Below are 138,583 nucleotides of genomic sequence, written 5' to 3' on the forward strand. Positions count from 1 at the left end.
CCGGTTTGATTTTTTGGTCCGAGTTGGGTTTCGTGTTTCAAATTTTGGGTCGAATGCGTTCTTGCTCCACCCGGCTCACACCTGACTTGTTGCCACCCCTAGATCAAACAATAGCTGATGGTGATCAAATAGTAGCAGGTAGTTAAGAATCCTAAAATGTGCTTTCTGGTAAGTTGTAATTCTTAGAAAATAATTATATTGCTGATATGATAAATAAAAAATTGTATTTGGAAGTGACTTTTCTTATACATAAAGATAAATTTTAAATTTCGCATCGGGCCTCCAATTTCTCAGTTACGGCTCTGATGCAGAGTAGAGTTTCAAGATTGGCATGTGCCTCTGCCACGGGAATGCAACTAACTTTTTGGTGTACACACACATATCGCCATGTTAGAGTTTTTCTTCTGCTTGCTGCTGCATAGCATTACTGAATTCAATTGTGGTTCCCTGAATTAGTCAAATGAATATCATGTGATCAAACAAGCATCAACAATTTCCTATCGTGTTCTGTTATTTCAAGTTCGATCGAGCTGAGGAAGAAGAATTAGTGAAAGATTTTCTTCTTACTCACCATTGCATGGGGTTGTGCTAATGCGTGTTAATATACACTATGTGCTTGTTTTGAAAGGTAACTTTTTAATCCAAATACCTATAGTTTAGTACAAACTTAAACTAAATCCTAATATATTCATGACCAATACTTCTCTTCCAAATAGGCCATGATATCTATTCAAATCCATTTGAAAGTTTTAACACGTCTGTGGTCCTAATGACCTTGTTAAGACTGTCTGGACCTGAAGATGTGGCAGGAAGCTTCTCACATTATCATTTTATTTTTGGAGCTTCAGCTTTCTGGAAGCTTGTGAACCGGCGATGCATTCTGCGCCATTGGTTGTGACTCAATAGATGAGCTTCGAGTTGCAGGCCATAGTAGAGAATGCTATCGGTTTGAGGCCCAATCTGGATGAGCCAGAGATAGGTCTCTTTGGGTCGAGAAGTGCCGCCCATGTAAAGGATGTCATTCATGGTGGTGGCACCTCCACACAAATCACAAATGGGCCTGATGGTATTCCCTCAAAAATGCATACCTAATGGCAGAGGCGAAGCTACATATAGTGAAGTGGTGTCAGAGTGAAAAAGCTTTTTTACTAGGAACCTACTCATATTGACCAAATGAATTTGTGCATGCTGTCAGATGTATAGTGAAGTGGTACTAGGATCATTTCGGTTCAAGCTTCAACCCTGCCTTATGCATAATATCTGCATTTAGAGACTAGCTGTCCAGTGGTAGGTAGGCAACATTGCTCTTGCTTGCACCAGCAGAAAAGCCATGTCCACGGCACAATAAAACCTTAACATCAACAACAGAGGTTAAATTTATGTGACTTTTTCTTCCCACCATGCATTTTACTTGTATCATATCATCGGTTTGGTCTGAGCGAGAGCAAATACATGTCATCTGCTTGGGAAGCATAGGGAATTCTAGCTACTTGTTCGCATACACATGTCATCTGCTTGGGAAGCATAGGGAATTCTAGCTACTTGTTCGCACACTTTGGAGTTTCAACAATGCCTCCATTTGCTGCTTGCTGCTATGCAACTGTATAATAGAATTCAGCTGTTGTTTCTTGATTAGTCAGACGAATATTACGTGAGCAAATATGCAAAACCATTTTGGTTTGTGTTCAGTTATTTCGATTCGGATCGAGCTGGGTAAGAAGAATCAGCTAAAGATTTCTTTCTTATATTAGTCACCGAAGCACGGGTACGGTGCTAATGAGCATTGATATACACTAGTATCTATTCTAATCCAGTCAAATGCTGTTCGAAAAATGTTACCCGCTGGCCCCCACGTCGCCCGCTCGGCGACTCGGGGGCGACCACCCTGTTATCCCAACACCCCACTCGAACTAGCTAGATCTGGTTGCTGCCACTGGCGGGCGGACGCCAGGGACGGCTCCGAAGCCAGAGCGTCACGGACATGTTTCCCCCTTCCTCCTTCCTCGTTCTCCCTCCTTCCTCCCCTCTCCCTACCCTCCTCAAGCTATCTCCGTCATGGCAGTTCCGGTCGTCCTCGGCTTCAGCCGGCGGATCTGGGCTTCCTGGGTGGGGGTGGATCCATCCTCGGGAGTCCGGATCCGGGCCCAGGGGACTTTGGTCGCAACCGTTGGCTATCTGGCCTGGCGGGCCGCTCGCAGTCGCCGAGTTGCCTCCGATGCCTGGCTCGAGCAGTGGCCTTATGCTGCCCTATGGCTTCGGGCTCGAGCGCCTTCGCCTGTTGGCCACGGGTTCCTCGGGTCTGGCTGGCTTTTGTTGCTGTTGCCCGCATTCCCGGATGGGCTCTTTGTGGCCCCCCTGGTGCACTTGCAGTGGTCATCCGCTGTCATCAACGCGAGGTTCAACCCGTGCGTCGCTGCTGGTCGGGTTTCGCCCCAGTCGTCTCTTGCTGATTGGAGGTGTCATTGTGCTCCTGTGTTGCCTTTGTGCCTAGCATTGCTAGTTTGTATTGGTCGTCTCTTGTCGGGGCCTTGTGCTCCTGCTGGTGTGTGGTCTCTGGTCGACCCGTCGAACCTTTTTGTTTGTTGGGTTGTGCCGTGGTTCAGGGGCTTATGGGCAAAAGCCTTGTCTTGTCTGGCTTTATACCATTGCTGACGACGGTGGTGCTGTCGGGCGTCATTACCTCCCTGGAGGCGCCGTCATGTAGTCTCCCTCCCCCATCTCTCCGGGTGAAAACCCTGTTCGGCTTCCGAACGAGCGACGACGGTTTCTTTACCGCTTCCTTCTTGAAGGCGTTGTTTCGGAGATCTCCAGTGTCTGCTTTTACAACTGGCGGCACTATTTGCAGAACACACCTCCCTCCGTTGCTGCTCGACCTATTTATTCTCCTGTTCGGCTGGTGTTCCCTTCACCTTGCGGCACTTTGCGTCAGTGGCCGAACTCCGTCGTCCTAGGACCCCATCTTGCTTGTGGTTTGGCATGGGAGCCACCGACCGTCGGATAGTCTGGCGTGTGAGCAGGGCTCTGCCTGTTAGGTTGTCCGGTGTTCTGGTCGAGGTGCTAGCTGGGCACAGTTGCTTGTCGGGAGGCTTTGCTTGGTGTGGGTGCCGTTGGTTGTCTAGGTGTGTCGGGCGGTGTCCCCGTTGTTTGCCGGGTTGTTTGTTGCCAAGCCTCTATCAGCTGGTTGTTTAGAGGGTCTGGGGTTTATTTCTTTCTCTTTTCGTCTTGCAGCGAGCTGCACTCCGCAGGCTGTAATGTTTTTCTTGTAAGGTTTTCGGGTCCGGTTTCCAGTATAAACTAGGTCACCCTCCTTCTTAATGTAATGACACTCAACTCTCCTGCGCATTCAAGAAAAAAATGATGTTCAAAGTTTTCAACATCTTTGGTCGAAACGACCTTGGCAAGACTGTCTGGAGCTGAAATTGTTGCAGGAAGCAGCTCAAATTATCGTTTCATTCAGGAGCTCCTGCCTTTTGGAAGCTACACGCTGAACCCCAACCTCCACTTTATCTGACTAAGATATGATTATTAGCTGTAAGAAACTTACCACTGCGTCTTTTTAAGCGAAAGCGAGAATCAGTTGAATGGAAGCTTTGAGTTTGAAATGAGCTCAAAGGCAGATGCCAGTTCCGGTATTCTCTAGTACAGTTTCACTTTTCATATCTAGTACAGTGTGCATAATACAAAGGCATCTTTGCTCAAGCATTGTCAGCTTTGCTTTCACTTCCTAGTGGAGTTCCAAGCATATTGCTGACCAAATTAACATGATTTTTTATAGCATGTTAAAGCATTGTTATCTTTTCTCATCTCTGCTCCTGTACTGTAACAAGAACAGTACAGTTGCCATATGAGCTGGATTTCGGCATGCTTCTCAGAAATAACATGTTGATGCATTCTTAACCTGGATGATTATGTAAACACAATAACCAATACTTCACATTATAAACAGAGCGATATCTGTGCTAACAAACCAAATCCTTACTGCCAAAGACTTTCCACTAACCGATCGTTGCATCACGCTGAGGAAAAGCTGTTAAGATCTGCTTCCAAAGCGTATCATGGATGCTTGCGGCCTCTTTCCCCCCTGTTTCCGCATCGTCAGATCATCTCGGAATCGCAATGCTATGATTGAGGCGTGCACTTGTCTCTGCTCTGCGCCTCACAAAACCGCACACGATTCCTCGAGGTTTTTTGCCAGATTATTACATGACTTTGTAGTCCTGATCATAACGAATAACTACGGGATTTGTTCTATGTTCAGACTCTGCTTGCATCCATGTAAACCTTTAAACAAGTTGACACTGCTGTGTGCCTAGCCACATGACAGTTTGTGAAGAAAGACTGACGATTTCTTAGGGAGGACACATAGTTGGATGATCCAATGTTTCAGAAATACTATAGCTTCTTCTAGTTTGTATGATTTTGTCAGTCAGACGTGTGCACGAGCCCATTCAGGCTAAGCAGTAGTGTAGTACTAGTGGCCCAGCGAATACAAACCACATGCATCCTTTTCCCTTTTATGATTGCAGGCGTCGCAGCAGAATCTGATCCCGCTTCTCTTGTAGACTAATCATAGTACCGTAATACTCACTCTAGTTGCAGATACATAAATAAGGTTAGATCAAAATTTTAAAATTTTGACTATTAATAATTTTTATTAGAACAAGAGTTTATCTTGCTCTAGTAAATATGGTGAGAATTTCTTCTAAGTAAGAGACTAAGCTTGAAGACGATATTTAAACGAAGTAACATCATAAATATATTGATAGTAAAAATATGAACTGGGTTAGGGGGAGTATCACAGTAAGACTTTGTGATAATAATCCTTCGTGCTATGTTGAGCGTACTCCTTCTGACATCTCTTTTCCAAGTGACCACGACTCTCTATTTATAAGGTAATACGTAGCTTAGTGTATAAATTATCACGATATATAAATATCTAAGAACTGACCGAATTACTGGATCTTATCTTGGATAACTATCTTTTACCCTACATAAAAGAAAAATATCTACCGTAGTAATTATTGTGTTGCCTACCCCCATGAGGAGTGAGCCGGTTGCCAATTGTGGCCCAACGCCGCTCTGCCGGGGTGTCAGGACAACTTACATTGTGTTGGGGTGTCAGAATAAACACCACTTGTACCGGTATTAATCGTTCGTCACCTCGTGTCAGGTTGGCTATAGGGGTGTCCTTTCTTTCCTAATATTATCTCCGGAGGCCGACTGCGTCTCTAAACTTCGAAAGTCCGCATGAGCACCAGAGGGGTGGCCCGAAGGGGTCCGCAGTCTTCGAGGATAAGGCTCCCTTCTGAGTTTGGAGGCCGAAGGCTCTAGAGGAATTTGCTGTAGTTTCGAGTCTTCGGAAGGTCACTTACGTGCCGGAGAGGTGATCCGAAGGGGTTCATAGCCTCCGAGGATACGGTCTCCTACTGAGTCCGAAGACCGAAAGCTCTGAAGGGACCCTTGATAATGATCATCAATCATTATCCTTAGGCTGGTTTATTTTACCCTAACAACTTTTAAAACATTTAGCTTCATAATAAAATTATATTTGTAGATTGTCTTAAAAAATACTTTCATAATATTGTAAATTTATTAGATTATATATATATTCTAATTGAAAATAATGATAAAAATATATATTAAAGACCGTGCGATGTTTAAAACATAAAGTATTTTTGATTGGAGGGAGTAGAATAATATAACAACTGAAAATGTCCTATCTGAGTGAGATTATGGTGCTCTACAATCTGCAGGACAGTGAACAACAATCCGGATTCATGCCTAATCGTTTAATTACGCCCGATCCATTCATCTCTCAATCTTTGCAAAATCACTGAACTCCAATGTAATAATGCATGCAACATCACCGAAAACTCCAATCGACAAAAAGTTTAGCCACTGTGCAAAACTAGTTACTGCTAGGCTCCGAGAAGAAGGCACGTCACGGTCACATGATGCTGCAAGCCGCCGTCGGGTCCTCGTCGCTGAAGACACGGCAGCCATGGTACCCGCACCCCGCCGGCGCTGGCGGTGGGCCGGCGATGGCGTAGCCGTACACCCTGCCGCAGCTTGAGCACCTGCACCCCTCGTAGTACCCTTGGTAGCACGGCGCGCAGCAATGGCACCCGCACGGCCCCACCGGCGGCGCGGGCCACGACGGGATCTCCACCGTTGGAATCACGTTCTCCAGTACCGGCGGCTCCGCGGCCGGTGGTGGTGTCGGCGGCCTCTGCTTCAGCACCGGTGGCGGCAGTGCCACCGGCAAGTCCACCGGCACCTCCTTCGGCGGCGGCGGCTCAAAGTCGAGCTCGGCCGGCTTCGCTTTCGGCTTCTTCTCCTCGATAAAGGCGGGCACCGGCGCGGCTCTCTCCATGTCAGGGGGAGCCGGCTGAGAGTCCGGTGGAGGTGTCATCATCTCAGGCGGCGTCTCAGGCGCCGGCGGAGGTGGCTCGGCTGCAGCGGACTTCCCCTTCTGTTTCTGTTTGCCATTGTTCACTGGCGGCGCCGGTGGCGGCTCTGCCATCTTCGCGGGCGGCTTGCCACCGCCAGCGTCCATGATCTGGATGTCCTTGACCACCTTGCCGCCCTTGCATCGGATCTTGCAGGCGAGCCTGTGCGGGTCGAACGGCCCGGCGATGGCGATCGTCTTGCTCCCGTCGTCGTATGAGATCGTCCTGATCGTCTCCTGGTCTGCATGCACAAGCCAAGGTACGTAATGACAAATTCAAAAAATAAAATAAAATACAAGAGATAGTCAAGATTATGATCAAGCGATCGTGTAACCCCGAGCAAATGTCAAAGCACTGATTGTGCGATTCTTGAGCTACTGTTGACCAGTATTACTGACATAGATACGGATGTCGGAATTCGACTTAGATTCAGTTATCTGATTCAGCAAAGAAAATTTAGACACGCAAAATACAATTCGAAATCCAACTCAAATTCAGGTGTTTGATTCAAAATGTCTAATTCGACAAAACAAAATTAGACATGAATGTTAGGTAAAACTGTTGTGAAGGACAATCCTATATTTTTATCTTGGAATATATTAGTGATGTACCTATATTTTTTACCTTGGAGCTTGCATAGAATCTTGCGGATTTTTTTGTAGCACTGGTGGCAATCAAGGTCAACTTTGACGATCAGCACGGAGATCTGTATTGACAGCAGCATTAGTGAAGTAATTATTATTATTTTGACAGCACTGGAGTAAAAAGTGCATCAAAATCACGGAGCTGTCACACAGAAAGGGAAACTGGACCTTTCTTGAAACATTGCACAACTTTGCTCTCAAATCCAACAAATGCTTTTGTTTTCTTTTTCTCGCTGTTAGTAACAGTAGTTAAAACAAATCGAGGACAGAAAAGTCAGTAATAGCATATATTTTTGTTTGTTTTCAGAATATAGATAATTTAATAGGGTTATTACTCCCTACCAATTGAACCTTGAATTTTGGCATAAAATTAGGTTGAAAATACATATAACTGCACCCACATAATCTCTTGACAAAGAAAGCGCGCGAATTCAAAAAGGCATCTGACACTTTGGTATGCAATATGCTCTTGAACAATTTGATTTTGAAATACATGGTGGATATATTCCTACAGAGAGAGAGAGAGAGAGAGAGAGAGAGAGAGAGAGAGATGTCACCTTCTCTGCCATGCTTATTTGGATGTGAAGTCCTCCGTTCCTTACATGTGAAGAGAAGAGCAAGGAGAGAGAGAGATCAGTGTGAAGAGAAAGCAAGGAGAGAGAGATAGATCAGTGTGAAGAGAAGAGAGAGAGAGAGAGAGAGAGAGAGAGAGAGAGAGGCGTGCAGTGTGAAGGGAGGAGGGGAGAGTGAGATGTCGTATAAATAAGAGACGGCCCCATGTTTAAGAAGACTAATCTCGCCCTGACCTCACCATTTTGACACGGTGATGGGTGCAGAAAACCACCGTATCACGGATACGTGTTTAAGAAGATCAATGTTGGGTTGAATAGTTTTTTGTTTACGACACCAGTGCGTACTAGTTAGGCTTTGAAAATCCAAATGTTCTTACTAAAAGTCAGGAACAACACGTACAAGTACTCTTACAGACATGAGCACCACATCGATATTAACCAAAATGAACGTGTTTCTTTTTTTTTTAAAAAAAAAACGAGGTATGAGAAATGCAGGTAATCAAAACGCTAGGCGCATGCTTGACTGAAATCAAGAAGCCGCATCCAGCAGGATATATAATTTGAGACAGCCAAACGAGGCAGCATGCAAATGCCTTCCAGAACAATAGTCAGGCGTGTAATTATGTACCAACGATCGTTTCAGGGATTCTGTCAACTCGTTCATCAAGAAACAACAAGACTGAGTGAAGTATAGGGGACAGCAGTAAAATGCATTTGTGTTACAGCGCAAATTAACTTTTTTATTATTAATTACGACACTAATTTATTTTTGGACTAGTGGTATCTTCATTATTGTAGTTATTTTGTTGACTAATTGAGGGGTGTGAATTTGACAAGTCTTATGTGCTATACTGAGGGGCGGATCCTCTACCAGCTGAAACTCCATTGAAGATTAGAGGTAGAGGAGTAGGAAGGGGAAGACAAAGAGGAAGAGGAGGTGGATGTGAAAGAGGAAGAAGAGAGCTCTTAGTCTTACCCATCGGGTCTACATCCATCACTGGCTATACTAGTTAATTCTAGCCTGCCATCATCCTCCTATTAATTACTACCATTTGTAAACAAATTAGTCTCTTGAGGTTACTGATGATATGTTCAACAATCGTTCTCAATATGCTGCTTCTTCTACAGCTCTCCTACCCTAATTTCACAAATCCTTGATGTTACCGATCGGCGATCGCTCTCGTCCGTTAATGAAAGTTCAGGTCGGCCTGGTGTCTATCGTGGATTTCCTAAAATAAACAAATGCTGCTCCTTTTTCCTCCATGCATCCTGACTCCTGAGGTGGTTTTGTAACAATATGGCACCCTCACAAGAATTTGGGACGATTATTATTCAGACTATTCTCCTCAGTATAAAATGTGCCGTGGAAATGCGTAAAACTATGCATGACAAAAAGCACCAAGCCATCTGTAAATTGACAGTTGAATTGAAAACTAAGACCATGCATATATATAAGTAGATGCTTGTGTGGAGTGTCAACATTAATACAAAACCGGCTATATATGTCGGCGTATCATTCCTAGTATCTAATGGGCTGACAGTAATGGGAATCTTTGCTGGTTTATAAGTTGTGCAGGAAGAATTAACCAATATAACTTATGAACCGACAGTGATGATGGGTATCATTGCCGGTCGATGGTTTGATCTGGCAGTGATGCCCTGCTGTAGCGTCACTGTCAGCTGAGCGCACCGGTGGGCAGTGATAGCAGGGGCGGACCTATTTTTTTATTAAATCGGCCATTTTCTCGCAACTCTCAAGTCCAACTGGATTTTTTCTAAGTCTCGGCGTAAGAGATAAGGTCTTCTTCTCCTCTCTCTCGGTCTCCTTCGCCCTCTCTCTCTCTCTTCTTCTCATCTCTCTCTGTCCCAACCCCACCACCCACCGCCGGCCGCCATGTTCGTGAGATCCTCCTCCTACTTGATCTCCCCACTAGCCTCGTCCTCAACGCCCTCCTCGCAGCCGCTGCCCTCTCTTTCTTTGTGACGGTGGCATGTGGAGGTCGAGGAGCGCGATGATCTGGCGAGGCAGTGGTAGGTGGGCAAGATCTGGTCCGCGGGCACATTTCCCCACCAAGAGGCAGCAACAGGCGGGCAGGATTTGATCCGTGAGCCGCTCGACCTTGATGGTGATTTCGGGGGTTATCCGCACGGCAGTATGCGGCCGCTCCTTGCACCACCGGAGGTCGAACCCGAGCGCGTCTGACACGTCCTCGAAGCTCCACCCCACGTGTCGGAGCGAGTCGAAGCACTAGTCGACCTTCAGTAGTAGCGCGTCGAGCACCGCGTTGGAGTCGACCGCTGGGGCCTCCTCACCGTCGACCTCCTAGCCGGCGGTGGCGACACGCACCTGGACGACGATGACACAGTGGAAGCCTCTGAGGAGGACAAGTTGCGGGTGTAGAAGTGGAGGATGTCGAGGCCGCAGTAGAGGATGCGGTCGTCAGTGACAAAGAAGACGGGGTTCCCAGCAGTGGAGCGAAGCACGCAGGGCGGTCGAGCGCCTGGCAATGGAGCGAGCAGGGGATTTTTTTTATTTTATTTTTGTTTCTGGAAAAGGGCAACACTATCGGTGGGGAATCTGATAGTGATAGTCCTTTGACTATCACTATCGTTTGCCCACTAGTAACTGCACACGTGGAATCAATGAAGGGGTATTCTGTAGTAGTGCGAGGAAGTTTCAACTAACCTTGGACTGCTTCTGGATACTAGTAACTGCACACGTAGAATCAATCCAGTATATAGCAATTCAAAAAAGTATGGATGCCAAATAATGGAAGATTGAATGTAGTTTTAGAATGTATGAAAAGCAAATATTAGATGTCTAGTTATGAAGATAAATAATGAGAGATTAAATATATTTTTAAAAGGAGAAACAGGATCCAACTTTGTACGGTGACTGTTTGATCAACTAGGTTGTACGATGGAGATCGTCCGAATCCATCAAAATTGGTGAATTATATAGGAGTATAGATATAGATATAGAAAAGTGTGTTGCTAGCAGCATGCAAATGTAGTCACAGAGTGTAGGTGTCATATCAATTCACAGAAAGGCCAAATCAGAAATGTAGTCATAAATATGATTTGTACCTCTCTTTGATACAGACGGTTTAAAACAATGTCCTGCATGGGGTTTTCTGAATCGTATGTACAAAGATTTCTGTAGTAGTGGCGCAATGTTCACCACATTTGTTTTATTCAGCAGCTCTGCGTGTGCAGCGTTGCGCCTTCTAGGCAAAATGCAAGTGGAAGGTAAGAACGAGCGTTAAGTAAAATCTTACTCTTCTTGTTGACACTAACTTTGGTGTTTCCATTCATCTCTTAACTATAGGATTCAGTGTGAAAACAATATAACCTCTTGTTATAGACACATCATGAAATGACTGCTTTGGAATGTAGGAACTTCTCCCTTTTACGGGAAGTAAATTTCTCCAAGATTTGCAAGAAAGACTGACCCTGTCAGATTTAAGTCCAGATCAGAATCGAAGGCCAATGAATAATGCCCTATTGAGAAATTATTAAAATTAAAAGTGATTGAAGGTCCAGCCTCGATCAAGACAAGGCCGCTCAGTTTAGGGCATGCTCTATTTCTGCCCCGCCTCTAATTCTTGTGGTAGTCGTCGCAACATATAGCAAGCAGTGCAAGTATATCTGTATATGCAACATGAACTAGCAATCAAGTCTGAATTCAGAGTTTCTTTTCAAAAAACGAACCTTTTCCAGAACATTAAAGAATTGCAGTGAAAGTAGAACAAGTTTTGAGCTCATGGAAGTTTTGAGCTAGAGCCTTATGAAAACTAAAAGAGATGTACAGCTAGCTGCACACTTCAGTCCAGTACCTTTTGAGAGAAAAAGTTTGGTGTTGTCCTGGTTCTTGTTTGGGAAAAACGCGAGCTCATGGAATCCTATCCGTTTGCCACACAGACCATGCACAACGACTAATAAGAAAGAGTCCATCTAGCTCGAGTGTTCCTGGCCCATCCAGCACTCAATTTTTGGGCCGTCCATCCACCTGATCCAACAGCCCATATTCATCACCTCAGAACCCTAGCATCCTCCCGATCGCTACCATCCTGACACCAGTATCGACCACCATGCCGCCACCACCTGATGTGACCTTGAACGCCGCTTGCCGGGGAGCCCGCCCTTTCCCTTGCCTACACCGCCCCATTCCTTGGCTTCGTTAACCTTCTCCACCACTCCCTTGCCCCCACACCACCCTCCTTTATCATCTTAGGTGGCTCCCCAGATCTGCCACCACCTTCCGTCACCATGTGAATCCATCGAGCCTTGACATACTCGTCTCAGCACCGCCCAACCGGCAGTCCTCCGCCTCTGCCACCACCATCCTTCCCTCTAGCCTAGGGATTAGAGGGATCCTTGCCGGAGCCCGAAGCCTCGAACCCCAAACTCTAAATTGTCGCTGAAGATCTCTGCCGGAGGTGGGGAAGAAATCGAGTGTTCCAACACTCAAGTGAGGTTTAGGATTTCCCAATAAAAAGGAGCTTTTTAGACTTGATCCTTGTATGAACTACCTATCATTATGTAACATCCTGTGTTTTAGTATTTAAAAGTTAGCCAAACAAATCACTCCTTTTAAAAAATCTTGAATAATTAAGCCGACATAAAATACAGGAAATATATATGTGTGTATGTATATATTCATATGTGAATATATACATGTATATTATTATTTGGACTATGTATTCCAAAATTCACCAGAATCATTTTCTAAATTAAAACCCTGCATTAAATTGAGCAATTGCATTTTTGATTTCTTGGTGTTCTTGAATCCTTGAGTGACAATTCGAATTTGAATGTCTCTCAAATTCGAATCCTATCTTAATTCAATTTAGCCGAATCTTACCTTTATACTGAATTTGCTCTTTCTACTATTCATACTTACAATTTTCCTTTGTTTATTTACCTTCCTAAGTAGTTTGATAGGGTTGACTATAGGTTACAAATCTTTTTATAGTGAAGTAGACACATTAGATAAAGTTAGAGCACATTTATATAGAAATTAATATAGATTTATCTTGTAAATTTTTTAAATCTAATTAATTTTAAATATTCTAATTCACCCACCGATCCTCTTATGATGTCACCTATCACTACATAATATATATAACTTTGTTGGAATAAAAGGCATGACACATGTTTACAGCGTTAATGGTACTTGTGTGTCAGGGCCAACTTTGATAACTCCAATTCTATCATTGAGATTGATCATCAATTCTCCAATTCATAATTCCAGTTCAAAAAAAGTTCTCCAATTCGTAATTTTAGTTCCGCAGTACATCTCGTAAAAGCTAATACGTTATATCTCAATTTCTATCTCTTATTTACGCCTTATTTACGCGGTACATCTGCAGTACTCCTTATTTACGCGGTTCCCAGCTTCAACGTTATATCTCTTATCCCAGAGATGGACTGCCGAATTTTCTCTGAAATCGTACGGTGGTTTTCAATTATTTAAGGGTGCATTCTTTCTAGAAAGATAAACATCCAAAACTTGGAACTCTATATACCAATATTATGATTGGAAAAGAGAAGGGAAAGAGGCCAGATTATGAATTCTCTTCAGACTTGAACATACTGTTGAACATATTAAATACCAACTTGGATGAGTAAATTCTTTGACATAAGAACTAGAACAGTAGCTCGATTTGACCTTGTTTCATTTTTTTTTTTTGTGAAGCACAAAATAGCACTTTTATACAAAGTTAGAGGCACCTGTGCCATGCCAAAAATAAATTTGATGCTTTAATTTTCTTAGTACACACGATATATTTCTGTGAAAAAGGGACAGACTACACAGTTTGAAGACATTACTGTATGAATGGATTCTCCATCTGTATTATCTATCTCACTACGGAGTTGGCGGAACATTATTGCTGGTGCCAGATTTTTAGGAGTGTTACTTTGTATATAAAGAAACAGAGCACAAGCTTCACATTGCAAGCTCTACAAAAGGCAATTTCTTTTATTCAGTTTGACATGATCAGCAGCCCAGCTTCAAAATTTTAGCTTGCTCATAAAGTGACTAGCATTGTAAAAGCAAGTACTCTTACATTAAAAGAAGGGGTCAATCAGCAAATCATGTGGTGCTGGGTATCTTCTTCAGTTCTTTCTCCATGCAGTCATGCAACCAGAACAATCATGTATCATGTGATGAAAATGATCTCGCCTAATCGTTATCCTATAGGATTGGAAGGAATCAGGAACACCTGGTGTCGATTTATACCCTCATGTGGTAAGAGATCAGCGAAGAGTCTAGAAATGTTTCCAAATTAGCTTTGAGGAAGGCCCTGAAGTTCAATTTCACTCTGGATGTCCTGTCCTGGACTCCTGTCCCGTGCCGTGAGTAGACCTTTAAGAACATCTGCTCGTACGAGCAAGTCTGAAGAGAGTTCATAACTTTGCTTCTTTAGCAGTTTCTTTTCACTACTTGAAGATTTAAGTCTTAATTTTGGTAGTCCACAGAGCATGTAACTGTGTCAGTATACACTGCTTGAAGATTTAACCAAGGTTGAATTAAAGCAGAGTAGAGCCATTAAAAATAGGGAAAATTGGTAAAATACCACTGCAATTTTTTTGCCACTGTTTATGTGTCTATGACACAGTGAAAATGTCACTGTGCAGTGACATTTTTCCAAATAGCCCAGCGCAATTTATCCATGTACATTTGACTTAAAAAGTGTGCTCATGGAACATAATTCTTAGCTGCACTTACCATTGTCATCAATGGCATATCCTCCTTGGAGGTATCGCCTACAGGTCATTTTTCGCATTTGGGTGGTCACCTGCTTGGGTCCAGCATCGCTCAGAGGTCTAGTTTAGCTAAGTAGTTGGTCAGGTGTGAAGGTTTAGATTGTTCAATTATATTCCTGATCTAGTTTAGCTGAGTAGTTTGCCTACAATAATTTTTTTTTCAAATGGCCCAGCGCAACTTATCCATGTACATTTGACTTAAAAAGTGTGCTCATGGAATCCAATTCTTAACTGCACATACCATCGTCTTTGATGTCATGTCCTCCTTGAAGGCATAGTTTATAAGGTCCTTTCCCGCGTTTGAGTGGCCACCACCTTGGGTCAACATTGGTTAGAGGCTTATTTTAGTTAGGTAGTTGATCAGGTGTGACGGTTTAGATCGTTCAATTATGCTACTGGCCTAGCTTAGCTAAGTAGTTTGCCTATAGTGATTATAATTTTAGTCTGATTTTTCCTAATTAACCGAATATTATACGGTTTGGTCTCATTTCCTTTAATGCGCGGCAACTACTTCTTAGATGAAACGACAGTGATCCTGCCTTGAGTTAAAAAAAAAAGCTGCACGTACCATGCACAGCAGCTAAGAAAGGAGCTTTTGTGTTCAGGCGCTTTCTCATATTTTAAGTCACATGTTTAATGAGACAATGATATTGCCACAATAGGCCCATGGTAGCTGATCCGGTCCATAATATAGCCGAAAATTGGAGCCCAAGGTGCGTATTATTCCCACTACGCTTGTGAATACAGAAATGCTTGGGCCCAATTAGACAATGTGTAGTGTCTCGATTAGCCATCGAGTGGTAGACAGAGACTACAGAGCATTACTCTTGCTTGTACTACCAGGCAGCAAGCTAAGATGCACCACACAATAAAACCTGAAATACAGCGGCAGAGAGATACAGCAGGGCCCAAGGTCTTTCTGTAAGACTGCAAGAGTGTGTATAAATACATTCATGTATGCAAACATGTGTGGTATGAGATAGCAGTGAGTTCTCATCCTTGGCTTCCAAGGAGCGACATCATTGTATCTCCTACGTTCCTGAACTCGAGAGTCCTTGTGGAATACATGGTTTTGCTTAGCAAGAGCAGCCATTTTGAGCGGGGTCATGTATCCATGTGTTATATGTATTAGGCTTGGGAAGCATAGGGAATGCACGAGGCAATGCATGCATGTCGTGTCCAGGCGGCAGACGTTCTATTGGTCCCGTTGTGCATCAGCGATGTACGTAAGTGCTGTTGGGGTGGACCTTGGGGCATGATGAGATAGAGCAAAGGATGTGCCGAGAGGACCCCGGCAGGTAAAAGGTTAGTGCTCTGCATGCCGATGGCCCAGTAGTACTTGTCCAAGGTACCATTGGGCACCAATACCCATAGGAAAATTGCACACTTTTTGTTGCCGTCTAGCTGTTGTTTCGGCACTTCGGGTCAGGCATAATCCAACAGTGCTCACCTAGAGATAGACATAGTCACATCAGCACCTGTTTCATTATTTTGCCAGATTAGGGGAGGGTACCCTTCTATCCGTAGTGTTTCCCCCGTCTTGAGAGCATGTATTTTACCGCCGGCGCGTGGCGGTGCAAGACGATTTTTAACAGATGCTATGCAAAGTCCGACGACTACTATGTCCTTTTTCTATTTAGAATAACAAATGAACTCTCTTACAAGGATGCAAGGGAGCATCCCATCATCCTTTACAAGCTTAAGAGGCATTACTGAGATGGACCTTTCTCAAAACAACTTGTCTGGTGAAATCCCAAAGTTTCTTGAGACATTTAGCACCTTGCAGCTTCTCAATTTATCATTCAACAATCTCGAGGGAGTTGTACCTACAGGTGGTGCATTTAGCAATACAGGTAAGGTTTTTGTTCAAGGAAACAAGAAGCTATGCACAAGCCATACAATGCTGGAATTGCCACTTTGCATGTCAACACTATCCAAAAGAAAGAAGACTTCCTACAGCATATTAATAGCAGTTCCACTTGCTAGTGTTGTCGTGGTCTTAGCGGCATGTGTTGCAGCCATTCTTTTCAAAAGGAGAAGTCATCCAAAACAACATATTGATAAATCATGCAAGGAGTTGAAGACGTTCTCATATTCTGATCTTGCTAAAGCTACAAATGATTTCTCATCAGCCAACCTAGTTGGTGCCGGGAGATTTGGATTAGTCTATAAAGGTACCTTCGAGTTTGAGGCAAACCCAGCTGCAATTAAGGTGTTCAAACTTGACCAAATTGGAGCACCTGAGAACTTCTTTGCTGAATGTGAGGTGTTAAGAAACACCCGGCATCGAAATCTCATGAGGGTGATTAGTCTATGTTCAAGCTTGGACCGAATGGGAAATGAGTTCAAAGCCCTCATTCTAGAGTATATGGGCAATGGTAGCCTAGCAAGCTGGCTCCACTCAGAGGTGCACAAAAATAAAACGACAAGGCCATTGAATCTTGGTTCAAGAATAATGATAGCTACAGATATAGCCGCTGCTTTGGATTATCTCCATAATTGGTGCACACCTCCTTTGGTTCACTGTGATCTGAAGCCAAGCAATGTTCTTTTGGATGATGATATGGTGGCTCATGTTAGCGACTTTGGATTAGCGAAGTTTCTTTACAATCAATCTTCAGCAAGGCTTGATAGTTCAACAAACAGAATTGGCCCAAGAGGATCAGTTGGATACATTGCACCAGGTTAGCATTTATTCTGACCTTCTTAACATCCCTTAGACATTGCCATATTTCAGAAAGAAATAATGTTTAGCCATAATCTCAGATGCTTACCTTCTTTCGTAACAAAAAAGAGGCTGTTGTGTAATATCATTCGTTAAGACAATCTAGTAAATAAGAAATTCTAAACGTTTTTGCACTATGTTTTATTTGCAGAATATGGGATGGGTTGTGAAATCTCAACTGCAGGTGATGTCTATAGTTATGGAGTTATTCTGCTAGAAATGGTTACAGGGAAGCATCCGACTGATGACATATTTAAGGATGGGCTGAACCTTCACAAATTGGTTGAGTCTGCATTTCCACAAAATATTGGTGAGGTTTTGGGCAACGGCCTCATTCAATGTTATAAAGTTGACGAAGGAAATCATGACTCACATAATGTGAATCAAGCAATGGTTGGAATGCAAAGCTGTATCAAACAGATGGCTAAACTTGGCCTAAGATGTTCTGTGGACTCACCAAAAGATCGACCAGCAATACAAGATGTTTATTCTGAAATCATCAGAATCAAAGAAACATTTTCATCATTGCGCGGTTGAGAAAATCTTGAAATGGACCAACATTCTGTATTACTGCAGTTTGCAAGTTATTACGTGTAGTATGGTGCTCTGTTTTCTGTATTCCTCCCATATGTATTTTAACTTCATCTAAGAGACTGAGACCTAGCCTTCTCAGTTCCTTCGCTTTCCCGTTTTAGTTTTCTATTCACTATTTTGTCAACAGGTCATGTATGGGCCCTCTGAATAAAGTTATGTAAGAAGATTTCCTGAAAAAGGAAATTCAGGACTACAATCCAATGGTGATCTACCATTAATAATGGAGGCAGTCTCATAATCTATCATTTATACATGGTCACAAATGTAAAACTAGACAAGAGAAATCAGATTATACGTGGTCTCAAAATCTATCATTTATACATGGTCACAAATGGTCAAAATACAGAATGAAAACTATTGACTAATTGGAAAGAAGCATCTTCGTCTAGTAATGATACAATTAGAAGTGTACTAAAAAATCTGCAATGTCGAGAAATCAGATTATTCCTGAACTTTCACATGAGAATACAATATTCCCGATACTTTCCAGAAATATGGGAAATGATGGAAACTCATGGATCAGCAGATTCATCTGTCCAGCATTTTGCAGTAGGACGTTTTTGTTGGGCACTAGCTAGTTGACAGCAGCAATCCACCAGGAATACATATAAGCCATTTAGTTGGTCCAATAAAGATGGCTAAATGGCCGTGCCTGCCTACCGGGCCAGCTCGAGGCATGTTATTATAGGCACGGCCCAAACATGAGGTTAGATGGGTCGGGTCGGCACAGCATGGCTAGTCGGACCATGCTTAGATCGACGCCTTGGCACGGTAGGCTGGCACGGCACGGCCTGATTTAGACGGGCCAGCACGGGCACAGCCTGCCCAGCCCCGTCCCATCCAGCCATCATGATGCCCCGTCTCCAACCTCCTCGCTCTGGCCCCGTGCGGCCCCGCCCCGACCTCTTTGCCCCGCCGTCCTACCCCCGGCCTCCCCGCCTCGCCGCCCACCCCGCCATTGTGCCGCCCCGTCCCGCCGCCCCACCGTCGTGCCGCCGTGCCACCCTGCCACGCCGCCCAGCCACCACGCCACGCCCCACCCCGCCCTACCCCTGTGTCGCCCCGCCTCGTCGTGCTTGCCGGGCCGACCGTGCTACAACAGTGCCCAGACCAGCCCGGCCCGACACGATGGCTAACGGGCTATACTGTGGGCCGTGCCTCTGGCATGCGGGCCAGCACGGCACAGCCCATTAAGCTTACAGGGCTTGTCGGGCCGTGCCTAGATAGGCCCATGCCCGGTCGGCCCATAGGCCCATTTGGCCATCTCTGTAGTCTAATACCAGCTTGTTAGAACTTATAAATCATATTTGTAACAATGCGTGCCTGTTTAGAATGAAAAGTTTAGAGCACCTAAAAAATGTTCATACGCATCTGAAACAACGCATTTCAGAAGTGCATTTGCTTTAGGGAATTTGGGGAACATGTTCCAGTTAATTTTTTTGAACAGGTGGGTTCAGGATGAACAATAGCAGGCGAAAGGGGTAACACACCGTGTGCATATGCATCAATGGATTGAGATCTCCAACCATTAAGTTCGAACTCAAGCTTACGGGCATCTCAAATTTCTCCCAAAATTCGTAATCCTCGTGGTCTGCAACTCAGCATCGTACACCGGAATTGCATCACCAATCCACAAATTGCGACCACACACCCACGGAAGCAAGCAGCAAGGCTAGGATTCGAAGGTACCTGCAGCTGCCGTAGCAACGACGCGACCTGGCTACCCGGAGGCGGGAGTGCGGCGACGTTCCCCCAGCGAGCTGCGCGCCTCTTGCCGCGCGGTGCATGCCCGAGCACGAGGTTGTCCTGTGGCACTCGCAGTGTAACTCTTCGGCGCGTTGGTTGAGCAAGCCGCCGGCGGAGTATCTATAGGGCAGCCGCGCGCTCTCGACGCGCAGGCGCCACCGTGTCAGGAACTCCCGATGCAGAAGTCTGACAAATGGATTTTGGTGGATCTAATCTACACAGCGAGACCATCAGGACGATAAAGCGGCAGGCGCATGATGAACAGTAACTAAGAAACTACTGGAAGCTACGAATGAGTCTCGCCCGCTGTCTCCTTCTCCATTACCCGGTTACATATCCAGGTTAAACAAGGTTTACCGTCAAAATGACGATTACAGCAGGTCTTAAACGGAGAAAACGACGATAAAGCGTCGATTACAGTAATTAATACACCAAACTGGTACCGAGTAGTGCCAGATTTCTTCTAGCTTCCGTTTAAGTGAAGTCGCTCCTTCCTTTTCCTTCCTCCGCCGGCTTCACCCTGTTGCTGTTTGTTGCTGCTTACTGACGAACTGATCTTCTGCTACTGCGGTTCCTGACAAGTCCCCCCTCTTGACATCATCCTTGTCCTCAAGGATGGAACTCTGGGAATGAAGCTCTGACGAATGAGACATCCTCCCAACTTGCTTCTTCTGGTGTCAGTCCCTCCCAATGGATTAACCATTGAGCCACCACTTCTCCCCGTCTGGGTATGATCCTCCTGTCCAAGACTGACACTGGATGAGTTTTGATCTTCCCTTCTGTTGTCACCATGGGTAAACCTGGGAGATGTACTGCTTGCTTCCCTAGATGTTTCATGAGCTGGCTGACATGGAATACAGGGTGTATACCTGCATCTTCTGGTAACTGAAACTTGTAAGCAGCTGCTCCAAATTTTGCAATCACCTTGAATGGCCCATAGTATTTAGCCCTCAATTTCAGTTATCCTCTCAAACCAAATGCATTTTGACGATATGCTTGCATCTTTAAGTAGACCATATCCCCAATTTCCAAAGTTCTTTCAGTTCTCCTTCTGTCAGCAAAATGTTTCATCCTCTCTCGACCTGTCTTCAGATTGACCTTGATCTGTTGTAGCATTCTCTCTTTCTCCTCCAAAATTCTAGCCTTTTCTGATACATTACATGGAATGGAAAACTCACTGATTTGAGGTGGGTGATATCCATACAAAGCTTGAAATGGAGTAATCTTCAAGGCAGTATGATAACTAGTGTTATACCACCATTCTGCCATTGTCAACCATGTCGGCCATTCCTTTGGTTCTTGAAATGTCATGCTCCTCAAATATGCTTCAAGGCATTGATTAACTCTTTCCGTTTGACCATCACTTTGGGGGTGATAAGCTGTACTGAACCTCAAAGACACCTTCAATGCTTTGAATATCTCTTGGAAGAGCTTACTAGTAAAGACCTTATCTCTGTCAATCACTATAGCTATTGGCATGTCATGCAACTTAAATATATTATCCGTAAAGATTTGAACAACCTGCTGGACAGTGTAGGGATGAGACATGGCTAAGAAGTGTGCATACTTGGTAAATCTATCTACCACCACAAGTATGACATCTTTTCCCCTTGACTTCGGCAATCCCTTGATGAAATCCATTGTGATATGTGTCCAAGCCATTTCTGGTACCTACAATGGATTCAGCAACCCTGGAATATGTAGATTCTCAGATTTTTGTCACCTGGCAGATTGGGCATTCAGCTACCAATTCTTTCACTGATGTTTTTAACTTTGGCCAGTACAAGAGCTTCTTTATCCTCTGGTATGTAGCTCTTCTTCCTGAATGCCCTCCAAAAGCAGATGAGTGGAATGTTTTGAGTAGTAACTGCCTAGTGTTATTGCTGGTTCCCACATAGATTTTTCCTTTATACCTGATCAGGTTGTCCACCATTGAACAATGATGTAGTGGATTTTCAGGTTGTTGGAGCTGTACCAGAAGTTGTCGACTAGTTTCATCCCCCAAGTAACTGGCTTTAATTTCTTCTACCCATTCAGGTAAATACAGTTACAATAGCATGGCACCCTTGAAGACTATCCTCATTCCCCTCTTTCCTAGATAAGGGCATCAGCTGCAATATTTTCTTTCCCTTTCTTATATTCCACTTGATAGTTGAACTCCATTAGCTTGAGCAATAATTTGTGCTGAATCCCTTCAGTTAACCTTTGAGTGGTTATGTACTTCAAACTCTTTTGGTCTGTCCTGATAATGACAATATTGCCCAACAAATAATGTCTCCATTTTTTGAGGCATTCTAGTATGGCCATAGCTTCCTTCTCATAAATGGATTTTGCTGCAGCTTGGGAGCTCAAGGTTTTGCTAAAATATGCAATTGGCTGACCAGCCTGCATCAACACTCCCCTTAAACCAGATCCACTGGCATCAGTCTCCAGAATAAAGGGTTTAGTAAAGTCTGGGAGTGCAAGGACTGGGCATGTGGTCATTATCTTCGCGGAACCTCATTGTGTTCAACAACGGCCAAACCTCCCTGGACGCTCTAGTGAAGTCCATCAAGGAAGACATCATGCTTTGGTGCAACGCAGGCGCACGACACCTGGGTGTCCTAAGAGACAGTCAGCGCTCCTTGCAATGAGCTTCTTGTCTTCGGCGGAACATTTGTCTGTTTAGTTGTTATTTTCTTGTAATTGCTTCGTACTTGGGTTTCCGATTTCCTCTCAGAGTGTGTGGTTAGCGGCTAAGATTTAGCTGCTGTTGTACATACCCTATTTACTTTCTACCTTAATTCAAAAATGCGCAGCTCTCCTGCGTATTCGAGAAAAAAATTATCTTCTTTAGCTGCTCAAATACTTCAGTGTGCTGCTCCTTCCATGCAAAAGAGTCTTTCTTCAAAAGATCGAAGAGAGGTCTACATATATTTCCATATCCCTTAACAAATCTTCGATAATATCCTGTGAGACCCAAAAACCCTCTTAGCTTGGTGATATTGTCAGGTTTAGGTGTAACACCCCGGGGACCAAAACAAGCCCGGAGGGTCACTTAGGCCAACCAAAAAAAATCTGCCGAAAGCTAAGGGAAAAATTTTAGCAGCACCTCCCCTAAAAGTGGAGGTATAACAGGCAACAACACCAGACAGAACAGATATAGAATATCACACTAGCAAAATAAAGATCCTGGCAACGAGGTACAAGCCTCGACCAAACAACTGAACCACCATCAAACTCATTATATACATTACAGAGCAAAAGACAATATCTAACAGGGCATCAAGAGAGAAGGTAAACGTGCAGGCGACGTGTAGCTACCCATCCCGCAAGCGATTGACACCTCAAAAGGGACCTGGAAAGAAAGCACGGGTGAGATTCGAAAATCTCAGCAAGTGAAAGGTACTTTGCAAAAGCTATTAGCCACAGATGAATGTGCTAACAATTCTAAATAGAAACTAGTAATGAAACAGACCGCCAACACTAGGAGAAACAATTATGACTAAGCAAGTCCAACGATAACGTTAATCATTTAACATTCGGTTGGTATAAGCCTTCAGAGCTGCATATATATCTATATACAAGCTAATTAAAGGAAATAAGATTTGATGCAAATAACCCATTGAATTTCATAAGAAGACATAACCATGCACATGACATGCTCTCCTCACCCTTACCCCTCCTCGGGTAACGTAAGGGTGTGCACCGTACCCCTTCTCGGGTAACATACGGTACTGTACCGGTACAGTCGCGGCCAGAAGACGGCGACAAACTTCCAATGCATGAGATGAATATGTATGACGTGCTTCAAGCATACTATCATAACTCCCGGAATATGCTTGAGACTTCGAAATAAAACATTGCATTAAACAATAATGAACAACTGCATAATGGCATATCGTGCTTACTGCACTTCATAAATCCATCATCGAGTAAACTTCTGGAAACATAAACAACATAGTAACCATCTCATAATCAGTTATTCAGATTAGATGAATGCATTGTAATTAAGGAATGTGGGCAATCCAATAAGAGGTTAAAGCGTAGCCATTCACTACAATCACTTGCCTTTACCAACGATGAAGCCGGGCACTAGTCGTGACGTGAGGTCGCACCACCTGAACAAACACACCATTAATACAAAGATGCCACAACGACGAAAAAGAAGAGGACGCACGCTAATACGCCAAAAGCACCTAAACCAATTACCGAAAAGGAATAACGTCAACGCCATCGGTACGCCTATATTTCGGAAAACTATACAGAAAACTGTATCATATGAAATGATATACTATTTCCAATTCAGAGTTGAACCAAAGCTCTCACTAATTAGACTTTGCTCCGATGAACGAAAAGAATACTTCGACTCGGATATCGTATCTTCGAATCAATAACAATTATCGAAACGAAACAGACTATTGATCACATGAAATAATACGACAGGAATTGATTGATTTGATTTAATCCAACCACAAACGTCCAGAAATTACCGAGAAATCACCTGCGAAGGATTGACGACGAATCCGACGAAAAACCGAAAATTTCCAATTTTTTTTCCTTTTTTTTTTCTTCTTCTCTTTTTTCTTCTTCTTTCTTTTCTCCTTTTTCCCTTCTCTTTCCTGGCTTCTCTCCCGCGCTGCTCTGCTTGCTTTCTCTCTCTCAGCTGCTAGCACAGAGGCACGGCGGCCGGCTTGCTTGCCTGCACGGCAGCACGACGGCGCATGGCCACGGCAGCGGCAGCGGCGGCCCGGCGCACGGCTCCGAGAGCGGCAGCAGCGCGATGCGCAGGCGCAGAGCACGACGACAGCAGGGGCCGGAGCGACGGCGCACGGCAGCGGCGCGCGCACGCAGCAGCGGTGGCGGCGCGCAGGCCGGCGACGGCAGGCTGGGCTAGCCCGGCGGACAGCGAGCAGCACACACAACGCACAACGGAGAGAGAGAGAGAGAGAAAAAAAAACGCGAGCACAAGAAGTGTCTGGATGGATCGAGCGATCCATCCGATACTTATCTTCCCGTTTTTTTTATATTTATTTTCTTTTTTAAACAACGAACAGTCTAAATTGATTGAGCTCGCTACGGGTCTCACAGTGCCCGGAACGAACATATGAATAGCAAAATGGGTTCGTCTCGACAAGATGAACGCAACCACGGTCTCCGATCGTCCATACGAGCAACGGATCAAAAAGTCAAATTTTGTCAACTCTCTCTTCTTCTTTTTTCTCAAAATAAATTGGTATTACATTAGGCCAGTTGAGTATATCATGAATTTTTGAGGGATCTGTAGCAACTCCTTCTCCACTTATGATATGACCCAAGTACTCAACCTTGTTGGTAGCAAAAGTGCACTTGCTCTTTTTTGCAGACAGCCTATGCCTTCTGAGTATCTCCAGAACACATCTTAAGTGATTCTGATGGTCTGTTAGATTGCTGCTGTATATTAGTATGTCATCAAAGAAAACCAATACAAACTTCCTTAGAATTTCAGCAAAGATAGAGTTCATAAGGCTTTGAAATGTGGCAGGTGAATTTGTCAGCCCAAAGGGCATGACAGTATATTCATAATGTCCAATGTGTGTTCTAAATGCTGCCTTTTCAATATCTTCTTCGTTCATGCATATCAGACTCGCACGGGATGCCCGGCGGAGCGTAGAGCCTGCCGCCGCAGAATGCCAGATCATCGTACCACCGACACCGGTAGACTCTGGAGACATTGATTATCAGCGATTGCAAAAATATTCTATCACCACCAAGGTTACCTCCGTCCCTCAAGATTACCTAATTCTTGATAAATTTGTGTATGCTTAATATTATAAACTGCAGCTGGAACTCTTTGCCGGAGAACATGGAGCACCTAACATCGCTTAAGGTATTGAAAATCTGGCAGTGCGAAAATATCATGTCACTACCAACATTACCTCCATCCCTCAAGAAATTAGAACTTCTCGGGTGCAACCGTTCTCTCATGGAGACCTGTCAGACGGATCCAAATTTGCAGAAGATTCTGCATATCATAGAGTAAAGAGTTTACTGAGTTGCCTTTGCAACTAGTTATAGCATCCTCCGTGCAAGTTTGTAACTTCTGTTCAATTATCTTCCCATTTTCTCTTTGTAAAATGGATGTAGGCTATTTGACCAAGAGATTTACAACCGCTATTGCTCACACTCACTCATCAGCCTATTCTAATTTGGGGCTTTGACAAGGGTTTGGAAGATGCATGGAGGCACACGACTATACAGGCTTACCTCCCTCAGCGCGACTACACGCTTGATCCAGCTTCTCTGGAATCGCTTCCACATGCTTGGTTGTGTTCTTTGTGTGTACCGGTGACATGAAGACCATGTTTGTATTCCATCTGTGACTATGTGCATGGGGCACGGCTTTAAATTTTTGTATTTGAAATGGATTCTGTTTTCTGAACAGACAATTTGTTGCGCATTTGTAATTTGTGGCCTGCGGCAGTGGTGGAGCAGCAGGCCTGCATATTCTGTTCCTGCAATGTGTGTGTAGGAGCCGGTTAAGTAACCATGTTTCAAACACATAATGTATTGTCATTTGTCAAAGCTGCTGCATATTCAGAGTTTCAAAGCGACCCATTACTGTCTGGATGTTGCATACCCAATTCTTGCCTGTAAGATTTTCACAACTAGGCCTTCTCAGATTTTACTTCTATAATTTTTCTTCTTCCTTCTATTATTCAGTATGTCACTCCATTTTGTGATAAAAACAATAAATGAGGTGTGCCATCCAAAATCATATTTGTTCCAGTATCATGCCCTGATGGTCCTGCCCCGTTGCCGGGACTGAATCACTGACACAGCTGATGTTTTTCAGTATGCTGCATCTAGTACGGGAAACGGAACCTGACAGTACTGTCACTAGATCTGAGGCTCAGATTTACTGCCGGGATTTTTATTCTGAACGTACTGTGGTCCTTAATTACTTGAACAAACAGCAAATTGGCAAAGATTTCAAAGTTGTTGCTTCCTTCCAAAAAAATACAGTTGCTTTCAGGGAAAAGGACATGGTATTTTTGGGACAGTTTTGAATGGCAGCAGCAGCAACTACGAGCAGCCCCATTTGTTGGAGTCTTTTTTGAAAAGGAGCAGAGTAATCAGGCTTGCGTTCTGGCTAAAGGCCGAGTTCCACACAGAGAGAGATCATAGATTCTCTGCCTCTTTCTGTGTCTTTTTAGTGCTGCTGTGGCATCACGACAACCATGGTCCCGTCAGTGGTATCAACAGGTTCTTTTTCTCTCTCTCCTTTGGTGCCTTTTGTGGCCCTAACTTTGTTATTAGTTTAGAGGAAATTGACTGTCCAACAACCTAGTCCCAACTTATTTCTTATTATTGGTTTCGGTAAATGAAATTGGGTTTTCCTCGTCTTGTTCAAAAGAAATCACAAATATTGGTAAGTGATTATAGTTCAGTCCAACTGGTACGACACCCGGTTACTTTTTATATGTTGAGATGTAGTCTTTTCCTATAGGTTTTTCGGACTAATATGTTTTTTAGGATGGATTTATATTAATAAAGAAGCACATTACATCCCCAAATAGCATCAAAGACCCTAAGAAAAGTAAAAAATACATTGCAGTCCTTGTGAGTCTCCTCCAACACCAAGCTCTATTTCTCTGTTCCCTGCCGCCGCCGCCGTAGGCAACCACCAGCATCGGAGTGAGCTCCACTGCCGCATCATCTAACACCCTAGGTCCACTAGGACATATCTAAGCCACTGAACGACCATTGGCCACCAGCTCGCCAGACGGGAAAGGGAAGATCTACGATGGCTCATCGTAGAAGCTCCAGCCAAAGCCGCCCAAAAAAACATTTATGTGTCTTCGACAGCGTCGCCGACACGAAACGCAACCCCAACTTGTAGATCAACACAAGCTGCATCTCCATTGCTAAAAGACCGAACAGAGCTGACCTTTTTCGACCATCGTTGGAGATGTCACCATCGCCAGAGTTGGCGAAGAGGAACTGAACACCGGATGAAGACATCGTTATCGCCGCCAATCTCGATAACATCGCCGCTACAACAAAACTTAACCCAAACATGGCGGACAACAACATCCAAACCACCCACCTAACCCAACCAAAAACTACAGCTACTTCTACTCTACTTACCTACACAGGACATCCATCTGCCCGTTCCCCTCCCCCTTCAAGGCATGAGAGCCCATCGGAGGAAAGGGATCGACTGGATCGACGCCGGAAATGGAAAATCGTCTTGAGGTCACATCATGCTACTGTGGCTAGGGAACAACTTGAGAGGATAGTTGCTGGTGGACTAATATGTTTGGTGAACTAGAAACTCGAAAAAGATATCCTAGGTTAAAGATTTGATGGGCATACATATAAGAAATGTATTACACTCACTAGATGTGCTAGGCTCCGCTTAGGCATGGCATGAGGATTATTTAGTACTCCCTCCGGTTATAAATACTTGTCGCTTTGATAAAGATTCAGTCAAATTTTTAAAACTTTGATTATCAATAACTTTTAAAATATTTAGTTTAAAAATATAAAAATCACACTTGTAGATTTATCTTGAAAAATACTTTCATAATATTATATTTTTATTAGATATTATAATTCTATTCTAATAAAAAAATAATAGTTAAAGTTGCACGTCAAAAATCATAAAAAGTTAAAAACAATAAGTATTTATGATTGGATAGAGTACTTCTTCTAAGTACAATATTAATAACGATTTAGCCTTATCTCATACACTAAGATGCCATGACGAGGTAAATATTATGACCATTCTACCTCTATTATCTTGACTTGTGCACTTCACCAATACAGCATTCAAAGCGTGGTTCCAACCTGGTTGCTGTATGCACCCATGCTTCGGGAGCATGCACGGTCATTCAAAACTCACTTAGGGAATTAACTCACGCGGGTAGTAGTGACAAATCGGATTGAAACTTCCCAGATTCACTTATTTATGTCCATTATCCCAAGTGCTTAAATATTATTTAATAAGGAAAAAAATTGCACACTTACGGCTTATGGAATAGAACTAATGGGGTTTTTTTTCAGGTCAAGAAGCTTACATCTAGACCTGACCAAGTGGGTCTGACTAGCCGGTCCGGCACACACGCTTAGGCATAGCCTTGTTAGGGTATGGCTTGTCGGCTACAAAACCAGGCCACCGGAGGCTTGGCTCACGGTATGGCTCATGAAGCATAGTGTCAGGTGATGGCTGGGCAGCGGCCATGCGAGGTGGCGGCGTGGCGAGGCGGGAGGGCAGGCGGTGACAAGGTTAGGTGAGGCGGTGGGGTGGGACGACGGTAGGCAGGGTAGGGTGACAGTGGCAAGGTGGGGCGACGGAGCTCAGAGGAGCGGTGGCGGGACGGGGCAAACGGCTAGCTAGGTGGGGTAGAGCATCGGAGCTCAAAGAAGCAGCGGCGAGATGGGGCGGCGTAGCCAGGCCGGTATGATGTGCCAATGCCTCGACTGGCACGGTCGGACGGATTGTGTTTGCTAGCACGATCTTAACCGAGTCACGACCTAGTACTGGGCCTCGTGCCGACCCATTTAGCTAGCACTACTTATGTCCGTTCGTAGCAGGTTTGTGAAGAATTTGTTTGTACGTATACCATTACCCGTGTAAACATGTCTGATTTATAAAAAGAAGAATAGACATGATTTATGTGAACTCCCAATAAACTATCTGGAGATTTGAGAGAAAAGGCGCACCAAAGGATGAAAACAATTATCCACAAACTAGGTCAGCACAAACTATTTTACATTATCATCCTTGAATATATTTATCGCACACTAGAACCATTCATGCAATCTAAAATCATGAAACATTCAAATATGGTTCATGCTTAATTTATTCACACTGCTTACTTTTAAGAAATGGCAGAGAATAAAATTGCAAAAGGCCTTTCATGCACTCTAGGGAGCAGCTAGGGACAAGCATCCTTGGGAGATACTTTTAAGGAAAAAGGAAAAGGAGAGCCCTTTCACTAGATTTTTGGATGGAAATGGATACTTTCAATGCACAAAAAGCACATATGTTAATGCCTTAATGGTACAAGATAAGCCTGATTAACATGCCTATCATTGCACTAATCAGTGGTCCTGCCAAACAAGGAACACTTTAGTTTCCTCCCAATGTGAGGTGGTCCTCTACCCTTTTTTTTGCCTAACCCAACAGCTCCATATACCTACTACAAGGTATAACATAATTGCTGGTGACGTGTCAGATTTCAATGTAGTGGAGTCAATCAGCTGATGGAGTATCAGATCTGATCTGCTGGAACCTAATCCTCCACAGGTTTCAGTGGTCTCATTAACTAGTGCATTTAGAAATCCAAACATATTATTAGGCATCTTCGTGCTGGTTTCTTACACATTGATTAGGTATCCACCTAAACAAAAAACTGATGTGGCAAATGCTTTAAAGAGGAGAGAAAGAGCTTATGTTCATGTAAGAAACTAGCTTTTTGAGCAATCTTAGACAAATATGAGATAATAAATTGTCTCGGGAGACTTTAAGAAACTAGAAACACATGTATGCATTGAAAACTTGTTTCTTAATATTAATTTCTTATTCTCTCTCCTCTTAGACATAATCTAACAAATAAGTCATTGAGAGTGGCCTAAGACTCCTCATTTTTTTTTATTTGAGTAAGTTCTAAGGCTGGACTTAATGATGTTCTTTTTTCACTCGTCAAATCCTTAATTTCTTCTGGTGATTTCCACTGTGCATGTACCTCAGAGGGATTTCATTTGTTCAGAGGGATTTCATATGTGTGAGAAGGAACTGAATTTTTTCCTGTTTTTCTACATAGGAGCTGAAACTTGTCACTTTGATTATTCTGCAGAAGTGGTTGCAAGTGAATTCATAACTTTTCCTGTCGGAAGGGCAAACTGAAAGTATAAGCACAGTGCAAACTACGTGCAAGCTGCTCACCTGACAATCATTACAGCCATTTAAGCTTAACAAACAGCCAAGCAAACTCTTAAACTGAATAAATGATGATATGTCTGGAAGGTTGAACCTAAGTTGTATTCTCTATCAAATATTGCGAGGGTCTTAAACTGTCGCTTAAACGAACAAACAATAATCAACTGTATGATTATTTTCAGATGACTTTTGACTAATTAAGCAATATGATCGATCACAAACTTTTAAGTACAAGGGATTATCTATGAGAAGTCAAAACGCATATAGGCTGAGTACAGCTTTCTCTCATAGGTATGTCATGCAAATCGTTGAGCAAACATTTGTTTAATTTGTTAATTCTCAATCAGTGCACTGTTGAATCTGACCACACCATCTCTGTCAAATCCGTTGTTCCGCCTTCAAATTTTTCCAAACGCTTTGCAGTTATTTTTTTTCATTTTTTTCTGATCCATTATCACCTACAAAATTGTATAACAGGGTATGAGACTTCAAAGGATGCTGTATTCATGTGGAAATGTTGTGGGACCCTGTAATTTGGCCAGTTCCCAGAGCTGTGATCCAGAAACTGATTTAATTTGTGTGACTGGTGGGTGTAGCTTGGATTTGGACCCCTACCAACAGCAGCCTGGGTAATGACTAATGAGCATGTCACTTTGCTGCATTCATATGTAGCAGTTTGAAGGAGAAAGAAAGCAAAAGATCCTCAAGTTCTAGACTGGGAAAGGATAAGCATTTGGAGAGGGGCTGTCATCAGATCACAAGAAACAGCCTCTCCTGCCATGTGGGCCTCCCCTTATTCCTTTTTCTTAAAAATGTGGGCCTCCCCTAGCTTGTCCTCCCTCCTAGGGGAACACTGTTCTTGGATGGCTGTGGCAATATTCTCAGGTGTTTTTGCTCATGCCATCGTGGCTGATTTGTATATACTAGGTGGATTGGCGTATCTACGCTATACCCGCTTTTTAGGCATCTCAATATTTATTTAAGAATTTATTAATATTTAACACATTCATTTAATTATTGAAAAAATAGTGGTACTTTCATGCATGTACATAATTTTAACATGTAAACGACAGTAACATAAACCTAACTAAATTTGTTTCTTATTTTTTGGAGTTTTAGATATTTTCCTACGTATTTTAGATTATTTCAGCCAATTTATCAATACAACTATTATCACTTTCGCTATTTTTTTGGAATTTTGCAAAAAAAATTATGTGTACATACACATATATATACATATATGTATATCTATATGTATGCATGCACGTACATGTATATAAACATATACGCATATGTATCTATATATATGTACATACATGGAAACCATATGAACAGTAGCTACACTATTTTGCCCCTTAGAATTGTTCTGAATCTTGGCCATTTAATATATGCAATAGATGTGCAGTACTTTGAGATGTCCATTAGATATAGTTAACGGAAATGATGAGTATCAGTACTTAGAGACATTACGATCAAGGCATCAGTAGCTGTGGAATGTTCAAGGCTGAAAGTATTGGAAACATAGTATATAAGCATACCACTAGCATTGCCCTTTTGTTCTGGAAGAGCCACCTCAACAGACCTCAGATCATTTTAACTAGATCTTCAGAACTTAGAAATAACACTAGACAAATAGATCTTCAGAACTTCCCACGAACTTTGCAAAGTTCGAAACACGCAAGATGAAACTTGATTTGTAATTCCCAAATGCAGAATTCATAAATTTCAAATAGTACCTGTTTTCATGAATTGTTAATCCAACACATAAGCTGCCTAGCTACATGCCTACATCCCTTGTGTTTCTTTAATTAGTGGAAACAGTATTAACACTGTAGATAGAGAACAAGGGGACCCAAGAGGCACTCTCCAGAAGGCCAAATCAGTGGTCGAAAAAGGTTCTTCACACACTAGATCAGAAAAAAGGGACTGATTTCACACACATATACACACACCACTCACTCAAATAGGAGTAAGATTCTCGCCATGGTGTTGCTCACCATGATTGGCAGCCGAAAAATTATTGAAGCTTTTCCCTTGTCCTGCTCCTGCTGATGCTGTTCAGCATCTTGCAGATAGATGCCCACTAGACATCTCCTTTGGCATGAAGAAAAGGAAAACCGTATCTAAATTATACCAACTCAAGTGAGAAGTAGGAGCAGGATGGAAAAGCAGGGCAAGTAAAGAGAATGAATTAGGGCACAGGTAGTTTGGCCATGAAGCTTTTCATGATAACTCATCAGGACAAGAAGGAAAAATGGCAGGGAGTGAGCAGATTGGTAAAGCTGTGAAGCTTTGCGCTTTGCATCGTCAGTACATGAGAATTTCCGGCTCGGATGAAGAGCCACCATTTTGCACTCACCAGATTCACAACTCCACACATGAATGAATGATCCCTGTGGCAAAAAGAGTACTGTGAGATCATGAAAGTTATGAACTCATCAGATTCTGAACTTAGGTAAAGAGGAGTGAAGAATGGTGGCAATGTCAGAGATGGTAACTGAGATGCCTCAAGATCTGTCCTGTGATGTATGAATTGCCTCCCTGACCCACCTGCAGTGACAGAGAACTGCAGCGCATATGCTCCATGTCCAAGTACTTGAAAATAATTTTCAGATGCTACTAGTAACAAGGCTGACAAACAAGAACATGTTGTCAAGAACATACTACAGTGCCGCTTTTTTTTTTCTCTCGTCGTCATAGCAACTTCTACATAAATGTTTCTGTTTCTCCCCTAATGATAGACTAATCACTCGTGCAGAAGCATTTTCAGCAAGGACAAAGACGAAGAAGAAGAACTCGCTAATGATACACTAATCACTCACTGACAAAGTCCCTACTTGAGCTTGGGGATGGCAAGAAAGAATCTTCCTTGGCATCCCAGCTAGCCGGGCCGGACGCGCTTCTGCCCAGCCCGGCCTGCGCCGTCGGAGGAGCGGAGGGTGCCCGACGAGTCGCCCTCGGAGGAGGCGTCCATGGTGCGGGCGAAGGAGGCGGAGAGGTCGGCATAGAGGCCGACGACGCGGCGGATGTTGTTGTTGAGCTCCCGGATGAGGCCGACGTTGCGGGTGAGGTTGTCGGGCGCCCGGGACTCGTGGTTCTGGTTGATCTCGTTGATGAGCAGCCGGTTCTGGTCCAGGATGCTCTGCACCTGCACGAAGCTCTTGTGGAACGTCTGGATCAGCTTGCCATCCACCTGCCCGCCGCCGCCGTTCGCCATCCCCGAGAAGCTGTCGCCTTCCATCTCTGCCTTCGCAGCCTCTTCTGAATCTCACCTCGCACACGCCACAACACAACTAGCTAGCTACTCCTGAATTGAACACAAATTAAATCAAATCAATTCATTGATTCAGATGGGGCCAGAAAAGATTTGAATTTTAGACTTGTAATCCATGAATAAAGCACTGCTTTTACGAGGGGATTGGGCTGTACTAGAGACAATTAAAGTCTCATCAAGAACATGTAGTATCAAGATCCAATGGGTACATACAGTACAAATGTACAACCCAAGCAGAGGTGAAAATAGAAATCAAAATATGAAACGCTATGAAGGTAAAATTCAAGAACTGATCTTGGAATGACAAGCAAAAGCAAACAAAAGCTAATGCTTTCAGGAGGATTCACCTCTTTCAGGTTTCAGGAGATAAAAAGATTCAGAGGCAGCAGAGTGAGAGTATACTGGCATGAGCAGTCGGTAACTACTATCCTCACCATTGTTGGCATGTAATTGCAGAACTTAAATAGGAGGGGAGGGGAGGGGAGGGGAGGAAAAGCAACATAAAAAGGAGGGCAGGATTCTATAGGACTCACCCAGCAAATGCTATCCTTTGCAATTAAGAAGTGAAAAGAGGACGGATACCAAGGATGATAGAGAGGGGATGGAATCTATTGGGAAGTGTTTGGGGGGCAGACTACAGACTACGGAGAGAGAGAGAGAGCATGAGGAATATGGGAGAGAAGAAAGAGGGGCCTGACCTGATGGTGAATGAAATCATGGCCTCATGCCCACTTTTACTCTCTCTCTCTCAAGGTCAAGAGGAAAAGCTGGAACACATTCAGATAATCAAGAGGCAGAGATTGTAACATATAGTAGACCACCGCGATAACACCACACAAACCTCGAGCGCTACACACTACTTATAGACCTATAGAATAAAACAATTCAGTAACTAACCATAGTTAAATCATCTACAGCAGATACTTTAAAATTTTATTCTCTATAATACTATTACAACATCCCTTAACACTATTACAATATCTCTTATTTTTTCATCTACAATAGCTATCCTATTTCCTACCTTCTACTACTCTTCTCCTCCCTCCGAGCCCACTGTCAACCTCTATAAACAGTACTGTTACAGTGTTTCGACTGCTACAGTAGCTCGTCGAGTTTGGGCTACAGTACTTTGCGGGGTACTGTACCACAGGATAAGGGATCTGCTGGAGATGCTCTTAACAATATTTGAGAAACATAGCTAAACTTGACAATACAGGAGCCACAACGTACTTAATATTATCCAAAACAGTATTAAAGACTTTCTTATAATATGAAAAAATAACATCGATGCAATTAAAGTAAAAACAATCATACGAATGCATATGTATGAACGTGTCATGCTTTTCCTCACTCTTATTCTTTATCGAGCAATGTAAAGATACTCATCGTATTCCTCTATAAGCAACATACGACATTGTACCGGTACGGTCATGACTATTTGTGGCGATAAAACATTTAATGCAAGGTGTCATACTTATGATTTGCTTCATGCATACATAATAACATCACTTTCAACATAAATATATACTTCAAAAATTTGCATAAGATGATAAAGAAGGATTGCAAAATGACATATCTCCTTTCATGCACTTCATAATTCAATAATCATGTAAACTTCAAAAAGATAAACCATAAGGCAATATGTTATCATCCACTACCTATATACAAGCATCTAATGACTAATTAGGGATCACATTTGATGCGGGATCACGAATCGACGACCAGTTAGTGTTTTAGTCGATCCGTGCAACGACTTAATTTTGAAATTGAGGCCTAATCAGTATCGAATTTGACTATAAGGCTAAAATGAAAGTTGTAGGTCTCGTTGATATCTTTTCGATGATGCTGGTCTTATTCATTTTTTAGACTATTAGTTTAGGAGTAATTGGTAAAACAGTGTTTTCGTCCGTCGAGAGTTAGCCGTGCGGTGTTTCTGTTCTATGGTCTTCGATCACATTAGAGGAAGTTCTCGTCCGGCGTCTTGCAAGCTAAGTGGTAGATGTTTCTCTAGGAAGTGAATCTTCTTTTGCTTATGTTATTGTGGTATCTTGGAGCTAACCTGATAAACTGAATATGAGCATGTTACATAGATGGAGGGAGGGGATCAAGAGGACATACAGGGCTTTTCTAATGAGCAAAAGCTGGCCCCAACTCCATAAAGACATGGCCCTCCCGATGTTGCTTTCTACCCACATTTGCATGCACCGGAACAAGATGTTAACTAATGACCCCATAATCCAGCCCTGCCCGTTTGTGTGGGAGAAGATGCCAAGAACGGGAGCTGAAGCAGCACCACATAAACAATTGGGATACTCAGAACTGGGTAGAGACAGGGAGGGCTTACAGAGAAGGCGAAGGAGAATGCCCTCGCCTGCACTGCACCTCCATGGAAGGGGCAATAAAATCCACCAAACACATGAATTATTCTTCCAAGAACCAAGCAGGCCAGCAAAGATTGGATCTTTGTCGTTGGTGCCACCAGTGACATAATAGGAGTTACCAAGGCATGGCTAGATAGAGGAATTCCCCAAGGTTAACCATGAGAGGGTGGTTTAGCCCTGGATTAGCTCGTGTTCAGGTGGGGTAAGGAATCCAACACTTGGCCTACCAGACATCCAGGAACTGATCCTGCCTGTAGATTGCATTAAAAAAATGAAAAAGGCAAGGCAGAGTGACCACTGACCACCCAAGCAATTAAAAAACTGCACTTGTGTCGCTGGATGTGCAAGTAGGAAGGCATGCAGGAGATGTGCATGCATTGCTACTATTATATGATAATAACAACAATTAGGAACAAACAGTGATCAAGGTCGTCATCTGCCACCGTGTTATTCCACATGGTCACCGCAGTCCAGAGCACACGGAGACGACAGGAACAGATACGTGCGTAGTTGCGTACCTCGGAGCGATACTGGAAGAGCATTTGGTCAAGGTTCAAAAATTCGTTTGGGACCTAAAAACCGCCCCAGCAATTTTTTGATATTCGCGAAAACAAAAAAAAATCGGTCGAAATATGGTGACAACTCGGATAAATTCACTTGGTCAAATTTATAAATCAGAAACAAAATTCGAGCGAACTTACCATTTGGTAACCGCTCAAATTCTATTGAAAACCAACCGTACTTCCCACATTTCGTTTATGATCAAAAACCGTTCGAACTCCATCAAAAACCGTTCGTTTTTATCAAATTTCAATGAAGTTCAAGAAAAAAAAGTAGCTCAACTTTGTAAAATTGATAACTAATTCATCTTAGCTTCAAATCAAGTGAAATAAATATTGTTGGTTTCCTTATAACATGATCTACATGATAAAAGTATTTATATTTATGAAAAAGTTGTATATTTTCTGTGAGAAAATATATTTTCTAAACTTAGTTAATGCATAGTTAATTCTTTGCTAATACTAAAAACATGAAACCAATTTTTTTAGTCTTCTTACATGATCCTATGCCTTTTAAAAATACATGAACTCATGAAATAGTTATTGTAACATGCAGGATTGTGTAAATGTGTTGCAACTAGATTAATTCATAACTAACCCATCACACATCCAAAATTAGTGAAACCACTTTTATTAGTTTACTTATAATATTATTTATGTATTAAAAATAATGGTAGACATGAAAAAATTAATTACAGTGCTATTTCTTAACATGTTCACTTTATGCTTGTGAACTTTGTAAAAATTATGGAGAAATTAATAAAACTCTAAATGAAGTGAAACAAAATTTAAAGATGCTCTTAAGATACTCCCTACACAAGAAAAATATGTGTTTGCATTTTAAGATTTTTCTTAACATGATGGGGCAAATCATCATGTTCATACAGCCCATTTCAGTATTTTTTTTTTCAAACTTCCTCCATATAAAATATGATGTAAACGACATTATTTTTGAAAAAAAAAATCGCAGAAGGTCTTATAATTGTCTCTAGTATTTTTAGAATTTTTTAATTTTTTAAAATTTATCATTGCATATAAATAGAGTATTACAAGCGAACTCACTTTTTCACCGTATAACCGGACTGAAAATAATTTTATAAATTAGTTCATCATATAAGAAGAATATTAATAAATTTATAAGATCTTTAAGATTTTATTTGAGACCATAATAATTGTTAGAAGTTCAAGGATTTTTGGGCAACATGTAACTGGTGTTTGTGTACAACAAGCATGTTTTTTTTTACCTTTTTCCTGGTCTCGTGCTCGCCAAAAATTGGGTCCGTATTGAACTCCAGTAAATGTGCACTAATCTTAGCGCAAAATCTTTATTTTTTCGATGTTGAAGCTGAATGCAGAACCAAGCACAATACATCGAGACATTGTTCCTTCTTGTGCCATCTTGTTTCTGTCTAAAGGCTAGAAATGCAAAAAAAGGGAAGACCTAGTGTTAAACAGTGGCAGAGCCAGAGCCAAAGCCAGAGCCGACATGAAGGGGGGCTGATGAAGCTCTAGATGCCTAAGAAACGATACGCTTCTACAAATTTCATGCACTCTCGTAATCTCGTTGGGTGATAATTTTCCAAAAGAAGCTCTCATGCATGTAGATTGCTCAAATTAAAACCAAGTCAGCACATCCTTTGCTTGTACGACTGGAACATGGAATCTTCATTCCTAGAGACGTCGGAGATGAAGCACCCTCGGCGCGGTGTCGTGGTGGCTTGGCTCCTCGGCAATGGAACCTAGTGGATCAAAGACTAATGATAGTGATCTTTGCTACGGAGTCAGGTTGGGGTCTTGCGGACGGCGGCGCCCGGGAGGCACGGTAGCCAACGAGCGCGGCGATGAGACGGCAGACGACGGCGAGGCAAGCAGCCAAGCACTGAAGTCGGCGAAGAATCGAATATGGTGAGGACGAGGAGATCCAGTAACCGTGTTGTGAGCTGCGACATTCACAAAGAAGGAACACAGGAGAGAAAAACACTCTACATAATGGCATGTTTGTTGCAAATGAGTACCCTGACGAAAGGCAGTATTTGTTGCAAATGGCATCTTAGTACTCTACGTAATGGCATATTTGTTGCAAATGAGTATTGTTTTGGACGAAGCACCCGATCAAAAATATAATACTACCTACGTTCTCTTTTTTTCTGTTCTTATTGACGTTTCACAGTCTTCAAAGTATTTTTTCTACTACTTTTTATAATACTGTATCAATATATACTAATAAAATTATAATTTTATGAAAGCTTCTCTAAACACAAATCAGTTATATAATTTTTATGTAGCCAATCTTGATAGTTTCAAATATATTAGTGGTCAAAGTTTAAAAATTTGACTATGTGAATTCTAAAAGGACAAATAAAAAAACGGAGGTATAAAAGCAATGACAATAACATTGTTAAAACTGCTTCTAAGACTCTGCACATATTTTTTACACACGTGAAAATAATTCAGGATATAGTAATCTAAAGAAGTAAAAAAAATATAGCGTAACAAAAGGAATTTGCATACACGATGATGGAATCCAGTGGCCCTGCGATGGCGAAGATGAATGGTGTTGAGAAGATGATCGTCATCGATCAATGAAGGTAGCCAACATTGATGGTGTGGATGTGAGCCGATGAGCGGAGATAGCCAACGCCCATTCACGGAGGTGATCATCGCCAAATTGGAGTTGAGGTTGTTGCTTGTCGATATTGTAAGCGGTAGTAGGGACCGGTGATGTGGCCAAAATTTGAAAAAAGACTAAAAATAATAAAAGAGAGCACAATCGTTGGAAATTTTATCGTAGTTTTAAAAGAGATGGAGAAAAGGACAAAGTTGATTGACATTGATCTTTTATTATGTGATGATCATTTATCTTGATTTAAGTTTTGAAAATAAAATCATAAAAAGAAAGAGAGCACGTTGCAAAAGCAATCAAAGACGATACGTGGGGAATAGGTTGATTGTTAATCGACTAATTAATTGTAACTTTTCATGTTATAGGACAGGGAGAGAGATTAGGGACTAACTTCAATTGTTGACTGTTTGATCGTATAAAATATACAGTGAAGATCGTTCAGATCTGTTATAACTCGTTCATTTTATAAGAGTATAGATATAGATTATAGATGGCACAAAGATGACGAAGCGAACACTACTACACATAAGCCGCCTGAGTCCTCAGCTAGCCATCGTCTGCTACTACTCCGTCTCCACAGCGTGCTCCCTAACATCCTCGTCGGCATCTAGTACCACCTTCGTTGAACCTCCAGCACCGTGGAACTCTCAGCCATGGCGTCGCACCGCTTTGTTTGGGAATCTTTTTTAAATAATAATATTTTTTGGGAAATTGTAAAAATGTAATTCAAAATTTAAAAATTGCATATATAGGTGCAGTTGCCACTTCGATTGCCGACTAGTCACCTATCGATAATCGAAATACCGACATCCCATTTGGCACACACGTGGATGTGGGCAAGGGTCTATCGGCACACCAAGAGCTGACAGGACCTGTTGGCACTCCATGTACAAATAGGTCCCACTGCTTGATCCATAGCCCATGTTCATAGTCCACTGCAAAGTGGTATCTATCGGTATACAGAGTACCAACAGGTCCTGTCAGCTTTTGGTGTGCCGATAGGCCACCACCCTTTGTGCTAAATTGGATGTCGGTACTTCAATTGCTGATAGGTGGGTAGTCAGCAATCGGAGTGCCAACTGGCACATATATCTGTATTTTTTATTTTGAATTATATTTTTACAATTTTGCAATAAAACAATATTTTTTTAAAAAAATCCTTCGTTTGGCACTTGGGATAGTCCTGACAGCTCTGGCGCACACAAACCAGCGGGAAATTTCGCCCCGGATTTTTAATTCCTGGATAGGGTGCCTTCCACTTCCACACGCCCACGTCGGGCAGCCATCGGCCACTCACACTCACTTCGGCAATAAATCGTTTCGTAGCGGGAGCTGAGAGCAGGGGGTTATCCTGTTCGTTGGTGCACTTCGAGATTCGTGCTCACTTTTGCCATGGAAAAGTTTACATTTTCTTTTCTCTCTCCAGCGCTAGGTGGAAATTATGGTTATCCTGTTCAGCAGCACGTAATACTGATCGGGCACTGCTTGTCTTGTCCCTTGCGCTGCATGTTCGATCGAACAAATTGTCACCCTCTCCTACCTCCAGCCCCAGCAGCCACCGCTGCCCCTCTCCTACCTCCAACCACGGATGCTCGACCACCCTGCGCCTCCCACCCTCTTCGCGTCGCCAGCTCGTGAGCCCATCCTCCCCTACCTCCAACCCCAGCAGCCGCCGCCTGCCTCTCCTACCTCCAGCCACCGCCGCCCCTCTCTCTCTCTCACACACACACACAGAGATCAAAACAGGCCCCGAAAATCCGCCCGAATACGGAAGAACACCATCCAAATCCTAACCGAACCCCTTCTTCTCTTTATCCAACTCCGATTCAAATTATCCCAACCCAAATTGGATAGAGCTCCTGCCGGCCGAATCCTCCAAATTCGCTGCCTGTCTATTGGCCAGGGGATCCGGTGAAATCGGGTGGGGAACCGGTGGAGGAGGCCCTTGCCGAGATCCTCCGGGCAGCTGGGATGGCTCGGAGACGGCGGGGGCGCTGTGGATTTGCTCGGCGACGAGTTCAGCTGCTGCTGCGTCTGTTCAGTGGAGAGAAGAAGCCAGGGAGGGAGGTTGTAATAAACGAAGGGGATTCGGGGAAATCAGAGCCAGGAGGAAGGAGACACGGAGACGGAGAGAAGGCCGACTCCGATTTGACTCCGACGCGACGCAGGGGAAGCGCGTCCATATAATGCTTGGGCGCGGAGGGCTTTCAGAGGCACAACAAGCGGTGGCCTTCGATTCGATTCTTGGGGACGTTCATAGTGACCTCCTCGTGAATCCATCGAATTCCGGCGAGAGACATGGCAGCTGCAGGGCCTTCGACAAGCGCGGCGGTGGCGCTACCATTCCTGGTGCACGACGTTGGATCAGAATACTATGAGCCCCAGTCGCAGTACCGCATCGCAAGCTAATGCCTGGTGGACGCAACCATCGACCTGCTCCAAGATCACCGCTGCTTCGAGACCCCGCACGGCTGGATCCTCGCGCTCGACCCTGCCTCCCTGCGCACATTCCTGTGGCGGCCCGAGGACGGCGAGCGGATCACCATGCCGTCCATGGACAAGGACTTGCCCATGAACTGCAAGTGCCTGCTCTCCGACAAGCCCAGCGCCAGCTTTTGCGCCGTGGTGGTCCTTGATCTGGATGACTTCGATTACTGGCTCTGCCCGATCGGGGGAAGCAAGTGGGAACGCCATGGCTACACGCTGACCATGTACAACGCCAAGGACCAGCCCGTGGAAACGCATATGGCACGGCGCCATGGCATTGCTGCTGTTGGAGGCAAGGTCTACTTTGAGTTTACCGGGAACGAATTGGGATTCGTTGAGTTTGACTCCGTCGATCACAAACCGAACCTTGGGATGATCGAGGTCGACATGATCGACACTCCTCACAGCATGCCGTTGTTGTCGAGCTACCTCGTCGAGTCCTGCGGCGAGCTCTTTCTAGTTGTAGTCTTCTTTGATGGCGATAACGTGCCCAAGATCGCCGAGGTTGCGGTGTGCAAGATGGATTTTTCGACACTAGCTTGGTGCAAGGTGGAAACGATAGGTGATGATCGGGTGTTTCTTCTCGGTGGAGATTGGATTGGGGTTTCGAATTTTGGAGCATCGTGTTCGGCTTCTCAACATGGGCTGACCGGCAATTGCTTATACTTTCTGAATCACATTGCAATCAACGAGAACTTTCTGCATGTGATCAACTTGGAGAAAGGGACTGAAGAAGTGCAGAGGCCCTTCAAAGGTTTCGTCGACCCATTGCGTCCGCCATTTTGGATGTTAACTACAGATCCATGACTAGTAGCACGATTAGACCATAGCTTTGTTGCACTATCTCTAATGTCATTTTGTAACTTTCATTGTCCAATTCATCATTGATGTAGTTTCCGATGAAGCTATTTTTTTCTTTAATAAAGGTCGGTCGTGCTGTGTGTAACATTTGTTTGGTTCTTATTGAACCATGGAACATCTGGTTGTTCGCTTAATTCATAGCCAAGGTTTCCTGCATATGTTGAAATTACTTTGTAGTTATCAAGATACCGCCACCTGGACCCAATGTGGCATGTAGCACCTAAATTGTTTTGATATCCGTCCTGTTCTTCGCTACCAAGAATCATGATTTGCCTTCCTAGTTTTTACTATTTACTAAAAATTGCTTACTTCTAATTTCCATGGAGGCAAATTTAAGGATTCTGCTACTGTATTGATTCTCTCAAAAATATTCCTCCACCATGCAGGAGTTTGCATGACAGTGATAATATACTTAGCAGATGGTATCATTAGTATCCGTATCAGTAGGATTTGGCCAGAATTATAAAATGCAAATACATTTGCTCCACCGGTTTACATGTACCAAAAATTTAAAAGTTAACAAAGGGAAAAAGACTCATAGAACGCATTTCAGTCATGCTTAATGAGAAGAAATTACAGCGATTTAGTGTCTTTGATCGTTTCATTGAACTCAAAGTAACCATACCTTAGTGTCATCACAGTTCCAGCTTCATTAATAGTGTACAATCCTATGAGATACAGAATATATCCAAAAAGAAAAACGGAACAAAGCATGAAATCACTTTGTTCCAAAGGCCAAGTCCAGACGCCAATACTGTCCTATGGAACACTTTGTCTTCCCTTCCATCACCTGACGCACGAACACAACGCCTTCAGAAAAATCTTTTCTTCATCCCCTTCTCTCTCCGCATTAAATGCCTGTGCCAATCTCCAAGCATCAACCGATGGCCACGATAAAGCCCTGAGCTCAGGGCCACCTGCAAAAATCCATGTTCTTCTTCCCTCACTTCGGCTTGGCCCCTGCCCTGCCACCCCGCGAACAAAAGCGCGCGAGAGCACGAGCAGCACAGCTCGAGCAAAGGGCAGGAAATCAAAAGCGGAGAGAGCAAGCGATCACGTCTCATGGCGCTCTTCTCCGTTCTCCGCTCGTCGCCGCTGCGGCGCCTTATTCTCGGCCGCCGTGCTTCAGCTGCATGTCCAGCCATGCTACCTATCTGCATTCCGCTGAAGATTGCCAATTTTGTTTCTCCTTTTTGCTCTTATGATTTTCTGGTTTAGGGGTGCTCGGTTTTACAGTTTCATGGCAATTGGTTCCCAGGAAGAAGAGACCTGAACGAACATTGGCTATTACAGCTTGACAAACAAACTCTAGATTTTGAATATAAAAAAATAGCGTTATGAACATGGCTACTGAATGCTGATAGGCAGTCGAGGTGTTATCAAACATGGGTTCAAATCTCCAAGGATTGCGCAATTGCTCTTTCCATTCAGTCATCCACTGTCTAGTTGTACTCAGTTCCGGTTTCTGACCATTGCGTCAAAATGCAGCATCCGCACTGCGCATCACCTCCAGCAAGAGGCGAGTCTTCTCCAGGGCCGCCACGTCGCTCTCCGTTATGTGCAAGCAGAGCGCCAAGCAGGGCGGCGCCGACGTGTGGCTGGGCCGCGCGGCCATGGCGGGCTTCGCCTCCGCGGTCGCCGTCGAGGTGTCCACCGGCAAAGCGTTCCTTTAGGTACATTGGACGACCAGGGCCGGTTCGGAGGGGTCGAGCGGTACGATCGCTCCGGTTCTCTAAAATTCAAAAGCTCCATATGTATATATATACTGTGTATATCGGTCAAAAATAAACTAAAAAATTAGATTTAAACAATTTATATTTAATAATAAAATTTTATTTTTAATCTCGTCCTAAACCACCGAAATCAGACCGGGCCTGTGGACGACACACGCATAGCTCCCGCAGGGTCCAGCAGAGTGCAGTTCTCGCACTACGAAACGCAGAGCTCTCTCAGTGTTCGCCGTGTTGCAGAACTTCGGCGTGGCGACGCCGGCGCCGGCGCTGGCGCTCGCCGTGTCGGGGCTCGTCGTCGGCCTGGCCGTCTTCTTCCTGCTCCAGTCCGGCTCGCGAGACTGACCGACCGCGCCATCAAGATCAGACGGTCCAGTGCAGCAGTGCAGGTCGATAAGAGGCTGCGTATATGTGCTCTTTCAGATTCTTTTTTCCCTGTCACAACTCACATATCCTGTATGCCGAGTAGAATTAACTGATGCGCATCTGCAAAAAAATCCTCGTTTGGAACAGTTCTTGCGATTACTTTGAAGTCGAAACTGTGTGTTAAAAAAATAAATGAAAAATGCCTGCCTGATCAATTCCACGTCGCCGATCAAATATGCCTGCCTCAGTGGCCTACCTGAACTGCGTTGTGCATTTGTGCTTGGACACATCTGAAGATGAACATATAGTGCAAAAACATTTTTTTCATTTTTCCTTTCCCTTTTCTTTTTGTGCCCGGAAGAGAAGACCACGAACTACAACAAGCATTTTTTTTCACGCTTCCTACGTAGGCGCCTGTTTTTTCGCTTTTGTTCAGGCGACGGGGTTTCCGGCTGGGTTAGCAGCAGTGGTTCGGTTCCGGCAGGGATTTTCGTTGTTGCCGGCTTAGAAAGAGGCAGTGCAAGGCAAGGTGGACCAGCAGTGATGGCGGGCGCAAGAGTAGGGCGGCGAGGCAGTAGGTACATCTCTGGCAGAGGAGCGTTGGATGGGCGGTGCCAAAGCGAGAAGAGTTCCGGTGGGGCTGGGTTAGCACGAGGGTAGGGCGGCAAGGACGCCTCTGGTGTGAGCGGTGGACCATCATCGGATGGGTGGTGCCAGGGCGGGGGTGAGAGGAGATGGTTCTGATAGAGCTAGGTTAGCGCGATGAGGGTGACGGCCGCGAACCTAATGGCTGGAGTTGGGAGGTGCAGGGGTGGCGAGCAGGCAAGATAGAGATATAAGAGAGAATGTTCAGAGGTTAAAGTAGATTCGTGGTGTGTTGGATGGAGATCCGATGGTTCTGTGACGTCGATTAAAATGGAGGTTATTTTTAGGCAACTGAAAAATAATATCTCTTTTTTCTGTGAGCCTAAAAACATGGTATTTTTTCGGTGGGAGTGAACCACATACCAGAAACTGAGAAATCATGTGGAACTTTCACAAACACTAGCATAAGTGTATGTGCCTTGTAATGAAAACACGATTACTGGATACGGTAACATTAATCACAAACTCAAGGTATGTAAATATAAATGCACCATCAGAGTGTTGCCAAATGAATACGTTGGGAACAGTGCCATAGTTTAATTTCAGATAGGATTCGAAAAAGAAGAAGGAGATTATCTGCTAATTTCTCTTATAATTTTTATTTATTTTTATTAATAAAATAGATTCCATATCTGTAGCTGGTAACGATGCAGAGAGGTTGGAGGACAAGGATGGTTAGCAAAAGTGAATAAATTATTTAAATTTTAGGAGTTTTTATTAGATAAAAGGAGAGTAGGAGAAGAGATGATGGGGGAGCAACTTGTATTTTATATAGTATAGATTATTTTTATTAGTAAAATGGGTCACGTATCTGTAACTGGTAGGTGGTGAGGCTCGAGAACCCAGACGGATATTTTGTTTTATAGCATAGAGATTACTGACAAAGGATATTGTCCGGAGATATTTCACGCCGGAGCATACGAACATGTTATGATCTTGCTCAACAGATACTTTACGCGACAAATTTACGATCATCTGCGTGTCGTGCAAAAGACGAAGATCATGTGTCATGACTTGTTGGCTGGTCAATTGCTTCTCTAGTTGCGAACGTGCCGACTCGAGCTTTGAGCCGAACCCACTCGGGCTTCAAGTCCGGGTGATGCGCGGGGTTTCGATTTATTTCGGATTTCTCCAGCTTCTCCAACGTGACGCTACAGAAAGGATCATGACGTGCTCGTCGTCTACGAGATTCTCGGTGGGTTCTGGTGATCTTTGGATGGACGTTTTCTTCGAGCTATGTGTAGTTGTAGGGCTAGCATGTGCGTGCGTTAGGTGTGTGTGGAGTGAGTGCGTGTGTGGGGATGAGTGTGCGCGTTCATGTTCAGATACTACAGCTGTATTCAGTAATAAAGAGTCAAAAAAAAAATGCTTCTCTGGTTCGCTATCTGCCGTTGTAAGATCCGAAGTCTCTCGGCTCTGTACTACACGCATATTTGCAGCTCCATCGCTTGTACGACCGTACTGCATGACTGCATCATCACTGAAATGCATTACGTTAAAGACAAAAATACTTAAATTATCTTTAACGGATACTTAAAATTTTATCTTCTATAATATTATTATAGCAGCTTAATACTATTATAATATTTTCTATATTTTCATCTCCAATAGCTACTTATTTTCTATCTTACGTTACTCTTTTTCTCTACTCAAACTTACATGCATACTCTGTAAATAGTGATACGGTAGTTGTCGAGCTCCCGCAAATTAGCTGCGCTGGTCCCGCAAAAAAGCTACGCCCGTATCCCTGTAGCGGTGAAAAAAGGCTCCGCTGAAATGGCGTACAGTGATACGGAAGCATCAAATCCAGACGCCACAGTACAGAACAGGGAAGCCGATCGCTTTTGAGGGCTCTGCTGGAGCTGGCCTAGGCACTCTAGCGGTATCTGCAAAATCAGACCGCATCACCAAGCCACGTCCCGCATCCATCTCCAGCAGGATAGTCATCTGCTGCTACAGGAAATAGCATCCACAATATTGTTTAAAAAGGTTGATTATGGGTTTTAAAGAAAGAGGAAAATAATGTAAATTAAAAATTAAGGTAGCCGCTCGAGATAAAAAAATATAGGATATTATAATAATATTAAGAAATATTATAATAGTTTTATAGAGAATATATTTTTAAAGTATCTACGGAGATAATCTTATCCAACTAATATGTATTCATTCGCTCGGGAGTTTTTAAATGGCAGAAAGTCATCATGATTCATAAACAATAGAGGGATTTTTTCTTTAAGTGGAAAATATGATTATTTGATGATGCAGCATCGGCAGAAATATAACTAGATGAATTTGGATCTGTTTGGTAGAGCTCTAAGTTTTCATCTTTACATCAAATCTTATGTTTGTAAGTTAAGATTAAATTATTTTAGTCTCAATTTTTAGACTAAAATAGAAATAAAATAGCTCACATAAATATTCTCGGTGTACCAATAGTTTCAACAACATAAATTTTTAAAACTAGAAATAACCGACCTTAAAAATTCTTATAACTGAAACTCTGTCAAATATGCCCCTTACTCAGCCTGACCTCTTGTTCGACTGAATATGGTTGTCTAAGTACACTGCTCTTCCATGTGATTAGCATATAACATACTAGCAAACATAACAGCAACTGTAACTGCACAACGAATCGAGATCCTCTGACTTTAACGTCATCATGACTTCGTCACTGATATATGGATTTAATTCCACACGTCAGTGACGAGCGGTGAAGTAAGAAGATACTCATCCCTGCTCAACCACCTCTATGATCTCTGGACAAGAGTAATTATTTCCTACTCTTTTTATATTTTCCCATGCTTGATATGATTCTTTAGAAAGTGGTGCCTTGATGAGATACTACCAAGTGAGCCACAAAATGAGCCAATGTTAGTACTACTCACCTCTAAGTTCTCCACTCTTGCCAGTTAGTACAGTTCTTATGTCCAAGCAGAGAAATTCTATTCGCACAAGCTAACACATGAAAGTACCAGTTTTGTGTTAGACGGTGTAATAAAATCAAGGAAAAGTGGTCGAGATTATGAGTAGGGTTGAGTGTGGCAATTGGCCAATTCCTTGTTCTAGATGGCCTGTCAAGCTCTTTTTCCATGCTGCAGTTTCTTTCCCTTTTCCAGGCAAGCAGCGGTACTAGCATTATCAAACGCTCCTAGGCCGAGCCTGCCTGTATAAATAGGGGACTGGACATGCTTTCCTGTAATGTTTGTTCCTTTAGAGAGTCTCTGTGACTAATTACATGTTGATGCTGTTTCTGTGACGATCTTGGGCCCCAATTTGTTGTTTCAAGAGGAGAAATTCGAGAAAGAAAAATCTAGTGGAATTTGGGTACCTGAAATAAAGATCCAATCTTTGCAGTACTGGCCGAAATAAAAGTCCGATCTTTCAGTCAGAATCGTATTCCACCCCGCGCAGCGTGAAACCCGAAGTCAATCCGATAGTCAAACGGCAAAATCCCACAAGGGAGACACCGGCGATCGTGCTCTGGGAGGACTCCGATAATCGTTGACCTGTAATCTATTCGCAGGTGGGCGGGCCGGAGGGAGGAGGAGATGGACGGAGAGCAGGCGGCGCAGTGGGCGGCGGCGCAGTGGGGCGTCGCGGTAGGCGCGGACCTCGTCCCGGCGGCGCTGCAGCAGCTGGAGTTCCTGGCGGCGGTGGACCGCCGCCGGTGGCTCTACGAAGGCCCGCTGCTCGACCGGGCCACACACAGGTACGGATGATGCGCAAAAAAACTTCTCTTTTTCTTCCTTCTCCTTGGCTTTAGCTCTTCGAGAACGCAAGGGACGTTTCGTGATTGCGTCATGGTTGGTCGTCCTCTGTTCATCTTTGTTGGAGCTAGCTGAATGATTAATCCTTACTCTCTAGATTATCATAGGGGTGGATAACGGATAATCCTGCAACTTGAATCTTGATGTAAAATATCCTTCTGGAGATTTTTTTTGACGTAAATTCGTATGTGGAAACTGCCAGTTTGCCTTGGTATCAGTTGAGTACACGGTTAAAATTCAGTATGGGATTAGAATTTAGATGAAGCCAACTGTAAATTACTTCTTGTTTTTTGAACTGGAGTTTTCGCTCCTAATTTCGTTACGGAATCATGAACACGTACATAACTGTAAATTACTTGTAATCTGATGATTTGGCATTACCTGGAGACTTTTCCTGAGTTGTATGTCCGTTGACTTTTTTTCTTTTTGGTTTTGTGCTATGCTAGGTACAAAGCATGCTGGCTTCCCCTTCTTGCCAAGCACACTCAGGCTGCTGTTGTAGATGGGTCTTTGGTTGTCCCCCTTGATTGTGAGTGGATATGGCACTGCCATCGGCTTAACCCGGTACGCATCTTTACCACAATGATCATCCGTAATTCAGGATGTTACCCATCACATCGGATGGAATGATCTGAACACCACAATAGACAGCTACCTGCATTTTCTTCTTATATATAAGATGATGACTGTATTAGGAAATGTTTAAATGCAAGCATCTTAAACGACTAAGATAAGTAATTATCCAATTCCACATCTTTCAGACTCAGTACATACGAGACTGCAAGAAAATTTATGGTAGAATACTGAACAATGACTGTGTTGAGTCGTCCACCCGAACGAAATCGACGCTTCAGTCGGAGAAAGTTTGGACAGAGTTGTATCCTGAGGAGCCCTTCGAATTGGAGTACATAAGTTCTGCTGACATTGCCATTGATGTGAACCCTGGATCTGCAGAGAGCATTTCCTATGATCTGGTCTCAGCTGTAAAGAGACAATCTTCTTTCTATTATCAGGTATTTACACAATTTTGATTCAGCATCTGTTTATGTACCTCTGTGATACAGTGTTCCTGGTTAAACCATAAATCGTAAAGTTTGCTATTTAAATGTAAACTTCATATAACTGAAACAACATTTATTTTTGGACAACATACTAGAGATTGTTTGCCTCATTTAATTGACCCAGTGAGTGCAGGTGATAATTATTGAAAAATTTCTTTCGTGATCCATACATTTAGCAAAATGATTTGTACAGGAAATCTGAAACTTTACTTCTTTCTGGCAGGTTGGAACAGCAACCATGCATGATCAGCGTTTTCTTGAAGAAGCGTTAGCTCGATACAAGGGGTTTTTGTATCTGATCAAGATGAATCAAGAGAAAGGAATGCAGCGCTTCCGTGTACCAACCTACGATGTGGATCTCATGTGGCACACTCACCAGCTGCATCCTGTTACCTACTGCAATGACATGTTGAAGCTTCTTGGAAGAGTTCTGGAGCATGATGACACCGACGCTGATCGATCTGAAGGAAAGAAGCTTGATGTTGGATTTACGGAGACTACTGAACAGTTTGAGAGTACCTTTGGTGTCAGGTACTGGAAGGTTGGCGCTATGTACCGTGGCAACTCGCCATCTCCTGTGGCATCCACACCTCAGATATTTAGTAGTGAGGCTGGTAATGGGTTTGACATCTGCAAAGCTGAGAAGCATCTAAATGTTCTTGAAGCAACAGTTGTAGAGGTACGTATGATACTCTCTTCTTGAAGTAATAGCTGGAGAAGTATGATAATCGTAGCTCGAAAGGTCATCTGACATTATAATTCAAAATGTCATGCTATACTACTAATTAGTAATTACTAGTAACGGTTGTTTTTTAAATGTAATTGGTATGGTGATTTTATAATATCTGAAGTAAACAATTCGCTTTTCTTTATTTTCTTTAAAATGAAGTAAGCCATTCTTCTGCCAATACGCTTCTACTATTTTTTTGGACTTGACATTACCCTCTTTTGCAGTTATATTTACAAATTGTGGACATCAAGAATTTGCCATCTACAATCCCAAAGGAAACTGTGCATGTATGGTTCACCAAGAATCAACGAGATAAGTTCATCAGTGACGGCGGCAGGTTGGATATTTCAGCAAATACAGGGAAGAATATCGGAGCTGGTTTTCAATGTGAACCTACCGGAGAACTCGTTCTGACACTAGTTGTTGATCAGGCCAAGAAATCAGAACCAATAGGGAAGGTTTCTATACCTCTGCAGGAATTGGCAGGTCCTGACTCAAAGCTCTCCTTCGAGAGGTGGTTTGAACTGAAAGCTCATGGTGGGCGTGCCGCTTCCCCTCCCATTAGTCTTCGTGTTGCCGCTTCTGCTACTGTCCCAAGTAGGGCTCAGCAGGTGCTTAGCATGATCAGGAGGGAGCCTTTCTCTCTGAAGACATGTCTGTTGCCAACTTCCATCAAGGATCAAAAAATGGGCAGCTGGATCCGTTTCATGTATCATTACGGCACCGAGCTTATCCGGCTTCAGATAAGGTACTTCTCTTGCCTCATTAAACAAATGTATTCTTTTCTCTATCAGTACTAAGAGATGGGAGAACAGTACCTTTAGTCAAGAAATGCATTTGATGCTGATTAGTACTACACTACTACCACATAGTAGTGTTAATTTCCCCCCTGTTGAAACTTTTTCGTGGAATTGCCGTCTATTCATTTCAATTTTCAATTAATGTTAAGTATGTAAAGTTGTAAACTGGTATTTGCAGTAGGAGCTGATGTTCAGCTTATGTAGCACAATCTTTAACTGTTCCTTCAAACCAAATCTAAAATAAATTATTTCAGTAGTCAGCAGGTAGAACTTCTGTTCTTGGAGATTTTGTTTGAGTTGATTACCAAACAGTATATCAATTATCAGGATGTGTTCTTGTTGGTAGGGACCCGAGTGCTTAACCTGTGGTTAAATCCTAGGTCAAGGGTATAGAAAAATAAAACTCATTCAGAAAACAATAACAGTTTATCAATTACTTCTAGTCTAAAGCCTTCTGGCAAATGTGTAATGAGTAATGACTCACCTCTACCTCAGAGAGCACAAGGCAAAAAACGGCATGGCTTCCATCCGGGAATTGGTCGGAGTATCAAAGTCATCAAAGAAGCATTTTCAGCTAGCAGAATTCAAGGAAAACAAGTGGACAGTGACAGACTCCAACATATCAATCGCTAATGACATCAAACCATGCAACGATGTCGATGGTTGTATATTCCAACTCAAAGGTGACAACAAACTGGTAAGTATTAAAAACTTCAGTTCAACTCACAGCAATACCACTAACAAACGTACGTAAACCATACCACTAACGAGTAATCATGTATCGAACTGAAGTTCTGACACTTGTTTGCATAAACCAGATCAAACTCTACCGGGGAAAGAGGCTCGAGTACGAACCCAGATGCTGCAACCATCATTCCCAGGATGCTTCGGTTGTCACTGCTGTGAAGTTCTGTGCTGAACACCCGTATGGCAAAGCTGTTGCATTGCTCGACACCGAGTCTCAGTTGATCATGGTACAGTTCTAGTTGCAGTATCTTTTAGAGTACCTAAATCTTCTTACTATCTCCTTTACTCATGCTTTTTTCCTTTCTCAGGTGAATGAGGATTGGTTTCTTCTTCCTTGGATCGCGATATCCTTCCTGTACATGGACGCTGACGATGAAGACTGCGCGAGGCTCACTGCAGGCACCATGGTTCAGAAGGATGTAGTGTCTAGGACTGACACTACCATGGTGTCAGAAGCAGTGACGATTGGAGCAGCGGGCGCAGCCACCGCTCCTGCAAAATGCGGCACTTGTGGCACGGCGTGCTGCGGTGACACGGTCATGGCAAGCGACAAGGCTGGCCATGCTAGCTGTGGCACTTGCAGTGCAGTCGTCACGAGCGGCGGGAATGGGCATGCCGAGTCAGATGGGTGCGGCGGCGGATGCAGTGGCAGCTCTGGCGCCATGGTCAATGCGACCTCCAAGGTCGAGCATGTCAAGGCCGTTGGCTGTGGCAGCGGCTGCGGTGGCGGCAACTGTGGTGTCATGGTCGTTGAAGACTCCAAGGGCGGCAATGTCTAGTCTAGAGGCTGTGGTTCAGGCTGTGGCGGCGGCTGTGGTGCCATGGTCATCGAAGGGTCCAAGGGCGGCACTGCCAAGTCCAGAGGCTGTGGTTCAGGGTGCGGAGGCGGCGGCGGCTGTGGCTCCATGTTCAAGGCGAGCACCCTGGCTGGCCAGGCCAAGTCCGGCGGGTGAGGTTCAGGCTGCGGCGCCATGGTCGTTGAAGGCTCAAAAACCAGCTAGGCCAAGTCGAGCGGCTGCGGCTCGGGCTGTGGCGGTGGCTGCGACGCCGTGTTCAACGCCAGCACTACGGCCGGCCAGAGCCAGGGCAAGTCGGGTGGCTGTGGAGCAGGCGGTTGTGGTGGCATGGTCATCGAAGGCTCCAAGGCCAGCCACGTCAAGTCCGGAGGCTGCGGTGGCGGCTGCGGCGGTGGGGGCGGCTGTTGCGCCATGTTCAACGCGAGCACCACCGCTGGCGGCCAGGGCCAGACCAAGTCCAGCGGCTGCGGCTCAGGCTGTGGCGGGGACTGCGGCAGCGGCGCCGTCTCTTCAACGCGTGATCCAAGCAGCCGTGGCGGACGCTTGAGCCAACCGGTGGTGAGTGGCGGTTAATTGCCGGCGACAGCTCAGCCGCTCAGCCAACTACGGCGCTCGCCGTTGTCAGAGGTGAAGTGAGCTCCCGAGAACAAAGAGAACGATGTGACATTGGCATGCGTTGAGGATTGTAGGCTCTTGAGATTGTAAGCAAGTGATGAATGAACGAATAAACAAAGGGTTATCCTGTTACTCATATGACCATATAGTAGGCCGAGAGGAAGCATATTGAGGGGATATAGTGTTAAAGAGAAGATTATTTGGTTCGTTGTACCTGTTTGAACAAGCTGAGTTGAGTTTCTGTTTAGTTGATTGAATCTGAAATCACATGAGCGGATGCAAGAGCTAAGATTTTGATTAATTGCTCATATGAAAGTGATTTTGTGATATTGACAAATAAGCTCGCTTGTATGAGTGGATATAACAGCTTTAATCCGTCTAGCTAGGTTGTATGCGTACATTTGTATGTGTCAAATTAGACTGAAACAGTATATATGAACAACTAAACACACTTTTTTTAAGATTATATGCATTCACGAGATCATGATCCTTAATGCGGACGACCAATCACCCACAAAAGGAACGAACACCTCTCTCAGATCGTCGTGTCGGTGTTTGTACCAAAGAAATGACCATGTGTTGGTGCAACCATTTTGCTGCTTTTATGTTTTTAGGGAAATACAGAAAGAAAAAGGCGTTTAGTGAAATTAATGAGAACCGGCGTTGAGCACCCTCGAGTACGGATGGTGCGAGTGCAACAGCGTGATCCGATTGAATCGCATCCGGTGATATTGAATGTTGATCGGTGATGGATGCTACGTGTAGTAGTATGTTACCTGCTGATCCAGATGGCAAACCGGCAATGCCTTATTGGCATGGCACGTGGTACGTGAGTCCTGGTCATTTTGTTGTGCTTGTCCCTACTATTATTTGATACGGATATAATTGTAAAAATCTGATTTGGATTGGAATATCTGATTCAGAATCTGTTATATTATATAGAGGAATCTGACTCGAATTTAAGTACTGACTTTGACAAATATAATTTAAGTGTTCGAGTAACACTACTTGCCCCGCTGGTTCCATGTCCCCATGATCCATCCATCTCGTGCGCTCGATCGGGCCATCGGGGCCCTGTCCTTGAGTGCTCATGATCCTACGATCGTCGGCACACCGCTTCCGCATGGCGCGCCTCCGTCGCGTCGTGTCCCGCGCCGCGCCGCGCGAGGACGGTGCTGGCGGCTAGCGCTGCCGCCTGCCGCTATTCGGCGTGTCAGGATTGCTGCGCAGGCGCGCCGAGGCAGAGGAAGCGACAAAGCGAGTCGGCGGCGACAGGTGGAGGAGATCCCAGAGCACAGCAGAGCAGGCATCCATCGATCCCGTCAGGCGCCAACTCCAACGCCTCCACTTCCTCCTCTGTCTTCCTCTGTACTTGTACACGCGCGAACGACAATTCAGAGAAAGGGAGAGAGAGTGTGTGTTACTGAACAGCGAGAGAAAAAGGAGGAGGAGGTAGCGGGCAGCCATCATCACCCCAGAAAGGTAAACGACGAGCAGGTCACGTACGTGCACGAATCTCTCTCCCTCTCTATCTACTCCGCTTTACGCTTCTCTGATTCCCCCTCCCTTTCTCGTCGCCATGATAAACCAATGATTCCGTCAGAATCGAATTAGATCACTCGCCACACGCTCCTCCCTTGCAGAGCCGCTTCCAGAGGTTCGTGCTCTCTCTCTCTCTCTCTCTCTCTCTCTCTCTCTCCGACCAGTCGCCGGGCCAGAGCCGATCAAATCTTCGGTTGGATCTCCTCCTCTTCGCTGCATTCCTCTATGCTTCACTCCTTGACGCGAACACAGGTAATCAGCGGCTCGTGACCGTGATACGGTTTCTTTTCTTTTTCTCCAGGCGGCGAACGGCGGACGCGGAGACCGTGCGTTCTCCGAGGCGGCCAAGTCAACGCCGGCGGCGGCCGCGGGCGGTGATCGGTTGGTCGATCCCGTGCGGATCCGAGGGCCGGCGCGCTAGGCAATCCGACCAGCTCGTCGCCGTCGATGGGGTCGTTCAAGGGCCACGTGCTGCCGGGCACTCTCTTCCTGGCGGTGGGATTGTGGCGTGTGTGGGCGTCCGTGGCGCGGTTCGCCGCCGACCCGTCAAACTTCCGCGTCCGCGCGTGGAACCCCGTCACGGCGGGGCCGGCGCCGCTGCGGCTGCTGGAGCTGTACGTGGTGGCCGGCGGCGCGTTCGCGGACATGTGCGTGGAGGTGCTCTACTCCACGCACCTCCGCATCTTCGCCGGCGGCGAGGTCAACCCGGCGCACCTCAACGACCTAGAGCACGGCGGCATGCTCCTCATGTTCTTCCTCTTCGGCGCGCTCGCCCTCCTCTCCCAGAAAACCAGGTCAGCCACCGCCATCGACGACGACCCACTCTCCTCCCTCGCTTGCTCATCTTCTAGACCCCTTCACGGATCACAACCAACACGATCCACATGATCAAGATCCCATTTTTTCGCTAAAAAAACTCCGCCTTTTCCTCATTTGAACCTAAGGAATAACAAAATTTAAAACTTTTTATTTAGAACAAGATTAGGATTTTGATTGCGGATGAACACGATCAGCTAACTGCCACGGGCGTCGTACATGCGAATTGAAAGGAAAAGGCGACACGGTTGGTTGGATTAGTTGGGTGGTGCAGGATTCTTCCTTGCGGCAGATGGTTTTTGACTATTGGGGCGTCCGCATCTGGATTCTTGAACGGTCACAGGGGCCTGCAAGGATTGGCTGGTCCAGGCTAAGCCATGTGGTCTAGCTCACCAAAGATGGTCCAGCTTGGCTCGTACTTACAACAGTAGTTTCATAGTACTTATTTTTTAAAAGATTTTTCAGAGTACCTTTTTGAATGCACATAATCCCAGTCCAGGTAGCCAATAGGCAACCTAACTTTGCGAAAGCGATAATATTTATGAATTGTTAGTACTAACTAGTAGTTAGTTGTTGACTGTGTAACAGTCAATAGATTTTTAACAGTGTTCACCGCTCTTAGCCTCTCAGTGCAGAATCTGAATTGGGATGAATGAACTTTTAACAGTGAATAGATCTTTTTAGCACTTTTTTTTAGATTTTTGTTTTAGATCTTGCAGACTTGAGCTGGACAAAAAGAGAACACATGGCGATGGTTTTTTCTTTTAGTCTCTACTAGAGCCTGTTTGATAAAGCTCTCTCTGATATAATTTTTATGAGTAAAATAATTACTTAGGAAAAGTAATTATACGAGTGAAAGTGATTTTCTAAGTAAATTACATGGAGTAAGTGATTTAGTGAGAAAAGTGAATCACAGGTAGCTGATTTTTCCGTTCTTAATATCTAGTTCATTTAAAAGAATCTCTCTCACGAGAGTGATAGTTGAATTCCGCATCATCTCTTTTCATACTCTCATCCATCTAATAAAATCACTTAAAATTTGAATAATTTATCCACTTTTGTTATACACTCTCGTTCTCTAGCCTTTATGCCACGTCACCGGCTATGGATATGTGACATATTTTACTAATAAAAATAAAAAAGAAATTATAAAAAAAATAGTAGATAATCTTCTTCTTTTTCAGATCACTTCTAAAATCACACTGCGACATTGTTCCCGATATACTCGTTCAGCGACACTTCCATAGCGCATCTATATGTTCATACCTTAAATTTATGTTTAATATTATCACACCTAATATTTATATTTTAGTTGTAACGTATGTTACTTAGCTAGTGCCTTTAAAGTGGGAGATGGTCACTACTGTTAGGTGCAATAGCAAATGCAGCCTGACTCTGTTTTGCATTTGGTTGCTGTGGGCCCAGTTTGATCTTAGTGCATGCAATCCTTTTCCCCTGCAATCGTATTGTCTGCTTGACATTTTCCCCTGCAATCATATTGTCAGTGGAATCCCTGCTTAGCTTTTTTCTTTTCCTGTGATCATATTGCCATTTTGGTTTATCTTGTGATCTTGTCCCTGACTCCCTGCAACCATTGTTAACAAAAGTCACTGATGCTACTCACTGTAAAGTACGACACAACAATCATGAGTTCATGACCCCATTACCCTGTGGAGGAGAAAGTAACAATGAACCCTTCAACAGTTTTCAGGGCAAGGAACTTTTTGTTTTTGGCAAATCCAGTGCAAAGAACTTGAGCAGTCGGAACGTAGGAATTTCGCAGGGAACAACGCAAAATACATAGAATTTGTGTGGAATTCATACCCGTCCAAAGGCGAACTAAGTCATAAGTGTGACAGTGATTTATTTCTATACATAATCCGTTGTTATAGGTCATTTTTTTCTTTAGTTACCGCTCAGTTGATCATCATCTGAGACAGAGTATGCTCAATAAGCTCTCCGCGATGGCGATCGCCGCAGGTGCCTGCCGTTGACGGACGGTGCGCTGTGCCTGGTGGCGGCGACGGCGTTCACGGCGGAGTTCCTGCTCTTCTACTTCCACTCCACCACCCACATGGGGCTGGAGGGCTACTACCACTACCTCCTCGTCGTCCTCATCGGCCTCTGCATCGCTGCCACCGTCCTCGGCGCGCTCCTGCCGGCCAGCTTCCCCGCCGACCTCGGCGCCGGCGTCCTCATCGCCCTGCAGGGCCTCTGGTTCTACCAGACCGCGCTCACGCTGTACGGGCCCATGCTCCCCACGGGCTGTGCCCGCGACGCCGACGGCCACATCGAGTGCCGCAACCGTGGCGCAGAGGAGCGCGCCGAGCAGCTCGCCAACTTCCAGCTGTTCGGGCACGTGTTCCTCGCGTTCGTGTACGTGCTCGGATGCTACGCCGTCGCCGCGGCCAGGTACGGGCACCCGGACCTGACGACGACGCACGCCACGCACGTCGCCGCGACGGAGCTCCGGGGCGCCGGCGGTGACGAGGGCGCGATCTAGTGGCTGCCTCTGCTGTTCTTCCTCCTCTTCTTGAATCTGGTATAGGAGTACATGGTCAGAAGATGCTGGGATGTTCAAGAGTTCAGGCTTCAGCTCAGCATAAGCATTGGGAGTGTACATTTTTGGGATTAATTACAACAAATTCACAAAGGATTTGATCAGTTACTTGTGCTGTAACAGTTGATGATTTTTGTATGCTTATTACATGAGGGATAGAATAAGAGGGAGAGTTCTTGTTGAGTGCTGTGCAAAAGTGCTCTTTCAGCTCAGCTATTTGTGTTGTACATGACAAGACGTTGGTTTCCACTTTGTTGACAAAAGAGTTCGATTGATTAGTTTCCACTTTGTTCTAGTATTGTACCGTCTGTCATATGAATGTTCAGAGTTTTGGCTCTGTTTCGCAAAAGCAAAGCACATAGGTGTAGGGAGTAGAATGTCCTCTGCCTCACCGGGAGGCAACGTAATTAGGGACGGGTCAAGATTAACCTAGACGCTCGAATTCTGGTTGGTCAGCCCCTTCTCTACTTGAGGCATAATTAACCACGCAAAGCGCAGCCCAGTGCGAGACCAGGGCTTGATCCCAGGCCAATGTTGCGTAACTCACTAATGTAGTACCTAAAATATTATCTAAAAGTGCAGTTTTATGATAGCATAACCAAAGTTAGCGTAGTTCTTTAATGTTTAAAGAAATCTGTTCTTCATTGGTCTAAGGCATCCAATTTGCTAATGTGGCGTCGCCATTGGAGGTGGAATGGAATACTTCAGATTTTTCCGGTTACATGCAATACTTCAGATGTTCAAAGTTCCGATTTCCTATCTGAATTATCGAGTTCGGTCAAAGCCGATGAACACAAATTCAAAATGACGATGTATATGAGTTCTAGTTCTAATCTGGTCGTGACCTGAGTACCAAGTAATTTGGCCATTTTCCACCGGATAAACACACGAATGTGATACAAATGCACATGTAAAATAGACGATTTAAAAACACAAGAATTTTATAGGATCAGGTGTTTTGATATGGGTAGGAAAAACACATGAACTTTTGGAAGATTATTAAGAGCAAAAATATATATTCTACTTAATTAACCACGATGTTCCCTCGTATCACCTTCGTCTATCTCTCTCGTCTATTACTATCACTTTCGAGTCTTCGTCCTGTTCCAAGTCAGCGGCGGCGGCCAGCGAGCAGCGAGTTGAGCTGCGGCAGCAGCTTCGAATCAAGCGAGCGGCGGCGCGATTCGCAACCACCGGTGACCGGTGAGTCCTAGCTCGCGTGCTCTCGTTCTTCTTGGCCGTCCCAAGAGCTACTGCTCACTGCACACACACACACACACACAGCAACTCTACTCCTTGCGCTCGCCCAGGGACACAGATCCATGGAGGTCGTGATGGGGGCACTGTCGAGGCTCATCCTCAAGCTTGGCGATCTGCTCGTCGGCGAGTACAAGCTGCAAAAGGGGGTGAAGGGGGAGATCATGTTCCTCCAACCTGAGCTCGAGAGCATGCAGGGCGCCCTCGAGGATATCTCGGGAGTTCCCTCGGACCAGCTTGACAGTCAGGACAAGATCTGGGCCAGCGATGTGCGAGAGCTGTCCTACGACATGGAGGACAGTATCGACATGTTCATGGTGCGCTGCAACGGCGGCGAGCCGGCCGCCGGGCCGCATGGCATGAGGGTGTTCATGGAGAGGAGCCTCGATTTGCTGACAAGGTTCAAGATTCGCCGTCAGATTGCTACTGACATCAGAGACATCAAGAGGCGTGTCATAGAGGTGCGCGAGCGGCGTGAGAGGTACAAGATCGACGGTGTTGTAGCTAAGCATGCTGTTGTTGATCCTCGTTTATTGGCTCATTACACGAAGGTGGCAGAGCTCGTTGGCATCGACGACACAAGAGATGAGCTAATCAAGATTTTGATCGAAGGGAACCAAGTGTCCAAGCAGCAAGGCAAGATAATTTCCATAGTTGGATTTGGGGGGCTGGGAAAGACAACTCTTGCTAATGCAGTGTATGAAAAGCTTAGAGGACAATTCGATTGCTGGGCTTTTGTTTCAGTGTCTCAAACTCCTGACATGAGAAAATTATTCAAGGGCATGCTCTATGAACTTGGCAAGAGCATCAATGAAGAAACATTGGATGAGAGGCAGCTCATCGATGAAATTAGAAAATTCCTTCAGACGAAGAGGTACGAAGGAATCACAGAACACTAGCCATCAATTAATGTATATGAATGTTATTTTCCAAAGTTAATTTACACCATATGTTTCACAATATTATACGGTAACGGTCACGCACAAAGATTAAGTTGGCACTAAGTCCAGAAAAAAGAGTGCAGGCACCCTAACTAGCTTAATTTGCTTATTATGATATGGCTTTTGTGTTATATGTGCAGGTACTGCATTGTTATTGATGACATATGGGATATCTCAGTTTGGAAAATGATTAGATGTGCTTTGCCTGATGATATCGGTGGATTCATAATTATCACAACTACCCGTATTTTAAAGGTAGCTGAACAAGTTGGTGGTGCTTACAAGCTGAAACCCCTTTGTCTTGACAACTCCAGAAAATTATTGTACAGAAGAATATTTGTCAATGAAGAAAAATACAAATGTCTCGATGAGCACCTGACAGAAGTATCTGATAAAATATTAAAGAAATGTGCCGGTGTACCATTAGCTATCATTACGATAGCTAGTTTGTTGGCTATTAAAGGAGGAAATAAAATGGAGTGGTATGAGGTGTACAACTCTATTGGTACTGGACTGGAGAATGGTCTAGATGTAGAGAATATGAGAAAGATTTTGTCATATAGCTATTATGATCTGCCACCCCATCTACGGACTTGTTTACTATATTTAAGTGTGTTTCCAGAAGATTATGAAATTAAAAAAGATCGTTTGATATGGATGTGGATAGCTGAAGGTTTTGTACAATGTGAAAAACAAGGGAAGAGCCTATTTGAACTTGGAGAGAGTTACTTCAACGAGCTCATAAACAGAAGCATGATCCAGCCTCTGTATGACATGCATGATTCTATGATAGAATCTTGCCGTGTACATGATATGGTTCTTGATCTTATCCGTTCCTTGTCAAGCGAAGAAAATTTTGCTACCATATTGAACAATGTGCACAAGACATCTCTGTCAAAAAAGGCTCGGAGGTTATCCGTTCAGAACAACATGGTAGATAATGCTACGCCTTGGGCTAGTATGAGCACACAGCAAGTGAGGTCAGTTGTTGCCTTTTCATCTGCTTTTAATCAAATGCCGGCCCTTGCGAGCTTCAGAGTTTTGCGTGTACTGGATTTGAAGAGTTATGATCTTCCACGAGGTTGCGATCTTAAGTATCTTGGAAATTTATTTCACTTGAGGTACTTGGGACTAGGAAGGACACGTAGTGCTCAGCTCCCTGAAGAAATAGGAAACCTGCGATTTCTACAAATATTGGACGTAGTGGGCAGTAATATTTCTAGCTTGCCATCGACTGTTGTTCAGCTACGAGATTTGATGTGCCTGCGCATTGATGAGAATACAAGGGTGCCAAACGGGATTGGGAGCCTAACGTCCCTCGAAGAGCTCTCAACGTTATACATCTGCGATTCCACGGACATTACAGAAGAGCTATGCCATGCAACGGAGCTGAGGGTGCTGGATATTTTCTGCCGAACTGAATGGAGTGATATCTTGGAGAAATCTCTGGTGGCGTGCCTATGCAAGCTGCCAAGAATCCTGAGTCTCTCTATCCGGGTCCAATCTGGTGCATGGAACTTTGATGCTTTGGTCGCCCATCGACATCTCCGTAGATTGGAACTACATGACTGCTGGTTCTCTAGGCTGCCGGATTGGATGAGTCCCTTGCTTCTGGACCTCTCCTTCCTATGGATCTCCGTGAGGGAGCTGCAGCAGGAGGACCTCGACATCCTCGGGAGGTTGCCAGCTCTCCGCTATCTATATCTGAAGGTGGACCATGAGAGTCTCAAAATCCCCAGGAGATTCGTCGTTGCTGCTTGTTCGTTCCCATGCCTGGCAGGATGCAGGTTGTTGGGATTTGTAGGAGCCGTGGTGTTCCAGCAAGGAGCTATGACGAGGCTCACAGGCCTTGCCTTCACGTTCCATGCACGCGAGGTGAGAGAAATCGCCAACAGCGACGGTAGTTTCGACTTGGGCCTGGGGAACCTGCTGTCGCTCCAGGATGTCGCCGTTTACTTCCGATCTGGAGGTGCCAACGAGAGGGAAGTGGAGGAAGCGAAGGCTGCACTGAGCCATGCGATTGAGATTCATCCCAATCATCCCAACGTTGACATATGGGGCTGAAGGTGCGCTAGCCCCAGCCCAGTTCTTTTCTTTTCTTCTTTTTTTCTCCTTTCATGTAACCTTAGTTTCCTCTGTTTCTTTCTCTCAGAATCAGATTGATGATGGACTGGACAACAGATTTCTAGCCTAGCGCTGATGGATCAGGATCCGCTGACTTCACTTCTTTTGAAGTCATGGCGTGACTTCACTCTAAGAGTCGTCCAATCTATAATCGACGCCTAAGATTGAATCTCAGCTTCACTGGAATTCAATGTTTTCTAGTTAGTTATGCAACATTTTCCGGTTTCGGAACTAGTTCAATGTTTTCCAGTTAGTTATGCAACATTTTCCGATTAGTTATACAACATTTTTCGGTTTGGAGTAAAGTCACGGTGACTTTAAATGGGTGAAGTTAGAGTATACTGATCCAGCCGATCGCCATGTTTGCAAAGATTAAAATGCTCGCTGATTGTGTTCATGTTTTATTTACTCATTTCACCAAGGACATGTTGCATGTCAGGAAATATGGTGCAGATAGAAAGACAGCTTTTTTATCGTTATTGTACGGAATGATATGTTTGCGAGTTTAGAATCTGATACAAGAAATGAAATCTCACTTGTAACTCCACCAATTGGTAACTCCTCTTCAGGTAGTGGCTATGATTATGTAATTTTTGTAGCAAGTGTACCTAATCGTGTATTAGATTTTGGGGATTACAAGTGTGACAACACATGAATACCCTCTATTTTTGGTGATTATCAAATAGAAAACTTTTTGTTCAGAATCGCTGTTATCAGCTCCTGCAACTAGTTAGTTAAAATTGCAACCGGAGTTTGTTAAATCTGTGATAGTAGTGAAGATTACAACCTCGAACTGGAATTTTTTTAAATCTGTGATTATCATAAGATCACAACGAGACTTGCTAGGAATCTAAGGTTTGCATTTCTAGCTAAAATGCAAATAATATGGAAAGAACAAAATCAGCTGTTCTCCATGTAGTTTTAAGATTCTGGTAATACCAATACTGAAAGTATGCCGCCTCTGAACATATATCAGGCTTTCCCTGTCTGCTACGCCCAGCTTTTCTCTGTATTAAATCACTCAAGAACTTGGCTAATTTCATTGCCAAGGTATTTGAACAAAACTACAAATATGATTAATAGTTCCCTTGCACATGCTCTTGTATAAACCACTGGAGTTACACAACCCCATGGTTACTGTTGGAAGGGATTGATGTTTTTCCTTTTAAATAGCCGCGTGAACTTCTGTTCTGTGTAGGTTGAAGTAAATGCATATAATCAGTTGCTGTGAAAACAAAGTTGCTGTGAAAACAAAGGCAATCACCATGTCATGCTGAATCCTTATTCCTTAAAATGCTTGACTTGTAGACTATATTTGCATGCTTAAGGAGTATTATGATCCTTATGCTTACCTTGGTGTCTTCCTTGTTAGGTTTAGTCCCACATCGGATATTAATGATGGGCGAAAATAATTTAAAAGGTGGAGGGTCTCTCACCCATTAGTCTGGTCTTTTAGATGGAGGGTGGCCCAAGACTTTGGTCGTGGCTCTGGTTGGGCCTATGCATATAGTAGGCTCAATGTAACTTGGGCGGATGGGCGTTGGCTTGTGAGTATGACGAGCTGGGTTGAACCGTTGCGTGCTATGATAAATGGTATGGGAGCTTTAGATCTTAAACCCAGAACGTGTCCTAGGGCTCATGGTTACGGGCAATGTCACCCGGTGTGTGATGAGAGAGATTATTGGGTTTAGTCCCGCATCGCATCCTGATGATGAGCATGATTTTAAAGGTGGAGGGTTCCTCACCTATCAATCTAGTCTTTTGGGTTGGGGTGGCCCCAGATTTTGATCATGGCTCCGGTTGGGTCTGTGTGTATAGCAGGCGTAATGTGACTTGGGAAAGGCGGAGGGATCCTCACTCATCAGTCTAGTCTTTTGGGTTAGGGTGGCTCCGAACTTTGATTGTGGCTCCGGTTGGGCTTGTGCGTATAGCAGATGTAATGTGACTTGGGAAAGGCGGAGGGTTTCTCACTCATCAGTCTAGTCTTTAGGGTGGCTCCGGATTTTAATTGTGACTCCGGTTGGACCTATGCGTATAGCAGGTGTAATGTGACCTGGGAAAGGTGGAGGATTCCTCACTTATCAATCTAGTCTTTTGGGTTGGGTGGCTCTAATTGGACTTGTGCGCGTAGCAGGCGTATAGTAGGCTTAACGTGACTTGGGTGGAGGGGCGCCAGCTCATGGGTATAGCAAGCTAGGCCAGACCACTGCTCTAACATTCCTGCTAGCCTGTTAAAGCTAACCTTTTGTCAATACTAATGCACTGCAGGGATCTTGCCGTTGGGTTATGATACCACAATGTGTTGGCCTGGCGAACCTGCAACTTTGAGGTCTGCAAAGAACCAGACAGAAGGGTATTCCTTCAGCAAGCTTTGATGCGACGATGCCGCCCACCATGCTCACCAAGATCAGGAGGAATAACAGATTTGGGCCTTGACAGGAGCCAAGGACTTCGTGAACCTCATTGCAATAACATAACTGAACATCGGTGTGCACTGTTATGGCAATGTCTTTGGATAGAGGTGCACAAGATATGTAAATGTTTGTAGGGTGTGTTCCTGCATTGCATTTGCTGAACCATACAACCTAGCCTGCAGCGATTTTATTACCTCACAGTCTCAGAAAATAAGAATCCCTTGTTTAATTCCTACATTGCATTTGCTGTACCATACAACCTAACCTGAATGGCTTGTAATAGGACGATCGGTCTGCTAGTGGTTTTGGCTGACAGTTTCTGATGGTACTGTGATGCGTTATGCTTTTTGAAGGATTTGAACTTGCAACAAGTGCTCCTAATTTTAGAAGCTGCGTCTAGTGCAGTTGGCTAGAGCGCGTTGTTGCGCTCGCGCCACCCACATTCGAGGCATGCTCGACGTCGATTCTCACTAATTTCACAGTCGGAACTTATCTTACTATATTTCCTAAAAAACAAGTGTGCCTAGTTTCGGTGTTGACTACACGGTAAAGTTTCTCTTAGGAGTTAGCTGCACTCAGTACCTTCTATTTTGCTCGCAATTTAGTTTTTTGTTGCAAAAAGATTTGATTGTAATTTGCTATCCTTGATGATGGAGCCCGGGATTTGCCTGTTATGGAGGGGGGGGGGGGAACCTGTACCGTTTGTTCATATGAATCTTCAAAGACTTGCCTCTCTGACAGAGAAGCACAAGAGGTTATTTTTCGTGATTTGCAGCTTGTGACCTTGATCATCTTGTGTGTCAGTTCGTGATTAGAGCGCTAGAGCTGGATGGTAATTTTTTGGAGCAAAAATTATAGGAAAGGGCAACGAAATTTAGGGAAAACGTTGACTGCTACGTACAAAAAATAACACGACGCCTGAGAGATTCGAACTCTCGCGGGGAAACCCCATGTACTTAGCAGGCACACGCCTTAACCACTCGGCCAAAGCGTCGATTTATGTCCAGATGTGTGATATAATTTAATTAAACAACCAAAAGAACATGCTGCCTCTCCGAAACCTGCTGGATTTACATGTTACGAAAAACATAATGTGCATAATAAAAGTCTGTTTGGCAGAGTTCTTGTAATAGTTGTTAGAGTTGAATTAGTAAGAGTTTCACTAAATAATAGTTTGTATTTTTCAGCTTTCAGGTGATTTCGTGGAAATGATTTCTTAAAATAAACTAGATATTGAGAATTGAAAATACCAGTTTCCACTAATTTAATTCTCTGATAAAATTACCTTTTTTATAGAATTTACCCTGAAGAATCACTTTTAACCACATACATCACTACCTAAATTTTACTCATAAAAGAGCCCACTCGATTTTTCCTTTAAATTAGTCAAAAGTTTTTTTGAGGGATTAAATCAGACAAATTGACTGAACGAGTAGGCGAGCGGTGCAAATGTGCGCCCTCATGCCCTCAATCTAAAATAAAGGCATTTTGAGGTGTCAGAAATAAGGAGTAGTGTGATCTCCAGCCCCTAATTTCAAAGTGGTAGCACGTCAATCCAACAATGAAAAAGTATCGACAAAAGGAAAAGGAGAGTACATTTCACAAAACTATACCGGCTTTGTCAATACAAACACAAACCAATTTTTTTATGAAACCATTTTACAGAACCAACCTTAATGTTTCACAAAACAACACCACTAAGAACCTGTTTCAAACCACACTTTTATTTGCATAAAATTTGATAACACCATATTTCTGTTTGCGTGATCTTCCACAAACCACACTTTCGAGCGCTAATGTCATTTCACCTTTTGTGATGTTGACAAGCGGCTCGCTTCTCGAATATGAATGCTTCAAAGTGTAGTTTTTGCAAAACACTATGCAAATAGAAGTGTGGTTCTCTGAACTATTGTTTAAATGCGAAGTTTAGTTAATTTTTTTACCAAAGATATTATGTCTTTGCGAAACTTACTAAAATAAGACACCAATCCAAAGCTAGAATACATACTTGCAACACATACATAGCATCCTAAGGAAAATAATTTCTTTTGTGGCGTTGACAAGTGGCTCGCTTCTTGAATATGAATGCTTCAAAGTGTAGTTTTACGGAACACTATGCATGAGTCATTTTAGACTGCTGAGAAAGATTTGGCTCACAGTAGTTCCAACGATTCAGTGGAACTAAGCGGTCATTTAGGGTCTTAGCTAGTGATCGGGGCTGTTTCACTCTCGAGACGAAGCATAGGAGCTGAGTCCGGTAGACCCTCGGTTGGTCCATCATAATAAGAATTTATACCGGAATCTTATCGGATTACAGCTTGAATAACTCTCAATGAGATTCATAGTTGCATTACTTATAGCTTTCTTATTCGCAGACAAAGCGGATTCAAGAAGTGTGGTTCTCTAAACTAATGTTTAAATGTGAAGCTTAGTTAAAATTTTACCAAAAATACGATGTCTTTGTGAAACTTACTAAAATAAGACACCAATCCAAAGCTAAAACGCATACTTACAACAAATACATAGCATCCTAAGGCAAATAATTTCTTTTGACATGCACACAGTTGGGACAGATGATCTTTGATCTCTTGACAATTCACCAAGTATGGTCGTAAATTCCCTCCTCTCCTAGAAGAAATATTTTGTTAAAGGCCCCTAGACTTTTGAAATTACATGCTTACACCCTCAGGTCCTTGTCTCTTTTTCCTTTGTTTTTACAAATTCAGACCTTCAATGTACACGCAGCGCAACCATTATCTTTTCTCACATTCTTGCCATCATCTGTGATCAACGGCCAGGATCTCACGATCGAGCTCCACATGCATGCATGCATGCGCAGGCGTGCATGACGTGCCGCTCCTCCTGTGCAGCGACGAGTAGTGACCCGTGAGTGATCACGACGCGCCGGCGGCGGCGATCTCCTCCACCATCCAGGCCGCCTCCGCCATGCTGGGTCGGCACTCCGGCTCGGCGCTGGCGCAATGGACGCCGACCCGAAGAAGCCTCACGGCGGCATCGCCCCCGCCCGCGGCGACGGCGGGGTCGACGAGCTCCCGCTCGCCGCCCTCCGCCACGGCCGCCGCCGACCAGTGCACGACGTCGGTGCCGCCGCGCGCGCTGAGGAGGTACTGCGAGGGGAACCTCCCCGTGACGAGCTCCAGGAGCACGACGCCGAGGCAGTACACGTCGGACCGGGCCGACACGACGCCGCGCGTGGCGCCCTCGGGGGACCGGAACGCAAACATGGCCTGCGGCGCCTGCGCGCTGTTCACGAGCGGGAAGAAGCCATAGTCCACCAGCCGCGGCTCCAGGTCGACGTCGAGGAGGATGTTGCCCGACTTGAGGTTCCCGTGCGGCGGCGGAGGTGGCGGAGCGTCGAAGTCGGCGCCGTCCATGCTGACCAGCCGCCCCGCCGGGATCCCCAGTGTCTCGTGGAGGAACGCCATGCCGCGCGCCACGCCGACGGCGACCCTCATCCGCGCCGGCCAGTCCAGGATCACCCTGTTCGGGCTCTGATCCCCTGTACATTATTTAGTTTGGTTATTGATTAATTATATGATTAACTACTAGTTGCACGTGATTAGTTGCTTGATCACATTCGTTATTAATTACCATGCAGGACGTAGAGGAGGCTGCCGCGGGGCATGTACTCGGAGACGATGAGCTTCTCCTCCTTGCGGTAGTGGTATCCGATGGGCGGGAGCACGTTGGGGTGGCGGAGCTCGCCGAGCATCAGCAGGTGCTGCTCGAATTCGTCCCGGCCTACACGGTTCATGTCGCGCATGCGCTTCACGGCAACGGTGACGCCGTTGCGCATGGCGGCCTTGTACGCCGACCCGAGGGTGCCGTTGCCGAGCACCTCAGCGGACGCCTTCATCAGCTCCGGCAGCCCGAACGCGACACTGTCCTCGCTCATGAGGACGAACTCGCCCATCCGCCGGCCGCCGCGGGAGCCACCGTGGCTGGACGACCCGCCAGCCACGTCCACAGCCACCATCTCGGCGGCTTGCGGCCCCGTAGACGCCACTACGGCCTTGCCGGAGCCGGCGCTGGCGCCAGGGTAGTCCCACGCCGGCGACCTGCTGTTCCTCTCATCCTGCCGCAGCATGAGCACCATGGCGCCGGTGACCAGCAAGATCACGAGCAAGATTATGCCAATCACCACGACCACGCTGGTCTCCTTCTCGACGGCAAGGTAGTCCGCAGGCGTGGGCGGCGGCATCGGTTCAGGCGCCGGCTCGGCGGCGCATGCATCGGGGTCGCTCCCCTGCGCACCGCACAGGCCGGGGTTCCCGGCGAACGCAGACGCGTTGTACCGCGCGGCGACGCCGGTTGGTATCACGCCGGTGAGGCTGTTGTGAGACACGTTGAACAGCCGGAGCGACGCCGGAAGAAACGGCGGGACGGGGCCCTCGATCCGGTTGTTCTCGAGGTGGAGCTCGAGGAGGCGCGGCGCGTCGGCAATGGCGTCGGCCGGCAGCGGGCCGGTGAGGTTATTGTTGTCGAGGTAGAGCTTCTTGAGCCACCGCATGTTGGTGAGCACGTCGCCAGGGACCGACCCGGAGAACGAGTTATAGGAAAGGTACAGCGCGCGGAGGCTGCGCACGGTGGCCAGGCTCGCCGGCAGCGGGCCGGAGAAGTTGTTGCGCTTGAGGTTGACGGAGTGAAGCCCCGGGAGGTGCGCGAGCGCGGCGAAATCGAACGTCCCCGACAGGTTCATGTGCGCGAGCCGGAGGCCGACGAGGACGCCATTGTAGCACTGCACGCCGGGCCAAGGGTCAGTCTCATCGCACGGCACCGACGGCGACGACGCCGACCACGCCTCTAGCGCGCCGGTCGGGTCCGAGAACGACTCCTTGAGGCGCAGGAGCGCCGCCGCGTCCGTGCCGCCATCGTCGGCAGCAACGACGAGGGCAGTGAGGAGGAGGAGGAGGAGAGGGGAGAGCCGGAAGGCGAGGAGGAGGGTGACCATGACCGGTTTGGTGGTGGTCAGAGCCTTTCCTCTAGCTTTCTTCCAGCTCTGATGGATGATCCCTTTCCTGGATTGCTTCTCCCTGGTTTTTCTTCTGCTCCAGTGGTTGGGCAGGCAGCTTTGGGAGCTAAAAATAGCTTGAGACAACTGAGACAACAAAAGATCAATGGAGATGATGCAATGCAACAGCAATGTCTGCCAGCTTCTTCAGAGCAGTTTTGCAACGGGATCGAATGGAATGGAATGGATGGATAAACAGCACAGGATGGCCTAGCCCTCTCTCTGTTTTTTTTTTCCGCTGAAAAAAAAGTGAGGCAGGTAAGATGGTACCTGGTTCTACAAATCATGCCTAACAATAGCCAAGGTGCAAAATAAGCAAGGACTAAATTAGTAAAACCGAAGAGCTTCATGTTCATAACATGTTAGAAATCAGAGCTACGTGAAAGATGTTACATAACCTGAGTCTAGTATTTTGCATCAAAATATAACAAGAGTACAGATTTACCATTTCACCTGGAGGAAATGAGGCTAAGATAACATGCGAAAGACGTCTGGATTTGTTTTGGAATTTTACATATAATTTTTTGTAGACAACGGCCAATAATATTTTACGGTAAACGAAACTATTCTTGGAATAACCACAAGCAACTCAATCTGTATACCCCAGCAGTATCATTTAGCTTTCAGAAAGGAATCATGTAATGAAATTATTCTTTTGCTGTATCTCTGAAGGGAAAAAAAAGCACTGCAAGCACTATGACCAATCTAAACACAAGGAAAAAATTAAATTACCACAAAACTATCAACAATCCTTCTAACTGTCACAAAATTTACTACAGCCAAGCTACATTTGTCATATGTATACACATTACCAAGCATCCATCAGCACTCAACCTGGTTCTGTCCTGAACATTCTACTGTACATTCATTTCAAAAAACATTTGAAGACCACGGCAATGAGCTCCAAGGGAAGCTCCAAGGCAAAACAATTGTTCTTTTCCTTTGCTTGTACTCACTCTCAGCCGGTGCTTAGTGAAGGAGTGGAAGCAACGACATGGGCGGTGACATGCTTCCTGGCGACAATTGTTTTCTGCTTTCCTTTTTTCTGTTTTTCCTAATTTTATCCCTAACGCATCCAAACAAGGTAATGATACAAAATCTTGTATCCCTATCCTAAACCCACCAATTTATAACCCATCTCATTTGGCTATCCCAAATCATCTTGCATCCAAACACCACCTAAGGGTAAAACGGTCTTCTCATGAGGGCTGAGTTGATAAAAAAAGAATATTGAATTAAAATTACATAATGACAAGACAATCAAATAGACAATTGATGAGGTTGGAAGGGCAAAAGAAAAGTATTGAATAGAAAATTAATAGAGTATGAGTATTAAATTAAAATAATATAATATGATTTTTTTTGAACGAATACAATATGACGACAAAGTACTATGTGCTCCTATGTTATTAAGCCATTCATTAGAGTTAACAATTAAATTTTAGTAGGAAGATCCTATTGAAGATTGAAGTTAAATTATTTATGTTTTCAAAATCATTGAGTCTGGGACCAAGCCACCTAAATTGCAGTAGATTAATTCTTATAAACTAACAAAATGGATTAAAAATTATCAAAAGAGTACTCTAAGGAGATAATATATAAGATGAAGAGTATGAGTCTGAAAATATATCTCAGCAATTTTATACTAGACTTAAAAAAAATACTTGCCTTTTTCATCGAACTTTGCTTTAAGGATGTGAAAACAAAAAAAAATCCGCATCAAAGCGCGGGTTAATACTAATATGTATATAAGATTCACCTCTAAGTAGTACAACGAACCTGTAAGAACATGAAACTAAATTGTAAATATATTTAATTAAAAATGCAATTCAAAGCTATGTAGCCGACGGGAACGCCAAATACCACTAGGACTAGATTTTGTGTGGACGAAATAGCGGTAATAGCGTAAGCTAACCGTGGGCAGCAAGGTTAGGAGATCGATGTTACTGGGCGACAAGGTTGGATGGTCATCCAATAGCAAACAGGGGACCTCGTGGCACCTGTGGAATAAAATTTCTGCTTGTATTCTCTTTTTTTTTTTGGTTTAGGAATATATTCCTAGCTCTATGAGTGAGTGATGAAAATAATTAGTAGCACGAAGAACAATTTTCATGAACAACAACACGAAAGCGCAATAATAATGTTGGACTCCATCAATTAAGCGGATCATCTTTGCATGACAACGTGGATGGCAGTGCAAGGAAAGGCTAGGCAAGAAATGAAGGCGACGGAAATGGATTTGGTTGATTGACTCGTACGCCAGAGAACAAATCAGTCAAGGTCAGCGTATAGGACCAGAGACACTGGAGCCAGCATGTGTTATCTCTCTTTCCTTGGTTAATTCTTAGAACTCTAGTTTAATTCAACATAGTCCAAAATCTAAATGGAGTGAAATAGACTAGATTTTTATGACATAAGCTAACAGTAAAAATGTTACATACTCGGATGTATCTTGATGGAATGCTTTGGATGTCTCTCTTGATTTTTATAGCCCTCACCACCCTAACCTTTCTTTTTTTGCCCTCCCTAACACTTTACGTGCTCTTTGTCTTCGCGATTTCACTTGCACCCTTATACTCGCGCCTGTATATATACTGGCACCACGTTGGAATAGTCTTTGCCACTGGTAGGGAGTCAAATTTCCCCGAGCGTTCCAAACCGCCACGAAAATGACCAAAACCGCCAAGTAAATGATTTGTGTCGGTTAACACCCCTCATGAATCCAACGCCGCAGAAATTCGTTTTTCTGGGCGGTTGGCGGGCCAGAAGATTTACAAGAAAGTTGATAGCACACATCAAACCATTACCTAGTGTTCAGAAATAGTTTAACTTCACATGCTTCCTAATGATTAGACGTCTAACAAACGCTAGACGTTCAGTCGATGATGTGAACACACGCTGAAGAAGAAGAATATGCGGCGACGAAGGGGTTAGGGTTCGGGGTGAGTTCACTGGATGCTGAGTTTAGAAGGATGTTTGGGGAGGTGACCGGACCGGCGGTGGGTTGCGGTGCGGTGCTAAGGCGCCGCCAAACACACGTACGATAGCGGTGGCAGCCCGGCATGGGCATGCGGCAAACAGTGGAGCTGCACCGCATTGGGGCTGCGGATGTAGCTGTTGTAGTTGGGCCTGCGTGCGTACCCGCACAGGCACCCCTGCTGCGCTCGCAGCTACGCGTAGCACGCCGGCGGCATCGGGCCGCCAAACAGCGCCGAGCCCGTGCACGGCGTCAGCTGCGCATGGTTGCAGTACGCCACCTCCGTCGTCGGCCCGAAGGCTAAGGCGGCAACTAGGAGGAGGGCCACGGTGCCCTCCGCCGACGGCTTTATCTCGATCACTCGATCTCACTATATAAGAAACCATCAAAGAAAACATATCATTAGTGACAATTTTTTAGTATGTGTCACTAATACATTATTAATGACGGGCTCAGTGACAACCCGTCACTAATGTGTGACTCGGGCTGAGACTCGATCAAGACCCGCCACTAATGAGGGGTCATTAGTGATGACGAGAGAGCAACCCGCCACTAATGAGGGGTCATTAGTGATGATGAGAGAGCAACCTGTCACTAAAGATATTAGTGACGGATTACCTCAAAGACCGTTACTAATGATGTAGTCATTAATGATAGATAGAGAGAGCACACATCACTAAAATGTAGTCTCCTTATTAGTGACGAGTTATGAGGAGACATGTCACTAATGTGCTAAAAACACCGGTCACTAATGAATGACTCACTACTTACTCTCGCGCGCCCTCAACCACTTCACTCTACTCACTCTCGTCCTAGCCATGGATGCTTCGACGCCATCACCATCTCCGACCACTCTGCGGTCTCTGTCACCACCGTCGACTCTGCTTACCCCTCTCACGTCGCCTTCGTCTGACGATGATGTAGAGGTGGTGCTGACATTGTCGGACGATGGGGCATTGTTCGCTAGCTCCGATGGATCGGAGGCCTCCGAGCTTGACTAGGAGCACTTCCTCGACGAGCCGACACTTGGAGGAGAGGGATGAGGAGGAGGCGGTGGTGAGACGAAGGAGGACGTGGATGAGTAGCAGGAGGAGGAGCTAGAGGAGGATGACGACGATGGGTGTGATGCGTGGGAAGACTTTGACAACGACGATGATGATATGGGCCCCGACAATGACTTTTAGACGTCGATGACGTAGGCGCTATCGACGACGACGATGATAGGACTTTAGTTAGGGTGTACGAAGTTCTTTTGGGACGTTCTTTTGCGATGCCACGGCGAGAAGTATTTTGTGCGTGCGCAGTGAGAAGTTGTAAGCAGATAGGGTTATTTTGTTGTATAGTTAGGGTTAAGTACACTAGTTTAATTTGATAAGTACTCTAATTTGTTAAATGCGATATGTTGAATGGGATCTAAGTTCAATTATGTTGAATGCGACCTGTTGAAGTACTCTCTGTTTGCATGCCACTATTTTGAAAGTCGATCTTTAATGAAAATTCCAATTGTATGGAGAAGATTAGTAGTGACGGATCACCTTAAAACCCATCATTAATAATGTAGTCCTTAGTGACGAGTAGTATTGTTACTAATGTATTGTTATTGGACTGATCGAGATGACCTCCCAACCAGCATAATTATTGACGGGTTTCTTATCACCTATCACTAATATGAAAATCATTAATAACTGGTGTTATTATTACCTATCACTAATGAATAATATTTAGCATTATTTTTTACACCGAGCAGTACGGTTAGATAGTGTCATTCCACATGCTGCTTGGCAAAAGGATGATGTTTTTTTTTTACAATTCTATTAAAGATCAATCAAATCTTAATAATTTAAAGTTGAGATTGTCCCTAGCCTTTTAAAAGTTTGTCTGCCCGCTCTCCTCCTCTGCTCATGTATGGATGTGGGAGGTGGACGTGTGCGCGGTGCGACGAGTACGACGACGCTGTGCGAGAGGGGTGGGTGCTATTAGTAGTGGCCGTGGCGCCGTGGTTAGTGGAGCCGTGTGTGGAGGCGCCCTGCGCGCGACACAATGCCAACGCGGTGCGTGAGCTGAGCCATCATGCACGGCGGGTACGTGTCGACGATGACGCCACAGCGACCGAGCTCGCCGCGCTGGAAGTGCGCGCGCACGGGCCGGGGATATCGATCGGCGGCTGCGTGCATGAGCGTGCAACGGCGGCGGCGGCATCAATCGTTAGGTGGCGGATTGAGCGACGAATTGAATTGGGCTGGCCGTCTCATTTGAGTTTCACATGTGTTACTTCTCTACGCCTTCTCTACTTAATTCTGCTTCGAATACTAGGGTTTCTTTGGAGCGTTGGATCTTAATCCGATGGACCAAATTAGGTGACCGAAATCAAAGATATTTTCAGTCACCCGATCAGGAGGAGGTCCTTAAACTACATATATTCACTGCAACTCTAAACTTTTTTTTTTTTGTAGTGACTACTATGAGTGACAAAGTGGGCGCATGAATGCACGGCACAAGTACACGAGCCATTTTGGTACTAGAAAAGAAAATCAAACGAAGCTGAGAGTACATTAACAAGGCGAGCCCTTGCGGGGCATCCTCAGCGAGTGGTTCTTCAAGTTGGTTCAGATTAAGTTTGGCATACCGCACCACGTTAACATTCCAGAGGGAGACGATTTTCTTTGCCCTTTTTAGGGCGCATGCATGCCCACGGATCTCAGTGCACATCCGATGCAATGGCGCAGAAACGCCAAGCGTCGGTGGCCGACGACAATAGTGGCTGTTCGTGAAGGCCCACTGTTGCACGGCATGAAGACTCACGCGTCGAAGATTTTTGGTCTGACAGGAACCGTAGGCCCAACGAGTTGACTTCCACGTGGGCTCATATACCCTCTCATATTATTCTTCTCTTATGAATTTTAGTGCGAAAAATTCATCAAACAGTTGCCTGGCTAGCTAATCGACGAGCCAATGTAGCCAAAACAAAAAGAGAAACAGTTACCTATTTAGCACATCTCTAAATTCATGTTAAATCTAGAATTTATATGATAAAATAAATAATTTAAACTTTTATATTTAGTTTAAAATAAAAATCAGATAGTTTAATTAAATACCTTCAATCCACCTACAGCTCTAAATCTAAGATTTTTAGAAGTTAAAATTGATCAGCTTCAAAGAATCTTAAATCTAGAACCATACCAAATAAAAACTATACTTCTCACGCATATCCTCACCCTCTTTCGTTGTGCTCTGGTCTTTGTTGTCGTTACTTTCATTTATCATCCCTCCTCTCTTGCCGATCGATCCATCGTTGATGGTTATTGACCCAACACATATGGATCGAGACCCTGGTGTCAAAGACCGTGGCTACGCTGAGATGCTTTACCACGTCGACACTCAGTCATAGCGATGAGAAGGAGAGCAACACGACTCCATTTGGACGATGGTGGCATGACAGCTCCAAGCAAGAGAGTGTCCGATTACAATAGTGATATATATATTTATTTACAATAGAGACACACACCCTCAGCAACAGAGGGGTGAGGTGCCTCTGGGGGCAACCGTCGGGGATCGAACTCGAATGGGCTGCCTGGGTGCTGGGACGTGTCGCAAATGGGCCGCGCCCAGCGTGCGCACACGCGGGTTCAAGCCCGGGCGGATTCGCTCCTCACCGGGAGACGTAACCAACTGAGCTACGCTCAGCTTGATATAGATGAGCCTAGCAATAATTTGTTAGCAAGCATATATATATATATATATATACTTACTCAAGAAGTTGCTCTAAGCAAATGTAGATCCCATGTAGTTTTAATTTTAAAGAAATGCTAGTACAACATCTAGACACACATATACACTCATACCATCACATACACGTACGTACACAACGCCTACTGAATATTGGAGATATGAAGCTTATAGATTGATAAAGTCACCACATAATCTTCGCTGTCGACGAGTACGTCGTCTACCACTGAAAGAAAATTTCGTCTTAGTGAGACACACAATGAGCAAACTTGGAGTTTGATCCCTAATGGGTAGTGTTAGAATATATGGGCTTAGCCCATTATATTTGAGTAATTTTAAATATATCTCAAAGTTCCACGGTGAATGGTTGTTTTCATTCAAACCCTCAGGAAGATCTCCCAAAGTGCCTCAGGTTCTCATCCTACGGTGACGATAAGATGAAAAAGGTAAAAATCAAATTCTGACATATCAAAAGTAGTATTAGTCGGATAACAATCACAAGTGATGCATTAATTTTAGACTTTGTCAGGTGCGAAGAGTCTGCAAGAATTTACGGAGTGTCCGAAAAAATGTCTAGAGTGTCCGCACATTTTCGATCTTGACAACTCTCTGCAGTTGGGCAGAAATGCAGGTTAGATCTTGATAAGGGAAAATGCATGCTCAAAAATATGGTGTGAAATGAACAACGAAACATGGAAGCATGTTTGATCCTTATCTTCGTGTTTCTTTTCCGAATGCATCTCTCCTCAAACAATCATCACAAATAAATATATCATCACTCACATGAAAAGAATAAGTATTCGCACAAATGGTGCTTATGCAACTCGCCACACAAGCAAAGTTTCATACGTTGTCACTAACATATTCACTTCTTATACTGCCGCCTTACGAGACACCCCATGTAATCGTCACATGGGTAGACGACTGTATCTACCACCGTATGGTGGATGTTCATATGTTATTGCTAACATATTCATTTTCTGTACCATTATTGTACGGAACACACCGGGTCCCTAACTCTCACCGGTTGATCCCACAATATTTGCCGCTATCGGGATGCGTTGATGCAATATAATTAACAAATGCATCACAATGAGAAAACCACACAATGCATAAACAAATAATTCAAGTACATCGCTCAAGCATACGTTACACTTACGGGCATAGTCAAGCCAAAAGACATGATGGTGAACTTATAAAGCCCGTAATGGGTTGAGAAAGCTGCCTTCGGAATATCCTCCGGTCGAATCTTGATTTGGTGCTAACCCAGCCTCAAGTCAATTTGGAGAACACCCGGGCACCGATCAATTGATCGAACAGTATGTCAATCCGAGGGAGCGGATACTTGTTCTTGATTGTAACCACATTCAATGGACGGTAATCAACACACATCCTCAGAGTATCATCCTTCTTCTTGACAAAGAGCGCCGGACATCCCCAAGATGAGGAGCTCAGACAAATGAGACCATTCGCAAGCAATTCCTAAATTTGTCTTCAATTCTGCTAACTCATTTGGCGGTATCCTATAAGACCTCTTTGAAATCGGGTCCGTACAGACAACAACTCAATGGAGAACTCCACGGTTCAATCGGATGGCATTTTTGGAAATTCTTCTAGGAAGACATCAGAAAATTCACAGACGATTGCAATATCTAGGAGATCAGTGGCTGTGACCACTTTAAGAGCACACAAGTGGAGACCACCTTCTCCAAGGTGAAGAGAAACCCGATCGCCCTTGTGACCTTTCAAAGAAATGACTCTCTTGGCACAATCAAGCCGAGCACCATATTTGGTTAGCCAATTCATCCTTAATATAACATCTACTCCTCTAGCGTCAAGGAGGATCATGTTTGTAGGAAATTGAACTCCCTCAATAAGAACTTTGGCCTTCAGAACAATTCGGTCGATCTTTAACTTAGTTCTGGGTCCATCAATGATATAGGTAGAAGGCAAGGTCTCGACAACCAACTTATGACTCAAAACATAACTATCCCTAATGAAACAGTGAGATGCTCCTGAATCGAAAAGAACAACTGCGATGTGAGAATTCACAAATAGCCTATTGATGAGCACGTTGTTGTCCTCTTGAGCACTCTCAGCTGTAGTGTATCGTACTTGGGCACGCTTGGGGATGTGTGTAGCCCGAGAGGCTTGTGGAGTGGGTTGAGCAAATAGTGAAGGCCTTGGAGCAGTCACCACGGCTCCCGACTTCGGGTAAGGGCAATCACGTGCAAAATGGTTGACATGCCCATAGTTGTAACACGGGCCACCTAGGCTGCATGTCACACTCCCCTGAGATTTAGTAGGTCTTGGAGGCTGTCCTTGCGGAGCTGAGAAAGATGGGCAGCGCAGACATGTGAGATGGAGAAGGTTGACTCTTCATCCATGTGCGTTGAGAGCTCCCGCCCACGGAAGCGACATGATCCTCTTATGCTTCTTCTCCTCCTGGTGGTTCTTCAACTTGAACTCCATTGTGAGAGAGCTGCTCACTAGCTTGTTCAAGTCGACGAACTCATGAGCGGACAACTGGTCTTGCATATTCAAGTTGAGGCCGTTCACAAAGCGGTATTGCTTCCGGTCATCGGTGTTGACCTCATCCTGAGCATACTGTGCAAGTTGATTAAACACTTGCGCATATTCCTCACTGATCCATCTCCTTGCTTAAGGTCCATAAACTCCCACCTCTTGATCTCCATAAGACCCTTAGAAATATGAAAGTCACGGAATGCCTGACGGAATTCCGCCCAGGACACCCGGTGATTGGCGAGGTGTATGGCTAAAATGTTGGACCATCACGTGCTCGTCGCACCCTGAAGCTGACGAGCGGCGAAGAGCGCCTTCCATGGGAGCTAAAGTGTATGGAACCGATGTGTCATGTAAGCATAGTAAAATATCAAATCCTTAAACATATTGCAAACCAAAAGATTAAAAAAAATAGTTCAAAATGACGTTTATTATTAAATGTGGTTCAAAATGTAACAAGAGCACTAATACATAGGCCCAAATAAAATTTATTCTAAAACTAAAAATTTGACTTAGAACAATTCTAAATAAACTTATATTAAGGATAAGAGGTAGTGGAAATCAAAAGATACTTCAAAAACCAAGAGTATTAGTACAACTACCACACGTGTCGGATGAAGCCTGCCGTCAAAATCTGTTAGTAATATTCAATTAGGTGCTATTCCCTCCGTCCATCTATGTAAGATATATTTTAAAATAAAAAATATTTAAAAATATATTTTTATTTTCAATTTCTCTTACGGTATATTAAAATGCTACAAAACTAACATCATATTAAAAACACTTTAAAATATAAATCTATTGATATAACTTTTATAAACTAAATATGCATATAATTTGATTAATTATTAGTCAAAAATTATACAATTTAACCTTTTCATATTAAAATACGTCATACATAGATAGACGGAAGGGAGTACAATACATGCACAATCATCATTCGGTAATTTGCATTAGACATCCTTAAGCCCACGACATTTTTAGAAATAAATAACCCCACGACATTGATCCACCCAGGCGGACGCAGCAGGGGCCACACCAACTCTGACCAGCAGCAGATCCTCCGTCCTCACTGTCTTCCAACCCTATCCATAACACCCTCTCCCTGCACCCCGTCCACGTACACCCTCCCAGCCTCTTTGCCACTGCAAGTGGGGCCACTCAACCACGTGCACCTCCACACCCAATCACGCCCCGCCTCTCCGCCCCGTCACCGCCGGCGCACCAACACCGAGCCTTTCCCTCCCCCTGTCCAACTGCCGCACGAGCCCATAATTTACACGAAACCCCTCAACCTTTAACTGAATCACAAATAACGCCCCCGCACCAATTATTGCCGGCTGACACAACCGATGCAGTTTCAAATATTAGAGGCTCGAGACGATTTCCTGTATGTTATACAATTATCAAAATTCTCTATCTACCAAAAAAATGTTCTCATCCATCATGTATCACTATTTAAATTATCCTTACCCTATCTATAAACTGTCATAACAGTATTAATTTTAATAGCATATGGAGATAAAAAAAACTAAATTTCGTTTCCCCTGTCACTGTCGTCAGCTTCTTTTAAATTTTTTCGAAATTTTTTGATGGTATACTAGTAATTTCTAGAAGCTCAGGGGCTGAACTGGAAATACTGCGCGCCCATGAAAATATCCTTCGTCCCCGACGCGACTCGCCCCACCTCGCTCCGCCTCCGCCGCTTCCGCCTCCGCCTCCCTTCTTCTTCTCCCCCTCGGCTTCGAGGGTTTTTTTTTCTCTTTTTTTTCTTATTTCTTTTTCTTATTTTTTGTTTCGGTTTTATTTTTCCTTTTCGGCGTTGGGGCGTTTGCTCCCCGACCGAACCCTAATAATCGTCCCTGACCCGGGGGACGGGGGCAGAGCCGGCGGGCGATCGTCGGCATGCAGCAGCAGCACCAGCAGCGGATGAAGCAGGCGGCAGCGGCCGCTGCGGCGGCGGCAGCGCAGCAGCAGCAGCAGCTGATGCAGCAAGCTCTGCTCATGCAGCACGCGGCGCAGCAGCAGCCGCCCATGTTCCCAGGGCATCACCCGCACCCCGGCCTCCTCGCCGCGCCGCAGGTGGGCTCTCCTCGCTTTCTCATCTGTTTTTTTTTTTGTCTTCCCCCGGTTCGATCGATGCGGTTGGCGACGCGCTGGTGGTTTTGGGGCGTGCGAGGAGGTCGATTAAGGTTGGATTCGGGGGTTTCGAGGTTGAGTTCGTTGGGTTGGGTTTTTGTTTTTGGTGCAATTCTGGGGATTTGAGGTTTCCACGGTTGGGGTTTCTCAATTTCGTTGCCGTTTGTCATGATTTTAGGGATTCTCGGTGTTGGTGTGTTCTCGTGCGGGAAAATTTGGATTTTTTGTAGGGTTTGTGGGGCTATTTTTGGGTACATTTGAGATATTCTAATATTGTTGTAATTGGAGTGATTATCGTGATGTCTGAGTGGTTTTGTTGATTTTTTAGTTTTATTTTTATTTTTCAGAAAAAGATTGGTTTGCTCGTTGGTGCTCATTTGATCAATTTTGGAGGTTAAATGTGATTGTGTGCAAGTTGTTTCATACTATTCTGTGTGCAAATTGTTCATATGTACTGCGTGTGGTTGAGATGTATAAGATGGAATGTGGTTATGTTTGATTAGTGATTATTGTTTTCTTAGTGAAGGACGCACTTTTGAAGCTTTGCAAACTGCAATCTTATTTGGTTGCACACAATGAGTGATTGTAGTGGGGCTTTATGTGATACAAAATGGCATTATAGTGCTAAGTACGTTTTGTTGTTGTCAGTGTTCATTTGGTGAGGACGGTTGTAGTGGGAAGTGGTAATAAGTTCCAGTAAAGTTCAGCTTAATTTTGATTGCTAGATGACTAAATCAACCATCAATTAAGGATATAGTTTCTGCTATTGCTCTATTCGATCGTAAAGAAGTATAGATGCACTGATGATTACTTGTATACATGCCATAATTATGTTGAAGTTCCTTTTCCTTTACATCCTTTTGTTCTGATGTGTTGGCACTTTAGTCTTGAATCTTAGTCCGTTGGTTGGATTCATGCAGTCATGCTAAACTTAAGAAATGGTACATAATTGTTTTTTTGCGAACAGGCCATGAATGATATTAAAATAACATAATAGTTTTGTATGAAAGAGTGCACTGTGAATTTATGTCATTTGTATGATTTTGATGTTTTGTTCTTGCATATAAGATACTCCCTCCGTTCAGAAATAGTAGGTGTATTTCTTTTTGGAAAAGTCAAACTTTGTGTACTTTGACTAACATTTAATCAAATTATAAGAATATCTAGTATATAAAAATTATACAACTAGGTTCACAATTCAAAATGATTTCACACTATATAGGTTTGGTAGGTATAAATGATATATTTTGTGAGAAAACGTTAGTCAAAATCTAACTTCGAAGACCGAACCCAAAAGAAATGCGCCTACTATTTCTGAACTGAGGGAGTATCTTTTACCTAATTGTTTGCTTACCTCCGGTTGTCTTCATTTTTTAATAAGTTGTAGGAGAATTATCTTCTGAATTCAGTTATGTATCCATGCTCTTCATGGGAGCCTTTGCTTACACTTGTATATTTTTGCAGATAGAACCAATTGTTAGTGGAAACCTTCCTCCTGGGTTTGATTCAAGTACATGCCGCAGCGTGTAAGTGTTGGGAGTGGTTCTTCCCCTTATCTCAGGACTGCTGTACTGCTAAAAATTGTTTTTGAAAGAACCTCCACAAAAATATACCTCTGCTTCCTTAGGTTTCAAATGGTCCAAATGGAATATGTCCTTTGTTCTGCATCTTATGGTGATCAAGTTCTTCTCTTTATGCTGCAACCTGCAATTTGGTGTTGACTAGCTGTTCTATATTATTTCTTTCTGGTGGTAATTGATCGTATTCGTAATAGGTATGTTGGCAATATCCATCTTCAAGTGACGGACACTCTACTGCAGGAAGTCTTCCAAAGTATTGGTCCTGTAGAAGGGTGCAAGCTCATCAGAAAAGAAAAGGTGGATCTTTCTTCTATTAAGAAAAGAAAACTTACTCAAGATTTTGTTTTGTCCGGATAATTCGTAATTCCATAACCCCCACCCCCGCCCCTCCAATAAAAACAGTCACAAAATAAGTCAGCTGCCTTTTCAAATTGTCCCCTGCATCTCGTCTTTGCTTTGCTTTCCCCCATAAGAGTCTAGTTACCATGAAAATATTCCCCTAATAACATGCTTTTGCGCTACTTCTTATAGCTTCCATTGTCTTTAGCACTTCTTTCTACGACTTTAGTACTCCCTTTAACGATTTCAACAATTTCAGTGATTCCTGTACTTGTAATACACGATTTTAGTGAAATTTTACATATGCCCGAATCATGAACTACAAGCATTAAAATCACTGAAATAATTAAACCAAAAATTTTAACCACTTGGAAAGTATTACGTCATTTAAGAAAGAAACAAAGATAGTGAAAATAATGAGAAATAGCACTAAAGGGTGTTGTTAGGGTGTACTTGTATGGTAACTCAACTTATGGGGGCAAAGTAAAAAAATGAGATATGGGGCTCAATTTGGAAATGCTACTTACCGGGAGAAGGGGAGTGGGGCTGTGGGGTTAAGGATTTTCCCTTTTTTAATTGTAAACATTGGATTCTATATTTTTGTAGTACCTTAGAGTTGTTTAATTTCAGCTAGTTGACTAGAATCACTGCAATTTTGTGCCAATTTTTTTTTATAGAAAAAGCACATGAACTGTGTATCTTTACCTAACTTATTTAGCTAGGTTTGCACATGAGTCTCTTGGCTACTGGAATTTAGAAGAAAGTGTTTTCATGTGCTCATGTGTGCATTAGCTTTTGAAAATTTGATGAGCACTATATGATATGGATCGGTGGAAGTGAGAAGGCATCGGGACTTGAGGGGCGTCATATGTCACTGTGGTCTGACTTGAGGAAAGTCAAACCAACTATCCATGATGTATGCTTCTGTATCAGTCTCTGCATTACCCTGGCGTAATATCGGTTAAAAACAAACTATAGTTAATTGTGAATGTTGCGGTTAGATTTGATCCATCAGCTATGTAGCTGGTGTTTATTGCTTTTGGAGTGTTGTTACACCTTAGGATTGGCATGATAGTGCTAGTGTCGGGCGAGAATGCCATAGTAAGAAGCAAGTAGCTGCAACAAAGCTTTTGAATGTTGGACGTATTTATGTAATTGATAAATCACTATTGAAATAGATCAAATTGGTAGTGACTCAGTTACACTCTTGTTAGGGCTACAAATAGGCACTCTATGTTATCACTCCCTTTCTCTTTGCATGAAGCTTTGGGATGTTGCATTTTGTATGCTTAATTTGCTAATCACTAATGATTCTATATTTGTTAGATTGTTTATGACAATGTGGTGTTCACTCTTTCCCTTCTGATGTTGCAGTCATCCTTTGGTTTCATTGACTACTATGACCATAGATTTGCTTCACTTGCAATTGCAACTCTCAATGGCAGACAACTGTAAGTGTTTGTGTTTTGGTTTTGTTCATGCTAATTTCTACAACACTGTCCTGCTTTTGGCACTAAAAGTTGTAATGACCCTCGAAACCCAGGTTTGGTCTGCCAATAAAAGTCAATTGGGCATATACAAGTACTCAGAGGGAGGATACATCAGGTTTCGTACTGAAAGCTGGTTTAAATATTATATTATATATTTGTATTTTACTTGTTCATTGTGTGTAATGCAGGCAGATAGATGTGAATGTGAGGTTTCTGAATTCTGATGCTAAGTTTTGGTGATGACTCTTCATCCTTGCAGGCCATTTTAATATTTTTGTTGGGGATCTTTGCCCAGAGGTCACTGATGCTGCTTTGTTTGCTTTTTTCTCTGGATACTCCACCTGCTCGTAAGCATTGCCTAGCTCTTATCTCCCCTCCATATTTTATTGTCAATCGTGACGCTGTTTGCAGAGTAGTTTGCTAGTCGTGCAGTACATGAAATTTCTGTCTTACCAGTTTGGCTTGTAACTTTTGCAGAGATGCTAGGGTTATGTGGGACCAGAAAACGGGTCGATCCAGAGGGTTCGGTTTTGTTTCTTTCAGGAATCAGCAGGTAGTGTCACCATGACAATCAAACCCTATACGCAACCTTGTTTGAAACTTTCTGAACTGCTGTTTCATCTCACTCAGTCATTGTTCATTAACAGGATGCCCAAAATGCGATAAATGACTTGAATGGTGTGTTTGCTGTTTCCTTGTTTCTAGTTATTTCTCGTTATGAAGACCTGAGCTTTCACAAAGTGATTATGTCTGTTTATTTTTCTGATGTGCAGGGAAGTGGCTTGGCAACCGCCAAATTCGTTGCAATTGGGCAACGAAAGGTGCCAATGCTGGTGAAGAGAAACAAACTGTGGACTCCAAGGTTGGCCTGACAAATGGCTCATCAGGTTTGTACTTGTGCTTTGTCTTCTTGAGCTTCTTATTTTGCGGGAGTCCGTATATGATTGTATAATGTGTAACAACCAACTCAGCAAAGCTCTTTAGTTCACCTTTTACTGATATTTTTTTAATTTTGTTAGAAGTAAATCCATAGTTTTAGTTGTCTACTATGTTTTGAACTTTAGTTCATGGATGACTTTAGAATAGGGGCTTTTCTCTGTTTTAATTCGTAGGTAAGCTGGGAGTTGTGATAATGCTGTACTTATCACAATTTTATGGCTTAAAACTACTGACCAGCCACTTTTCATCCTTTCCATGTCATACAGAAGCTGGAAAAGATAATGCAAGCGAAGATGGTCCCGAAAATAACCCACAGTTTACAACTGTTTATGTTGGCAATCTTCCTCACGAGGTAATACACTTCCAATGAAATGTCTGCTGTTTATGTTGATTATGCATGCTGTGTGTTGCTGCTTTTCTGTTTGCTCTTATCAATGTGTTCCATGTTTCTTGATTAGCAGGCCAACAGCAATGATGTGCACCGATTTTTCCATTCACTTGGGGCTGGATCAATTGAGGAGGTCCGTGTAACACGTGATAAAGGTTTTGGCTTCGTGAGATTCAGCACCCATGAGGAAGCTGCACTAGCAATTCAGATGGGTAATGGCCAAGTTATTGGCGGGAGGCAGATAAAGGTATCTCGTGTTCAGATTTTCATATTTCCTTGATATGGAGAATATTGTAGACAGTTGCATAATTAGATAGGGGAGACTGGGACCCGATTCCTTAAGGTTTATTTCAAATCCAAAAAATTCCTAGAGCAGTTCCCTCAACTAAATACCCCTTAATCTTTACAAGAGAACAATATATTGTGCATACATGGTTTTACGCCATGAGTGGAACCAGATCAAATGTGTCTGTATTATGCCTATAAACATAGTTACAACATAAGCTAAGTTTCTGTCTCATTATTAAGATATGCATAAAACATCCAGAAATTAGATACATACATTGATTTCTGCCAGTTATTGATCGCCATCTCTGTCTGAATGCAGTGCTCCTGGGGAAGCAAGCCAACTCCACCAGGGACATCATCTGCGCCACTGCCCCCTCCGGCACCGGCTCCATTCCCTGCAGGCGTGTCGGCGACTGACCTCCTGGCCTACCAGCGCACCGTCGCACTGAGCAAGATGGCTGCGAACCCAGCCCTAATGGGACAGCATGCCCTGAAGCAGGCCGCTTGGGGGATGGACGCCGGAGCTAGCTTGGCTATCTACGACGGCGGATTCCAGGGCGTCAACGCCAACGCGGCAGCGACCCAGCAGCAGCAGCAGCAGCAGCAGCTCATGTACTACTAGAGTGATGACTACTCCATGAGGCACCAGCTACCTATGCCTTCTTGATGAAGGCGAGGATGATGCCCCCACCCCTTATATATACATATAGTAGATGAAGCCTTACCAGGACCTTTTTTTTCCTTCCTAATTTTCGTTGTCATCCAAGTAACTCGCCCTCTCTCTGCCGGCTATATACCTCCGTAGAATATCGAAACCAAGCTTGGGTGGCACCCTAGCTTGTTAGTATATTCTTTCTTTGTTTGGATTATCTTCTATTTTGCTTCTTTTTATTACTAATTACTCGTGTACCGGATGATGAGCGGAGTTTTGCAGACTCTATACATCTATACTCCTGGGTGAGTTGGGGTAGATTTGAACATTCTTTATCTTACACAATTACACAATCAACCAGTTCACAATTAAATTTAGTCTCATCTTTCTTATAATATGGAAAAGCATAATTAATTAGTCGGTTAACAATCCATCTATTTCTCACGTGTCACCCTCGATCATCATTTTTGACTGTAGCATGCTCTCTCTACTTATGTCACTATTTTTAAAAATTAAGATAAATGATATCACATAACTAAAAACTATCGCTTCAACATCAGCCATCACCGTGTCCTATGGTCATTTGGATTTAATGATCATGTATACAAATTCTTCTTTTATTATATTATATATTTTTATCTTTTTAAATTATTATATTCTAAATTGATTTTACTTACGTAAAACACTTCTGCAATTGCTAAGATAGTAAGCATCCGCGTATCATCTACTCATCACCTCTGAACAACTTGTGTCAGTGTTGTTTCGGCCCATTAGCATTTCAGCCCATGTGAGAATTCGGCCTAACATCTACCTGGTGAAGCAGCGGCCCAAGAGAGATAAGCGTACGGCCTCCAAGATCTTCTTGCGCCTTAGAACACACTTCTTCTTCGCCCCCTCGCCGCCGCCATGTCGGGCTTCGTGCGCCGCCTGTCCGCCATCCCGTGGCGGCACATCGCCGGCGAGGCCCTATCCCGCGCGTTCCTGGTCGCGCAGGCCTTCTGCGCCGTCCACTTCGTCGACCACCACGTCTGCTCGCTCGCCTTCGTGCGGGGCCCGAGCATGCTGCCGGCGATGAACCTGGCGGGCGACGTGGTGGCGGTGGACAGGGTGAGCGTGCAGCTCGGCCGCGTGTCCCGCGGAGACGTCGTGCTGCTGATCTCCCCCGAGGACCCGCGCAAGGCGGTCGCCAAGCGCGTGCTCGGGATGGAGGGCGACGCCGTCACCTACCTCGTCGACCCCGGGAGCTGCGACGCCTCCAAGACCGTCGTGGTGAGTTGGACTGGGCTTGGTCTGGTGCTAGCACCAAAAGCTTGCCTCCTCCATGTTTGGATTGGGTGTGATGCTCTTCGATGCTGTAAAGATTGTAATTTGGCTGTGTGGTGTAGTGTATTAACTCTAGAGGATTGGGTTCCAACTTCCAAGTGCTTCACATGATTTTAGATGGTGATTCTTAGTGCTTCCTGCGGTTACCGGTTACCCGAGTAAGAGTTTGCTTGGTTTGTTTGTGAGAATTGTAGATTTTAAACAAGTCACTACTTGTCTGAAAAAACAAAGAAAGAGAAAGGTGTAGTAACTTGCTACTACATTTTACTCGCTTCAAATTGAGATCCATAAAGGAGAGTGTTTTTTATGGCTGTAATGTGAATATGTGACACGCTTGCTGAAGCGGTGACACATTTGTATTTTGGTTATTGGTACTTAGAGAAACGTTTCTATGAGCGCCACTTCAAAATTTCTGCACGATCTTAGGAAAACATAATGGCTGAACCACTGGTATTGGTTCATTATGATAAATGGTGTTATTAACCCTAAGAAATAATCACTACCGATATGATTAGATACCTAATGAATTAGGATCGTATTACAAAACATACGTGCTGATAAAACCTTCCACTGTGCTACTATCAGTCTGTCACTCCATCAGAAGATGCAATTGCTATAGTTGTGTTTCACATGATTGTGATCAATAGCGGAAAAATTGGCTTATTCAGTTTTGGTTTTCAAAGATTATTCAAATGACGTTCCTGTCTTTAAAGACTGACATTTGTTTATTTCATTGCGTCTTCAGTGGGTTCCCAGGTGTAATGTTGGGACATCACGAGTCCCATGCTTTGTTTAGTTTTGAATTCTTTTTTTAATGACTTATGATTATTTCCTTTACAGAATGTACGATCACCTCATGCTCTTACCCTGCGTGATGTATTTGTAGGTACCACAAGGTCATGTTTGGGTGCAGGGTGATAATATTTATGATTCTAGGGATTCAAGGCAATTTGGAGCTGTGCCTTATGGTCTCATTACAGGGAAGATCTTTTGTCGGGTAAGCTCAGTTCTTTCTTTTGCCTCCTCATTAGTTTAATATAAGAGGCTGATGGAAACTCTGACACAATCAACTAGCAGTTGCCTTAAATTTGGTGAAAACAATAAAGTTGCACCTTTACTCTATGCTGCGAGTGCATGGTTAAGTTTTTGTAGAGCATTGAGTTCTAAGTTCTTCAATATCTTCTTATAAACCCAAGTTTTCTTGTCAAAATCCTGGTTAAGTCGCCAATTTTGTTTGATGATAATCATCTGGAGAATTACATTTTACTGAAGTGTATGTTGTAATATTTGCGATAATATGAGCAATAATATTATTCCACATATACAGAGATAAAAGGAAAACAATCCAGGACAAATATACAGGACATTTGAAAAGAACAACTGACAAATAAGATTATCAGATTCCATAACCATGCATATCACCAAATCTGGACAATAGGTGCTTAGGACAGATAAAAGAGCTCTCAGAATTAACACAACAGTTGGCCCCAGGACATATACAATCCTGCTCCCTAACTGTTCTAAAGATTGCATCATTGACTGGACAAAATTAACAGATAACAACTAGACTAGAACTTGAGCAGTATCTAAAGAAGATATAAAATCTTTCTGGGTTTAAATGCTATCACAAACTGAGTGAAGAGTATGTGCCTGTAAGAATGCACAACAGCTGAACCTGACAGGAGGCCAGAGAACTAATTTGGCAGCTGAGTCAGGAACCAAAAGGGACATTCAACCAGTACATACATCATCTATCACCTCAGGCTTCAAGTAATATACCAGCATCATAACCAGAACATACATTCGGTTGTCCAGAACAGACCAAGCCACTCTAGAGATTTAGAGATCGGTGACCACCAAATAGAAACAGATTTCTTAGATAATGCACAAGACTAACTATTGTACTGAAAATCTGTCCAGCCTATGCATACGAATTCATCACCGAGCATATTAAACAAGCACCTCTAATGTCCAGATCTGCAGAGAAAGAAAGGATATGCAAACTGGATATACTCACAGTGCAATACACTCAAACGAGTGAATCAGGGAGGCAGGGCACGGCAGCAAAGCCGCTGACCCAGAAATCCTATTCGCCGGAGTCGCCGTCGACGAGGAAATCGGAGATACAGTGCCTCACCGCACCGCAACCGCGCGTACGGGCGAGCCTAGGCTTTCACAGCTCCAAGCACCACCAACACACAGAATCCCCACTCTATCTCCTCAAGAACCGAAGCACCCAGATTGGAGCTGAAGAACTTCTCCAACTCACGGATGACCACCAAACCGAAGAGGAAAAACAGTGGGAAAGCGAAAGGGGGAAGGTCTTCTTTCTACCCTTTGCAGGAAGAGGAAGCCGGCCTAGATATGGGACCTCTGCGCCCTCCATCTCAACGAACTCCGAAGAACTCGCTGAGGGTTGCGCAGCCGCCATAGTTCTCTTCGCCTGCGCGCATCCTCTACCCTAGCCGCTCCAGCTGGTTTTGTGAGAAACCGAATGGGCCGGGACACCACAGGTTCTCATGGGCCAGCGGTCCAGCAAAGAAAGAAGCCCAAGACAGCATTAAAATTCATATTTTTCTTCAACAGTCCCCACCAAATTTTAATGTTGGAGTTATTGGTTTGATATACAGAATTTGAGTAACAGTACCTTTCGGGTTTGAACATGTTACCTAGTTGAATGTGAATTGGCTCACACAGGATAAGGAGGACTAAGCCTTGATCCTCAGCCTTGATGTGAGAGCCTCCTCACATACAACACCCTGTACTAGGCTGCTTTTGCCTTAACTCTCGGGTTGGACGTTATGGTCATGTCCATGTACCTTGATTCATGAGTGTCATCCAGAAAAGTACCCTGCTTTTCTGAGATTGCGACCACACAATCACACTCACATAGGTGAGTTCTCCTAGATGTCCTGTAGGACGACATCTAATACCATATGGTACTGAACTCATTAAGAGCTAACAGCTCATCCTCTCCTACAGAAGAGCAAAGCAGCAAATGGGATCAATTGCTCTTACATCCACACAGCTTGTTATCCTAGAGCCTAGTTCACGGGATCTCCGATCTCCTAGGATAGGTTACTGCCGGTGTGAACCTTATCAGTGGGTAATAATCCCATTCCTTTTGACGCCGATTGAATGACTGTTCTAGCCATTCCTTTTGTGAAAGGATCAGCCAGATTCCTTTCAGACTGAATATAATCCACAGCGATTATACCCGTCTCTAATGCATGCCTTAGCGACTTAAGTCGCCGTTTTATATGCTTCGAAGACTTCATATTGTCCTTCCTACTCTTTACCTTAACCAGAACGGTTTGATTATCGCAGTAGGTAAGAACAGCCGGAATTGGTTTATCCAATATCGGCAGGTCAGAAAGGAGTTCTCTAATCCATTCTGCCTCTACAGCTGCTGATTCTAGCGCTACTAGTTCAGCCTCCATCGTGGAGCGAGTAAGGATAGTCTGTTTAGATGACCTCCACGACACGGCTCCACCTGCTAGAGTGAAAACATATCCACTCGTAGCCTTCATATCATCCGAGTCACTGATCCAGTTGGAATCACTGAATCCCTCTAGGACTGCAGGATGGCCAGAGTAGTGAATCGCAAGGTTCTTTGTCCCCTTTAGATACTTGAGAATTCTCTCCAGTGCTATCCAATGATCATCTCCTGGGTTGGACGTATAACGACTCAACCTGCATACTGCATATGAGATGTCAGGTCTAGTTGCACTGGCCAAGTACATAAGAGAACCTATCACCTGCGAATACTTTAACTGGTCTTTCCCATGACCTACATTCTTCTTCAGCTTAGTATTTGGATCATAGGGCGTGGCTACAGGCTTACAGTCTATCAGCCCAAAACGTGTAAGCACCTTATCCACATAATGGGATTGACTGAGAGTTATCCCATTCTTGCCCTTTAGGAGCTTGATATTAAGAATTACATCAGCTTCTCCCAGGTCCTTCATATCGAAGTTCTGAGATAGAAAAGACTTAGTATGGTTAATCATTTCTATATCTGTCCCAAATAGCAATATGTCATCCACGTAAAGACACAGAATGACACCTCGACCCCCACCATAGCGATAATACACGCACTTATCGGCTTCATTGACACAGAAGCCAATCGAAGTCAGTGTAGTATCAAATTTTTCATGCCATTGCTTAGGGGCCTGTTTGAGACCATATAGGGATTTGATTAGCCTGCATACTTTACGCTCATGTCCTGTTACCACGAATCCATCTGGCTGCTGCATATAAATCTCCTCGTCCAGCTCTCCATTAAGGAAAGCAGTCTTGACATCCATCTGATGCACAAGGAGATTATGCGAAGCTGCCAGTGCTAAGAGCACGCGGATAGTAGGTAATCTGGCTACAGGAGAGTAAGTATCGAAGTAATCCTCTCCTTCCTTTTGCGTGAAACCCTTAGCCACTAATCGGGCCTTGTACTTTTCTATAGTACCATCAGGTCTCCGCTTTCTCTTGAAGATCCATTTGCAGCCAACCGGCTTGCATCCAACTGGGAGGTCTGCCAACTCCCAGGTTCCGTTAGAGATGATCGAATCCATCTCACTACGGACTGCTTCCTTCCAGTACTCCGCTTCTGGTGAAGCGTATGCCTCTGAAAGGTTTCGTGGTTCATCATCCACGACATAGGTGACAAAGTCATCTCCCAGTGATTTTTCCGTTCTTTGCCTCTTGCTCCTCCTAGGTTCCAAATCAGGAACTGTGTCATCAAAACTTTGAGGAACATGGTTATCAACTGAAAAATCATGGGAACTAATCTCCTTTGCTCGCATCGGAAAGATGTGTTCAAAGAATGTCACATCCCGAGACTCCATTATAGAGTTAACTGCAATGTCTGAGATCTCGGAATGGACCACCAGGAATCTATAGGCTGTGCTCTGGTGTGCATACCCTAGGAAGACACAATCGACAGTCTTTGGACCTAATTTCCTTTTCTTCGGCAGGGGAATATGAACTTTAGCCAAACAACCCCATGTACGAAGATAGGACAGATTTGGTTTTCTCCCCTTCCATCCTTCATAAGGGGTTACCTCGCGATTCCGAGGAGCGACCCTGTTCAGGACAAAGTTTACTGTGAGAACAGCCTCACCCCACCATGAGTTAGCCATACCAGAACTTTGTAATAAGGTGTTAACCAAATCACAAATTGTTCGGTTCTTTCTTTCGGCTACTCCGTTGGCCTGAGGTGAGTATGGTGGTGTAAATTCATGGATTATGCCACTTTCTTCACAGAATTCGGAGAAATCCCTGGGAATATATTCCCCACCTCTGTCAGACCTCAGTCTTTTTATTGTCTTCCCCAGCTGGTTTTCCACCTCGGTCTTATAGATTTTGAAGTGTTCTAATGCTTCATCCTTTGTTCTGAGCAAATAGATATAGCAGAACCTGGTAGCATCATCTATGAGAGTAAAGAAGTATCTCTTGCCACCTTTTGTTAATATTCCATTCATCTCACACAGATCAGAATGGATCAACTCAAGCGGCGAGGTGCTTCTCCCCTCGACCGAATGAAACGGTTTGCGGGGCTGCTTTGCTTGCACGCACACCTCGCACTTGTGGCTCTTATCATAGTTATATGAAGGAATAAGATCCATTTTGCTCAAACGCACAATTGCTTCATTATTAACATGACACAAGCGAGAATGCCAAATATCAATGTTCTTATTAGAATACGAAGAATAGAAAATGTTTGCAGAGCTATCAAGAGTAGAAATGCGGAACATGCCTCCGCAATCATAGCCTTTCCCTACAAACGACCCACACCTGGTCATAACTACTTTATTCGACTCGAAGACTAACTTTATTCCTTGCCGGCACAGCATCGATCCACTGAGTAGATTGCGCGTCATGGCAGGTACAAACAGCACGTCCTTCAGGACAAGAGTCTTGCCAGAAGTCAACTTCAGGCTCACTTGTCCTACTCCGCGCACTGCTGCCGAGACCCCGTTCCCCATCAGTACGGATCCACCATCTGCGCCCTGAAGAGAAGTAAAACATGTCTGATCAGCACAAATATGCCTTGTAGCACCTGTATCAATCCACCAACTTGTTAGTGAATTTGCCATATAGGCCTCAGGTACATACCCACTAGTGGAGTCGCCTTTGCCAGTATCATTGGCCATTGCAACCGCCACATTCACTTGGGCTTTGGCTGCCTTCTGCTGTTCAGGTGTTGGCCCCTTGCCTTTACGATTGCGGCATCTGTTGGCTTTGTGATCCGACTCGCCGCAGACGTAGCAGACAATCTCGGGTTTTTTCTTCTTCTTCATTGCATTGACCTTCGGTCCCGAAAACCCAGGCTTGGTCTTTTCTTTCTTCATATTCTTGCCAGGATGGTTCTTGTGTTCGACAAGGTTTGCTTGAGCAGACGTCTTCCCCCCACCATAGCCTGCCTTGGACTTCTCCTCGACATTTATAGCAGCAATGAGCTCATTAAGAGTCAATCGCTGCTTCAAATGCCGACGTGCAGTGACAAAGTCACGCCAAGAAGTAGGCAGCTTTGCCAGAATGGCATTAATCTGAAAGTTCTCCGGGAGGACACAGCCATACTGGCCTAAGTCCCGCACGATCAGTTGAAGCTCATGGATTTGTTCCATGACTGATCTGCCATCTCCCATACGAAAGTTCAGATAGCTTGCCACCATGAAGGACTCGTTGCCGTTGTCGCTTTCAGCATACTTGTCATTCAGCTCTGTCCACACCTTCCGCGCTTCCCCGAAGCTCACGTACACGTCGAAGAGCCTGTTCGACAGAACAGCCAAGAGACGTGCCAGGGCAGACGCATTTGCCTTCTCCCAACGGGCCCTTAACGCGTCAAGACGCGTTCTTTCGACCTCGTCTAGCACGGCTTCCCCCTGGGGGGCGGGCGGCTCTTCGGTGAGGACCCAGAATAAACCGAGCTCCATCAACCACAGCCTCGTCCGGGCCTGCCAGCGCTTAAAGCCGGTCCCATCAAAGATCTCAGGCTTAATCGCGTCCGAGGACGACGGTGGGAGTGCAGAAGAGCTAGAGCTAGCCATCTCAGAAGCAATGATAGGATTTCTGGATTGTTGTAATATTTGCGATAATATGAGCAATAATATTATTCCACATATACAGAGATAAAAGGAAAACAATCCAGGACAAATATACAGGACATTTGAAAAGAACAACTGACAAATAAGATTATCAGATTCCATAACCATGCATATCACCAAATCTGGACAATAGGTGCTTAGGACAGATAAAAGAGCTCTCAGAATTAACACAACAGTTGGCCCCAGGACATATACAATCCTGCTCCCTAACTGTTCTAAAGATTGCATCATTGACTGGACAAAATTAACAGATAACAACTAGACTAGAACTTGAGCAGTATCTAAAGAAGATATAAAATCTTTCTGGGTTTAAATGCTATCACAAACTGAGTGAAGAGTATGTGCCTGTAAGAATGCACAACAGCTGAACCTGACAGGAGGCCAGAGAACTAATTTGGCAGCTGAGTCAGGAACCAAAAGGGACATTCAACCAGTACATACATCATCTATCACCTCAGGCTTCAAGTAATATACCAGCATCATAACCAGAACATACATTCGGTTGTCCAGAACAGACCAAGCCACTCTAGAGATTTAGAGATCGGTGACCACCAAATAGAAACAGATTTCTTAGATAATGCACAAGACTAACTATTGTACTGAAAATCTGTCCAGCCTATGCATACGAATTCATCACCGAGCATATTAAACAAGCACCTCTAATGTCCAGATCTGCAGAGAAAGAAAGGATATGCAAACTGGATATACTCACAGTGCAATACACTCAAACGAGTGAATCAGGGAGGCAGGGCACGGCAGCAAAGCCGCTGACCCAGAAATCCTATTCGCCGGAGTCGCCGTCGACGAGGAAATCGGAGATACAGTGCCTCACCGCACCGCAACCGCGCGTACGGGCGAGCCTAGGCTTTCACAGCTCCAAGCACCACCAACACACAGAATCCCCACTCTATCTCCTCAAGAACCGAAGCACCCAGATTGGAGCTGAAGAACTTCTCCAACTCACGGATGACCACCAAACCGAAGAGGAAAAACAGTGGGAAAGCGAAAGGGGGAAGGTCTTCTTTCTACCCTTTGCAGGAAGAGGAAGCCGGCCTAGATATGGGACCTCTGCGCCCTCCATCTCAACGAACTCCGAAGAACTCGCTGAGGGTTGCGCAGCCGCCATAGTTCTCTTCGCCTGCGCGCATCCTCTACCCTAGCCGCTCCAGCTGGTTTTGTGAGAAACCGAATGGGCCGGGACACCACAGGTTCTCATGGGCCAGCGGTCCAGCAAAGAAAGAAGCCCAAGACAGCATTAAAATTCATATTTTTCTTCAACAGTGTATTGGAGGATAAATATTATTGCTCTAGATTCAGTAGGGTCACTAAAGTGTACCAGTTGAGGTTCTCTGAAGTAGCTGAGATTATTTAAATAACAGGGCATCATGTGATTTTAGGAGACTTGTTTTAATTTGAACAGTATTAATTAGCATGTCCCAAGTACCAGGATGATAATAGAGACAAAACAGGGTATTGGTTTGAACTGGAAAAATTATACATTTGGCTGACATTGATAGGCCTAGCTTTTGGCTTACTTATAGGTAATAATGTTTATACCATGAGATATCTATTTATAGTTTCATACAAATAATATGGTCTTCATTTTGAGAACCATTAAATTTCATGTTTTGTGATACTCTGGATATTGGAGATTTACGTGCTTGATCTTACTACTTCTTGATGTTCATGAAGTGAAACGTAAGGTTGAACATGTTTTTGTAATACTAAACGCATCAGCCAAATGCTATGCTACCAAATCATCATGTGGGCCATCACCCTAGAACAAATATCGCTGCAACTTTGCCTCTAGGTGAATGTGGGAGTAGTATTGACAGTGATTGTTCAATCTTAGGTTTGGCCACTGGAGGGTTTCGGTTCTATTGATTCACAAGAGTAGCTTGATAGAGGTAAATCCAACTTTTTCCTTACCTCTTGTTTTCAAAATACCTGGCTCTCTCTACCTCCATCTTTAACCATGCTAGCTTCTTTATTTGCTGTTTTGTCCAGAAGCACCAGAAATCATCAAGTCAGAGATGTACCCATATTATTGCACATGTCAAGAGATTTATACGCAACAACGGGCCCTGCAATTCAGATGCATTACACCTGTCATGGCACATTTTTACAGCGAAGCAGAGTGTATCGTGATGTTCATCATTTGATTTTTAGTCTGTAACAATTTTGGTTCTCGCCCTCCTGAAATACCAATCAGCTTATGTTCTGATACAAATTCTTGCGCTACTACGAGTGGTATGACTTCGGACCTGTTTGATAGAGTTTCTCGTTGATCTAATTTTTTTTAGAGGGAGTGATTATCTGAGGAAAGTAATTTTGTGATCGAAAGTAATTTTGTAGTGATTCTTTAGGCCCCTGAGGAACTTGATGCATGCCTGCCTCCTTGAGCTTGAGAAAAGCATGCTTGTCAGCCAGCAGCAGCGTAGTCCCAGCCGTGTTTGCGTCGATGAAGATGCACGGCATGTCGCCGCAGATCAACCTATCCGCAGCCACAAGAAGATGTTATCACCATCGCCTATCTCCGGCAGCGAGTCGGTGTAGATGGAAGTGGATCAAAGCCTTAAACACCCTTGCTTCCATGTCGTCGACCTGTACGTGAGCCAAAGAGTTGTTCCACGAAAACCGAGGATCGGGCGGCGAGCACGTAGCTGTGCGTCATGAACAGCTCGCCACTGACCTCCGACGTCACGTCCCCTCCCACAAGGCTAGTTAGGAGTTCGCCGAGACGCCGGTGCTGGTCATATCCATATGGGTTAGTGCTCTAGCGAACAGCAATGGTGGGATGCAATGGAGTGCCACGCGCAGCGGCGGATCACCAGCCCCCTTATCCCCCGGGTGCAAGCCTCCCCTTCAATTTCTGAGCATAGAATAGAAGAAAATGAGAGGAGGAAAAAGAAGAAGAAAAGGCGAGGAGGAAGAAGAGAGGACCTTTTTTTTCTTGATCTCCCACTGGCCATGCAATGAAGGCTTATGGTGTGATTGTTAAGAGACAGATTTATTTGTTTTTCCTTTGTGTCTCTTGTAACTACCGATAGGTGACAACACTGAAGGCTTGTTGCTTAACGTAAGAAACATATTGCATTAAAGTCTCTGAAGAGGCCGTCTCCTCGTCGACCGTTTTCTCTCTCTCTCTCTCTCTCTCTTTAAGGTGTCTCTCACTGCGTGGCTCTCTGGGCTTCCTCCACCTATGAAGTTTTGTCACTAGGATACAAGCCTGTCTGCAACCATGGGTATCTTATATAGAAAAGGTCATGCCTTTGTACTATGATAGAACATGTCATGCAGCAAGCTTGACAAAACATAATATTTATCCATTACCTTGACAAAACATAATATTTATCCATTACGTTAATGTGGTTAATTACAAATTATCTAAAACTCGAGTTGATTCACATTTGGATTTAATCACCAAATTTTGGAAATTCAAAAGTAATAAACTAGCAGGTGCATGCTTCTGCATGTAGCATTGATAATAAACATTTTGCCAACTGTAACACTATGGTAGAGATACAGATCTTTGCCTCTCCAGGTTGAAGACGTCAGGAAGCAACGCTGCCGAGCAGGTCCCTGACGAACTTGATGCATGGCTACTTGAGCTTGAGACAGTGAGCCAGCAGGAGTGTCGTCACCGCCGTGCTTGCATCAATGTAGTTAGGCTAACTCCAGCAGGGCAGTGCTACAGTACTCCGTATTTTTGGGGCTACTGTAGCAGCGCGTATCACTGTAGCAGCACTGCTCATAGGGGCTGACAGTGGGCCCGGAGGCAGAAAAACGTGTCGGGTTACTGTACCAACACTGTTCGCAGAGGCTGACCGCGGGCCTGGAGAGAGAAAAAGAGGAGTAGACGGTAGGAAATGGGGTAGCTACTGGAGATGAAAAAATAAGAGATGCTGTAATAATGATAGGGGATGCTGTAATAGTATTTTTGAAGATGAAAATTTAAGGTAACTGCTGGAGATGGCCTTAGACAACATACCCAACTTGAGCCTCTCCAAGTTATACCTATCTGCGGCGGACAACATATGTTTAGGCTGACTCCAGCAGACACCGTAAACCTATCGGCATCACTGTGCTTCAAGCGCTACAGTATTGCTTTGCTGCTGTCAGGCGAGCGCTCGAGAGCTCCAGCGGAGCCTCCATCCGGTGCTACAGTGATACAAAAGCCTTCATCCAGTACTCTAAATTTAGAGATCATCTCCCCTCCCTCTATCACTGTTTATGTAGAATGACTGTAGGTTCAAAAAGAGGAGGAGAATAATAGAAGTTAGAAAATAAGATAGTTACTGGAGATGAAGAAAATAGACAATACTGTAATAGTGCTAGAGGATGGTGTAATAGTATTATAAGAGACAAATTTTTAGAGTATCTACTATAGATGGTCTTAACTATCTCTATCTTGTCAATCTCTTCTGTCTCACTGGAGCGTGCTGGATTCGATGTAGTCGCCGACGATGAGCTCCTTGGTTTCGGAGAAGCTGCCGATCCTGAGCACGTGCGACCCGGTCGCCGTCTTGGTGGTCGGCGCGCTGGATATGATGTAGTCCCCGGCGTCGAGTTCCTCTGTTTCGGAGATGCCGTCGGTCCTGAGCACGTGCGATCCGACCACCGTCTCGATGGCGATCGTCGCCTGCTACCGCTGCGGCAGACGCAGGGGAGGTGGTCATATCTCTACTCCTCTAAAATAGATAAAATAAACGAGTTATGATAGATCCGAATATTCTTTACTATACACCTAAATTTATCAAACAGTCACTATGTAAAGTTAGATCTCGTTTCTCCTTTCAATCTTTCCACCCATGAATGAGTGATTTTGCTCTCTTTTTAGCAAACACGCACGTGTGTTTATGGAAAATCCGATATGCAAATCTCTATTTTATTATGCTATAGTTTTTATTTTTTAGATTATTATATTTTTAGATTGATTCTACGTATACAAAATACACGTGCAGTTGCTAGTATAATCTAAGTGCTCCCAGCAACCAGAAACAGATTTGATTCTTGGAGTGCGTTATTTTGTTCGTCAGTCACGGTGGCAAATAAATTAGTCTTTTATAGTGAGATTGCTAAGAAACAAATTGATTCTTTCCCTTATGAACAATCTCTTTCTGTACTATATATGCTTATGTGTTGCCATATACTAGCGCTGTAGCGCATGTGCTGGTTGGTTTCCATTGTAATCCGGATAGAACGCACAACTCACCTCACGATACATCCAGCTCTTAATCCCCTCACGATACATCCAGCTCTTAATCCCCTCCTAATGCAATCGGATCCCAACTCACCTACCAATTTCAACCAAACAAATCTTTAAAAGAAAAAAAGGAGTTTAATCACTAATTTGTTAGAGAGAGCGAGAGAGGTAAATCAGCATGTCTACGATCAATTCATGAGTTCCGAACTACGAGAGTGAGGTGAACGTAGCAAGCCTACAAGAGCTTGGCATCAAGACAAAATTAGCTTAACATGAAGTCATTATAAGCGCTGTTCAAAATTATATACGAGTCATAGTACTCATCACCTAAGAAAAAGGTAACATATCTAGATTTGTTTTAAACATATAATTTAGTAGAAACAAAATTACGGTCAAAGTTGTCTTAGGATGTTTCAATGCCTAAAACGTCATTTTTAAAACTGGGCGGAATTTATTTTGATCTAAATACAATATGAAAATATCCATTGTCATTATTTTCTTGGAAGGAACCATGAGTTATTTCTTGCATGCAATCTGATCATGATGAAATTAAAACAGGTCAGGATGATCTTGATTCTGTTTTTTTTTTTCCTGAATTACTATCTGATATAGATGATTCAGACATGGATCTTGAGGAAAATTGTCTAGCGAAGTTCCAGCTTTTTTCCTCAGCAAAGAAAATGAAGAAAAAAAGCTCACCAGAGGTGATCTGTGTGAGGCCTAAGGTTAAGAAGAAGAGGGGTGGGGAGAGAAAAAAAGAAAAGAAAAGTTAACAATGAAAGGCTTAATTTGGATGGTGAGAGGCATAGGACCTGTGGATAAAAGGAGGCTCCTTAGGGAAATCCTCCTGGAACAAAAACCGGGGATTTTGTGGGTCTACAAAAGACACAGAAAAAGGAATTTTCTGTCCAAGATCTAAGAGAGACCTGTGAGGGACAGAAGTTCCTTTGGAAGTGGTCTGCTTCAAAAGGAAAAATCCGGGGGGGATTCTGGTAGGGATTATGAAAATTAACTTTAAGATCATAAATTCACATGGGGTGGGGCTGGGGGATTTTCAGAAAATGTGGGGGATCGTTATTGTGTATGGTGCTGCTCAGATTGAGGGGAAGCCTGCTTTCCTGGCTGAGTTAGCAAGGACTTGCCAGAATAGCAAATATCCTCTGTTTGTTGGGGGAGATTTTGACATAACTAGAAAAGAAAGTGAAAAGAATAAAAAATGGGTTACAGTAAATGGACCTATCTCTTCCATGCAATTATTGATCAAGGAGGGCTAAGAGAAATTGCTTTAACTGGCAGGGCTTTTACTTGGTGTAATGATCATGGTGATCCTACTTTTGAAAGGCTAGACAGGATTTTGGTGACTACTACTGACTGGGAAGCCCAGTATCCCCTGTCAATGGTGAAAACCTTTGAAAGGGCATACTCAGATCACACGCTACTGATTTTTGACACAGGTCAAATATACAAAAAAAGATCCTATTTTTAGGTTCGAGTTAAGTTGGTTTCTAAGAGAGGAGTTATATGGAATTGTCCAAAGAATTTGGAATGAGCATACTGACAGTTTATCAATTATTGATGCCTGGCAATGCAAATTAAGGAAGCTGAGACAATATCTAATGGATGGAATAGAAATGTTGTTAGGTTGGTATACAAAAATAATAAAAAAAAGAAATTCTATAACAAATTGACAAACAAAGTGAGATTTTTGGGCTGTCTACACAGGACAGAGCGGAAAAAAGAGATTTTGAAGCTCAACTAGTTAGATTGATGAAACAAGAGGAAATCAAATGGTTACAAAGATGCAAAGAGAAAGGAATCCTAGAGGAAGATGATAACACAAAGTTTTTTCAAGCTAAAGCTAATGGGAAGAGGAGGAAAACAAGAATTTTTTCTTTGAAAAATGGGGAGGAAACTATTGAAGGGGAAGAAGCGCTCATGTCACACATCACTGAATATTATAAAGACCTCTTTGGACATGCTGATGTTTCCAATATCTCTCTAGGAGGAGAGAATGTTAAGAAACTCAGCAGCCAAGAGATAGATTTGCTAATAAAAGAGTTTACTATGGAGGAATTAAAATATGTTTGAAATGGAAGCAACCAAGGCTTCTGACCTAGACAATTTCCCTGTCGAATTTTACCAGAAGTTCTGGGAGTAGGTTAAAGGAGACCTCAAGAATCTACTAGATGATTTTCATAAGAGGAGGCTTAACATTCAAAGACTGAACTATGGTATTCTAACACTACTACCAAAGACACCTGATGCAAATTAGATTCAGAAATACATACCAACTTGTCTTTTGAATGTATACTATAAAATCTTAACAAAAGTACTGATGAACAGGCTAACTAAAGTTGTTAGTCCTGTGGTGGCAAAAACCCAAACTGCTTTCATTAAAAGGCAGATACATTATGGAAAGGGTTCTAATGTTGCATGAGACACTGAATACGTTACATAGAACCAAAGGATCAGGAATCTTGTTCAAAATTGATTTTAAAAAGGCGTATGATAAAGTGAAATGGTCTTCTTTATATCAAATTTTGAAAATAAAAGGTTTTCCTAGTTTGCGGTGCGATTGGATAATGAAAGTGGTGTTATGTGGATATGTAGCTGTGAAATTGAACGATAGAATTAGGCCATATTTTAACTCTCATAAAGGTCTTTGGCAAGGGGATCCATTGTCGCCTTTGATTTTTGATATTGTAGCTGATGCGTTGAACATTATGATAGAGAGAGCGAAGGTTGCAGGTTTGGTGAAGGGCATGGTTCCTTATTTAGTAGAAAATGGTCTGGTCATTCTTCAGTATGCAGATGACATCATTTTTCTACTAGAGGATGATTTGTCTGGAATTTTCATAAAAGTGAAGTTTTGTGTGTGTGCGGGGGGGGGGGGGGGGGGACGAGGAAAAATAATAATACTACAATCAAATTTTTACTTGTGCTGCCGGTAAGTTTCCCATTACATATTTGAGGGTCCCTGTGAATAATAAGAGGTTGAGAATAAGTGATTGGGATAATGCTAGAGAAAAATGGGTAGCAAGTTGGGGGGTTAGCAAGGGAAACTGCTTTCCAATGGTGGAAGGCTTACTTTGCTAAATTCTACTCTGAGTAATGTTCTGTTATATATGCTATACTGTTATAGAGTACCTAAAGGGGTAAGATATGAAATAGAATGTCATACAAAGAGACTTCTTTGGAAAGAAAATCATAGGTGTAGGAAATATCATCTAGTGAGGTGGCCAATTGTGTGTTGTCCTAAGTATCAGGGAGGCCTGGGAGTTTTAGACCTTGATGTGATGAATATTGTCTTGTTAGGGAAACTCCAGTAGCTATCGCAAAATACTGTATCGCCTTTTGCCGATCAGGCCTGCCAGCAAACCTCTCCAACAGAGCCCTTTTCCAGTGCTACATTCATGCTACCGTGTTACAGAGAGAGAATGATGTACTTCAAATTTGTTGATTGTCTCTCCTGTTTGCATCACTGTTCACAAAGGATGATCGTGGGCCCGAAGGGAGGAGGATAATGAAAAGTAGAAAACATGATAGCTGCTGGAGATGAAAAAAATAGGAGATGCTGTAATAGTGTTAGATGATGCTATAATAGTGTTATAGGGGATGAATTTTTAAAGTATTTGCTGGATATGGTATTAGAGAAATGGTTGTGGCAGTTGGAAAATAGTGAAGGCATGTGGCAGGAGATATTACGTAATAAATATCTTAGGTATAAGACTTTGACTCAAGTGAGTTTCAAGATAGGAGATTCACATTTTTGGGCCGGTTTGATGGAAGTGCAAAAATATTTGTTCCCTTTCTGTAGAAGTAAAATTGGTAATGGAGAGGGAGCCATATTTTGGGAAGATGTTTGGATAGGTAACACTTCTCTAGCCATGAAATACCCAAATCTGTATTACATAGCATATGAGAAAAATGTGACTATTGCAGAGATTTTTGAGAAAGGCCTCAAGAACATTAGATTCAGAAGGTCTCTGTGGAGACAAACTACATGATTGGGATAAAATCAAAACTGAATGTGGCAAATTAAATCTAAATGATAAGGATAATAAATTGATTTGGATTTTGACTAAAAATGGTGAGTTCACTGTTAAATCCTTTTATGTGTCCTTGAAATCCCAGACATTGGGTTTTAATTTTAAGTTCATGTGGAAAGTGAGGATTCCTCTTAATATCAAAATATTTATGTGGTTGTTCTATAAATAGAGAATCCTCACCAAAGAAAACCTGATGAGATGGGGATGGAAGGGGAATGAAAAGTGCCAATTCTGTGACAGTAAAGAAACGATTGATCATCCTTTCTTCTGATGTCCTCTAGCTAGGTTTGTTTGGAATGTAATCAAAGTTGCTTTTGGTCTGCTTGACAGCCCAGATTGGGGGGGGGGGCAAAAAGCTGGTTTTTGTAGAGTAGCGGCAATGATGTGGTCTATTTGGAAAACAAGAATTTTAGCATGTTTTGAAAGTAATATACCATATGATCTAGTTTCTATAATTTTTATTATCTATCACTGTATTAAAATATGGTCAATGATGCAGAAAAAACTACAAAACAGAGAGTTGCTGGAATCGGGGGCAAGACTTCTAGGACAGGTCGCGGTGAAGGTGTTTGATGCTGCGAAAGGATGGCGCCCTATCGTATACAATATTCAGGACTGAAAACGTGGAGGCATGACAGATGCTTTTGCGATGCTTCTTTTGTTGATGAAGTATAGAAGGCTGGAAGGACAAGTGAAGTGATCCATTGCCTATGTAAAAGTTGGATGTCATCTAAACTGATGGTGGTTTACCTTTTCTTTCATTTCGTTTCTTTTCTTTTCGTTTGTTATAAGTTTGTTTTGAACTTGGTTTCTATTAAAAGAAATCGGAGGGATCTTGCCCTTACCTTATCTTAAAAAAAAAGAGCTGTATAAGATAACTAGCAATGCTTTTCAATCTTAAAGTGATAGATGTCTTAGAAGTGTGAAGCTGTACTTTATATGACTAGTAAAATATTTATAAATAGTAAATATCTATATTATTCATTCTTTTTCAGTTATATTTTAGTGATATTACTACTTATTTGTTTTTATGTGTAGACAACTCGAATACAGAAGGAAATTGATAAAGTAAACCGGGTCCAAATTAAAAAATGATGTGGCAGCTAAATTCCAATAGATAATAAGAATGTAAATAATTGGACTAACCCGCAAATTTGCGCGGGATAATTGGCTGGTTTAAGTAACAGCAGCCCAGCCTCGCGGGCTTCTCGTCGGGGCAATTGAACGCCGGCGATTCGTTTGCTACGCGTGCATGTACATACGCGAGTACTGCTTCTCGTAATCCGTATTTTCGCACATCTCGAGACCGGCCGGTTTCAGAATCGAAACAGGAACAGATTAATAAATATGGGCGCGCCGCGGTTAGTATTCCGCGGGGCCATGCACGATCCGCGCGCCCGACGTCTCCCCGGCCGTCGCGCGCGCATGCAGCGTACGCGACCGACCGCTCGCGTGTCGTGCCCATAGCCATCTCGCCCATAAAATCATCTCGCCCTCCCTCGTCTCGCCATTGTAGCCAGCAACTTGCTCACGCGCACAGTACTCCAGAGTCCAGTCTCTATACGTCGCCGTGGGTAGTGACATGTCGAGCTCTGCCCCATCGGCCGTCGGCAGTGGCGACGGCGGCACGCCGGCGCTAAGCGCGTCGGCCATCGTCGCGGACGCCGTGACCGGGTCGCATGTGCTCAAGATCAACGGGTACTCCCGAACCAAGGGACTCGGCAGCGGCAAGTTCATCTGTTCCGGCATCTTCAATGTCGGAGGCCATCGCTGGTGTATCAAATACTACCCCGACGGTGAGGTGCCAGACTCTGCTGATTGGATATCCATGTATCTAAATCTTGATCATACCGATGCTTTGAATGTGAAGGCACGATTCAGAATCAGTTTACTCGACGAGATTGGAGAACCAGTGTCATCTTTCAGCGAAGGTAGCCAGATACGCACCTTCTCCAGCCAAATTGGTGGATGGGGTTTCAAAAATTTCATCGAAAAGAAGACATTGGAGGAATCGACCTATTTGAAAGATGATTGTTTCAGAGTCAGGTGCGATATCACCGTCACAAAGGAAATCCGTATTGAGGATGCCGCCATGCAATTCGTCACTGTGCCACCGTCCAACATTCACAGGCATCTTGGCCATCTCCTCTCGTCCGAAGAGGGGATGGATGTCACGTTTGAGGTCGACGGGGAGACCATTAGTGCACATAGGCTTGTGCTCGCTGCGCGGTCCCTCGTCTTCAAGGCCGAACTCTATGGTCCCATGAAGGAGAAGACCATGAGCCATATCCGAATCATTGATATGGAGGCAAGAGTGTTCAAGGCTATGCTCCACTTCATCTACACTGACTTGCTGCCTGAGATAGACAAGGATGATGCAGTGGTGATGGCTCAACATTTACTAGTAGCAGCAGATAGATATGGCCTGGAGAGGCTGAAGCTAATATGCGAGGACATGCTTTGCAACTACATCAACACAAGCACGGCTGCGACCACATTGGCCCTTGCGGAACAGCATGGTTGCCATGGGCTCAAGGAGGCATGCTTCAACTTCCTTGAGATATCTAGCAATTTTAAGGCACTAATGGCGAGTGATGGCTTTCAACATCTGATGAGCAGTTGCCCTTCTGTTCTCAAGGAGCTACTGGCCAAGGTTGTTCCATAACCGCTTCACCTTGAAGCAGAAGAATTTGGAGTCTATCCTTATCGTTCTTTACATGTCACTACTGTCTAATCTAATGTAATGGTTCGACTGCTGGGTTTAAGCTTGATCAGTGCTACAAATATCAAATATTTCAGCTTAACCATCCGCAATACTTTTTCTCCCACTTTTTACCTCTTCATGTTTAACTTGTGCTTTCGGCCACTGCATGTTTCAATCCAAAGAAAGGCCATCAGCGTGCCGATCCGATCATCTAGATTCTAATTAATTTTATGTAACTTAAGAACAACTGCAGATCTGCCATTAGGATACTTCGATCGACTCAAGAACAGCTGCTTAAGAGTTTCTTCTCTGATCTTGATAACCTAGTCGACAGCCCGCGTCCTTGCCCTTCCGAAATCTCTTGCATCTCTCTCCAACCAAACTGGCTACCGATTTAAGGAATCATATATAATTAATTAATTAATTGGCCAAGAGAAGAAGCCTCTTCTTTTGCTCTCAAAATCTAAAAATCACCACGTTAATCAGAGAAAAAAGAAAGCAAAATGTCATAAAAATCTATCACTGCTGTTATGAAAAAGTAACATTAATTATTAGAGTATATGATATATGATACATAAGGATTTATTTGTTATAGTCGGTTAGGATTAGATTCTATTCTATCTCTAGAGTTGCTTGACATTCAAGCCATCTGTACTCTATATATTCGGCTCTCGAAGCTCAATACAATAAATCGACCACATTAACCAATTCTCTACGTTTTCATAGTATCACGAGTTTAGGTTCTAATCCTAAGCCACAAACCCTAGTCACCACCAGCTTCCACACCGCACACCCCTAGGGAGATCGATCTCTATGACCTCCGTTGGGCGCAGCGCCGCCCGTATCTAGGGTTCGCGCCGCCGATCGTGTTGATCGGCCACCCAAGAGAGTCTTTTACCAATCCGTTGATCGGATTTCTCTCTCTCGCTGGTCATTGATCAACGTTTCTCTTTGGTTTTACGGATCCAAGATCGGTTTGCGTCGCCCGTCACCCATCGTCTTCGCTCCTCTACTCTGACCTCAGCTTCGACAGCCGGCTCCTCCACCCGTCCAACCTCGTCGGTCCCCATCGCCGTGTTCTCTGTGTGGTCACCGTCTGTTCGCCATGACGACCACGTCTCCACGCCATGTCGTCTGCACCGTCCACGCACTGGTCGTCGCGCTCGACCATCGACACGTCACCGGTCTCCGTCTTTGCACTGTCCACGCGCCTGGACTGGCGTGCCAAACCACGTCATCCCCGACCACACCCTTCTCCATGCCTCCACCTGTGCGGCGTAGCTAGGCGCACAACACTCCAAGGGATGCCTCACGCGTCGCTACCCTGCCACTCCATCCGCACAGCGCTCCATGCCGACTCGTCTTCATCGTCGCCTCCACCACTCAGGATGCCTTCGCCACAAACGTATCGTGTGCCCTCGATCTAATCAGCCGATTGCGCGCAGCTCCTCTAGGCCGATCGGCAGCGGCTCCCGTCCTCCTCGACTATGCGTGTAACCTCTTCCCGAGAACTAAGGTTGCCGCTGTGTTTCCTTTGGGATGCAATGTTGCCGCCCATGGCTGTGCCTTCGCAGACCGAATGGAGGATCCCGTCATCGCTCTTCATCGCCGTCCCGTGCGCCACGACGCTTTGGCCGATCGACGTTGCCTCTCTCAGCACGTCATCACCTCAGTCATTGGTGCCCTTGGTCTTCGTCACGTTGTTCGGGTGTTCCTCGCCGGCTTCTTTGAGCACCACCGCCATGCTGTCCAGGGCACCGACATTGCCGCTCTAGGCCGCTGGTTACGTCTCTATCACCTTTGTCCAGCACAACCTCTCACCAACATCGCAGTCTACTCCTCGACCTCTTCGTCTACTCCGACAACTGCGGGCTGCATCGGCACCTTCTCCTCCTCGCCGCTTTGTGCACCGCGACCGTTGAGGTCTCCTCTACTATTCGCTCAGACACTGGCGCATGGTTGGCCTTCTTACCTTCGCGCACCTAGTACTGGCAACATCAGTGCGTGCATTTGTCCCCGATGCGTTCACGGGCCTAGCAAACCCAGTGCACGCCTTGTCCTTGACGGCCTCGATTGTGTTGACTTCGGCATTGACCTCTTCTTCTATGACTGCCTTGTCCGCGTCACCGTCTTCTTCCCTCGAGCCTCCATGCTCCCGTCACCATTAGGGCCCTTGCGCTCGTGCCTTCATGTGCGGCTCCCTCTACCACGACAACCCCGACTACAGCTATGTCGACCACAGCTATCTCACGCACGACATCCTCGACCACGGCTATTCACCTCGCTCTCGGCTACCTCGACATCAGGCACAAAGTGTTGCCATATACATGAGCAACTCATTGGTTTTCCAGTCATAGCATCTGCATCGTGCTGTTTCGATTGCGGGGGGATGTCATTCGCCTTCCTCTCCAATCTCATCGTCTGCGACACTCCTGCTGCGACTGCAAGGGAATGTTAGAGTATATGATATAAGATACACAAAGATCCATTTGTTATGGACGGTTATAATTAGATTTCATCCTGTCTCTAGGCTTGCTTGATATCCAAGCCATCTATACTCTATATATTTCGCTCGAGACTCAACGCAATATATTGACCACATTAACTAATTATCTACTCTTTCATTAATATATCAGAAATGCTTGCCTACGTACGTCTGGAGCATATGACGTTTTGTTGGGCCGTCCCATGTATTGAATCCAAAAATATAATCCATTTGAGTTAATTTTTGTGTCCTCGTATCTTCAATGTTTCAAACATTCAAGCTTAATATTCCATATGTAATAGAAATTTATTGCCATAGTTATTTTCGTATGTTGCATTCTACAATCTTTTGCGTACAGATCCGAACTCGAAAAAAGTATTTATTTGAGTTAATTCTTATATTTTGGCATCTCTAATGTTTCATACGTTCAAATTTAATGTTTTAGACGTTATGAAAATTTATTGCTATAGTTATTTTCATATGTTGCATCCCGGAATCTCTTGTGTACAGATCTGAACCCGAAAAAATTATCCATTCGAATTAATTCCTATATTTTCATATCTTCAGTATTTTAGACATTCAAATTTAATATTTCAGACGTTATGGAAATTTGTTGTAGAAGTTCTTCGAGAATGTTTCACACGTCGTCCGACGAAATTAACTCAAATGGATAATTTTTTCAGTTTCGTTAATTACTTTTTGGTGTATGTATTTCGATGTTACAAAAGTTAATTTTTGATGTTGCAGAAGTTCTTTGACAATGTTTCAAAGAACCGTCCGAGGCTGCGTCTGGATTGGAGTCCGGGCGCTAGCAGCCCCGTTAATATATCCCTATGCATGTTTCTTTATTATCCACCTATGCTATTATTAAATATCTATTATCTTAGTTATTGTTAAAAAAAAAGTATACACATTAACTCTCAAAGCCTAAAAATTACCACGTAAATTGTGGAAAAAAAATGAAGAACCATATGTTACTACGAAATGAAGGAAACAAAACACACGACAAAAGAGAAAGCCATCTATGCTTTTATCTCGCGACATGCTTCGGCCAAGCCATGATCCCGACTCACGATGATGCAGAGGCATGGAAAAATTGAACTAGATCCTCGGTGGCGGCGTGGTCGTCGCTGCCTTCCACCGTCGCATGCCTCTGCCGGCTGCTCCACGACCACGCCAGGCTTCGGCACCGCTTCAACATCGGCGGTTGACGCCATGCAGCCGATCTAGAATTGGCTACGCATGCACGCAACAGAACACGAGCGCTGCGAGGGCAGCGTGGCCTGATGCCTCCGCGCGGACATGGCCTCCCGTGCCGTGATTGTTTTTCCACCGATGGCGCAGACGACACCGCAGAAGGCATATATCACCGGCTTGGATCGAAGGGCAAGGGCTGCCGAAGAAAGCCATATATATCGAGGTGATATAGGTTCAGTTTGGGTTGGATTCGTGGAACCAAGATTGATTCCTTGCCATATATATCGAGGTGATATAGTCGCGAGGTGTGGTTTCATCTCCTGCAACCTGCAGGGTTACAACGTCTTGCTCCGCGAATGGAGGTGGAAATCGCTGACTGGTGGTTGCCAACTCGAAAGCAGGTTCACAAAGATCTTAGGCATGGTCTCGATTCTCTCTTCGTCCTTGGTAGTTGGTTCATTTGGAAGGAGAGAAATCAGCGAGTTTTCAGCAACACAGCGGCGCTGGCCGGTGAGCTGTGTAGGAAGGTTTGGGATGAGGGGCGCTGTTGGATTCGTGCTGGGAACAGACGTCTGTTGCACCTCCTACTAGTCTAATTCTCTGCTTCCTCTTCGGCGTGCGTCGTGTTTGTAATTCCATGTAAATATGTAATGTGCTGGTACCTTACCCTGTTGGCGGATGAGCTACAGGGGTGTTGAACTGTAATGTTAGCTGTGCTTCTTTGCCTCTCTTGATGAAAAAACACGCCAAGGCGTTTTCTCGAAAAAAGATTGATTCCTTGCGTTTAGCTAGATTGGTTAGGTTGTTCCTTGGTTTGGATTGGCCTCGTGGATCAGAGCATCTCGTGTATGGTAATGGTAGCAGAGAGGAATATATAAATCCTTGCCGTGTTTTCATGAAGCCCGTAAAAATAACTTGCAGTTTAATTTGATGTGCACCCGTTGGCCAGGTTGTGAACGCAGCTGAAGGAGACGAGGGAAACCAAGGTGTAGCACCTCAGCGTCAGGACATATGTACGACGTGTTCTTGCATAGAACCTGCTGCTCCCCGCTGCCGGCACTCTATCGAGATACTGCTGACGTGCGACAAGATCTGATGCCTGTGGAGATTGGCATGTTCTACAAGATCTGATGCCCCATGACGTGCGACTTCGCTTATCTACCGATGCTGCCACGGCGAGCTTCAAGCGCTGGCCAGCCGGTCCGCGCAACACAGGAGGCGTACAAGAATACAAACATGGGTGGATACATCTCTATAATATTTTTGGTATGAGTAGAAAGATGCATCAATGAGAACACTGCTAAGAACAAGCATTGCATAGGTGAAAAATAAGATCAAATTGCTGCACAGCCACAGACATTTATCATACCAACCACGGACCTCTGCCTACGTTGTATCAAAGTTTAGCATTAATCAGCAACTAGTTACACTGTAGCCTGATCAAGTAGCAGGAACACGAAAGCCACACCTACTCCGAAAGTGATCATAGCAACTACTTAAGCAGCCACGTAAGTGGCGAGGCGGCGCTGTGGCGAGTGGACTACCTCGATAATACGGTGAGACGGCAGGCGGCGGCCAGCGAGCGTCACTGCGGCGAGTCGTCGGGCAGCACTGCGAGAGGGTTGGACGGCGGCCAGAGGGAGGCGATGCGTCTGGCTTCTGGAGGAACTTCAACCGAATGACAACGAGTTGGCGGCTAGGGAACTTATATGTGGTGTGGATCTGAATGCGCGGTCTGATGAAGTAATGAGCCGGCTAAGAAGAGCCTTAGGTGGAGTGATCACTACTTAAAAAAAATCCTTCACCATCGACTCATAAAAAAGTTTTACTGCCGATTTTAGAGTTAGCAGTAGGCAACAGGTAATGATAATCCCCGATTATCACTGTCGGTCCAGGGATCGGTAGTGAAGGGTTTATCACTGCTGGCTAAAGCCAAATCGATGTTTCTGGGATCGGAAAAATTAAAAAAAAAATTGCACCCGAGTCACAAGTCACGTGATTTTTCGCGCGAAATACGAGTGCGTGCGGTTCGTGACACTCAAACCCGGAACCTCTCAGGTCGCGCAATATGTCCTTACCATCCCACTATAGAAATACTAGTGATATCATTAGAATATGCAATCCTTTTAACATCTTCTATCTGAAACTTCAAATGATTATTTGTATATGTAAATGATATCAAATGAAAAGGTTTTCAACCTCAAAGTTATAGATCTCGTCGAGGGCTACAGTCTGATATAAAATTTGTTTCCATCCGATTTCGTATGAAAAAATTATAAATTTTTTAAAATAAACTATCATTCGCTATCACTACCGACTCTAACCACAAACCGACAGTGATACTATCACTGTCGGCTCTAACCACCAACCGACAGTAATACTTAACGATTATCACTACCGGAGTTAAAATGTTGACTCGACTTAGTTATAAAATATAACGAGTTGATCGGAGCTAGCCCTTAGAGCTTTTTGTCCACCCCTAACCACATCAACAAGGCATGCGTGGATCGGCATACAACATGCAGGGCAGAACCAGGGATGATGGTGCCTTCATTTGCCACGACTTCAGGGGCAAGACGAGGTACCACGTGGGCAAGGAAATCAGGCAGGGCTGTTTATGTGGGTTATCATCGATACTAATAATCATACAGGGCAAGCTACTCTTTCGTGTTTCTAAAATTTTATCATATGCGATTATTCTTCCATAATAATTTTTGCATATATTAAGTAAACAGACAACAAACAGAGAGAGAAAAAAAAGGGAAAATATGCATCAATTATTTCGTGGATGCATATCATAAAAATTTATTGGGCATAAACATTAAAAACATTATCATGTTGTCTTCTGTTCGTCTACTTCCTTGACTTGCAAAGTTTATTGGAGTCAAATGGTTCCGATCAAGTGAGCTTTTCTAAGAATACTTAGGATATGCCAAAAATTTCTATTATAGGTATCTCCTAACTTCAGAGCTACAACAAACAACAATAGATAACATGATGCCAGTCGGTACCTCTAAAAATACCATAAGAAAGCTCATAATAGAAGAAACAACATCAAATATGTAGGTCACATTGCTAGTTAAATTTAATTAGGATTGAGATTGCAGTCATACAAATCCGGTCGTACTTCCGCCATATACATGCATACTGGCAACTAGCAAGGCAAATCCTAGTATGCACGAAACGATGCCCTCACTACTTTTGTATTTCTTTAGGAGATCTTTACACTACCGTAGAGAAGATAATCATTGTCGATTTAAAATCTGTATTACTGCTGGGTTTTGAACTAGCAGTAACTGTGTATATAACTGTTGGTTCATGTAACGAATCGACGGTGATATAAACTATCACTGCATATTTTTTAGCTTATTTTACTGATTGATATACTTATCATTACTGGTTCCAGCTACGAACCGATCGTGATACTCAATTCAGGGAAATTTATAGGAAATAATTTAACCGAACTTTATATTACTAATGTCTAGAATTAGAGTGTTATATCACACTAATCTATAATAAATCACTAAATCCATCGTTGTATAGCAAAAACAAAAGATATGCACGACTGCGCGTAAAAAACTTTAAACCCCTGCGCGCAAAAACTCTAAACGCACGCGTCTACTGGTCAGTCACGACGGTGAAGTAGTCGTCATCGTCCTCGTCCTCATCCTCGCCATCGCCGCTATTGTCATCCTCACCGTCATCGCCAGCCTCCTCTCCTTCTCCTCCTCATCCGAGCTCGACCGAGGCCTCTTCGCCTTTGGTTCGTTGAGGCTAGTCCCACATGCCGTTGTCCTGGGGGGGGGATCCCGTTGATTCACCGGAGTCCGAGGTTTGCACCTGGTTCGAGCTCTCTAATGGAGCCTCTACCTCGTCGTCGGACAACGGCGTGGGTGTGGGTGGTGTGGTCGGAGAAGGTGGCAGCGGAGGCGGCAGTGGAGTGGCCGAAACAAGAGAAGAGGCGCGTGGATCCATCGCGGCGGCGGCGATAGAGGGGAGAGGGTGAGATCAAGAGCAATCAAGTGAGAGTGAGGGCATCAAAGTGTGAAATATTTAATGCACTTGGGAGAAGCCGGGCAAGCGGGTATATGAATTTGTACGATTTTTAGGATATCACTATCAGTTTGTAACAACCGATAATAATAACCATTATCGTTGCTAGTTATTAAAAATGTGTCTTTTTATGAACTCGTATCACTGTCGGTTCTAACGAAGAACCGACGGTAATAATTTGCCAAAGATGCTAGAACTGATGAATTGGCGGTTGGCAATTCCCTTGGTCGTGCTGTACCCATCGATGGTGAGCACGTGCGACCCGGCCACTTCATTGGCGACGATCTCCGACGCGCTAGGCTCCGGCGCACCGCCGGCGCCGCTTCGGACGGCAGGCGTGGAAGAGATCGGCATGTGGTTGGAGGACAAGCCTAGCACAGCCAACAAGGTGAGGAAACAAGCAGAAGGAGAGACCGTGCGTACGTCGGTGCAGCAACAGCGAATCGATCGAGGGATCGAGAGGGTTTTATGAGCGGACACGCAGAGGAGCTGGAATCCCATACGACACGCTGAACCCTGGTCCGATGTTAAACTCAAAATTTCCCGCTAAAAAAATCAAAATGGCCTCGAGTGTTAAACTTCGATTTATACGTTTGGACTTTATTTTTGTTCAAAAGAACATTTGGACTTCATCACCGACTACTAGAAATCATACACAGATGAATTGAAAGTTAAATTAAAGTCCTTAATATAAATAGCGATAATCATTAAAGTTGCCCAACCTTGAAACTAGACTAAATGGTAGTAACATTAGACTGGATTATTTAGCATAAAAAGAGGAATAATCATATCTCCTAAATGTTGCTGCCTTCAAGATGAAGATGTCACAGAGCGAGCTTGGCGAGCAACTCCTTGAGAACGGACGGGCAACTATTTGTCAAATGCTCAAAGCCACCAGTCGGTATGTCTGTCTTCAGATTGCTACCGGACATGAGAAAATTTAAGCATGCCTTCTAGAGCCCATGGCAACTATGCTGCTCAGCCAATGCCAATATTGTCCCAACAGTGCTCGTGTCGATGTGGTTGCAAAGCTTGTCCTCGCAGATTAGCTTCAGCCTCTCCAGACTATATCTATCTGCTGCAACGAGTAAATGTTGCGCCATGGCCATTGCTTCACCGTCCCCTACCTCAGGCAGCGAGTCGGTGTACACGAAGTGGAGCAAGGCCTTGAACACTCCTACTTCTACGCCTTCGATCCACACGCAAACCGCAGTGTTCTCCCTCATCGGGCCAAACAGCTGCGCCGTGAAAACCGGCGACCGAGCAGCGAGTATGCTCCTATGCGCCGAGAACGTCTCTCCGTCCACCTCGAGCGCGATGTCCGCACCCTCTCCGCTCGAGAGGAGATGGCCGAGATGGCAGTGCATGTCGGGCGGCGGCACGACCACGGACCTTTCGGTGGCAGTGGCATCCTCTTTGCTGATCTCCTTCAAGACGCGCGGTGATGTCTCACCTGACCCTGAAAGAGGCATCCTCTTTCCGAAGGTAGCACGAGTGCTCTAGCGTCCTCTTCTGGATGAATTCATGGACCCCCCCCCCCCCCCCCACAGTAGCCCTTGCAGGTGAACTTCTGTATGCAGTTGCTGCTGTGGTTGTAGGATGGCACCGGCTGGTCGTCACGGTCGAGTAAGCTGAACCTGTATCGTGCCTTGACGTCCGGAGCGTAGGTTTGATCGAGCTGTAGGTAGATGAAAAACCAGTCGGCTCTGACAAAAGATTCTACCCCTGGTAGGGTTGAAAAAGGAGCGGATATTTTCTGCTCCATATCTTAAAAAACGAATATGGGTGATTTTCTTCGGATACGGATATAGATATTTCTTATCTGGATAAGAATATGAAAACGTTTTCGGTTCGGATACGAAAATGATAGCCAATCAGAGATAACAACATTCAAATGACTATATTTTTCAAATTATAAGTCAAATTTATGTTTTGACTGTACTATTATTATCCTTATAATTAAATCTACAAAATAAGATCTCACTTAACTATATTTGATAGGAAAAATTTTATATGACAAGTGAACTCCACATGTCATACTTAATTGCCTCAAATTTTGGTATGGTTGTAATTCAAATTTATTTATAATTTAAGGGGTCTTTTATTATTTGACAGATATCTAGATTCGTATTTGTATTTGATTCGTATTCATGTCATATTTGTTTTTGATATTATCCGTATTTGAAATTTTCGTATTCGTTTTTGTTTCCGATTAAAAATAAAGATAAGGATATGAAATAAGTATAATTTTTTTCACCTACATCTCAGCATAAACCTCAACACAAATTAACAGTCTAGATAAACCATACTTGCATCCCTAGTAAAATTTTCGTGTTCGACTTTGGTCGTATGAAAATTGGGCGTTGCTCCTACGGCTGAAAACAGGTTCAATCTCACTCCAATTTTTAAGGTTGGATGAGAATCCACTGGTTCACAGCTTGTCTTCGTTGCCTGTCCAGAACTCGACGTGGTGGGCCCCTGCCCCGCCCCTCCCGCTGCCTCACCGGCGCCGCCACCGACTCCGACCAGGCCCCAAGGCAAGCCGCCGCCCCGCCACCACCACCACCCAATGCGGCCGCTGTCGACGCAGCCGCCCGCCTCTAACGACTTGAGGTAACGGCGAGGAGATTTACATGGAGATCACCGGAGAGCTCGCGTGCGGCGCTGGTGCAGGACGTGACGGCGAATCGTGGGAGGGCGAGAGGTTTTGGTGCGTGGTGAGGCGCATGGCAAGCAACGCGTGTCTCCAATGTAGTCGGGACTGGAAATGATTACGATTACTGATTCGTGCTAGTTAGTATACTAATCCTCGTTTAATTTTATTTTAATCAGGAAATTGGAAGTTAAACATGAAGTGGCTAAGGAGAATTTTTTTTAAAAAAAAATGGGGCATTCCGAGAATTGAACTCGGGACCTCTCGCACCCTAAGCGAGAATCATACCACTAGACCAAATGCCCTGTTTGTGCAGTGCCCTTTTCTCCAACAATACAGCATGTAACTTCTTACCAGCATATAGACACAGAAAGTGTAGAACAACAGTCACTGTGCAAGATGCGTCTGCACTGCGACAGCGTCTAGCAGCATGTCAATACAAAGTTATGGCCACACCCGTGACAACCCTGGCATCTAGTGACACTACAAGTTCAAGTTGAAGCTCTCTTGGAACATAGCACCCTCATATGCATACACAGCAACCTCTGAACGTTGTGAGACATGTATGTGGTCCAAACTCCAAAAGCTCATCTTCAGACCACTCAGGATCATCCAGACCTCTGAATTTGCATTGCAAAAGAAGGATTTCAGGTTGGGGATTCCGAGAATTGAACTCGGGACCTTTCGCTCCCTAAGCGAATATCTTACCACTAGACTAAATCCCCAGATATGTTCTATGAATATCTGCAAAGTTTCTGACAATAATTCAGATAGAAAATTTACAGGCTTTACTTTCATCTTTTATGTCTTCTAAGGGTTAGTGCAGTGGTAAATGTTCTGTTAATTTACTGTGGATGACGTTGCACTGTTGGAAGCAATGCAGTCTTGGTTCAGAAAGGAGCAGGTGTGAGTGTAACTAGGAAAAGAGAACTGGAAGTACATAATATCATATAAATTCTTTCATACTCATGTTTTGGGATGGAATCTCGAACGCCGATGTGCTAGCAATGCACGTACAACTAAGGTTTCGAGAGGTCTAGTGGAAAGGGATCGACTAGAGTTTCAGTGGCTCAACCATACGCACCCCTACCCACACCTCTGCTTATATAGATCCTACTATGGGCTCACACATTGGAATCCCATTAGGACTTTAGTCACTCACGAATCACAATCCCTTTAAACCCTCTTACGGATCCAATCTGCGTGTCTGGTTCCGACCTATTGAGTGTGTGACCCGTCAGGTTCATATACAAATAACTATGACTCAAAAACCCCTTTCTAAACCAAAATCAACAGTGGTCCCTAGCAGGGCTTATTATCTCCTGAATATACATAAAGATTATATTGGCGGAACATTGATATACACATGCACCAATCCCTTTGCCTCATGATATCAGTCAAGCTCAAGGCGAGACACATGTCATCCTTGTGATAGCTTGACCGTTCACTTAATCTTGTAGCGGATTACTCAACTTATGATTAACTCTTTAATCACATTAGCATGTATATGCACTTTCTAATCCAATCACATTGAGAGGACCAAAGATATCTCTCTCATTATATAGAAGAATAAATTCTATCTTAATCACTTACACCCAACGACATGTTTCATGACAAACTCAAAAGCTACCTTTGTGATTACCTAGTCAAGCAATAGTGTTTGACAGCCCCTAACTGTGCCATTACATATTCTGGGAATTAATGATGATCTCAGATTTAAGGATCATGTAGGTACACCATTTGATATTACAATTGATGACACATTATATAACAATCCCAACAGTATATTAAGATAAGTATATTCAACACCACATTATCTAACATGTGTCTACATTATTAATTTGATATCTCTATATCTATGATCTGTAAAATATGATCATTAATCAATACATGTGCTAGTCTGTGAATCGCTATTGTTCAATTTAATGATATAAGACTAGAGATCATTTAGAATAACATCATAATAAAATAAAGACTTCACAAACAAGTTGCATACTTGCTAATCAATGTAAATAATAATTATCCAAGGAACCGAATAACATATTATTTAAAACATAAACATAGAAGTGATATAATCATTTCTACAGTTGTCTCTAGAGCATATCACCAACAATTACTACTAGATAACTAACATAAAAACACTAAGTCAAGCTACTAAACTAAAATCTCTTTTTATAGTGCAGCCAAAGAAAATAAACCCCTATACATAAGTGATACTCTCAACACTACGATCACTTATCTAAACAATATATGCTTATATTTTAAAGAAGCTCTTCTTTGATCTTAAATTACTACTCTTTGAGATGTTTGATATCCCCAAAACATCACATAGTATCTATAAGACTGAATCTTACATACTAGTAACTATATTGATCCTATTAATTATGTTGATATTAATTATCAAAATCAGTAACTCAATACTAAGGTTATTGATTTTACACGGCACAGAGAAGAGAGGACGGGAGGAAGACGACCAATTTTTGGACGGTTTGAAGATATGGGCGAAACAGAGACGGGCAGTGGTTGGGCTCAATGATGTCGGTGATAGGATGGCTGATTTGCTTGGACGGATTGCTGGATATTTTTCCTTGCTTTGCCCAGTGCAAATGTTTCTTCCTCCGTGGGTGCGGCGGCGGCGCTCCGTCACGGGAAAGAGAGAACTAAGAGGAAGACAGCGATGCTGGGTGTCCGACTCAACTTTGATTTGAGTGGCGACGCAGGGAGGTAAAGAGGGTTTGGGACTGGGAGGCAGCGGATTGGTGTGGTGGCGTTCCAGCTGCTATGCTGCGAGAGAAAGTAGAGGAAAGAGCACGCCGGCGCTGGCCTGGTTCAGCCGGAAGAAAGGAAGAAGGAAATGAAGGTGGAGGAAGTGCATGACATGTGGGGCCGGGCCATGTCATCGTCACAAACATTGTCAAAACCGCTGACACGTCATCGACAAGGGAACTGGAACCACGTAAAATGGGCTCGGGGTGTAAAATGCTTCGATATAATTGATAGTTCAAGGGCTAAAAGTAAATAGTGTTGAAGTTAGGATAAAAATTAGATAAACACAAGAGTTGTGCTAAAAAGGACTTATTCCTTTCATTTATTAGCTATTTGGTGTGGTAAGAAAGTCCGAGTATTCCATATTACTCCTTTTGTTAAAAATAGTAGACATATTTATTTAAGACTCGTTTTTCGAATTTAGATTTTAACTAAGATTTTCTTAAAAAAATTATGTCATTTATAGCTATAAAATCTATATAATATTAAATCATTTTAAATTGTAAATCTAATTTTTATACACTAGACATTCTTATAAATTGATTCAATATTAATCAAAGTACATAAAATTTTGATTTTTTAAAATAACATACATCTACTATTTTTAAACGGAGAGAGTAGCCCTCAAGAAAAGTTACAAGTCGCTGAAGGCAAAAACTGACACATCTTTATTCCTGAAAAGTAACTATCAGCTACGCTTGCAGCCTCAGACATCCGAAGAACGAGATCATCAGGTACAGCACCGCACACGGCTCCCACAGAAAGCACCGCAGAAGATCTCTCACGCGCCAAACCTCTTCCTGTCGTGTGGGGCATTGTAGTCAATGTGGGGGCCCGCGGGGATAATCCGATAGGGATTTATAGATGGATGACTCCCGTAGTAGTGCTTCCTGATGTGCTCCATATTCACCGTGCTGCTCATGCCAGGGGTCTGGTAGATATCCTTGACGTAGTTGAACAGGTTCAGGTACTCTCTGAGGAGCTTCTTGTTGCATTTGAAGTGAACGGCGTAGACCTGTCGAAAACGTTTCGCAACTCTAATTGGTTAGGTTAATCTTTGTACAGGGAACATCAAACTTGAAGAAACTCACTCTCATTCAGCTGCATAGATTAATCCTATCTTCATAAAACTGAAATAAAATAATTCAACAGGCTCTACCAGATGGGAGTTAGATAATACAGAAAATGAGGCGAGGTACAGTTTAGTTCTCGCTGTGTTCTCGCATTCGATGTGCCCATGAAAAAGATCAGGCTGTCTATCTAGTTTTGTATTTTCTCTAAATTGAAATATCAACACAATACACAAGAAACAGAGGACGAAATGAACCTTCTGATAGTAGTAACCATAATTATTATATTTTATCTTGTCCCTTCATTCATATGCTCATGTGTAATCTTGCAGAATTTGCAATCACTCCCACAGTTCTCAAATATCTGGAGAACTTTATTAAATTTGCACAGGCTATAGTTGAAATTGGTTTAGGAAACACCTAAAAGGGGAGATTGATTGGATACACCTATGCACCAAACCAATGCAAGGGTTAAGATTTTAAGACTACTGTTTCCAGTAGTTGGATAAGATAGCAATCTCTAGCATAATGTCTAACACACTGTATACTAAGATAGCAATCTCTAGCATAATCTCTAGTATTTCTATGCAGCACGACGAATGAAGGCCTGAAAACAGAAAAAAGTAAAGGCAAAAAGAACACAACAAGAACAATATCACAGGTGGAGGTCTGTATTCTGATGACTGGTTCGCAAGAGCTCACTAGTTTCACCTTTCACGCAGTTGTTCAGCTCAGCACGTTACATATGGGCAATAGCACGGAAGTACGGAACAAATCTAGCATCACTACAGAATTAAATCACAAAGTTTTCCCCTGCTAGAAATTCGTACCTCATCGAACCGTATAAGAGTCACAAACAGGCGGATATCAGCTTCGGTCAGTTGGTCGCCGCATATATACCGTTGCTTGCCAAGAATTTCCTCACATTTGTCCAGAGCTTCATACAATCTCGTCACAGCCTACACAAATTGAACAACAGAAGGTCTGGTTAGCATGGGGGATCCACTCTGATTTATTTTGACAAGTCCCTGTCTCCGAGAAACCGTAATCGATGTACCTCGTCATATGGTCCCTGCTTCTTGGCAAAGCCGCACTTGTACACTCCGTTGTTTATGGCGTCGTAAACCATCTCATTGACCTCATCGATGGAGGCCTGGAGGTGAGCCGGGTAGAGATCCAGCCCGGGGTTCTCGGCGATGTCGTTGAACTCGGTGTTGAGCATCCGGATGATCTCTGAGCTCTCGTTGTTCACCACGGTCTTGAGATGCTTGTCCCACAGGACCTAGAGTGAGATTGGCAACAAGATCAGCCTAATTGTTGTAGCGGAAATGAAAAGAGGGGCTCTTCTCTTGCTTCAGGGTTCAGACTCACAGGAACAGTTGGCTTCCCGGCGTAATTTGTGCTGGCGATTTCGTAGAGCTCCCTGATGCTCTTGGCGCCGTTGAAAGGATCCGGCTCGGCGCCGGGCTCCTCGTCGGCGGTGGCGGGGAACACCCACCCCAGATGGTCGTCAGTCTCTTTGGTCCTCTCAAAGATGGGCTTCACCGCCTGCGATTCATACATACACACAGAACAGGCAATCGAACAAGAAATTGAAATCAATCGATGGCTGAACCCATGAAATGAGACATAAGAGGGCATCTGTTGTGTGAGTTACCGTGACGCCGATGGCGTTGTCTAGCCCCTTGAGCTTCAGGAAGGCAAGACACCGGGACGCCCAGGGGCACGCGTAGGAGACGTAGAGGTGGTACCTCCCCGGCACAGCGGGGAACCGGGAGGAGGCGTCCCTGGACACCGAGCTCCGGAAGGTGGACGGCGACCGATCGAAGGCGCCAGTGTCGGTGACCTCGTCCAGCGCCGACCGCGCCATCTGACGCATCAACAAAAGCAGAGCACATGGATCCAAGAGTCGGTCAACAACGCCAGCTTGATAAGCCTCACCGTCGCCGGAATGATTTCTTGGTTGAGGTGAAGCAAGCGCAGGTGGTTGGTTACCTTGACGGCCGTGGAGGACAAGCGCGAGCCGGCGGAGAGCGTCCGGGCGGCGAGGAGGCGGCCGATGAGGAGGTGCGAGGAAGGGGCGGCGACTGCCAGTAATCAATTGGGTAGAGTACGGCGGTGGTGGTGCGGATATTAATCAATTGAGTATTATATTGTGCATGAAGTGGAGGCGTGGGGCAGCTGGGATGCTTCGGTGGCGACTGCCGAGGCGAACCTGGTGCAGAATAGCGGGAAAGTGGGGGCGGCTTGCTTGGAGGAAGCGTGTTTGACCGGTGACTATGAAAATTGTGGTGCTTGGATTCGACGGATGGTGCTGTGCTGGTTTGACGCGACTGCAGCTGCCGCGGGGCTCCGTGGCTGCTTTGTGTATGTTTTACTTGCGCCAAATTGACCACTTTTCCCCCTGTTTTGAGTGGAATTAGGATTTATTTAGGACTGGTTTGTTTCCATTTTTGCTTTTGAATTTTTTGTAGTAAAAGTCAAAAATCGAAACAAATGATTCTATTTTACAATCCACATCCGATTCCCCTTAGCTTTTATTGGATTATGTGAGATGGGCAAATAAACCTCGACAGTTAGTGAAAATTACTCGCAATTGTCATTGAATCACCCCTACCGATCCCTCCCCCCTCTCCTCCTCCTCCTCCTCCCCGGCATACCTTCGTGTCACCCCGTCCATCCTCCTACGTGCCACACCCAACGCCACCCCTAGCGCCACCACCTTTCGCATCCTCACCTCACCTCCGCGCTGTGCTGCGCCCACCGGCCCTCCATCGTCGCCGACGACGTCCTGCGCTGCATGCCTGCCCTCCTCCTCAACCCTAATGAGCACCACTATCGCGTGGTCCTCACTTCCATGTTCCAGTGCGACCCTGCTCAGGATGCGTTGGCATTTTTGGATGACATGCGACAGTGGGGCGTCTCACCAAGCAGGTCGGACCACCACGCCGTCCTCGATATGCTCCTCCGTGAGGGGATGGCGGCCGAGGCGTACGGGGGAGTGGTGAAGCAGATGGACGCCGATGGGGTCGCTCCGGGCTCCAGAAGTTTTTAGCGCATACTGCGAGCATTCGGCGAGGGTGGAGCATTCGACGCCGTCGAGGTGTTCGATGGAATCCTTTGGGGGCTCGTGCTGGACGTGGGCGTCTACAATGTCTTTGTTGACACGCTATGCAACAAGGGTGACCTGGCAGGCGCACGCCGGATGGTGGAGTGCATGAAGCGCATCAACTGCCTGCCAAACGTCAGGACTTTCAGTGTCGTGATCGCCAGGTGCGTGTCTACCGGTGACACGGACGCGGCAAGGGAGGCGGCGCGAGAGGCGATAAGGCGGTGTCTATGGTGAATTATGGTTTCTTTGCTATTTTATCCTACAAATTCATATTTCTAAAATATCTACAAAAGAATAAACATGAGAAATATGTACTACAAAAACTAAGGGAATTACAGATATTACAAAACATAAGTTGCCATCTAACCCTCTCACATTCTTAGGTAGCCAAACAACCCTCAGTTTTTAGTCCTTCAACTTTTTACAATCCAGCTTTCACAATTCACAATCCAAAAACTACTTTTTTATAATCCAAAGCTGAAACAAACAGGCTCTTACATGTGAATATATAGATTCACGTGCGTGCCACTTTTATGAGTTTGTGGTGAAGTCACTACTATTGTTACCGTCTTACTCTGTAATAGTTGTCGTTTATAAGTGCACACACAAAGTTTTGAAACTTTGACCACTATCATACATAAATTTGTTCAAATTTATCATATTTAAAATGGTGCTAGTATCATTACCATGAAAAATACTTTCTAACAGTTATATTCACAATAATTTTGAAACACAAATACTTTCAAATAGTATACGACTAAGAGGTGTGCTACCACTATATTGACGGAGAGAGTGGAGCAGCATGTGACGAGGAATATATAATTATAATTTGGATATTACTAGAAATACAACATTATTCAAAGATGGAATATCCATCGTACATGTGTCCTATTTCCATACACAGGGTTTTAGAAGCCACTAAGGTAAGGGCGACATGAACTTATTCTCCAAGGATAAGATATATATGTACTTTGAAAGACTCGTGATAAGCAAGGATATACCCTGGGATATACAAATCAAGTCAACTACACTCAGGACTCCGAGTAGGACCCGACCCCTCTTCGCCCGACTATATAACCAAAGCAAGGGGTACGATCAAGACAACTTAATTCAAGTTAGTTCAACTCCAGATAGCCTTCAAGCCACGGAGAAGCCCTCGACAAGCTCGAAAGACTCGTCGATTAGTTTAGGGTTTAGATCTAGACACCTTACATTTTAGTACTCTATTCGAGTTAAAAAAGGCTCAATACAACACAAAAGACATAGAGCTATTATCCTTCGAGAGGCATGAACCTATCTACATCATGTGTTCGTTTTTTATGATCTACAGTCGATAGTTGTTGGCCAGGTGATCCCTACCCCACACAAAAATTGTTTGTAATTTTACTAAATCTCGATAGCTAGCTTTGTCCGTGAGGAACGACAAGGTGTTTTCATTGACTAACAAGATCATATCTCATCTTCTAGCAGTCAAGTTTGTCAACTCGTAAGCCAGTTTCTTTCATCCAAATTCGTAGCTTGTAGATCTTCATCAATATCTTCACATCACGGCAGCTCATGCTACCAAAACACTTATTATCTGGATCAGTTAGTTCTTTGTGAGAAAGTCTACTCTTATGTTAAGAGTAGACTTTCTCACCAAAACACTTATTGTTTGGTCTTGAGGTGGAAAAAGACCATGCGGAAAGCTTCTCCAGCGAGGAAGACGGCGAGGAGGAGCTCGGGGAGGCTTGGTGAAGCCCAGGGAAGTCTTCTTTGTCGATCTCTAGTCTTCATGGTGGTTGAGGTGGAGCTCTCTTCTCTCTCTCGATTTTCAGTGGAAGAAGGAAACAAGGGTGAGAGAGAAAGAAAGGTGGTTGATGGAGGCTTTATGTGGGCGCCTATAAGTCTTGGCGGTTAGACTACGGGTAACCCCAGTCAGATCGCGGGCTGGGTCCACGTGCAGAAAGTTCTTTTTCTTTTCTCCGTTTCTACCAATTCTTTTCTCATTCCTTCCTAAATTTTTTTGGGCTACCTAAACTACCTTCCCACACATAAGTATATGGTAGAAATGCGAGTTGTTTATCGACGTAACATTTTGGAAAAGTTTTCGGAACACTGAAAACAAAGCCATAAGCATGATGCCATGATGCATATGCATGCTCGGTGACTAGGTTAGGGTTTTTGGGGTGTGACATGCAACATCCGATCGCAGAAGAGCTTCTAATTCCCAAAGAAGAGCCTATGGAAGACCAAGAGACCTTTGTATCTGGTGCCTTTACAATGTCTTTATCTTCGGACTCGCCCTACTCGGAGGACTGGCCTGACAAAGGCATCAACCTAGAGATGTCGTTCGACGCTAGACAGGGCTTCCCCCTTCAGTTGGCACGAAGCTATAGGTATAGGGAGGAGCTTGCTTGGCACCCTTTGGGTTCCACGAATAACCCTCCTCCTTAGTTATAATTTGTTATTTGTAACTCTTGGTTACTTAATAAAGGTTACGCGATTGGTTATCTTCTTGTCTTACCGAGTTGTACCTTCAAAATGAAGAATCTAGGCCTGTAAGCACTTCACCTCTGGATTTGCTATAGTTAATTCTATGATAAGTACCGAGAGTCTTTAGACTTGGGAGCGGGGGAGTTATTAAACTATGACCACTCATCATCGTGTTCCAGTCCTTAGGCACTAGCCTTCGGCACCCTTAGGCTCACCCAATCTTCGAAGTGGCGAGTCTTTAGACATCAGCCACATGAGAGTCCTTAGACTACGACCCTTCATTGTCGCAGGCAAGTCCTTAGACATCAGTCTTCGGGGCCCTTATGCTCACTCGGACTTTGAAGTGGCAAATCCTTAGACATCATCCATAGGGGAGTCCTTACACTGTGACCCTTCGTCATCGCAAGTGAGTCCTTAGACATCAGCCTTCGACACCTTTAGGCTCCCCCGACCTTCGAAGTGGCAAGTCCTTAGATATTAGCCACAAAAGAGTCTTTAGACTACGACCCTAGTCAGTTAAGCAAATGTGAAGTATGGGGACCATGGCCATCTGGCCTTGGCATCCAAATGCCAAAAGAATTTCATGTTGGGGATTCTGACAATTGAACTCGGGACCTTTCGCTCCCTAAGCAAATATCTTACCAATAGACTACCCAGTGCACATTTCAAAAAATTCAAACATGATGGTGGACACCGGATTGAACACAATATTCAGGGTTTTGCTTCCATGTTCTGCAACTGCCTCTACTCCTCAGATTATTTTCAGTTATACACCTATCTTACGCGTGCTATTCAATGATGTTTCTTCCCTGGAGATCGACAATGCACTCCATCTAAGATCCAACCCGATGCAGAAGTTCCCAGGTTGGGCAAAAACTAGTAGCAATGAAGGAAAGCAACAGTAGTAATCAGTAACCAGAGCTCTGCAAGAGGCAGGGTTCCGGCTTGCCGGCCTGCGGGTGGAGGAGCCTCTGCCACAGAGCAAATTGGTCGCGGCTCGCTGTGATGGGCTGAACGGGGTGGATTCTGCGTGTTGGAACAAGAACATGGGCTGGACCATGCTTGCCTGCGTAGAGGTGGCCGAGGCAGTGCTGGATCTTTGGACTTTGCGGGCCCATGCAACAGTTTGCGACTTCTTTCCTGGGCTGACGAACATGGTTGATGAGTTGGGATTAATATATCGAGCGCCCGATTTTAGCTTCAATATCGGGTACTTTAAGATTGGTATGGCAGCAGAATGGACGGACACGATAAAAGCATCTCGCATCTCTAACCTACCTCTCATCCGACTACTATCTTACTTTTAAGGAGCCGACGATAAAAATCTCTTCCAATCGACCTCTCATCTGACCCCTTTTTTTTTTAGGAGACTTCAAATCTTCTCCCTCACCTCCATATCTAGGGGCTCTCATCTGGCTCCTCATCTGCGACTGGCCCCCTCCCGTGCTGCCCGCCCACGCATGGCCCCGCCGCACGGCCCCCTACCGCACCACCGCGCTCGCACACGGCCCCTCCCGCGCCACCGCGCTGCCTCATACACGTCCGCGCTGCGCCATCGCCCCCGCACCCGCCTACCCGCGCTGTGGAGGTGTAGAGAGAGGGAGCTCAGGGAGAGAGAAGGAGCGGGGAGATAGAGGGAGCTCGGACCGGTATCGGGAGAGAGGCTATGGAGAGAGAGGGAGGTCAGGGAGAGAGAGGAGTTCGAGGGGAGAGAGTTACAAAGATATTAATAAAATATAGGTGATTTGAATATAGATGATCAAATATGAGGAGTCTGTTGGAACACGCTAAGAGGTAGGGATAGAATCTGGATGATGAACCCCTAAATAGGAGGAATAAGAGTAGCTATTTGGAGATGCTCTAAGGTGCAGGTGGTGGTCTGCCACGTGGCAAACTGTGGTTGGTGACGGTGGGTCGGGATAATGTGTTAGAATTTAAAACTTCAAACATATTTTTCTTTTAAATTATATATATTTTTCAAATCCCTTTGAACCAACGTGTTTCTAGAATTAATACTACAAAATGAGATCCAATATAAATATTTTTTCTATATATTTTTCTAAAAACAATAATTTAAATGTAATATATCAACCATTGAAATATACTATTTCATCGTTTCTCATATATTGTTTCAAAAATCCATACAAAAATGTTGAACTGATTTTTTCCGAAACATTGAATTAGGTTTCATGAATTGTTGAATCAAGTTTTAAAAAATGTCTAGCGTATATGAAATGTGTTTTAACGAAACATGTATAAAGTGTTGAACATGTCATATAAATTTGTTAAAATAAGTTTGAAAAAATGGTGAATCGAGTATTTAAATTGTTGAGTGCATATAAAAGGTCAAAAAATCATTAAACCTAGACAATAATGAATTAATTACAAGGATTAAAAAATGAAAATGGGAAACGCGTTTGCTTTCTTGGGCCGCTTCCATGCGGTGTTGGGCTGTACCTAGTCCGCGCATTGGGCCAACCGGTGCAGCATTATATGAGCCTAGTATTAATGGGCCTCCCTCTGGCTGGGCTGTTGGGTTGTCCAATGCGGAAGCTAAGTGATTTTTTGATTTTTACATTTCTTAAATTGAAAATTTGCAAAAATAAGTGTGTGTTTTGAAAAAATTACACATCTGTTGGTTAAAAAATAAAAATACAGAATACCAATGCTTAAAAATTAAAACACTAACGAAATAGTCATAAAAAATTCTAGAATATACATATGGAGCAGATGATGCTATAATCTAGCTCTCTAAAAAAATTTAACACAAAAAATTACTTGTACATTGAGAAAAATATCGACAAATTTCATTGTAGAGAGTATGACCGTATGTGTATTATAAAATTTGTCTTTTTTGTTCCTCATTTTACAGCAATTTTTTTGAAAAATTTTATAGAGCTATACATAGTATCTCTACACCATCACATATTTTTAGATTTTTTCATGACTATTTCAATAGTATTTTGAATTTTTAGAGCAATAGGACACAACATTTTTTTATTTTTAAACTATCGCTCGTTAAAAGAGCGATAACTATATGAGTTTATATGTGCGGTTTTTCAAAACATGCCTTTTTTTTGTAATTTTCCGATTTAAGAAATAAAAAAAATAAAAAAAATGAATCTAAGTTGGTGCGCCCGCCATATAGGGAGGGGTCCCAATGAGTTGTACTCGATGGTCCATTTTCGCGTATGTCTTCGATTCCTCTTTCCAATGAGTCCTACGTCTGCTTGCATTTCTTCTTCTGCTTCAAACGGTCATCTGAAACATTTATGAAAATCGTCCCCGCCGCTACATCGCCTGATGCGATTTGCATGAACGATTTGCAGATTTGCATGTGATGCGATTACATAGCCTGATGCAATTTGCATGAACATTGGCATGATGCGATTTGCATCCATGAACGGAACCTAGCAAGTATAGAGTGGCACTATGTCCAGAGTTTCAGAGGAAAATTATCCATTTCTCTTTATATAGTGCGTGCGACGTCCAGAGTTTCAGATGTCGTTACCAGCGACGCAGGAAACGAGTGGGTGTTTCTACAGCAAGAAAGGATCGTCTCACGTAAGTACGTGATAGACCTTTATATACTCTTACGTACCAGATTTCTTTCATCGTCTTGCTTGTCTGAAAGTCAGCCAGGAACATGGATGTGTATTCCACTTCAAATAGCTGTGATTTCCGAGAATTGTATATATATTCTCACGACATTTGCCACCCTAAGGAAACATTGTACTATTATTCCAAATAACCTATATAGTTCACGTTGTGGATGTATTTGTTGGGCAATAGAGCGGGTTAGGGTTAGGTGCAGCAAAACACACCTAACTCGAGACCCAAAACGGAAAACTCGATACGTCTAACAGGTGTAAAATTGCCCCTGCCCCCAAACCCGGTGGGGACCCGCCGGCAGCGACCTAGAGGTAGGCATGAGCGGTAACCGGGAGGTGGGCATGGGCGGGCGATGCTGGCTGAGAGGCGGACACGGGCGGGCGAGCGGCAGCCGGAGCCGAGAAGGGCGCGAGCGCGGGCGTGAGTGAACGTGTAAAGGGCACAGGCGAGTCACGGGCGAGGGGCGACGATCAGGCCCAGCATGTGGCGCGGGCTTTTCGAGCGCTTGTTAGAGGCCCACGAGCGACAATTTGCCCCTGCCCCTGACTTGACCAGCGACCCCGCGGGCGAAAATCTGGCCCCACCCTTGTCCTTATCGGGTGTAAAATCCATAAGAACCTGACCCGACTCACCCGTTAACAACCTTAGTTGGACGGCTACGGGCACGATAGAAGCAGCACCATGCCCAAGGGGTTTCAATTTCACCCAAATTTCACAAATTCATGGGGTTTTGCCTGAGATGTGGCTCCCATAAGGGACACAAGTATGATTATCATAAAACTAAGGTGAAGACAAAAAATCAAATGTAATGAAATAAAAAAGAAAATAAATGATTATATATCATATTATGAATTAATTTTAGATCCTAAATATATGAGACTAAATCTCCTAGTATTATTTGCCGTCGGGAGGCCGAACGGAGGAAGGGTTGCATGGTGCGCAACGAGGTGCCTCGAGACTCAGAGGGACCGGCCTGCAGCATGCTCGCCGGCCTATCCTATGCCGTCCCGTCCGGTCCAGCACCACCCCAGAATCACCCTGCCCGATCGGCTTTTCGCAGTCTCGTCCTCGCCGAGCCTGGCTGATGGCGGACGCCCCCGAGGCCGCGACCGCAACCGGACGGAGGACGCTCGAGCCCGCGACGGGATTCCCGGCCGACATGACATTAAGCTTGGATTCTCGGAACACGGGAAAGGCCTGCTTAATCAGTCATCATCTAAGCGATTCTAAGCCAAATGATGTGATGCAATTTGCTATCCACACACCGCGCATGCATAATGTCAGCGTGCATGAATCTAGCATCAATGGATCAACGAGGAGACATGCCTAGTGCAACACAAGTTGCGTCTAGCTCCTACCCATAGTTGATGTGGTCATGTGTGATCACTCATCAACTAGTCCAGAAAGCTAGCTAGTGCGTTGATGACAAGAGCAAATATATAATGTAGTAACGTGCCAGGTCAATAGAGTCGATCGATAGCTCGCCGACGATGGCTTTGCTTTGCTCCGACGAGACTGCATGCACGGCGCGCAAGTCAGAACCACTGAACCAGCGGCAGGGGGCCCTCACAGCATCTCTTCATGCTCCCTCCGGCCAACGCTGTCCGGTTCGGCAGCGGCCGGCCGGCCGCTTCTCGTGGCTTTTCGTTCATCACGAGTACTCCATCTCGTGCCTTGTCCTCGCCTGAGCAGGCGAGGCGAGTGGGCCCTGGCCCCTTGCTGGTGGCCGGCCGGTCCGGCCATGTATGCGGCGCGCGCCTCCGGCTGCGCTGCACCCTGCAGCCGGAGGCAGCTAGGAGACGACAACGCCGCTGCAAGATCCGTCGTGCCGACCGCTGTAGCGTGGCGTCCACTGTGCATCGCAGGGGCGTTTGCGGTTCTCCATGCAAGCGCAGTATGCATCCATGGCAGGGCCCCCTACCTTCTCCTGTCCAAGAAAAAAGTCACTTTAGCGTTCGCATGTGGTCCGTAGCCATACCCGAGGTCTTCATGTCCGTATTATTCAAGGAAAGAGAAAGGATCTCCGTGTTTGCAAATGAATGTCTGAACTCAAAATGGTCCCTTCAAAAATATGTATAGATCATGAAATTCCAGTCGGGCTAGATCAGTTTACGATATTCTGTTTGAGTAATATAGTTTCTTTTGTGTTCTCTCAAGCCCTTGTAGACTGTAACCTACACTGACTTGGTTCACTAGTCTTTTCATTTCTTTCAAATTTTGAAGCGTCATATTGGTCAGACGTACAATCTTCTACTGCCTCCGCAGAAAGGTATGCATGAAGCTAGAGAGGATTGGTCCTAGTCCTACCAAAGCAACAGTAAACCATGGAATCATGTGGGTTAATAATGCAGGCAACCTGCAAGGAGACCAGAGGGCATGATTCGGAAAGGGCAAAAACAAGAGACAAAATAAAAATGTGACATAACAGAGCCAGATGATCAGTTGTAATTTTTAATATGGAGTACTTATTTGTCAACGTGGAGGTTCTGAAGAACAAGGACGCGAAGGCGCTGAAGAACACGGAGCAGAGGAGGACGACTCGGCGGGAAGCTTGGGATGAAGCAGAGCTGGACCAAGGTGGCAAACCGGAAGACATGGGCCGCAACCAGCGCACGCGCAGGCCCAACTCGAGATATCAGAGTAGCGACTGGGTGGTGTGAGTGGCCCATACGGCACTGTCTGTGTATTGCGCGGTAACAAATAGCAGAGGGCACGGGAGATGATGGGCAACTTGGAGAGGACAACGGCTTGTAGGCGGCGGCGGCGTCCCGGCTGATGCCGGCGGCGAACTCCTGTATACTTTGTGCTTAAACACTACACGAATATCCAGACACTAAATCCATATCGTTCCTAAGGGTCCTAACATCCTGGCATCAGAGCCAATTCGAGATCCGCCTCACGATCATCGGACTCGCTTTCAGTCGCGGGTTCAAGCCATGCCGGCGAGGGGAGATGATTCCAGCGGTGCCATGGTGGCGGCGTTGGACGAGAAGTGGAGCGCGAGGATGGATCAAATGAGTCGACTGGTGAGTGATATGCAAGGCGTGATGCAGCAAGTCGCTACTTCTCAAGCGGCGACAGATGCGTGGAGGCCAGGCGTGGAGACGAAGGTGACTGATCTCCAGCACTCAGTGGCAGAGTTGAGGGTCAAGATCGACGAATTGTTGATCAAATCGGAGAAACGAGCCTTGGAGGCGTCAGGTCCTGCTCATCTGGGATCTTCATCCTCTGCGGAGGCGCCTGGGCCAGATGGCCACCGCCTACAACATGCTCACCAGAGGACCGGGGAAGGGGCGGTGTTCACCACCCCATTCCCGCCTCCGGTCACAGGTGCGTCACAAATCGAGCACAACACACTTGGCTCTGGCTTCTCTAGCTGTAATTTATCCAGTGTGGCTCAAGGTTTAGGAGCAGCCTTTCCCCATCTTAATTTCCCCAAATTTGATGGTAGCAACCCTAGAATGTGGAAGAAACGTTGTGAAACCTTCTTCGAAGTGTATGGGATTCCATTTGAAATGTGGGTAAAATTGGCTATTATGCATTTTGAGGGTTCAGCTACCTTTTGGCTGCAATCTGTTGAGCATCGTGTGCGGCATATGCAGTGGGAGGAGTTGTGTTCATCCCTGTGTGCACGCTTTGGGAGGGACCAATATCACCAACTTATCCGCCAATTTTTCCATATCCACCAAGTAGGCACAGTAGCAGAATACATTGAACAATTTGATAGCCTAGTTCATCAATTGATGGCTTATGATGCAACTCTAAATTCTACTGTTCTCACTACTCGATTTATGGATGGCCTTAAAGAAGATATTAGAGCTGTCATTGTTATTCAAAGACCTTTGGATTTGGATACTGCGAGTTCCTTGGCTTTGTTGCAGGAAGAGGTCCTTAATCACTCCTTGAGGCGGCCTGGAAGGAAGGGGGATACAATTGAACACTGGCCTAAACCTGCTCAAGGTTATGTGCCTTCTACTTCTTTTAAACCCTCCTTCCCATTACCACCACCACCACATGCAAACAATGGTCGATCTGGTACCAGCATCACTTCTGAAGAAAAGAAAAGTTCAGTGATGGACAACGGTCGTAGCAAAAAATCTGAAGACCGCTTGACTGCTCTGAGAAATTATAGAATATCAAAAGGGTTATGCTACACTTGTGGGGAGAAATGGAGTCATACCCACAAGTGTTCATCTGCTGTACCCTTGCATGTGGTAGAAGAGATGTGGGCTTTGTTGTCTGAACCTGAGGAGAAGGAATTGTCTGATGACTACCAAGCAGAAGAGCAAGGTTCAGAACCAGGGGAACAACTGCTATCTATTTCAAAACAAGCATTGACAGGTACTGATTCTTGTAACACAATGAGATTACATGGTTATCTGGGCAATGTTCAAGTTTTAATGCTCGTTGATTCTGGTAGTTCATCTAGCTTCTTGAGTGTTCATCTGTTAGACAAGGTGTCAACTGTAAAAAAGTTAGCTCAACCTGTGAAAGTCAAGGTGGCAGATGGAGGTATATTGCTATGCACTCAAGAATTGCCTGCTTGCAGTTGGCTTTGCCAGGGACATACTTTTTGCTCCAATTTCAAAATATTACCACTAGCATGTTATGATGTGGTATTAGGTATGGATTGGCTAGAACAACATAGTCCCATGAAAGTAGATTGGATTCAAAAGACTATGTCCTTCTGTTACCAACAATCTATTATTACTTTTCAAGGCATTATTCCTGCTGTTACCAGTTGTGCATTGATGTCTATGAAACAATTGGAGGCTTGTATCCAGCAGGATTCTCTTTTGCAGATATTTGATTTGTCTGCTGTTGAAGAAACTTCAGTGGGACAGTTAATACCCTCGGCAGTCCAAGGGTTGTTTCAGCAATTTGCTGAGTTGTTCAAAGAACCTCAAGGTCTTCCACCTGAAAGAGGCTTAGACCATAGTATCCCTTTACTGCCAGGTGCTCAACCCTTCAGGCTGCGTCCCTATCGATATACCCCAGAACAGAAAAATGAAATTGAAGCCCAAGTGTCTGAAATGCTGAAAAATGGGGTCATTCAACACAGTTCAAGTCCTTTTGCCTCTCCAGTTCTTTTAGTGAGAAAAAAGGATGGTAGTTGGCGTTTATGTGTGGATTATCGCAGACTGAATGCTTACACAGTGAAAAACAAGTTTCCTCTCCCTGTGATTGATGAGCTCTTAGATGAATTAACAGGAGCTGCTATCTTCAGTAAACTGGATCACAGAGCAGGTTACCATCAAATAAGAATCAAGGAGGGGGATGAGTTTAAAACTGCATTTCAGACTCATCATGGACATTATGAGTATAAGGTCATGCCATATGGTCTAACAGGTGCCCCTGCCACTTTCCAAAGTATTATGAATTCAGTTTTAGCCCCTTTATTAAGAAAATGTGTAGTTGTGTTTATTGATGATATTTTAGTCTATAGTGCTACTATGGAAGAGCATATTATTCATTTGCAACAAGTGTTTACACTTCTCAAGCAAAACCAACTTCACTTGAAGCTATCTAAATGCTCTTTTGCTCAGCCTCAACTGGAATTCCTGGGTCATGTCATCAGCAAGACAGGGGTTTCTACTGATCCTAATAAGGTACTCATTGTCAAGAACTGGCCTACACCCACTTGTCCTAAAGAGGTTAGGAGTTTCTTAGGCATGTCTGGCTACTATAGGAAGTTTGTCAAGCACTATGGCATCATTAGCAAACCATTGACCAATTTATTAACAAAGGGGGCCATATTTACTTGGACATCACAGACAGAGGAAGCATTTCAAGCTTTGAAACATGCCTTAACCACTGCACCTGTCCTTGCTTTACCTGATTTTAAAAAGACCTTTGTTATAGAAACAGATGCTAGTGAGAGGGGTATTGGGGTTGTTTTACAACAGGAGGGCCACCCCATTGCTTTCATTAGTAAGGCTTTAGGACCCAGAAATAGAGGACTATCCACTTATGAGAAAGAATGCTTGGCTATTTTGTTTGCCATAGATCATTGGAGACCCTATCTCACTCATGCTGAATTTGTCATTAAAACTGATCAAAGAAGCCTCATACATTTGGATGATCAGAGGCTCACCACACCTATGCAGCACAAAGCTTTCACTAAATTGTTGGGTTTACAATATAAACTTGTGTACAAAAAGGGGGTAGAAAATCAGGCAGCTGATACCCTGTCCAGGAGGCCCAATTTTTCTGCTGATCAGCAAGTTGTCCAGTCTTTTGCTATTTCTACCATTAAGCCAATGTGGTTAGAAGATGTGCTATTGGGATATCAGTCTGACCCTGCTGCTTTGAAAATGATCACTACACTTTCTTCGGGACATCCACTCAAACATTTCAGCTTGCATAATGGGTTGATCAGATACAAAAAGAGAGTGTGGCTGGGCAATAATTTAATACTGCAAAACAAGGTCTTGGAAGCCCTTCATGCCAGCAGTCTTGGGGGTCATTCTGGGTTCCCAGTTACCTATAGAAGAATCAAAGCAGTCTTTGCTTGGCCTGGTCTCAAAACAGCAGTAAAGACTTTTGTAGCTCAATGTGCAACCTGCCAGCAAGCTAAGCCTGAGAGAAGCAAATATCCAGGTCTTTTGCAACCATTACCAATTCCAGCTCGTTCTTGGCAAATGGTGTCCATGGATTTTATTGAGGGCCTCCCAAAATCGGGTCACTTTAATTGTATCTTTGTGGTGGTAGATAAATTCTCAAAATATGCCCATTTTATTCCTCTTGCACACCCCCTCACCGCTCTTACAGTTGCATCAGCTTATGTGAATCACATTTTTAAGCTTCATGGAATGCCTCAGTCAATTATTTCTGACAGAGATCGATTGTTTACCAGTCTTTTTTGGCAAGAATTATTTAGACTGACAGGAACTCAATTGCGTATGAGTAGTGCTTATCACCCTCAATCCGATGGACAAACATAGCGTGTTAATCAGTGTTTAGAAACTTATCTACGCTGTTTTGTGCATGCTTGTCCTTCCAAATGGAGCAAATGGCTGTCACTAGCTGAGTTTTGGTATAACTCAAGCTATCATACTGCTCTTGGCCAAACCCCTTTTGAAGTCCTGTATGGCCATCCACCGAAACACTTTGGTTTTGATGTAACTGAGGCTTGTGCAATCCCAGATTTAAAGGACTGGCTTGCTGAAAGGCAACTGATGACACAGGTAGTCAGAC

At 44.2% G+C, this 138,583-nt stretch overlaps 15 protein-coding genes, 3 non-coding genes and 1 pseudogene across 27 annotated transcripts; 10 read left to right on the forward strand and 9 right to left on the reverse strand.

Annotated features, from left to right (window-relative positions):
* Positions 1-5,772: 5,772 nt before the first annotated feature.
* LOC133900941 (protein PYRICULARIA ORYZAE RESISTANCE 21-like) lies at positions 5,773-7,797 on the reverse strand. The gene is made up of 3 exons (XM_062342241.1): positions 7,651-7,797; positions 7,074-7,155; positions 5,773-6,690 (listed from the first exon to the last, which is right to left on the reverse strand). The coding sequence occupies exons 1-3, from the start codon at positions 7,660-7,662 to the stop codon at positions 5,948-5,950; spliced, it is 837 nt and encodes a 278-aa protein (XP_062198225.1). The 5' UTR covers positions 7,663-7,797; the 3' UTR covers positions 5,773-5,947.
* An 8,305-nt stretch (positions 7,798-16,102) lies between these two features.
* LOC133901011 (receptor kinase-like protein Xa21) lies at positions 16,103-17,976 on the forward strand. Its single transcript, XM_062342303.1, has 2 exons — positions 16,103-17,120; positions 17,313-17,976. The coding sequence occupies exons 1-2, from the start codon at positions 16,103-16,105 to the stop codon at positions 17,696-17,698; spliced, it is 1,404 nt and encodes a 467-aa protein (XP_062198287.1). The 3' UTR covers positions 17,699-17,976.
* Positions 17,977-19,589: 1,613 nt separating this feature from the next.
* LOC133901056 (uncharacterized) lies at positions 19,590-25,704 on the forward strand. 2 transcript variants are annotated; one of them, XM_062342354.1, is made up of 5 exons: positions 19,590-21,305; positions 21,461-21,538; positions 25,105-25,234; positions 25,304-25,349; positions 25,607-25,644. In XM_062342354.1, the coding sequence occupies exons 1-4, from the start codon at positions 21,178-21,180 to the stop codon at positions 25,346-25,348; spliced, it is 381 nt and encodes a 126-aa protein (XP_062198338.1). In that variant the 5' UTR covers positions 19,590-21,177; the 3' UTR covers position 25,349; positions 25,607-25,644. The 2 variants fall into 2 exon arrangements, 1 of the variants encoding a protein (XP_062198338.1); XR_009906633.1 differs by having other exon boundaries at positions 19,759-21,538; positions 25,304-25,498; positions 25,607-25,704.
* A 6,424-nt stretch (positions 25,705-32,128) lies between these two features.
* LOC133900899 (protein ELF4-LIKE 4-like) lies at positions 32,129-34,498 on the reverse strand. 4 transcript variants are annotated; one of them, XR_009906606.1, is made up of 3 exons: positions 34,215-34,373; positions 32,906-33,714; positions 32,129-32,800 (listed from the first exon to the last, which is right to left on the reverse strand). XR_009906606.1 is itself a non-coding variant. In XM_062342177.1 (2 exons), the coding sequence occupies exon 2, from the start codon at positions 33,646-33,648 to the stop codon at positions 33,289-33,291; it is 360 nt and encodes a 119-aa protein (XP_062198161.1). In that variant the 5' UTR covers positions 33,649-33,714; positions 34,380-34,498; the 3' UTR covers positions 32,129-33,288. The 4 variants fall into 4 exon arrangements, 3 of the variants coding, with proteins under 3 accessions (XP_062198161.1, XP_062198159.1, XP_062198160.1); XM_062342177.1 differs by lacking the exon at positions 34,215-34,373 and adding an exon at positions 34,380-34,498 and having other exon boundaries at positions 32,129-33,714; XM_062342175.1 differs by having other exon boundaries at positions 32,129-33,714.
* A 9,157-nt stretch (positions 34,499-43,655) lies between these two features.
* Positions 43,656-44,668, forward strand: LOC133901013 (stress enhanced protein 1, chloroplastic-like). Its single transcript, XM_062342305.1, has 3 exons — positions 43,656-43,728; positions 44,082-44,239; positions 44,564-44,668. Exons 1-3 carry the CDS (start codon positions 43,656-43,658, stop codon positions 44,666-44,668), a joined length of 336 nt encoding a protein of 111 aa, XP_062198289.1.
* A 3,548-nt stretch (positions 44,669-48,216) lies between these two features.
* On the forward strand, positions 48,217-54,128 carry LOC133900439 (glycine-rich domain-containing protein 1-like). The gene is given in 8 exon segments (XM_062341586.1): positions 48,217-49,043; positions 49,548-49,665; positions 49,863-50,114; positions 50,386-50,841; positions 51,117-51,640; positions 52,188-52,389; positions 52,511-52,666; positions 52,748-54,128. Coding segments are annotated over 8 exon segments (2,931 nt in total). The 5' UTR covers positions 48,217-48,882; the 3' UTR covers positions 53,810-54,128.
* Positions 54,129-55,213: 1,085 nt separating this feature from the next.
* Positions 55,214-59,054, forward strand: LOC133899989 (uncharacterized). 3 transcript variants are annotated; one of them, XM_062341051.1, is made up of 4 exons: positions 55,222-55,333; positions 55,455-55,508; positions 55,695-56,187; positions 58,190-59,054. In XM_062341051.1, the coding sequence occupies exons 3-4, from the start codon at positions 55,841-55,843 to the stop codon at positions 58,710-58,712; spliced, it is 870 nt and encodes a 289-aa protein (XP_062197035.1). In that variant the 5' UTR covers positions 55,222-55,333; positions 55,455-55,508; positions 55,695-55,840; the 3' UTR covers positions 58,713-59,054. The 3 variants fall into 3 exon arrangements, with proteins under 3 accessions (XP_062197034.1, XP_062197036.1, XP_062197035.1); XM_062341050.1 differs by having other exon boundaries at positions 55,214-55,508; XM_062341052.1 differs by lacking the exon at positions 55,455-55,508 and having other exon boundaries at positions 55,215-55,333.
* Positions 59,055-59,805: 751 nt separating this feature from the next.
* On the forward strand, positions 59,806-65,833 carry LOC133899987 (disease resistance protein RGA5-like). Of its 2 annotated transcripts, none has more exons than XM_062341048.1 (4): positions 59,806-59,972; positions 60,054-60,900; positions 61,108-63,033; positions 63,120-65,833. In XM_062341048.1, exons 1-3 carry the CDS (start codon positions 59,807-59,809, stop codon positions 63,029-63,031), a joined length of 2,937 nt encoding a protein of 978 aa, XP_062197032.1. In that variant the 5' UTR covers position 59,806; the 3' UTR covers positions 63,032-63,033; positions 63,120-65,833. The 2 variants fall into 2 exon arrangements, with proteins under 2 accessions (XP_062197032.1, XP_062197033.1); XM_062341049.1 differs by having other exon boundaries at positions 59,838-59,972; positions 60,080-60,900.
* A 584-nt stretch (positions 65,834-66,417) lies between these two features.
* Positions 66,418-66,499, reverse strand: TRNAS-GCU (transfer RNA serine (anticodon GCU)). The gene has a single exon. It is a non-coding gene; the product is annotated as a tRNA-Ser (tRNA).
* A 1,900-nt stretch (positions 66,500-68,399) lies between these two features.
* On the reverse strand, positions 68,400-70,477 carry LOC133900065 (pollen receptor-like kinase 3). The gene is made up of 2 exons (XM_062341160.1): positions 69,118-70,477; positions 68,400-69,025 (listed from the first exon to the last, which is right to left on the reverse strand). The coding sequence occupies exons 1-2, from the start codon at positions 70,475-70,477 to the stop codon at positions 68,400-68,402; spliced, it is 1,986 nt and encodes a 661-aa protein (XP_062197144.1).
* Positions 70,478-81,427: 10,950 nt separating this feature from the next.
* LOC133900036 (oligouridylate-binding protein 1B-like) lies at positions 81,428-87,906 on the forward strand. 2 transcript variants are annotated; one of them, XM_062341109.1, is made up of 12 exons: positions 81,428-81,845; positions 83,367-83,428; positions 83,677-83,779; positions 85,196-85,272; positions 85,365-85,426; positions 85,571-85,658; positions 85,789-85,864; positions 85,959-85,989; positions 86,085-86,198; positions 86,517-86,602; positions 86,709-86,885; positions 87,246-87,906. In XM_062341109.1, the coding sequence occupies exons 1-12, from the start codon at positions 81,669-81,671 to the stop codon at positions 87,546-87,548; spliced, it is 1,356 nt and encodes a 451-aa protein (XP_062197093.1). In that variant the 5' UTR covers positions 81,428-81,668; the 3' UTR covers positions 87,549-87,906. The 2 variants fall into 2 exon arrangements, with proteins under 2 accessions (XP_062197093.1, XP_062197094.1); XM_062341110.1 differs by having other exon boundaries at positions 81,430-81,845; positions 86,712-86,885.
* A 517-nt stretch (positions 87,907-88,423) lies between these two features.
* LOC133900037 (mitochondrial ATP-independent inner membrane protease subunit 1a-like) lies at positions 88,424-98,234 on the forward strand. 2 transcript variants are annotated; one of them, XM_062341112.1, is made up of 4 exons: positions 88,424-88,847; positions 89,788-89,898; positions 97,857-97,911; positions 98,015-98,234. In XM_062341112.1, exons 1-3 carry the CDS (start codon positions 88,485-88,487, stop codon positions 97,899-97,901), a joined length of 519 nt encoding a protein of 172 aa, XP_062197096.1. In that variant the 5' UTR covers positions 88,424-88,484; the 3' UTR covers positions 97,902-97,911; positions 98,015-98,234. The 2 variants fall into 2 exon arrangements, with proteins under 2 accessions (XP_062197096.1, XP_062197095.1); XM_062341111.1 differs by having other exon boundaries at positions 88,431-88,847; positions 98,012-98,234.
* LOC133900073 (uncharacterized) lies at positions 94,768-96,380 on the reverse strand. The gene is made up of 2 exons (XM_062341167.1): positions 95,013-96,380; positions 94,768-94,906 (listed from the first exon to the last, which is right to left on the reverse strand). The coding sequence occupies exons 1-2, from the start codon at positions 96,233-96,235 to the stop codon at positions 94,882-94,884; spliced, it is 1,248 nt and encodes a 415-aa protein (XP_062197151.1). The 5' UTR covers positions 96,236-96,380; the 3' UTR covers positions 94,768-94,881.
* An 8,585-nt stretch (positions 98,235-106,819) lies between the features above and the next one.
* On the forward strand, positions 106,820-107,924 carry LOC133900922 (BTB/POZ and MATH domain-containing protein 2-like). The gene has a single exon (XM_062342212.1). It carries the CDS (start codon positions 106,842-106,844, stop codon positions 107,922-107,924), a length of 1,083 nt encoding a protein of 360 aa, XP_062198196.1. The 5' UTR covers positions 106,820-106,841.
* Positions 107,925-116,651: 8,727 nt separating this feature from the next.
* LOC133901022 (BTB/POZ and MATH domain-containing protein 1-like) lies at positions 116,652-117,065 on the reverse strand. Its single transcript, XM_062342316.1, has one exon. The coding sequence runs from the start codon at positions 117,063-117,065 to the stop codon at positions 116,652-116,654; it is 414 nt and encodes a 137-aa protein (XP_062198300.1).
* Positions 117,066-118,584: 1,519 nt separating this feature from the next.
* On the reverse strand, positions 118,585-118,656 carry TRNAP-AGG (transfer RNA proline (anticodon AGG)). Its single transcript has one exon. It is a non-coding gene; the product is annotated as a tRNA-Pro (tRNA).
* A 348-nt stretch (positions 118,657-119,004) lies between these two features.
* TRNAP-AGG (transfer RNA proline (anticodon AGG)) lies at positions 119,005-119,076 on the reverse strand. The gene has a single exon. It is a non-coding gene; the product is annotated as a tRNA-Pro (tRNA).
* A 2,570-nt stretch (positions 119,077-121,646) lies between these two features.
* On the reverse strand, positions 121,647-124,345 carry LOC133900552 (uncharacterized). Its single transcript, XM_062341727.1, has 6 exons — positions 124,183-124,345; positions 123,845-124,057; positions 123,559-123,735; positions 123,245-123,469; positions 123,018-123,146; positions 121,647-122,132 (listed from the first exon to the last, which is right to left on the reverse strand). Exons 2-6 carry the CDS (start codon positions 124,055-124,057, stop codon positions 121,899-121,901), a joined length of 978 nt encoding a protein of 325 aa, XP_062197711.1. The 5' UTR covers positions 124,183-124,345; the 3' UTR covers positions 121,647-121,898.
* A 472-nt stretch (positions 124,346-124,817) lies between these two features.
* LOC133901015 (pentatricopeptide repeat-containing protein At2g38420, mitochondrial-like) lies at positions 124,818-125,533 on the forward strand (annotated as a pseudogene).
* Positions 125,534-138,583: the final 13,050 nt, after the last annotated feature.

Source organism: Phragmites australis, chromosome 19, assembly GCF_958298935.1.
Source record: "Phragmites australis chromosome 19, lpPhrAust1.1, whole genome shotgun sequence".
In the NCBI taxonomy this organism is placed as follows: Eukaryota; Viridiplantae; Streptophyta; class Magnoliopsida; order Poales; family Poaceae; genus Phragmites; species Phragmites australis.

Bases quoted from the DNA above. Each gene is read 5' to 3' on its own strand.
- LOC133900941 (XM_062342241.1), bottom strand. The intron at 6,691-7,073 runs GTAAAAAATATA...TTGTGCATGCAG, and splicing joins GATTCTATGCAAGCTCCAAG to ACCAGGAGACGATCAGGACG.
- LOC133901011 (XM_062342303.1), top strand. From the start codon at position 16,103: ATGCAAGGGAGCATCCCATCATCCTTTACAAGCTTAAGAGGCATTACT. The intron at 17,121-17,312 runs GTTAGCATTTAT...TTTTATTTGCAG, and splicing joins AGTTGGATACATTGCACCAG to AATATGGGATGGGTTGTGAA.
- LOC133901056 (XM_062342354.1), top strand. From the start codon at position 21,178: ATGGATTCAGCAACCCTGGAATATGTAGATTCTCAGATTTTTGTCACC. The intron at 21,306-21,460 runs GTATGTAGCTCT...GTGGATTTTCAG, and splicing joins AAGAGCTTCTTTATCCTCTG to GTTGTTGGAGCTGTACCAGA. The intron at 25,235-25,303 runs GTTACCTCCGTC...TATAAACTGCAG, and splicing joins AATATTCTATCACCACCAAG to CTGGAACTCTTTGCCGGAGA.
- LOC133900899 (XM_062342177.1), bottom strand. From the start codon at position 33,648: ATGGAAGGCGACAGCTTCTCGGGGATGGCGAACGGCGGCGGCGGGCAG.
- LOC133901013 (XM_062342305.1), top strand. From the start codon at position 43,656: ATGGCGCTCTTCTCCGTTCTCCGCTCGTCGCCGCTGCGGCGCCTTATT. The intron at 43,729-44,081 runs GTCCAGCCATGC...GTCAAAATGCAG, and splicing joins CCGCCGTGCTTCAGCTGCAT to CATCCGCACTGCGCATCACC. The intron at 44,240-44,563 runs GTGTCCACCGGC...GCCGTGTTGCAG, and splicing joins CCTCCGCGGTCGCCGTCGAG to AACTTCGGCGTGGCGACGCC.
- LOC133899989 (XM_062341050.1), top strand. From the start codon at position 55,841: ATGGGGTCGTTCAAGGGCCACGTGCTGCCGGGCACTCTCTTCCTGGCG. The intron at 56,188-58,189 runs GTCAGCCACCGC...CGATCGCCGCAG, and splicing joins CTCCTCTCCCAGAAAACCAG to GTGCCTGCCGTTGACGGACG.
- LOC133899987 (XM_062341048.1), top strand. From the start codon at position 59,807: ATGTTCCCTCGTATCACCTTCGTCTATCTCTCTCGTCTATTACTATCA. The intron at 59,973-60,053 runs GTGAGTCCTAGC...ACACACACACAG, and splicing joins TTCGCAACCACCGGTGACCG to CAACTCTACTCCTTGCGCTC. The intron at 60,901-61,107 runs GTACGAAGGAAT...TTATATGTGCAG, and splicing joins AAATTCCTTCAGACGAAGAG to GTACTGCATTGTTATTGATG.
- LOC133900065 (XM_062341160.1), bottom strand. From the start codon at position 70,477: ATGGTCACCCTCCTCCTCGCCTTCCGGCTCTCCCCTCTCCTCCTCCTC. The intron at 69,026-69,117 runs GTAATTAATAAC...AATAATGTACAG, and splicing joins CCTCCTCTACGTCCTGCATG to GGGATCAGAGCCCGAACAGG.
- LOC133900036 (XM_062341109.1), top strand. From the start codon at position 81,669: ATGCAGCAGCAGCACCAGCAGCGGATGAAGCAGGCGGCAGCGGCCGCT. The intron at 83,429-83,676 runs GTAAGTGTTGGG...TATTCGTAATAG, and splicing joins TCAAGTACATGCCGCAGCGT to GTATGTTGGCAATATCCATC. The intron at 85,427-85,570 runs GTTTCGTACTGA...TCATCCTTGCAG, and splicing joins TCAGAGGGAGGATACATCAG to GCCATTTTAATATTTTTGTT.
- LOC133900037 (XM_062341112.1), top strand. From the start codon at position 88,485: ATGTCGGGCTTCGTGCGCCGCCTGTCCGCCATCCCGTGGCGGCACATC. The intron at 88,848-89,787 runs GTGAGTTGGACT...ATGTATTTGTAG, and splicing joins ACGCCTCCAAGACCGTCGTG to GTACCACAAGGTCATGTTTG. The intron at 89,899-97,856 runs GTAAGCTCAGTT...GTTCAATCTTAG, and splicing joins CAGGGAAGATCTTTTGTCGG to GTTTGGCCACTGGAGGGTTT.
- LOC133900073 (XM_062341167.1), bottom strand. From the start codon at position 96,235: ATGATGCAATCTTTAGAACAGTTAGGGAGCAGGATTGTATATGTCCTG. The intron at 94,907-95,012 runs GTATGTACCTGA...ACTTCTCTTCAG, and splicing joins AAAGGCGACTCCACTAGTGG to GGCGCAGATGGTGGATCCGT.
- LOC133900922 (XM_062342212.1), top strand. From the start codon at position 106,842: ATGTCGAGCTCTGCCCCATCGGCCGTCGGCAGTGGCGACGGCGGCACG.
- LOC133901022 (XM_062342316.1), bottom strand. From the start codon at position 117,065: ATGCACTGCCATCTCGGCCATCTCCTCTCGAGCGGAGAGGGTGCGGAC.
- LOC133900552 (XM_062341727.1), bottom strand. From the start codon at position 124,057: ATGGCGCGGTCGGCGCTGGACGAGGTCACCGACACTGGCGCCTTCGAT. The intron at 123,736-123,844 runs GTAACTCACACA...TATGAATCGCAG, and splicing joins ACAACGCCATCGGCGTCACG to GCGGTGAAGCCCATCTTTGA. The intron at 123,470-123,558 runs GTGAGTCTGAAC...ATCTCACTCTAG, and splicing joins CCGGGAAGCCAACTGTTCCT to GTCCTGTGGGACAAGCATCT.